At 56.2% G+C, this 118,973-nt stretch overlaps 3 protein-coding genes across 7 annotated transcripts; 2 read left to right on the top strand and 1 right to left on the bottom strand.

The window, feature by feature from the left end:
• Positions 1-11,092: 11,092 nt before the first annotated feature.
• On the top strand, positions 11,093-41,664 carry SLC43A1 (solute carrier family 43 member 1). 3 transcript variants are annotated; one of them, XM_068989228.1, is made up of 15 exons: positions 11,093-11,268; positions 12,524-12,690; positions 24,759-24,936; positions 25,048-25,103; positions 25,235-25,311; positions 28,520-28,612; positions 30,636-30,769; positions 32,558-32,733; positions 34,343-34,489; positions 34,587-34,622; positions 34,826-34,943; positions 35,969-36,110; positions 36,814-36,887; positions 39,410-39,533; positions 41,013-41,664. In XM_068989228.1, exons 2-15 carry the CDS (start codon positions 12,537-12,539, stop codon positions 41,157-41,159), a joined length of 1,656 nt encoding a protein of 551 aa, XP_068845329.1. In that variant the 5' UTR covers positions 11,093-11,268; positions 12,524-12,536; the 3' UTR covers positions 41,160-41,664. The 3 variants fall into 3 exon arrangements, with proteins under 3 accessions (XP_068845329.1, XP_068845330.1, XP_068845331.1); XM_068989229.1 differs by lacking the exon at positions 28,520-28,612; XM_068989230.1 differs by lacking the exon at positions 39,410-39,533 and having other exon boundaries at positions 41,013-41,132.
• A 6,975-nt stretch (positions 41,665-48,639) lies between these two features.
• Positions 48,640-64,069, bottom strand: RTN4RL2 (reticulon 4 receptor like 2). The gene is made up of 3 exons (XM_068989291.1): positions 64,039-64,069; positions 57,166-57,644; positions 48,640-49,389 (listed from the first exon to the last, which is right to left on the bottom strand). The coding sequence occupies exons 1-3, from the start codon at positions 64,067-64,069 to the stop codon at positions 48,640-48,642; spliced, it is 1,260 nt and encodes a 419-aa protein (XP_068845392.1).
• Positions 64,070-90,175: 26,106 nt separating this feature from the next.
• On the top strand, positions 90,176-108,941 carry SLC43A3 (solute carrier family 43 member 3). Of its 3 annotated transcripts, none has more exons than XM_068988385.1 (13): positions 90,176-90,230; positions 91,363-91,739; positions 92,115-92,244; positions 94,711-94,757; positions 97,805-97,881; positions 98,105-98,197; positions 98,861-98,997; positions 100,428-100,525; positions 101,578-101,745; positions 101,969-102,088; positions 106,429-106,615; positions 107,340-107,463; positions 107,967-108,941. In XM_068988385.1, exons 2-13 carry the CDS (start codon positions 91,556-91,558, stop codon positions 108,066-108,068), a joined length of 1,467 nt encoding a protein of 488 aa, XP_068844486.1. In that variant the 5' UTR covers positions 90,176-90,230; positions 91,363-91,555; the 3' UTR covers positions 108,069-108,941. The 3 variants fall into 3 exon arrangements, with proteins under 3 accessions (XP_068844486.1, XP_068844485.1, XP_068844488.1); XM_068988384.1 differs by lacking the exon at positions 90,176-90,230 and adding an exon at positions 90,665-90,724; XM_068988387.1 differs by lacking the exon at positions 90,176-90,230 and adding an exon at positions 90,665-90,724 and having other exon boundaries at positions 107,413-107,463; positions 107,967-108,088.
• Positions 108,942-118,973: the final 10,032 nt, after the last annotated feature.

Genomic DNA, 118,973 nt, shown 5'->3' with positions numbered 1-118,973 from the left:
TGAGTTTGATCCCTGGATTGGGAAGATCCCCTGGAGAAGGACATGGCAACCCACTCCAGTCTTCTTGCCTGGGAAATCCCATGGACAGAGGAGCCTGGTGGGCTGTAGTCCATGGGGTTGCAAAAGAACCAGATGTGATTTAGCAACTAAACAACATAGCTGGTTAACAATATGATAATTTCAGTGAACGGCAAAGGGGCTTAGCCATACACATACACGTACCCATTCTCCCCTAAATACCCCTCCCGTCCAGGCTGCCACATAACACTGGGCGGAGTTCCACTGCTGCACAGTAGGTCCTTATTGCTTATCCGTTTTAAACATAGTGTTCACTCCTCCTGGTAGAGGCTTGCATCTATCGAACAGAACACAGCGAAAGTGATGAAAACTGCTTCCAAGGTCCAGGCACGAAAGATCGTAATGGCCGTCCTTGTAGAGTTCCTCTCGCCCCCCCCCCCCACCCTCCTCTCTGTCCTCCCCTTCTCCTCTTGCTTGCAAACCCTCAGGAGGCGAGCTTCCATGTTGTCAGCTGCCCTAGGAAGAGACTCGCATGGTGGGGACCTCGGGGCAGCCTCCAGCGCACAGTCAGCGCGGGACTGAATCCTGCCAGCACCCGCCTGAGTGAGCTGGGATGCAGATCCTTCCCCAGTCGAGCTGTCGGATGACGGCAGCCCTGGCTGGCACTTTGCAGCCCTGTGAGAGCCCCTGAAGCAGAGGACAGAATGGACCTGCACCCTGACTCCCAGCCTAGAGAAGCTGAGATAATAAAGGCTGCTTTAAGCCATTATTTTCTGGGGCCATTTGTTACACAGCAAGAGTTAACAACCACTAATAGTTCTCACAACCGTTAACGGTTGTCAGAGAATATGCTCGGTCATTCTACACCTACACCTGGAAGGATTGAGGCACCATTCCAGGCATTTGGGGTACACCACGGAACAGGACAGATAAAGATCCTTGCCAACCTGGAGTTTACATTCTAGGGCAATGGTTTTACATAGACGTCATGCTGCCGTCTATGGGGTCACACAGAGTCGGACACGACCGAAGCGACTTAGCAGCAGCAGCATGCTATTTTGAAGGAAAGAAGGGAGAAAGTTCTTAACCTTTCAGCTCTTGGAGCACTCTTAAACTCCCAACAAAAGCCACAGACTGGTTCTTCGGAAAATTGTATGCGCACGTGGAGTTTCGTATGCAATTTCAGGAAGTTTCATAAAAATTCTTGTGGGCTGACCTGAGGGAAATATCGTGACAAGCATCAGTTTGAATGCTGGGGCAAAGAGAAGCAAGACAGAAATTAAAGTATCTGGGGAGAGACAGATATTAAAATCAGCCACTTTAAAAAAGTAATTGAGCTGCACCAGGTCTTAGCTGCAACACGCAGGATCTTTCCCTCACGGTGTGTAGAGTCCTGCTGGCATCCTGTGGGGTCTAGTTCCCTGACCAGGGATTGAACCCTGGGCCCCCTGCGTTGGAAGCGTGGAGTCTTAGCCATTGGACCATCATCAGAGCAGTTCCATAAAATCTGTCCCTCTTATAATTGTGAAGAGTGCTGCGTAAAGGGATGAGTCCCCCACCCCAGGTCCGAGTGCTCAGAGAAGACGGTCACCCTGAAAGCGATACGGGTGAGAGACACCTGAAGGTTGGGTAGGAATTTGCCGGGGGGACGGGGGGTGGGGGAGGGGGTGGCTTCTGTGCTAAGTGGCAGGTTAGTGTTAGTGGTGGGGGCGGTGGGCGCTGGTCCCTGCCCGCCAGCCCACACAGCCCATCAGAGGAGACACACACCGTGATGAGAGGTGTCAAAGGGCGGCTCAGATATCTCATGAGTCATATAGCAGAGGGACTCACTGTTGGAGTCACTTCCTGTAGGAAGTGATGGTCAAGTCAAAGTCTGGAGGATCAGTAGATAGACCAGGACAGAAGGGTGTTCCAGGCCCAGGTGGGAGAACACAGGGTGTTGACGGATGACAGGTCACCCGGGTGCAAACACAGAGAGGGGAGGTGGCAGAGGGGGAAGGGGGCGGCAGGAGGGCCCAGATGGGCCAGGAGGCGCTGCTGGGAGCCTGGACGCTTGCTCAGCAGGCGCGGGAAGCCACCACGGGGAATGGCCTGTAATTCTCCCTGGAGGGCGGGCTTGCGTGTATGAGTGGCAGGAATCCGGAAGGCCAGGGTCCAAAGGCTGCAGGAGTCCAGGTCGCATCTGATGAGACCCAGGCTTGCGGGACAGTAGTCGATGGAGAAGAGATCTCTCTCTCTTTTTTAAAAACCATTTTGGCCATGTCACTCATAACCAGGGAGCGCGCCCACGCCTCTGGAGTGGAAGTGCGGGGTCTTAGCCACTGGACTGCCGGAAGTCAAGCGCCAGAGATGGAACCACAGGCTCACCTGTGGAAGGCAGGGCTGGGAGCAGAGACCAGATAACTCCAGTTTGGGCTTAAACCACTGTGTGCAAGGTGGCGCTTTTACAGACCCAGGCAGCAAGGGAGGAAGAGCGAGGGAGGGGGGAGGAGGGTCACTTTCCGTCGTCACTGAGCACTCATCGTCTGTACAGCTGGCCTGTCTTTACTTTCCAGCTGCACCCTCTCACCACAGCCCACCTCCGTCTGCGCGCGCTTGGTCCGGGCAGCCAGCTCCCGAAGTGGCCCGGGCATCCTCCTTGGCGCTGCGTCCTCCTCTGGCTCTTGTTCAGTCGCTCAGTCGCGTCTGACTCTTCGCGACCCCACGGACTGTAGCCCGCCCCAGGCTCCTCTGTCCTTGGGATTCTCCAGGCAAGCATACTGGAGTGGGTTGCCATTTCCTTCTCCAGGGGAATCCTCCCAACCCGGGGGTCCAGCCCGCGTCTCCTGCACTGGCACGTGGCTTCTTCACCACTGAGCCGCCTGGGAGGCCGGTCCTCCCTTTCGGCGCTGCTAAATCAGACGCGGGAAGTCTGCTGCAGTCCGATCTTGGCGCCGCAGCCGCTTCGGGGACTCCGTGCTGCCCTCTGGTCCGGATCACCGCCCCTCCCGGGTGACTCGCGGCAGCGCAGAGCCTCTGCCCCGCGTGGCGCTTCCTTCAGATGCAATTGCGCTTGCTGTGTGATAATTGGGGGGCTTCCCTGGTGGCTCAGAGGTTAGAGCATCTGCCCGCAATGCGGGAGACCTGAGTTCGACCCCTGGGTCGGGAAGATCCCCTGGAGAAGGAAATGGCAACCCACTCCAGTATGCTTGCCTGGAGAATCCCATGGACAGAGGAGCTTGGTGGGTTACAGTCCACGGGGGCACAAACAAGTCGGACCTGACCGAGAGACGAATCCAACGTGATAATTTGAATCCTCCATGCCTCCCCTCCACGGGACTTCGTGTTCTCTGAAGAGAGACTCTGTGTCTATTCACCCTCCAATTCCCTGGTGCCTGATGCTTGTGAAAGTATTAAAAAACATTATTTTAAACTGAGGCTTAATTCACATGATGAGAAAACCCACTCTTTTGAAGGCTTCAGTTCAGCGAATGCTAGTACATTCACAAAGCTCTACAATCATCACCGCTATTTAATCGCACGTTTTCTTCACCCTCCCCCCATTTCTCCCTCCCCTTGTTACTTTCAGTTGTTGTTGGTTTTTGGCGGCTAACCTTCAGTCTCCATGTATCTGCCCGTTTTCCGCATTTCGGATGTGCGCAGTCCTACAGTACGTGATGTCTTGCATCTGGCTTCTTCCCTTCAGCGTGATGTTTTCAACTATCGTCCATGTTGTAGCATATATCGGGACATTTTTATGACCAGGAATAATACATTGAATATTACTTACGCATTTTTTATTTTAGTTTAGTTTCTGTCACCGTGCAGGGCTTGTGGGATCTTAGTTCCCCAACCAAGGATCAAACCCAGACCCTCAGCAAGGCGTGTGGTAACCACTGAACCCCCAGGGATTCCTGCGACACACATTTTTATTTGTCCATTTATTCCCGGACAACTGAGTACTTTGCATTTCTTGGCTTTTATGGATAACAGGGCTATGAACATTTGTGTGTAAGTTTTTGTGTCCACATAATGTTTTTGGGTTCTAAAATCACTACAGATGGTGATTACAGTCATGAAATTAAAAGACGCTTACTCCTTGGAAGAAAAGCTATGACCAACCTAGACAGCATATTAAAAAGCAGAGACATTACTTTGTCAATAAAGGTCCGTCTAGTCAAAGCTATGGTTTTTCCAGTAGTCACGTATGGATGTGAGAGTTGGACTATAAAGAAAGCTGAGAGCTGAAGAATTGATGTTTTTGAACTATGGTGTTGGAGAAAAGTCTTGAGAGTCTCTTGGACTGCAAAGAGATCCAACCAGTCCATCCTAAAGGAAATCAGTCCTGAGTGTTCACTGGAAGGACTGACGGTGAAGCTGAAACTCCAATACTTTGGCCACCTGATGGGAAGAACTGACTCATTGGAAAAGTCCCTGAGGCTGGGAAAGAGTAAAGGCGGGAGGAGAAGGGGACGACAAAGGATGAGATGGTTGGATGAGATCACCAACTGGATGGACATGAGTTTGAGTAAACTCCAGGAGTTGGTGATAGACAGGGAGGCCTGGTGTGCTGCAGTCCACGGGGTCACAAAGAGTCAGACACGACTGAGCGACTGAACTGAAATGAATGTTCTCAGTTCTCTGCAGTATATACCTAAGAGAAGAAATGCTGGGTTTCAGCGCTGACTCTGGAATTATTTGACGCTCGGCCAAGCCGTTTTTCCGAAGTCGCTGCACCGTTTTATTTACATTCCTCGTGCAAAGGTTGACCGTGACTATTTGTGGGGCTGAATAAATCATCTCTCCGCTGTGAGCTGGAGACTGTTACCTCCTGGAAGAGGGAGGCTCAGCACTGCGTGTGCCTCGGGCAGATTGGCACACATGACCGGCTGCAGGGTGAGAAGGGGAGCCCGGCTGCGACCAGGAATGCAGTCCTGACACCCCAGGGGGAGGCTGGTGGGCCAGCAGCTCACAGGACACGCAAGGCAACAGCCCAGTTGTCCTCCGCTCTGGGACAGAGTCTAGACAGGGGTTACTATGGGGGCGGGTGAACCCTATGACTCTGATACGGGGGTGAGTCTCTGGTCTCTTCTCTGAGACTTTCCAGGGGGTCCCCGTGGTTAAGACTCCAGGTTTCCACTGCAAGGGCCGAGGGTTAATTCCTGGTCTGGGAACTAGGACCCTACCTGCCATTATCGTGTGCCCCTGCTGCTGCTGCTGCTGAGTCGCTTCAGTCGTGTCCAACCCTGTGCGACCCCATGGACTGCAGCCGACCGGGCTCCCCCGTCCCTGGGATTCTCCAGGCAAGAACACTGGAGTGGGTTGCCATTTCCTTCTCCAGTGCATGAAAGTGAAAAGTGAAAGTGAAGCTGCTCAGTCGTGCCGACTCTTAGCGACCCCATGGACTGCGGCCCACCAGGCTCTTCCGTCCATGGGATTCTCCAGGCAACAGTACTGGAGTGGGTGTCGTTGCCTTAAAGTCCCTCTCTTTTCAAACTGTAGTTATTGATTTTTGGCTGCACTGGGTCTCCACTGCTGTGAGTGGGCCTTCTCAGGCTGAGGCGAGCAGCGGCTACTCCCCGGCTGTGTAAGGGCTTCTCATCGCACTGGCTCCTCTTGCCTCAGAGCAGCGGCTCTGGGCATGCGGGCTTCAGCAGCTGTGGCCCAAGGGCCTAGTTCCTCCTTGGCAAGAGGGGTCTTCCCGGACCAGCGATCGGACCTGTGTCTCCCATGTGGACAGGCAGGCTCTTGACCCCTGGACCACCAGAGGAGCCCTATTTTTTAAATTATTATTCTCTGAACCATCACAATGGCTTCTTACCTGCTCTCAAGTCCCTCTTCTTTCCATTCCTTAAACACAGAAACCCGACCGTATCTATCTCCTTCCTTAAAAAACATACAAGCTAAACTAAAAGCAAACAGAATCTGGGCGTTCCCATCACCTAGCTCACAAAGTAAGACTTCCCACAAGAGAAGACTGCACACGGACCTCACCAGATGGGCCACACCGAAATCAGACTGATTATATTTTTTGCAGCCAAAGATAGAGAAGCTCTATACAGGCAGGAAAAACAAGACCGGGAACTGACTGTGCTCAGATCATGAACTCCTTATTACCAAATTCAGACTTAAATTGAAGAAAGTAGGGAAAACCACTAGACCATTCAGGTATGACCTAAATCAAATCCCTTATGATTATACAGTGGAAGTGAGAAATAGATTCAAGGGATTAGATCTGATAGAATGCCTGAAGAACTATGGACAGAGGTTCATGACATTATACAGGAGACAGGGAGCAAGACCATCCCCAAGAAAAAGAAATGCAAAAAGGTGAAATGGTTGTCTGAGGAGGCCTTACAAATAGCTATGAAAAGAACAGATGAGAAAGGCAAAGGAGAAAAGGAAAGATATACCAATTTGAATGCAAAGTTCCAAAGAATAACAAGGAGGGATAAGAAAGCCTTCCTCAGTGATCAGTGCAAAGAAATAGAGGAAAACAATAGAATGGGAAACATCTCTTCAAAAAATTAGAGATACTAAGGGAACATTTCATGCAAAGATGAGCACGAAAAAGGACAGAAATGGTCTGAAGCAGAAGATATTAAGAAGAGATGGCAAGAATGCACGGAAGAACTGTACAAAAAAGATCTTCATGACCCGGATAATCACGATGGTGAGATCACTCACCTAGAGCCAGACATCCTGGAATTCGAAGTCAAGTGGGCCTTAGGAAGCATCACTATGAACAAAGCTAGTGGAAGGGATGGAATTCCAGTTGAGCTATTTCAAATCCTGAAAGGTGATGCTGTGAAAGTGCTGCACTCAATGTGCCAGCAAATTTGGAAAACTCAGCAGTGGCCACAGGACTGGAAAAAGTCAGTTTTCATTCCAATCCCAAAGAAAGGCAATGACAAAGAATGTTCAAACTACCGCACAATTGCACTCATCTCACATGCTAGTAAAGTAATGCTCAAAATTCTCCAAGCCAGGCTTCAAACAGTATGTGAACCATGAACTTCCAGATGTTCAAGCTGGTTTTAGAAAAGGCAGAGGAACCAGAGATCAAATTGCCAACATCCACTGGATCATGGAAAAAGCAAGAGAGTTCCAGAAAAACATCTACTTCTGCTTTATTGACTATGCCAAAGCCTTTGTGTGGATCATAACGAACTGTGGAGAATTTTAAAGAGATGGGAATACCAGACCACCTGACCTGCCTCTTGAGAAATCTGTATGCAGGTCAAGAGGCCACAGTGAGAACTGGACATGGAACAACAGTCCGGTTCCAAATAGGAAAAGGAGTACGTCAAGGCTGTATATTGTCACCCTGCTTATTTAACTTATATGCAGAGTACATCATGAGAAACGCTGGGCTGGAGGAAGCACAAGCTGGAATCAAGATTGCCAGGAGAAATATCAATAACCTCAGATACGCAGATGACACCACCCTTATGACACCCTTATGGTGAAGAAGAACTAAAGAACCTGTTGATGAAAGTGAAAGAGGAGAGTGAAAAAGTTGGCTTAAAGCTCAACATTCAGAAAACGAAGATCATGGCATCCAGTCCCATCACTTCATGGCAAATAGATGGGGAAACAGTGGAAACAGTGGCAGACTTTATTTTGGGGGGCATCAAAATCACTGCAGATGGTGACTGCAGCCATGAAATTAAGACTCTTGCTCCTTGGAAGGAAAGTTATGACCAACCTAGAAAGCATATTAAAAAGCAGAGACGTTACTTCACCAACAAAGGTCCATCTAGTCAAAGCTATGGTTTTTCCAGTAGTCACGTATGGATGTGAGAGTTGGACTATAAAGAAAGCTGGGCACCGAAATATTGGTGCTTTTGAACTGTGATGTTGAAGAAGACTCTTGAGAGTCCCTTGGACTGCAAGGAGATCCAACCAGTCCATCCTAAAGGAAATCAGTCCTGGGTGTTCATTGGAAAGACTGATGCTGAAGCTGAAACTCCAATACTTTGGCCACTTGATTCGAAGAACTGGCTAATTGGAAAAGCCCCTGATGCTGGGAAAGACTGAAGGCAGGAGGAGAAGGGGATGACAGAGGATGAGATGGTTGGATGGCATCACCAACTGGATGGACATGAATCTGAGTGAACTCCGGGAGTTGGTGATGGACAGGGAGGCCTGGCGTGCTGCAGTCCTTGAAGTCGCAAAGAGTCAGACACGACTGAGCGACTGAACTGAACTGAACTGACTGATTTCACAAAGTGGGAAATTCTTGGTCTGGCAGAGGTCCTTCTAAACTGACCCCAGCCATCCTTTCCAGCTCCCTTTCTCACTCTGCTCTTCCCGTTATTGGACAGACATTTACCAGCGGCTGTTATAGGTCAGGTCCTGGGATGGGTTGTAGGCATAATACAAACCAGCCACAACGTGGTTCCCACTGTGCCTGCCCTCCAGGGACTTCTAGCTCCTGGGGAGGGAGCAGGCAAGATACTGCTGATTCTAGATCAGGGTGAGCATTTCATCTCAGGATAGAATAGCATTGAGCAGGCCAGCGGGGGGTGGGGGAGCGCCTCTAACCCAGCCTAGGAGATCAGAGCTTCCAGCCAACAGGGAAAACTGGAGAAGAGTTGCGAAGGAGGACATGAAGGAGGGAATCTGTCTTTCCCACAAGAAGGAATCGCAGGCGCACAGGGAAGGCGATGTGGAAGCAGCAGCTTCACACTCCATTCCACAGGTGCTTCCCGAGTGCTCTTAGATGCCAGGGGTTGTTTCTGGCACTGGAGACACCGCAGCGAACACAGCAGACCAGACCCTCGTCCCCATGCAGCCGACAGGTCTCCACACAGCCGATGGGACCCCACGCAGCCGACGGGTCTCCACACAGCTGACAGGTCCCCGCACAGCCGACAGGTCTCCACACAGCCGACGGGTCCCCACGCAGCTGACAGGTCCCCGCACAGCTGACGGGTCCCCACGCAGCCGACGGGTCTCCACACAGCCGACGGGTCCCCACGCAGCCGACGGGTCCCCACACAGCCGACGGGTCCCCACGCAGCTGACAGGTCCCCGCACAGCTGACGGGTCCCCACGCAGCCGACGGGTCTCCACACAGCCGACGGGTCTCCACACAGCCGACAGGTCTCCACACAGCCGACGGGTCTCCACACAGCCGACGGGTCCCCATGCAGCCGACAGGTCTCCACACAGCCCACGGGTCCCCACGCAGCTGACAGGTCCCCACGCAGCCGACGGGTCCCCACACAGCCGACGGGTCCCCACGCAGCTGACGGGTCCCCAGGTGAAAAGATGCAAACATGGGCTGGAGAGAAAGGCAAGCATCAACAGCCACAGGGGAGCCGTGGACCCCCAGAGTCTGTGGAGCTGGGTCCACAAAACCCCTGGAATTTGGATGTAGATATGTGTGTGTCTGCGTGTTCACACAGGCCTGTTCACGGGGAGTGGTCTCACAACATTTTATTACTTTCTCGAAGCGACCTGTCCAGGACCGCCTTGGGTCACGGGGTCCTTATTCTAGAGCCCCTGGTGCGAAGCTAAGGAGTTTGACCTTGATCTGGAAGTTCTGGGAGCCAGTCGTGCGTTTTGAGAGGCGAAACCCTCAGTGCCTGAGACCCGCTGCACCCCTGCCACAGAGAAGTCCTGGCGCCTCTCCAGCTGCTAAGCTTCTGCTTTCGCTGTTTCCTCCCGACCTGGAGGTATGGGAAAGACCACCCTTCAAAGCCAGCCAGCCCTGACTTTCCATCCCTTTTAGATCTACTGTTTTCCAGCTGCTAGCCCCCAGGCCTGCCCCCCTATGACAAGCTCCGAGGTTTAAATGAGCCTGTGATGTTTTGAGGATTTAATGGTAACTTTTGCTTGGAAAAATATGGGCTTCCCTGGAGGCTCAGACAGTAAAGAGTCTTTCTGCAATGTGGTAGACCCTGGTTTGATCCCTGGGTCAGGAAGACCCCCTGGAGAAGGGAAGAGATACCCACTCCAGTATCCTTGCCTGGAGAATCCCATGGACAGAGGAGCCTGGAGGGCTACAGTCCATGGGGTCGCAAAGAGTTGGACACGACTGAGCAACTGACAAACGCTTTGCCTGGAAAGTGCCCAGCATACGTTAGCCACTCAGCAAATGTGAGTTCCTCTCATGGCGAAGTGGCTCAGCTGTTTAGAGAGTCCCTCTTGTCTGGGGCCTGGAATGTCCTGGGCAGTTGCTCACACGGCCAAAGAGCTTTGCGAACAGCATCAACATCACTCTTCAGACACCGCAATAAACTCACATCTGTACTGATGCGCCCTCGCCCTCATCCTGTGAGTCCACACCACAGTTCACCCTCTGTTTTACAGAGGAGGAAACTGAGGCTCAGGGAGGTCCAGGGACTGTCTGGAGGGCTCCCCTCACCACATCTTCTATAATAATAATGGCAATGGCAGCAGTAACAGCCTCAGTGAAGTCTGATTATGCTTGCTTTGTGCCAAGAGCTGCCGCGAGCATTTTGCCTGCCTCAGAACCCCCAATTCCAGCCCCCAGCTCTCCAGCAGTCCTCCCATAGGTACCACTGTAAGGTAGGTGCTGTTGTTACCACAACTTAGAGAAGCAAAGGGAGGTTCAGAGAGGCCAAGCAACTCGCTCAAGGTACCCCGGGGCAGTGTTCACGTCCACTCTCAGAGTTCAATCTGACTACCTCTGCAAGGAAATCCGTGTCACTCTGCCTCTCTCGGAAAACTCTGCTCCCCAACTGCACAGTTCAAAACCCCACCCGCCCCCGCCCCCGCCCCCGCCCCCGCCCCGGGATCGCGGTCAGCGCGCTCCAGCCGAGTTGTTCTTTGATGTGGCCGAGGATGCAGAGAGGGCTGCCTGGTTCTCCTGGGGGGCCGGGGCAGAGGCTAGGGGCAGGGAGGTGGGTGGACATTTTAGGCGCAGGGCCGTGTGCCGGGGAGGGTGTCTGGGTATTCGGGATCGAGTCACGTGCTCGTGAAACTCGACCTAGGGGCAGGGTTTGGGCAGGGAACCCCCGCCCCCAGCTCGGGGCGCAGCCCCGGACGGGCGTCAATGCAGCTGTTGGCTCGTTCGTCGATTCACCTCGTCCTAGCCTCGCCGCGCGGACTGGGAGCTGCCCGGAGGCGTCGTGTCCCCCGACCTCCTCCAATGGAACAGGGGCGGTGAGAGCCCCAGGCGGAACCTCCGAGGCCGCCAGCGCCGGGACGGTCCCGAGCTGGGCCCGCCGGACGCCGGGCACCGGACACCAGACGCCGACGGGTCCGCGGCCACGCGAGGCGCGTCTTCCCGGGTCAGAGGTGAGCGGCCGGCGGGGCTGGGCTGGGGGGTCCCCGAGAGCCGGGGCTCCCCGGGTGGCTCCTGCCGGTTCTTCCAGGCGCCCCAAGAAACCCTGTCACCTGAGCGCGCGGCTCCCGCCCCTTCGGTCTGGCCCTCTGCGCCCTCTCCGGCGGCCCTCCCTCCGCTCTGAGCCACACTCGCGTCGGAGGCCGTGCGGACCTGCGGGCGCGCCCGAAGGCCCAGGCCCATTTCACAGATGGGAATACTGAGGCTCCCGGGGGCAGGCACTCGCGCCTCCCCACCCGCCCCCCACCCCCCACCGGGCCGGGCTCTGCGGCCCGGCCCGCCCCTCTCCTCTGCGATTTCCTCGGGCGCTCCTTCCCCCAGTCCCGGCCGCTCTCCGCCCCGGCGCCGCCCGCGTGCTGTCCCCTCCCGCGGCGGCGGCCGTGCCCGAGGCTGGGGCGGGGGCAGGGCGGGGGGAGCGCGGGCGGCTTGTCTGCCTCTGGTAAACACGCCCGCCCGCCAGCCCCTCCGCCGCCCAGGCCCTTATTGAGTCAGCGGCCGCCGGACTTCCTGCGGGAACCCGAGCCCCCTCCCCGGACAGGAGAGGACGGGCGGGCGCCTCGGGTGAGCGGGGGGCGCGGGGGGCGCGGAGGGCCCGCCTGGGGCGCCTTCCACGTGGCAGCTGCCGGCCGGGAGCGAGAGCCCGCGGGCACTTGGGTCGTCCGGCGCGGGAAGGGGCAGGGCCCGCGGGAGCCCGGCCCCGGGGGAGAGGAGTGGTCTCCCCGGGGCCACGGGAAGACGGAGGGAGGCAGGGGGGTGTCCCGGGGCTGCCATCGGACTTCCCCTTCCTCATCCTGCTCGCCTCGGGGGTTCCTTCCTGGAGCTGGAGGCTGGCTGGCGGCCGGCGGCGGCTTCAGAGCGCGCCCTGCCCCTGGCTGACCTCTGGGGACTCCGGGAAGCGCGGGTTTGGACGCCCGGAGCCGGGCACCGCGTGCCTGGGCCTCGGTGGAGAAGCCTGGAGGCGCGCCAGGAGTCCTTGGCGCGCAGACAGGACCTTCCGGTCCCTGATAGTGACCCGGGGGGCGGGGGGGACCCCAGCGCCCAGAGCCAGCCCAGCGGGACCCGCTGGGAAGCCCAGGACGCGATGGGGGCCACCGTGAAGGGCGTCCCCTCGTAGCGGGCGGGCTCAAGGGGTATCTCTAGAGCCCCCACGATAAAGAGTGCTTCTCGGGGTCCCCTGGGTGCTTGGCTCAGTCCCCTGTGCCCCGGCAGGCTGGCCACCGGGATGGCCCCCACGCTGGAGCAGGCGTACCGGCGGCGCTGGTGGATGGCGTGCACCGCGGTGCTGGAGAACCTCTTCTTCTCCGCCGTGCTCCTGGGCTGGAGCTCCCTGCTGATCATGCTCAAGAACGAGGGCTTCTACTCGAGCATGTGCTCAGGTACCCCGAGGAGGGACCAGCGGGGCGGCAGACGGGGAGGGGGTGGGAGGGAGCGGGGGGCTCCGTTGGAGGCTGGAGACCGAGCTCCCCCAGGGGCTTGGGCACCCCCACGTCTCCTCCCAACTTTCTCTAGAGAAGAACCCACTAACCGAATTCCGTTTGCACTGAAACCCACGCGTCCTGCCGGCAGCCAGGTTCTGGGTGGGAGCCTTTGGCAATCTCAGGCCTAGGGCAAGAGGCGCTGCAGCTGCTAGCTGAGTGAGGGTTTCCTTGCTGGGGCTGTTGTCAGGCTGAAGGAGGCAAAGGTGGGTCTTCAAGCTGGATTTGATCGTCAAGGTGGTGGGGGGGTTGGTGTGCCTCCTTTTCCAGGCCCTTGGAGGCCTCAAGTCACCTCTAATACAAAGTTAGTAGCTTCATTTCCTCTAGGGCCCCAGCTCATGGGGATCTCTGTTTCCCATTTTGGTCACCTGGGCTTTGTATGAGGGGCCCTGAAGGCTGGAGTGGCAATTCTAGCAATCTTGGGAACCCTGGCTGTCTTCAAGTGCCCAGAGACAAGGAGTTGCCCCACCTGCTGCCTGGGAGTTGAGTTTCTCCTCCCGTCTGACACGGGGATCTTTCTTTTTCGGGAAGGAGGGCGCTGAGCTGACAGGCTCAGCCCAAGGAGCTGGAGGGATGTGGATGGAGTTTGGCCCTGGCCTGCTTATCCTCTTCCTCCAAACGCCTGGCTGAGGAACTGGCTTTGGAAGAGGGCCAGCTTGGGTTAGAATCCCAGGAGCTGGCTGACATTGGCAAGGTCTCTAAAGCGCTGAGCTCTTCCTGGGTGGCACTAGTGGTCAAGAGCCCGCCTGCCAATGCAGGACACATAAGAGGTGAGGGTTTGATACCTGGTTGGGAAGGTCCCCTGGAGGAGGGCATGGCGACCCGCTCCAGTATTCTTGCCTGGAGAATCCCGAGGACAGAGGAGCTTGGCGGGCCACAGTCCCTGGGGTCGCATAGAGTCGGGCATGACTGTAGAGAGCATGAACACAGGCTGAACCATTGAGCTTTAGACGCCTGCTCTGCAAAGTGGAAGAAGGGCAGTGTCTATGCAGTGAGAGGGAACAGTACGTGATCCGTGTGAGTGTCCTTCCTGGCTTCTCGCAGCTCCTGACTCTGGTCCCTGCAGCCTACCTTGGCTGTGAGAGAAAACCGTTGCCTTCGTGGGGGTGGAGCTGGGGCTCCCTTGATTTCTGCACCCTCTCAGCTCCAACCCCCTGCCTGACTAATCCGTAAGCGGCAGGTTGGGTGCAGGATGCGTGGGCATGCACAGCCTGATGGGGGGCCTGAGGAAGTGGGGATTCAAGCTGGCAGCTGGTTAGGAGGGGCAGGCTGGGTCAGGAGGCGCTGGCTTGGGGTGGCGTGCTGGGCATCCTAGGGTGGCTGGGAGAATCAGGCAGAGGGCTGGGGCATCCCTGTGCCAGGGGAGACCAGGAGTCCCCGTCTGTGCTGAGCTGTTTGCCCTGGATACCGGGGAGACCTGCCCTTTGCTGCCTCCGGCCTTAATGCCTGTCTCTGCCTGTCCAGTGGCGTCTTCCAGCCCTCTGCACCTGTTTTTTTTTTTTTAATCAACTTTATTGAAGATTAATTTATATCAAACATTCTGATGAGGTTGGACAAATTTACACACGTTAAGAACCATCACCATATTCAATATTTAGAATATTTCTGTCACCTGCAAAACTCCTTCCCTTTTGCTGCCCATTGTCCAGCAAAAATATGGATAGAGGTTGATTAAGATAGACGTCTCATAGCTTACAATTCACCCAGTGAAAGTACACAAGTTGGGGCTTCCTGGGTGGTCCAGTGGTTAAGAATCCGTCTACCAATGCAGGGGACATAGGTTCCATCCTTGGTCCAGGAAGATCCCGCATACCGTAGGGCAGATGAGCCTGCAGGCTGCAGCTGCTGAAGCCTGCACACTCTAGAGCCTCTGCTCCCCAGAAGAGAAGACACTGCAGAGAGAAGCCTGCATGGCCGCCAGAGCAGCCCCTGTCCACCGCGTCCAGAGTAGCCCCTGTCCACTGCAGCCAGAGGAGGCCCTGTCCACCGCAGCCAGAGGAGGCCCCTGTCCACCGCAGCCAGAGGAGGCCGTGTCCACCGCAGCCAGAGGAGGCCCCTGTCCACCGCAGCCAGAGGAGGCCCCTGTCCACCGCGTCCAGAGCAGCCCCTGTCCACCGCAGCCAGAGCAGGCCCCTGTCCACCGCAGCCAGAGGAGGCCCGTTTGCAGCCGCGAGGACCCAGCGTGGCCAGGAAAGGAAAAGGATACACGTTAATGGTTTCTAATTTATTCAGAGTTGTTCCAGCATCACCACAACCACTTTTAGAACATTTTCTTTGCCCCCTAAAGTCACCCTGGACCCAACAGCAGTGCCCACTCTTCCCTGCCTCTTCTTTCACCCCCAGTACGAGGCACCCCTCATCTCCGTTCTGTTACAGGTTTGCTATGACAGACACAGACTTGCTTATTCTGAACGTTGCGTGTAAATCACATCTTACAACAGGTGATCTTGTGTTAGGGTTCATTTCAGTCCAGTTCAGTCGCTCAGTCGTGTCCGACTCTTTGTGACCCCATGAATGGCAGCACGCCAGGCCTCCCTGTCCATCACCATCTCCCGGAGTTCACTCAGACTCACGTCCATCGAGTCCGTGATGCCATCCAGCCATCTCATCCTCGGTCGTCCCCTTCTCCTCCTGCTCCCAATCCCTCCCAGCATCAGAGTCTTTTCCAGTGAGTCAACTCTTCGCATGAGGTGGCCAAACTACTGGAGCTTCAGCTTTAGCATCATTCCCTCCAAAGAAATCACAGGACTGATCTCCTTCAGAATGGACTGGTTGGATCTCCTTGCAGTCCAAGGGACTCTCAAGAGTCTTCTCCAACACCACACTTCAAAAGCATCAATTCTTCAGCGCCCAGCTTTCTTCACAGTCCAACTCTCACATCCATACATGACTACTGGAAAAACTATAGCCTTGACTAGACGGAGCTTTGTTGACAAGGTAATGTCTCTGCTTTTAAATTTGCTATCTAGGTTGGTCATAACTTTCCTTCCAAGGAGTAAGCGTCTTTTAATTTCATGGCTGCAGTCACCATCTGCAATGATTTTGGAGCCCCCCAAAATAAAGTCTGACTCTGTTTCCACTGTTTCCCCATCCATTTCCCATGAAGTGATGGGACCGGATGCCATGATCTTCGTTTTCTTTCTTTCTTTTTTTTAATTTAAAAATCTTTAATTCTTTTTTTTTTTTTTTTTAATTTAAAAATCTGTAATTCTTGATCTTCGTTTTCTGAATGTTGAGCTTTAGGCCAACTTTTTCACTCTCCTCTTTCACTTTCATCAAGAGGCTCTTTAGTTCCTGTTAGCATGATGTTTTCAAGGTTCTTTCGTGTTGGCAAAGGTATCAAGACGTGGTTCTTTTCCAAGTCCTTTGCCACCACATTTTATTTTTGCCTACCACAGTTGCTAGACATTGGGTTGTTTCCATTTGGGGGCTGTTATGGCGATGCTCCTGTGAACACTCATGCGTAAGTCCTGGGTGGACATGTGCTTTCCTTCCGTGTGGAATTGCTGGGCCATAGGGTAACTCTGACATTTGGGGAACTGCAGGCTGCTTGCCGTTTTCCGTTCCTATTGGCAGTGCACGAGTTCCAGCTGCTCCATATCCCAGACAATGTTTGTTATTTCTCATCTGGTTTATTGTGGACGTTGCTATCTTTCTGTGGTTTTGATGTGCATTTCCCTAGCGGCTACGGAGAAGGCAATGGCACCCCACTCCAGTGCTCTTGCCTGGAAAATTCCAGGGACGGGGGAGCCTGGTGGGCTGCCATCTGTGGGGTCACACAGAGTCGGACTCGACTGAAGCGATTTAGCAGCAGCAGCGGCTGATGACGCTTGAGCATCTTTCTCATGTACTTCTCGGCCACTAATGTATCTTTTCTTGGAGACATCCATTTAGGTCCGCTCCCCATTTTTGAAGTGGGTTATATTTATTCCTGAGTTACAAGAGTTCCTTGTATTCTAGGTACAAGGCCCTTACCAGATATAGGAGCTTCCCTAGGGATGGTGCAGGGCACCGGCTCTGGGGTGTGTGGGCTCCTGGGCTTTGGAGCACGGTCTCCACAGTCACCGCGCACACCGGCCTCGGGCTCCTCGCAGGTGGGATCTTCCACGCCAGGGGATCGAACGCGTGCCTTCTGCGTTGGCAGGCAGATTCTTTACCCCTGACTCACCAGAGAAGCCCTCTTTTCACGTTCTTTATGGTGCTCTTCGGAGCACAGAACTTTTTTTGTCTGACTGAAGTAGAGCTGATTTGCAGTGCTTTGTTCCCTTCCGGTGTACAGCAAAGTGATGCAGTTTTATCTGTTAATAACACACACATATAATTATTTTTCATATTTTTTCCATGATGGCTTAATTACAGGGTATTCAATATATAGTTCCCTGTGCTATACAGTAGGCCCTTGTTGTTTACCTGTTTTCTAGATAACAGTTTGTAGCTGCTAATCCCACACTCCTAATCTCTCCCTCTCCTCGCGCCCCCATTCCCCTTTGGTAACCTGAAGTCTGGTGTATGGTAACCATAAATTTGGTCTGGAGCATGAAAGGTTTTAATACTGGTGAAGTCCAAGCTATCTTTTCTTTTGACATCCGTGCTTTGGTGTCATGTTTAAGAAACCATCGCCTCATCTAAGATCACAAAGATTCCCATCTGTGCTTTCTTCTAGGAGGTTTACAGTTTTAGCTGATGCATTTAGAGTTCTAAGCCAGTTGAACTTACTTTTGTGGGCGGTGTCCGGTCACCATCTGGTGTTCCCGGTTGCCCAGACGTGAGCGTGTGTTGGAGCCTGGTTCCTTGGGGTCACCAGCGGTGGCCAGAGTGAGCCCTGCTTGTTTCAGAACTTTATGAGCACTCTGATAAGCGGGCGCAGCAGGGCTCTCTCTCACTCAGAGGACTTCAGCCTCCAGACATCTGGCTCCTGGGGGCTGCCACACCTGCTGCTCTGCCCAGTGCACCTGCTTTCTGCTTCCTGAAGCTTCCCTCGACAGGGTCCCAAGAACACAGACTCGGGCCGGGACTCTGCGTCCCGACTGTGAGTGGGAGGAGACAGCGTGGCTGCCGTGCTGCTCTGCGCTGCTTGGGTGACTGCAGCCAGTTACTCACCTTTGTTAATGTTGTTGTTGAATCGCTGCGTCACGTCCCCCTCTTTTTTGACCCCATGGACCATAGCCCGCCAGGCTCCTCTGTCCGTGGGATTTCCCAGGGAAGAATCCTGGAGTGGGTTGCCGTTTCCTTCTCCAGGGGATCTTCCCGACCCAGGGATCGAATCCACGTCTCCTGCATTGCAGGCAGATTCTTTACTGCTGAGCCACCCGGGAAGGCCACAAATATCTGCATTACCCTGTGTATAAAGTAGGACCGACAGTCCCTACCTCTCGAGGCTGCTGGGAAAGTGAAATGAGAGCCAGCATACAAATTTCAGACGCCAGGTGTGCTTTCTTATTTTGTTCTGCGCCCAGCTCTCCCAGCATTTTCTGTGTGACCCTAGGCGAGTTCCGTAGCCTCTCTGGATCTCTACGTCTAATTCTGTACAGTGGAGTGGACAACCCTTATCCCTCTTGCTTCAGGGAAATGACGTGAGGACCAGTGATGCCGTTTAACAGATGTTGAGTTCATTTTCAAGGCACTTATTAGCATTGGCTTTGGGGTGCCCTGACCACCCCTTTCTTTCTTCTCAGCTTTGGTGGATGGCTCACCCACCATAGGGGCATCGCAGCTAAAGGGGCCTCTGTTACTCAGAAGGTAGGCAGAGGCGACTCAGTTGACGCCACACAACTGCATATGCCGCATAAATGCCACAATATAAACAGCAGCCAGCGCTCACCAAGCACTGACTGTTTGCTGGTGAGATCTTTAGAGCTCGCACGATGTTGTGAGGCCCTCACGACAGCTCTGCGTTTATAGCAGAGCAAGCTGGAACTTCTCTGGTGGTCCAGCGGCTCAGACACCGTGCTTCCAAAGCAGGGAGTCTGGGTTCAACCCCTGGTGGGGGAACTAGATCTCAAATACTGCAACTAATGCTGCCGCTAAATACCTCTTATGCCACAGCTAAGACCTGGCACAGCCAGATGAAATCGAGCCTGGAGGGCTATATATAGTCCACGGGGTCCCAAAGAGTCGGACATGACTGAGCACACAAGCACAAAATAAATGTTAAAAACAAAGAGGAGCAAGCTGAAGCTCAGAGATGGTAAGTAACTTGCCCCAGGTCACACAGCGAACAAATAAGGAGCAGAGTGAGTGTTCAGCCTCAGCTCGGACCCCAGAACCTTTTCCCGTGGCCTTTAGCCCAAGAGTCCTCCTGTGGGAGTCCTGTTACAGACAAGACAGCCAGCCAGAGCCCAGACCTGTGGGTGTTTGGGACTGTGGCTGTGTCAGCTGCAGGATGGTGAATCTTGGGGCTGGGGGGAGGGGTGACGGTGAGGAAGGGCTCACAGACCCGGGAGACAAAGAGAATGGGATCTTTCTGTGAGTGTTGTGTGTGCACGCAGGAGTTCATACAGCCCTCCTCTCCTACAGCTGCAACCGCTGAACCCATTTCACAGATGGGATAACAGAGCCTCAGGGTTTCAGCCGCACAGCTAGTGAAACCAGAAGCAACCATCCCCTTCCCCAGTGTTTCCCAGACTGCTCATGTGCAGTTCACCGGCCTGATTCTACATTTCTGTGTGCCATAGGTACCATTATTTACTTCCTATTTCCTTTTACATCAGTCCACTTAAAAAGCCTCATGAAAACAAAGAAAAACAAAGTTTTAAAAGCCTCATTTTCTTTTCCTTTGTTAAATTATTTTTTGTTGGAGTATATATAGTTGCTTAACAAGGTTGTGTTAGTTTCCGATGTACAGCGAAGTGAATCAGCTATACATAATACTAAAAGGCCTCATTTTATTCATTTACTTTTGGCCACACTGCATGTGGGATCCTAGTTCCCCAACCAGGTATGGAACCCACACTCCCTGCACTGGAAGAGCAGAGCTGTCACCACTGGACCATCAAGGAAGCCCCCTAAAAAAGCCTCAGTTTAGAGTGTGATGCTCTTGGAACCTTGGGCTTGATGCTGCTCACAGATGCACATCGTACATATGTATCTCTTTGCTGTTGTGCAGTCACCAAGTTGTGTCTGACTCTTTGTGACCTGGTAGACTGCCAAGTCTGTCCTTCGCTGTCTCCTGGAGCTTGCTCAAACTCATGTCCATCGAGTCGGTGATGCCATCCAACCAGCTCATCTCTGTCGCCCCCTTCTTCCGCCCTCAGTCTTTCCCAGCATCAAGGTCTTTTCTGATGAGTCGACTCTTGGCATCAGGTTGCCCGCCTGCCTTGGGTGGCCCTGCATGGCATGGCTCATAGCTGCCCTGAGTTACACAAGCCCCTTTCCCAGGGCGAGGCTGTGACCCATGAAGGGATATGTGTTTACATATGTATACGTATGTACATGTATGTGTTTGATATACTTTCGAATAACTAATAACTATAAAAAAGATACACTTTCAAATAACTAACAACTGTGAATCAGGTACAGTTAACCCTTGAACAGCACAGGTTTGAACCACTCAGGATTGTTTTCAGTAGTAAATCATACGAGGTTGCACACTTCCTGGTGGGTTGAATCTGCAGCTGCAGAAACGCACATACGGAGGGACCCCGAAGGTCGAAGGTCGGGCTGACTCAATTGCAGGCAGGTGTCCTCACAGAGGACGGGTTGAGGCCCCAGCCCCCTGTGGCTCAAGAGCCAGCGGCGCCTGTAAACCCAGCTTGAGTGCACACATGCCGTGCATACCACACTTGGGAAACAGTTTCCTCTGACTTCAGAGCCCGACTCGAGCATTAACTTCCTGCATACGTTTCTTTCACCACACCTCGTGCTTCACTTGTCTATAAAATGGGGGAAATTAGATTTCAGAGACCTCTCCTGTTGTAACCGACACAGACAGAGGTCTAAGAGGTCCTTGCCTCCTGGGCTGGCTCCCCTCTTGGTTCAGAAGTCTGGCTTAATCTAAAACAGTGGTATAAACAAACTCATTTACAAAACAGAAATAGAGTCGTATCTGTAGAAAACAAACTCACCATTACCGGGGTGAAAGGGTTGGCTGGGGGTAAATTGGAGATTGGAATCGATTTATACACAATACTATATATAAAATAGATAACTAACAAGGAGCAGGGAACTCAACTCAGTCCTCTGTAATGACCTATATGGGAAAAGGCTAAAAATAAAGCGTGGATATATGTATATGTATAGCTGATTCACTTTGTTATACAGCAGAAACTAACTCAATTATACTGCCATAAAAAGTACATTATAAAAAGAAAGGTCTGGCTTTATCCATCCAGGAGCTAGCTCCTAAGTCAAACTCACAAGAGGCGGACCGACTGAAACCAGAGAAGTGAATGCATTAATGGACCTTCAGTTATTTGCTCTCCACTGGGCTAGAATTCTCCACCCATTGAAGAACACATGTCCTTGCCAGCACAAGCGTTGGCTTTGGAAACTTACTAAGTTGCTCTGTTCGGGAGAGAGCAGCCCAGTGGAGCAACCAGAAAGTGTTGACTTTGGAGAAGGTCTTGAGCTGGAACTTGGCCTGCCTGTAAGAAGCTGTGTGACTTGCTTTGTTTCTCAGAGCTTCACCATCTATCTGTGAGGGTCACTGCACTCACTTCTTAGGGTTATGAAGATTAAATGATATACTATATGGAAAAGCCTGGCACAACGTTGATTAGCTGAGAGCTAGTGAGAGAAAGCATCATTTGATTGTGAAAGACTTAGGAGGCCTGTGTCTAATTCAGGGGCTGCAGACTCAGAGGCCTGGCAGTTAATAACAATTGGGTGTTAATATCCAGCAGCGGAATACAGCTACTAATAGTACATTAACTTTGTACGGTGGCAGATGGTAACTAGACATTGTCATGATCGTTTTGCCGTATATAGAAATGTCAAATTACTGTGTTGTACACGTGAAACTGATATATTATGCGTCAAGTATACTTCAGTGAAAACCATAATAATAATTGGGCCAATCAGGGCAGCTACAGGATGGTGAATGGTGGAGAGCTAGTTAGAGAGGTGACTTAGAGAGGGCGGGCCCTGACGAGAAGGAGTGGCCGCCACTCACCTCCAGCAGTGGCCAGATCTTCTGACATGATAAAGAAAAGCCAGACTTCGGGATTTTTAGATGATAGCTCCTGATTTTAAACTGGCACCCGGGGACTTCCCTAGTTGTCCAGTGGCTCAGACGCCGCCACACCTCCAATGCTGGGGCGCCAGGTTCAATGACTGGTCAGAGAGCTAGATCCCACACGTCGTCACTAAGACCTGGTTGCAGCTAAAAGTAAATGGCGCCCAATTAAAATTTGCAAGCCAAGCACAATACCTGTAGGGTTCCTTGCTGGTCACCCCTTTGCAGCCTCTGGTCTAAATTATCATTGCACTTCTTGCTGTGTTACCTGCTGTCCGATCATACTGCTGGTAGTGTAGTAGATGTCACTGAGGTGTGTGGAGGCGGAAGGGGCAGGTGCAGAGCAGCCCAGCAGAGGAGACGGTGACAATGACGATCACTAAATTATGGGGCTGGCCCGAACCCAGGGGCTTCCCAGGTGGTGCTAATGGTGAAGAGCTGCCTGCAGATGCAGGAGACGTAGAGAGGCGGGGTCGAGAAGATCCCCGGGGAAGGGAATGGCCACCCGCTCCAGCATGCTTGCCGGGAGAAGCCCATGAACGGAGGAGCCTGGGGGGCTACAGTCTGTGGGGTCATACAGAGTCAGACACGACTGAAGCAACTTAGCAGCAGCAGCACCTGTTGCTCTTTACAGTAACCCCCTACATACCACCGAGTTCTGTTCTGAGAGCATGTTCTAAAGTCTGTTCAGTCTATTAAGTAGGTCTTAAGTCTGTTAAGTAGAGCATGTATTAAGAGAGCATGTTCTTAAGTCTGTTTGTTAGTAGGTCCAAAAACTTAGCCTAGGTACCCAGCCAACACAGTCGGCTATGTAGTACTGTGTGTAATAGGTTTGTAATACTTTTCACACAAATAATACATAAAAAACACACACAAAATAGAAAATATTTTGAATGTTTGCAGTACAGGTGGCACCAGTGGTAAAGAACCTGTCTGCCAGTGCAGCAGGCATGAGAGACGTGGGTTCGATCTCTGGGTCGGGAAGATCCCCTGGAGGAGGGCATGGCAATCCACTCCAGTAGTCTGGCCTGGAAAATCCTGGTGGGCCACAGTCCATAGGGTTGCAAAGAGCTGAACACGGCTGGAAGTGACTTAGCACAGCACAGCGCTTGAAAAGTGCAGTCCTACAGAACAGCTGGCACACAGGCTGGCATCGAGGGAACAGGCAAGAAAAGCTACCGACCGGAGGAGGAAGAAACGGTGGGAGGCGGTGGAGCTGAAGGGTCATCAGCAGTAGGAGACAGAGGGCGAGCTGCAAGGTCATTCGTGCCTGAGATTTGTGGAACGCACGTTTGCAACTTGAGGTTCGTTTGTCGGGGACTTTCTGTATGTCAGCGTCCACTTGATTATTATCTAGTACAGACCCTGTGAGAGCTGAGAGCTGTCTCATTCACTGTGGGGTCTCCAGCACATGGAGGAGAGGCTCCCAGATGGTGGACCACCACTGACCCCTTCATCAGCGGTTCCAGGAGCATCTTCTCGGGGCCAGGCCGTGTACGGAGCTCTTTGCGCCCCTTCTCCAACTGGATCTCCTAAGGAGCCTTGGTTAGCCGTTCTTCACTCCCTGTTTCAGGCAAGGGGCCCGCGCCTCAGAGAGAGGAAGTTAACTTGCCCAAGGTTGCACAGCCAGTGGGGGTTGGGGTGGGAATTCAGACCCTGGTCTGTCTGCCCTCCAGGCGCACCCTGACTTTGCCCTTGGCCACGATGCTTAAGTGAAAATAGGACGGAGGGGAGAGTCCCAGCCTCACGGTTCACTGAGCGTTGAATGAAGTGAAAACCCCTTCTTTCCCTCCCCATCAGCCTTTCTCACTAATCTGTCACAGCTCCCAGGTGGCATCTTACCTGGGGGATGCCACTGTCCTGTAGGGCAGTGCCATGCTCCAAATTCTGTATCTTGGTTTCCTCATCTGGAGAGTGGAGAACTTTCTTAGCTAACTGCTGGGACTGTCATGAGTTAATACAGTGACCGTTGAGAATATGCCTAGAGCATGGTTAAATGCTCACAAATATTAGCTCTTGGAGGACTTTCCCGGAGGTCCAGTGGCTAAGACTCTATGCTCCTACTGCAGGGGGCCCAGGTTCAGTCCCTAGTCAGGGAACTGGAGCCAGCATGCCGCAGCTAAGACCCAGCACAGCCAAGCTAATTAATCTAAAAATGCGGGCTATCATTTTATCAGAATGCACTTATGGGGAAAGGATCCTCTAAGTGTCAAGGGGACTCTTGTGACATCATTCGCATGTCACCCCCTGAAGCTGTCCCAGACTCTTAGGGGCTTCCTGTTGAGGATCTGCCACCCCCCAACCTTGGACACTGAGTGAATATTTCAGTGCAGTAAATACTTTGATGTGTGTTATCCTGCTGGAGCTAGTCGAGGCCTCAGGTTGGATGTATGACCCCCGGGTGATAAACCGCATGCATGCCCACTCAGTTGTGTCTGACTCTTTGTGACTGCGTGGACTGTAGCCCACCAGGCTCCTCTGTCCATGGAATTCTCCAGGCAAGAATATTGGAGCAGGTAGCCTGTCCCTATTCCAGGGGATCTTCCTGACCCAGAGATCAAACCCAAGTCTCCTTCATTGCCAGGCAGATTCTTTACCACTGAGCCACCAGGAAAGCCCAATAGCTGTTGCTGCCATTTATGGAGCCCCTTCCCCATCACAGTAGGTATGATTCCAAAGTCCCCCGGTCAGCAGGCAAGCAGAGGCCCGGGCACTGGAGGGCCGGACCCCTGAGCCCAGCACGCGCTCCTGGGATGGCTCTCGCAGTCACGTGCTGCCTCTCCTCTCCCCTCCTCAGCTGAGAACACCACCAACACCACCCAGGACGAGCCGCACAGGTGGCCCAGCTGCAACCAGCAGGAAGAGATGCTCAACCTGGGCTTCACCATCGGCTCCTTTGTGCTCAGCGCCACCACCCTGCCGCTGGGGGTCCTCATGGACCGCTTCGGCCCCCGGCCCACGCGGCTGATGGGCAGGTGAGGTGGTTGGGCTGTGGGGGAGCTGGAAGGGGCTGCGGGGGGCTGGAGGGTGGGCTGGTGCTGCAGGGGGCGGGAAGCAACCACTCCCCTTTCCCTGCTTCTCCGTAGTGCCTGCTTCGCTGCTTCCTGCTCCCTCATGGCCCTGGCCTCTTGGGACACCAAAGGTGAGACGTCTGGCATCTTGTGCCCCCACAGGAAGAAAATGGGTGGGATGAAGGTGGATGGCGCCCCAGCTCCTGCTTTTAGCCTCCCCCAGCTCCCCAGAGGCCCTCATCCGTCTCTCTCCCCTTCCCAGTTCTGTCTCCGCTGATATTCCTGGCACTGTCCATGAACGGTTTCGGTGGCATCTGCCTAACCTTCTCTTCACTCACAGTGAGTATGACAGGCCTTGACTTTGCAGCAAGGCACCCAGGAGTGGGGTGGGCGGTAGGGGCTAGCAAGGGTGAAGGTGGAGAGGGACGCAGATCAAAGGCACGTACGTGTGTGTGTGTGTGTGTGTGTGTGTGTGTGTGTGTGTATCAGAGAAAGGTAGGTGTGAGGCTGTGTGTGTAGATGAGGCTGTCAGTGTGGATTCTGGGAGTGTGTGTATGTGTGTTTCCCAAGCCCATACATCTGTCGAACTCCATCCTAGGCACTGGGGCCATGGCACAGACAGAATTGATAATTTCCCCTTTCTGGAACTTTATGTTCGGGGGTTGGGGAACAGACAACCCTAAAAACAAGTAAACTGATGCATGCTGTCCTGAATGCTGGAAAGAATAAACCTGGTGATGCAGAAGTGAGAGGGGCCCGCAGCTTGAGACTGAGGGTGTGTGTTTGCCGCGTGGTGTATGTACCGTGCGGTCCGAGGTAGGTTAATGTGTTTGTCGGTGTGTTAGACTGAACCATGCAAAATTGCCGACGCTTGACGGTGCTTGACTTTCAGAGGGCCCTTTTGCCTGGCTCGGCCTCCTACGGGGGTGCTTGGCATACGTCACTCTGAGTGTGTGTGTGTGTGTGTGTGTGTGTGAGCAGAAGGGATGGAGGCTTATGGGTAGCGTCTGTGGTGCTGGGAGGGGCTGCAGACTGGGCTGCCCCGGGCTGTTTGTCTTAGAGGAGAGGGCCTGACTGCCAGACTGGGTGTTCTGGCTGAATTTCACCGCACCCAGCAGCTGCCTTTAATTCCAGCCCAGGACATTTCACAACTCCCTGAGGAAGCGGGTCCCCTCCTCCCCGCCGCGCTCCGCAGCCCCTCTTCCATTCCGTACAGCTTGGCTCGGGGCCCCGAAACCCTCCCCTCCCCTGCCCTTGGGGCCTGACCTCGAACCCTGCCCAGGCCCGGGGACGCCACGCCCCCGGCCCGCCGTTAGTAATCTCCAGCCAATGTTAGGGCCCGACTCTGGCCCCGCCCCACCCCGCCCCGCTGTTAGTAATCCTCCAGCCAATGGTAGGGCCGGATCCGGCCACGCCCCCGCCCCGTCGTTAGTAATCTCCAGCCAATGGCAGGGCCGGGTTCCTACCCGGGTCTCGGAGCTGGCTTTGCCGCTCGGATCCCGGCCTGAATTTCAGTGCAGCGTCGGCTTAGCTAGGCCGGCCCAGGCAGTGCTGGGCGGAGACAGCGCTCGGACTGGCGGGAGGCGGGTGGGAGTGCACGACTGAGGAGCGCCGCGGCCCCGACCACTCGCCCGGCCCTGGCGCTTTCCCTGGCGTCCTTGGCAAGCGTGCCTTGTAGAGCCAGGCTGCCGGGGAAACCCCTGCCCGAGTAGGGTCATCCCGGCCCCGCCTCTGTTTCCCAGCCGCGTGGAGGTCTCTGTGTTTATTCCCCTTCCTCTCCAGAGCTGTTTCAGATCCCTTCTGAGCCTCCGTTTTCCCCTCTGCGGAGAGGGTTTTAGCCCTGTGTGGCATCTAAGACTCTTCCAGCTGGGGGCTCTGTGGACTGGCAGTGAGGAGTAGGGGTCGGGGTGGGGGATATCCGACTGTGCTTTCCCCTCCTTCCAGGGCCTGGCTCAGGCCAGTAAACAGAAGACCAGTCGTTCTCCCTTTTTAAAAAAACTATTTGCATTTATTTTTTGTGGCATTTATTCCCCAGGCCATAAGCTTTTGGCTTTTTTTTTTTTCTTCAGTTTCTCCTGGGATATTTTTTCCTTCTGTGCAGCCTTCTTAGGAACCATCTATTCTTTTTCAGTAAGGATCTTCTCAGTGTGGCAAGGAGAGCTTGTGTATGGGTTGATCCGACCATGAGGTCTGTTAAGTCGTTTGCTACATCCTTGGGGCTTTGTTCACCTGGATGTGCTCAGTGACCAGAAAATCTACACCTAAGCCCTGCAGTTCAGCATTGCTCTCTGCATTTTTGAGCATGTGCAGTACAAATTCAGCACTCTCGTGGGACCACCGACCCTGAGTCCAGCCCCACCGTTTGGCCCATGGACACCTACCAACTCCACCATTGCAATGACAGAATGGCACACGTTGCTTCTTTAAAGTGACATCCTTCAGATACTTGGAGGGTTTTCAGATGTGCATACCCTTAATGGCCTGGGCAGTTTCATGAGTGTTCTTAAAGTGAATTGCAGATCTGAACTTCCTGATTTGCCTGATTTTGTGGGGTTTTCTGGATCAAGAGAATAGTGCCCCATTTTTAGAGGTCACCTCAGGCCGCTTACTGGAAAAAGCACGACCAGTTCTCTACCGGTGGGAATTCTGGGCTTGCTTTGTGTGTCCGAGCTTCCTCTTCTGGACACAGGCCTGGCCCTGGCCCTATCCCCTCCCTTACTCCCATCCTCCACTCCCAAGCCCTCCTGTTACCTGTCCTGGCTCAGCTGAAACCATGGACTGTGGCCTTTGGGGCTACTGAGAAGGTTAAAAGGCACCCTCCTGGTAGTCTCAGCCTTGGGGTCTGGGATAGAGCTCGTATGGCCAGAACTGGGGAGAAAGTCACTAATGAGCTCCGTGAACTTAAGTACATTTCTTTCCCTTTCTGAGTCCCAGTGCTCAGCTATCAAAGGAGTTGCTCTAGACTGGTATTTCTTAAATACCTAACCATGGCTTATTAACAGGCAAGTCATGATTAAGGGACTCCATAAGTACCTAACTTGGGAAACCCTGGGGTTAAACAGAATTTCTCTTTGCAGGCACTTCTGTGTGTGTGTGTGTGTGTGCAGGGTGGCAGGGGAGGGGGCTTCCCAGGTGGCTCAGTGGTAGAGAACCCGCCTGCCAATGCAGGAGACACAGGCCACATGGGTTTGATCCCTGAGTCGGGAAGATTCCCAGGAGGAGGGCATGGTAACTCGCTTCAGTATTCTTGCTTGGAGAGTCCCAAGAAAAGAGGAGCCTGGTGGGCTGCAGTCCATCGGATCGCAAACAGTCGGACACGACTGAGTGACTTAGCACACGTGCTGTGTGTGGGAGGGGGGTTACAGCGGTTTCCCTCATTGATTTTGCCTTAGAACTTTTCTGTTGTGACTCTGGGGCACATGTTCCTGGAGCTCGCTTTGAGGACTGCCGGGATTAGAAGCTTCCAAGCTTTTCCAAGCAGGGCAAGGGGAGCCCTGGGTGGGTGTCAGGGTCTCCCCTGCTCATGGGCACCCATCTCCTCTCTCAGCTGCCCAACATGTTTGGGAACCTGCGTTCCACGTTCATGGCCCTCATGATCGGCTCCTATGCCTCTTCTGCCATCACATACCCAGGAATCAAGGTATGAGGCTGCTCGGGGAGTGGGTGGTGGTCCGTGAGGTTGCTTGGTCTTCTTTCTGCCTTGACACAAGAACTGGGTGCCTGGTGGCTGGTATGTCTGGTGACCCATCTCCTGCCAGGCGGAGGTCAGCTCCCGCCTCCACAGGGACAAGCCCCGGGGCCTTGTAGGAAGAGCCCGGTGCTGCTGCGGACCAGCGGGTCTCTGTTATCCTTTCCTTTCCCGTCGTCTGAGTCTAGGCCTTCATGCTGCCTCCCAGGCCAGTGCTTTCTCAGCCGGTCTCCCTGCCTCCAGTGTTTTCCCTCTCTGGGCAATCATCCACATGATTTCCAGAATGATCTTAGATGGAGAGCTAGCTCACCCACCTGCTCTCTTTCACCTGCGGAATCAAAAACAACCCCTTTACATGCCTTCCAGGCCCTGGGCTCTTGGACGTCACCCCACTTTTCACGCCACATCTCCTTTCCCTGTCCTGGAGAGGCTGGGCGATTTGGGTCCTGAGGTCGCCAAGCTAGTCCAGACGAGGCCATCTGTAAGACAGGTCCACCTAGAGCCAGAAGGCCTGCGTTCTCACTCTGGGCAAACCTGGGGCCTGCTTCCTGCCTCTCATATCAAATCACCTTCTCAGCTGGGTCAAAGCATGCTCTTCAGAGTCTGGTCTGGGCAGTTAATTTATTACAGGAAGTCCCCTGCAAAGGACTGAGTTCCATTCCAAGAGCACGTGTGTAAATCCTATTTGTTTGCAAGGCCAACAAAGTTAGCCTCCATACCCAACTAATACTGGCTGTATGTGAAATAGGATTGATACTATTTGTATAGTAATGTAATAGGTGTGTAATAGGTTTATGGTACTTCTCATACAAATACCACGTTAAAAAACAAGCACACACAAAAAAAGAAAGAAAACCACTTTCAATCTCACAGTGGAGCAGCTAGAAAAGCAGCATAGGACAGGGCAGTAGCTGGCACACCAGGACTGGCATCGCATGAACAGGCAAGATGCCATGGTTGGATGGCATCACCGACTCAGTGGACGTGAGTTTGAGTAAACTCCGGGAGTTGGTGATGAACAGGGAGGTCTGGTGTGCTGCAGTCCACGGGGTCACAAGGAGTCTGACACCACTGAGCACCTTCACTTTCTGCTCAGCATCCGTCCCAGTGGCGGTGCAGTGCGCACTTATGGGGTGGCTGACAGTTGTTCAGGCAGGACCAGGCCTGGAGGTGGGGAGGTCTCCCTTCCCTCCACTAAGGCAGAGAGATCTGAAGAGCCAGACCCTTGGGGTGTGGCCCTTTGAGGCTCTGTCCTGCTCCCTGGGAGAAAAGGGCCCTGAAGCCGGAGCCCAGGAGGAGCGGTTTTCCCGGAGCAGGGGCCTGGGACCAGCACAGACAGTGGTCCTCCCGGGCAGAGGGTGGCAGGCAGGACAGCTCTGCCCTTAGCCGCTGCCTCACCTTCGGGGCTGACCCGTGGGCACAGAATATGTCAGGACAGAGCCTGCTGGCCCTGAGGCTGCACAGCATCCCGCTTCCCTGCCTCCCGGGCTGCCAAACCTGTGAGAGCTGAGCTAAGACTTCTCCGGTGGAGGTTTTGTTTTTCCCCCAGGGAGGGCGGCAGGAAGGGGCAGGACAAACACGGCTGGGAGCTTCCGCCCTCCTCTCTTGTCCATGAAATGAAACGACTTATGTGTGAAAACGAGAACATGTGTGGAGTCAAAGGCAACACTGGTGTATCTTCTTAAGATAAAAATTGAGATTCCAAAGGCATGTTGCGCTTGTGGCCAGCCTCTTCAGCACCTGCTGGGAATCACGTCGCTCTTGGGAGGGGTGGGGATGAAAAGGAGAGGGGCGGTGGGGCTTCTAGGTCTGGTCTTAGCGTCTGGCCTTGGTGTTTTCATCTGCGAATTGGGCACATGGGGTGGGCTCGAAAAGACCTCCCCAGAGGCCTCTAGGGCCCAGGTTGCGGCTCTGGCTGGAGGGGGCGGGCTGGGGCCCGGCAGCTTCCGCCACGGGCCTCCCTGCTCCCCCACAGGTGATCTACAATGCCGGTGTGTCCTTCGTGGTCATTATGTTCGCCTGGTCGGGCCTGGCCTGCCTCATCTTTCTGAACTGCGCCTTCAACTGGCCCAGGGAGGCCTTTCCCTCCCCTGAGGAAGTCAACTACAAGTGAGCAACCGTGGCGGTGGGGGGAGGGGGAGATGGGAGGGGACCCCACCCGCAGACCTGGAAGCCAAGTGTGGTGGCGCGATGCTAGGAGCAGCTCGGAGTCAGGGAAAGCGAGCTCTGCGGACTACCTGAGCTTTCCGAGCTCTGCTTTCTCACCTGGACCTCAGGCCCGATCTGACCCCCTGCAGGTGTTCTGCGTGGCCGGGGCATGACGCTGGCAGCCGGACATGGGGAGTGCTGTCCTTCTGTCCAGGCTGCAGGATGGGGTCAGGGTGGCAGGGACGCACGCCACGGGGACCCAGAAAAGGGGTTCGCAGAGGAGTAATGTCCCAGCCCTTGTGGGGCAACCTGAACGCCGACTTCCACACACACACACCCCGCCCCGTCAGCTCACACACACACACACACACACACACACACACACACACACACCCCGCCCCATCAGTTCACACACACACACGCACACACACACACACCCCGCCCCGTCAGTTCACACACACACACGCACACACACACACACACACACCCCGCCCCGTCAGTTCACACACACACACGCACACACACACACACACACACACCCCGCCCCGTCAGTACACACACACACACACACACACACACACCCCGCCCCGTCAGTTCACACACACACACGCACACACACACACACACCCCGCCCCGTCAGTTCACACACACACACACACACACACCCCGCCCCGTCAGTTCACACACACACACACACACACCCCGCCCCGTCAGTTCACACACACACACGCACACACACACACACACACCCCGCCCCGTCAGTTCACACACACACACGCACACACACACACACACACCCCGCCCCGTCAGTTCACACACACACACACACACACACACACACACACACTGCCCCTGTCAGTTCCCCAGGGCACTGGGGTGATGCTCCGCAACCAAGCACCTCGGGTGCCAGTCAAGTAGCTGATACTGATCGAGCGTCCTCTGTGTGCCAGGCCCTGTGCCCGGTGGTCATTCTCAGACTCAGGACGTGGGTTCTGATATTAACTCCATTCCTAACAGGCGCAGGGGCACGCAGTCACTTTCCCGGAGTCACACCATCGGAGCGGGGCGGGATTGGGGGCCGCACGGTGACTCTAAGGTTGGGATCAGGACTCCAGAACCTGGGATTCCCCTGGACTCCATGCCTTCATTTCCAAGGGCCTGAGTTCAATCCACGGTCCTAGAACCAAGATCCCACAAGCTGCATGGTGTAGCCAAAAGGAAGATAGAACTTCAGAGCCTGAGTTCTTCTGTTTAAAAAATGCGTTTATTGAAGTACAGTTGATTTACAATGTTGTGTTGGTTTCAGGTGTACAGCAGGGTAATTCAGGTATACATGTATTCTTTTTCGATTCTCTTCCCTGCTAGCTTGTTATAAAATATTGGGTACTAGGCAGTGGGTCTCTGCTGGTCCTCTGTTTTATGTTGAGGTAGAGCAGTGTGTGTATGTGAATCTCAGACTCCTAATCCATCCTTCCCTCTGCCCGGTCCCTCGCCAGAATCTGGGTCCTTAGGGCAGCCTCCAAGGCAACAGCCTAAGTGGAAAGCGGCTTCATCCACCCTTCACTTAGCGGGTGCTGAGCCCGGCCCTGGGCTCCCAGCTGCACCAGACACAAGCCCTGCGCTGGGGAGCACGTCAGCGCTGGGTACAGGGGACTTGGCACACCCAGGACAGCACCCCCCAGAGGCAGGCTGCAGAGGTAGGGCTCCGTGGGGCTGCTTCCCACGAGCTGCTTCCCCGGCTCCCGGCAGGGAGAAGACCAAGCTCAGAGAGCTGGCCCTGGACCACAGGGTGACCGGGGACCGCTTCTACTCCTACGTGAGCACGGTGGGCCAGCGGCTGAGCCAGAAGGCCCCCAGCCTGGAGGAGGGGGTCCTCTTTATCTCATCCCAGGACGTGCGTGGCGGCGCAGAGAGCTCTGCTGAGAGTGAGTGTCTGGTCCCGGGACGGCCTCGGTGGGTGGAGAGGCCGGGGCCTCACGGGGAGTGAGCACCCTTGCCTGGGCGCTCATTTTCCCTCCTGAGTTCTCACAACACCCCCCCCCACCCCGCCCCCCTGCCGGACAGGTGGGCCCGCCTCCCGTTTCTAGAACGGGGGCAAAGTCGAAGCTCAGAGAACTCCGGGATGCTCGGGTTCACGGGTCCTCGGCCGGATTCCTGGAATCCGGCGGCCGCTTCCGGAATGGGGCAGGTCCCTTGCAGGCTTGTGGGAGAGAGGTTTTCTTTCCGCGGGGCTGCCTGCAACCTCCAAGCCACTTGCGTCAGACGCCGCCGGAGGAGCCGGCCTCTAGGCTGGGTCCGCGCGACCCGGTTGGTTGGCGCCCCTGCTGGCCGCGTCGGGGAGCTGCGCCTGCCTCCCGCCCGGCCGCTTGGCGGGGCGTCAGCCGCGGGGTGCGGGGAGGACGGATGGGAGTCCCGAGATGGGGGTCTGAGTCCAGCTCCTCGGTTCCAGGCCACGTGACTTGCGTGGGTCGCTTAACCCCACTCTCACCTTCCCCGTCCCTTAAGCTAGCACTAAGAACACCTTGATGCTGGGAATGATTGAAGGCGGGAGAAGGGGACGGCAGAGCATGAGATGGTTGGATGGCATCACTGACTCAATGGACATGAGTTTGAGTAAACTCCGGGAGTTGGTGATGGACAGGGAGGCCTGGCGTGCTGCAGTCCACGGGGTCGCAAAGAGTCTGAGACGACTGAGCGACTGAACTGAGAACAGCCACCTCACAGGGAAGTTAGTTGGGAGGATTGAACGCGGGGAGGGACGTGAGCTCTCTGTAAACTGAGTCATGCTGTGAGGTTCTGAGGTGGTCCCCACTGATGGGTCCCCCAGGCCGAGCTGTTATGGGCTTGGGCTGAGTCCCTCTGACCTGCGGCCCCCAGCCCTGGGACCTTGGGCAGGTCACTGGCTGTGCTGAGCTGCAGTCCCCATCTGTCCATGTGCTGCACAACTGGGCTTGTAGTACAGAAGCTGCCTGCAGCGCGGGAGCCCTGGCTTCAGTCCCTGGGTTGGAAAGATCCCCTGGAGGAGAGCATGGCAACCCACTCCAGTATTCTTGCTTGGAGAATCCCACGGACAGGAGCCTGGTGGGATACAGTCTGTGGGGTTGCAAAGAGTTGGACACAACTGAGCAACCAAGCACAGCACAGTTTCATGACGTGGGATGGCGCGTGTCCGGGGTGCAGCACACGGCGGCTGCCTAGTAAACAGCAGCCAGAGTTACTGCCAGGCTAAGCCTGGGGTACGCACCTGGAGGTCACCTGAGAGTGTTCTGGTGAGGGAATGCCCTGGTGGTCCAGTGCTTAGGTCTTGGGTTCGAACCCTGGTCAGGGAGCTGAGATCCCACAAGCCACGCAGCGTGGCCAGAAAAAAAAAAAGTCTCCTAGTGAGATAGTTACAGAGCTGGGCGCCTCGGAGGCCAGAGAGGCTAAGGCAGCCCCTCTCCGAGGTCACTGCGGCAGTGCCCGCCAGAACGGCACCCCCTGGGACGTGGCACCCTGGAGTCCTGGGGCTCAGGGGCGCCCCCGCTGTCCCCCCAGAGTCTGTGCCCCTGCGTAGGAGCCTCTGCTCGCCCATTTTCCTGTGGAGCCTGCTCACCATGGGCGTGACCCAGCTGCGCGTCATCTTCTACATGGCTGCCATGAACAAGATGCTGGAGTACCTGGTGACGGGCGGCCAGGAGCATGGTGAGGTGCTGCTGAGCCCCGGGGGGCTGGGGGTGTGTGGGGCACGCTGGCCGAGCTCCCCTCACCCTGGCTTCCTCCTCCCACCCCCGCCCAACAGAGACGGAAGACCTAAAGCAGAGGGCCGCAGAGACAGGTAGGGGGACACAAGCTTGGGCCCAGACCCCTGCTCTCCCTATCGACGGGTGACCCATCCCCGGGTCATGCGGCCTGGCTGTGTGGGGGACCTGAGAATCTGGGGGTCAGAGGGGGAGATCTTGGCATCCCTGCTCTGCTGAGGCTGGGCTGCCAGCTCCCCACCTGCCAGCCCCTGACCCCGCTCCCCTCCCGCCCTCCCAGTGGAGTTCTACTCCTCTGTCTTTGGGGCCTTGCAGCTGTTGTGCCTTCTCACCTGCCCTCTCATTGGCTACGTCATGGACTGGCGGATCAAGGACTGCGTGGACGGCCCCACTCCCAGGTGACCTGCCCTGGGGTGGGGACAGCTCTGTGCTTTCACACCCAGTGTCTTATTCCAGTCTCCCGAGGAACCCAGGAGAGGAGGGGCTCGTGCCCATTTTACAGACGAGGAAACTGAGACCAGGAGGGGACGCAGCTGCCTTGATGATGAGCATAGCTGGCAGTAAATGCTGCCTGTGCACCAGGCACCTGCACTGTCCTATTTAATCTTGCGCTGGCTCCCTGAGCTAGGTACACACATTATTATGCTCGCTTCACAGAGGAGCCGAGACGGAGAAAGGTTCAGGAACTGACTCGAGATCACACAGCTTTTAGTAGGAGGTTCCAGAACCTTTGTCATGATGAGCACACTCTGGAGCCTTCTTAAGGTTAGGAAGAAATAGATCTGGTGTATTAGATATCTACTGCTGTGTAACAAATTACTCTCAAACGTTGCATCTTTAAACAATATTTATTATCTCATCGTTTCTGAGAGACAAGAATCTGGGAATGACTTAGCTGGGTGGTTTTGGCTCAGAGTCTTTTTGAGTCTGTTCAGACGGGTGTAACAAAATAGCAGACAGAGTAGCTTGGGGTCGGTGGAAATTTATTTCTTACAGTTCTGGAGGCTGGAAGTCCAAGAGCGGGGTGCCAGCATGGGTGGGTGAGGGCCCTCTTCAAGGTGGCATATTTCTCATTGTCATCCCATCGAACTTGTGGCTCAGACAGTAAAGAGCCCACCTGCAAAGCCAGAGACCTGGGTTTGATCCCTGGTGGGAAAGGTCCCCTGGAGGAGGGCACGGCAACCCACTCCAGTTTTCTTGCCTGGAGAATCCCATGGATAGAGGAGCCTGGCGGGGTACAGTCCAAGGGGTCACAGAGAGTCAGACAGGACTGAGCAGGCACACAGGCATACCAGATGGTGCTGGAGGAGCCATGCTTTGAGAAGCACGTGGCTGGAAGAGAGACTTTCTCCCTCTCCTGGTGCCCTGAAATGGGAGGGCAGCCGCTGAGGAGGTTGGGGCCAGTGACAGCCTGTCCTCACAGGGACGGGGCGGCCACCAAGTCCGTCAGACCACGCTACCGTGAGATCCAGAAGCTCACCAACGCCATCAACGCCTTCACGCTGACCAACCTGCTGCTCGTGGGTTTTGGCATCACCTGCCTCATCAACAACCTACACCTCCAGGTACCAACTTCCACGCGCCCCACGCTCCCTGCCTCACGGTGGTCTCCCCAGCACCAGCCTCCAGCGGCTGCGGCTGGGTCCTCATCCTCTGGGTCTATTTTCCCGGTTCTCCAGGAGGTGTCTCCAGGAGATCGGGTGGGCTCTGTCCCCCTCCCCACCTCTCCGCACGCCCCTCCCGCCTCCACCCCTCCCACCTCCACCCCCCTCCCCTTCGCCCCCTCCCCTCTCCGCACCCCTCGCTCTGCCCCCACGCCTCTCACCTTCGCCCCCTCCCCTCTCCGCACTCCCGCTCCCGCCCCCACGCTCCCTTCACCTTCGCCCCCTCCCCTCTCCGCACCCCTCGCTCTGCCCCCACGCCCCTCACCTCTGCCCCCTCCCCTCTCCGCACCCCTCGCTCTGCCCCCACGCCCCTCACCTCCGCCCCCTCCCCTCTCCCCTTCGCCCCCTCCCCCCTCCCCTTCGCCCCCTCCCCTCTCCGCACCCCTCGCTCTGCCCCCACGCCCCTCATCTCTGCCCCCTCCCCTCTCCGCACTCCCGCTCCCGCCCCCACGCTCCCTTCACCTTCGCCCCCTCCCCTCTCCGCACTCCCGCTCCCGCCCCCACGGTCCCTTCACCTCCACCCCCTCCCCTCTACGCCCCCTACCCCCCTCCCCGCTCCGCCCCCCACGCCCCTCACCTCTGCCCTCTCTCCCTTCCGTTTCAGTTTATGACCTTCGTCCTGCACACCATGGTGCGCGGCTTCTACCACTCGGCCTGCGGAGGCCTCTACGCCGCGGTGTGAGTCAGCCGGGCGGATGGCCTTCCCGAGGGCTCCCCTTGGCGCACCCCTCCGCAGCCTCCCCCCCTGGAACGCTGGCGCCTGTGGCGCTCCGTGGTAAAGACCCTGCCTGCCAGTGCTGGAGATGTCAGAGATGCGGGTTCGATCCCTGGGAGGGGAAGATCCTCCAGAGGCGGGCATGACAACCCCCTCCAGTATTCTTGGGCTTCCCTGGTTTCTCAGTTGGTAAAGAATCCATCTGCAATGCGAGAGACCTGGGTTCGATCCCTGGATGGGGAAGATCCCCTGGAGGAGGACATGGCAACCCCCTCCAGTAGTCGAGCCTGGAGAATCCCAGGGATAGAGGAGCCTGGGGACTCCGGTGGTTCACAGGGTCACACACAGTCGGACACGACTGAGCGACTCAGCAGCAGCTGCAGGGTGGGTGAGGTCCAGCTCACGGCCCTCTCCCAGCTCCCTAGTGACGGGGTGCTCCCTGCCTCAAAGGCAGCCCTCTTGGGACGACTCCGCCGTCAGAGCGTCCTCCCTTAGGGGCAGCTGACGTCCCTGGCTTGGCCCTGCATCTCGGCCCACAGCGCCCACTCGCCTTCTTGGAGAGGCCCCTCTGCCCCTGTCAGCCCTGCTGGACTCTTCTCGCAGTCTCTTTGCCTCATAACGTCCCTGCTTCATGTGGGGCGCCCCCCTCCCCTGGCACCCCATTCCCCTTCCCCCGTGGCTTCTGGTTTCCATGCCGAGTGTCTCTGCTGTACGGGTGATGGCGAAAGAGGGGGGGCAACGCTGTGACGGCTGTGGAGCGCTTACTCCGCAGTGGGTGCAGGGTGAGACGCTGACGCCCTCCCTTGGCCGCCGGGGTCACCCTGGATTCCACATGCTCATTGCTCACAGCCCAGGTCATGCTCCACGCTCCACAGACCCACATGCGGCCCGTCGCAGCATCCCTGGCGATGGCATGCCCATCCTGGATCGTGGCTGCTGCCGCCTCCCAGCGATCGCCTGTCTCCCCCAGTCCGCCCTTGCCGCCCCCGGTATTTCTAATGCAGGAGCTGGAGACACCCTTTGGGACATAGGTCTCTTCCCATCTCTCCACGGCTGCCTCTCTCGTCTCACGTAGAGAAAAAGCCAAAGGCTCTGTTATGGCTCAAAGCGTCCTGCCTGGGCATCCAGTGGTTAAGAATCTGCCTTGCGGTGCAGGGGATATGCGTTCGATCCCAGGGCGGAGAACTAAGGTCCCACAAGCTGTGGAGCAGCTCAGCCCACCTGTCACGACTGGAGGGTCTGTGCGCCACAGTGAAGCACGCAGCCAAGATCCTGCGAACCGAGACGGAGACCTGCTGTAGCCAAATGGAGAAATATATTAGAACAAATAAAGAGGCTCCGCAGGGCCTGGCCCCCCCTCTCCCTTCCCTTCCCCACCATGCTCACCCCCGTCTCCTGCTGCAGAAACCTCCTGCGCTCCTCTCCAGCACCCCTCTTCCTGGCTCGTTCTTCCCCCAGACGTCCACAAGCCAGCTGCCGCGCCTTGTTCGGGGCTTTCCCCCAGGGCCTCCTCTGAGCCTTCCCCACCTCCCTGGAAGCACCCCCTGCTCTGCTTGCCTTCGTTCCTCAGCTCTGTCACCTTCTGACACGCAGCGCTTTCTTGGTGCTTTGCCCCGCCCAGTGGCACGTCCGATCTTAATTCCCTGACCAGGGACTGAACCTGTGTCCCCCTGAAGTGGAAGCTAGGAACCGTAACCGCTGGACCACCAGGGAAGTCCCCACTATGTGTTTACTTCGCTTCTTTTGTGATTACTACCCAGCCACCCAGAATGCCGCCTCCAGCTCTGGTTCTTTGCTCTCTCCACACACCTAGAACAGTGCCTGGCACATGGTAGGAGCTCAATAAGTAATGCGTCAAAAGAATAAAAACAGCCCGGTGAGGTTAGCACTCTCCCTGTTTTTAGGGAAGGAAGTGAAGTTCAGAGAGACTGAGTTACTTGCTGTTACCACACAGCTGCTGGTGGTGGTTTAGTCGCTCAGTCGTGTCCGACTCTTGTGACCACATGGACAGTAGTCCGCCAGGCTCCTCTGTCCATGGGCTTTCCCAGGCAAGAATACTGGAGTGGGTGGCCATTTCCTTCTCCAGGGATCTTCCCAACCCGGGGATCGAACCCTGGTCTCCTGCACCGTAGGCAGAGTCTTTACCAACTGAGCTTCGAGGGAAGCTAGTAGGTATCAAACCGGCTCTGTAGCCTTCAAGTCATAGCATATACCCTCGAGACCAGGGCATACGCAGAGAGCCTGAGGCTTTTTAAATGCGTTTGCCACGCCACTTGGGACGTTAGCTCCCCAGCCAGGGATGGAACCCTCCCCTCCAGCATTGGCAGCGCAGTCTTCAGCACTGGACTGTCAGGCCCGTCCTGAGCCTGAACTTTTAACCTCTGCCTTGCCCGGCGGACAGAGCGTGATGTCCAGGGCTGGAGGGCACAGGCCGGGCTGGAGAGGGGCGCGTGCCCCTCACGCGGGGCCCCCTTCTCTTCGGCAGGTACCCGTCCAAACACTTCGGGACACTGACGGGCCTGCAGTCCCTCCTAAGTGCCGTGTTTGCCCTGCTGCAGCAGCCGCTCTTCATGGCCATGGTGGGGCCCCTGAAAGGAGAGCCCTTCTGGGTGAGCGGCAAGGGGGCATGGGGGCCATGGGACCCCCCTGCCTGGGTGCAGCTGAGGAGCTGGGGGTGGGGGGCTTTCGCAAGTGGCGCAATTTTTCATTCTCATTTCAGCCAGTCTTTCATCTGGGGGTTTCCAACTGGCAGTCGGTCAAACCTCCTTATAGACACCCCAGCCTGGGCCCAGGACGCTGTAATAAGCTCCCAGGTGACCTGGGGATTGGCCCAGTCCTGATCCAAGGCAGGGACCTTCTCTCCTAGAAAGGGGCTCCTCCAAATCTTCTGAGCTCAAACACCCACAGTGCTGGGGTACCAGCCGTTGGTCTTGTTGGAAAGGCTCTTCCTCGAATTGAACTGATCCCACCTCCCTAAAGCTGACATCTGCTCCGGGGGTCCACGCGCTCTCCTCAACCCTCCCGCCAGAGCACAACAGCTACTGTGTCCCAAGTGCTCACCAGGCGCTGATAAGTACATCAGTGCAGTTCAGTTGCTCAGTCCTGTCAGACTCTTTGCGACCCCATGGACCGCAGCACGCCAGGCCTCCCTGTCCATCACCAACTCCTGGAGTTTACCCAAACTCATGTCCATTGAGTTGGTGATGCCATCTAGCCATCTCATCCTCTGTCGTCCCCTTCTCCTCCTGCCCTCAATCTTTCCCAGCATCAGGATCTTTTCCAGCGAGTTGGTTCTTCGCATCAGGTGGCCAGAATACTGGAGCTTCAGCTTCAGCCCCAGTCCTTAGTGTATTTTTATTGAACGTGGCCACCATTGCCCCGAGGAGGGGGGGTGTAGACTCGAGGTGACTGGCCCGTGAGCCACCCCCGCCCCCGCTGCATACGGTGCCCATGCTCGCCTGCCACCACCCTGCCACGGGACCCCACCACCCACATCCTCAGAAGCCCAGGCTCCCAGCCAACACCAGGTCATTTGGGCCCTGGCGTCAGGTGGGGTTCAGACCCGGCTCTGGAGCTCTATGGGCATCCCATGAGACGCGACGCTGGTGGAGAGCAGCTGCCTACAGCGAGGGCTCGCTCTGTGTATCTTCTGGCCCAGAACCAGTCCACCCTAAAGAAGATCAGTCCTGGGTGCTCATTGGAAGGACTGATGCTGAAGCTGAAACTCCAGTACTTTGACCACCTCATGTGAAGAGTTGACTCATTGGAAAAGACTCTGATGCTGGGAGGGATTGGGGGCAGGAGGAGAAGGGGACGACCGAGGATGAGATGGCTGAATGGCATCACTGACTTGATGGACGTGAGTCTAAGTGAACTCTGGGAGTTGGTGATGGACAGGGAGGCCTGGCGTGCTGCGGTTCATGGGGTCGCAGAGTCGGACACGACTGAGCGCCTGAGCGCCTGAACTGCACTGAACAGGACCCGGGGTGCAGATGGCTGCCTTCTCCCTGAGGGAGGCTGAGCGGCCCCCGAGGGTGAGGAGGGTGGACAGCTTGCCTCTTTTTTTTCTCTTTCTCCCTGCCCTGCAGGTGAATCTGGGCCTCCTGCTCTTCTCGCTCCTGGGGTTCCTGTTACCATCTTACCTCTTCTGCTACCGCGCCCGGCTCCAGAGGGCAGATGTCGCCCGCTGGGGGGCCCCCCTGAAGACGCCCGGCGGCCCCAAGGTGGCGGCCTAGGCCCCCCGAGTCCCAGGGCCTGGACCACAGGCGGCCGCGGCCTGCACAGAGGCACTGACTCTCCCTGTGACCTCCGCACAGCACCAGGGACCACGGATTTATAAGTAATGGGAGAAGTTCTATTTCTGTGGGGACATGTGAAAAAGAAAGAAAAAAAGAAATCCCCAAAGCCACGCTCCATTGACCAAAGACGGCCCCCGTGCCGGGATCGAACCTTCTTGAACCTGGGGTTGGAGGGCCCAGGGTGCGGCCCTGCACTTCCTCTGGGCCTCGTCCGAGGGGCCTGCCCGCTGGTGGCTCCTGGGGGCCTGTGGGGTCAGCGAACTGGTGACCCCTCAGCTGTGCAGGGCCCAGGGTATGCGCGATCGCGTGTGGAACTCCCTTCTCCTCCGGGGAAATGGGCCTCGTCCTGAGGCCTCCGCGTGGGAGGGAAGCCCCTCCTGGGGGCTGAAGGGCCGGTTCTCTCCCTGATGCTGCTGCCTGCAAATCTCAGAGGAAATAAAAAGGGAAGTGAGAGACTGGCTGCGGTGTGCCTGCCTGTGTCTGGGTTCGGGGGGGTGTCTTCCCACACCTCCATCCCCCTTTCTCACCCAGGCGCAGCTGGGCATTAACTAGGGCACTTAAGGTGCCAGCCTGTCCACCCTCAGCTGCCTGTCCCAGCTGCCTGTTCTCGGCCGTGCCCTGGAGCGGGTGGAGGCCCTGCACTCATCTCCTCCTCCGCCACTTCTCAGGTTCTGGGGCACATCTGGCAGGGAGGTTGGCCCTTCTTCCTACCTACGATCAAGGCAGGAGGCTTTGGGAACAATGCTAAGGCGCGCCTCTTGAACTTTCTTGTCTGGCGTCTCTGGAGATCTGTTGAAAGTAACATTTTTTTTGGAGGGGGGGTGTCCTGTTTTATCTTAAAACGATGCAAATTTCGAGCTTCACCTTGTGCTATATTAATATTTACTTTCAGGAATAAAGGGAAACTTTAAAAGTTACCTACATCAAGGGAGACACCATCTTTGAGGGCAAGGGGCCGTCCAGGAAGCGACACCTCATTTATTCCGCTCCTGCTTCTTTCTGGCCTGGGACACAACCCTGAAACTCACAGAGGGGAGGGGCCTGTGTGTCCAGGCTCTGGCCTGTTCCAGCTACACAGGCCCCTCACTGCGTCCTCACCGTAGAGGTCGGTGTCTCCGGGTCTGAGCCTTCCTCTCTCTAGAAAACGACCCGGAGACCCAGGGGCACAGAGCTGGCAGGTGGTGGGGCTGGGCGTTGTGGCTGCTGAGTGCCAAGTTCAGGACTGCCGGGGCAATCAGCGTTAGAAAGGAAGCTCTGAGATTGTCAGCCCAGCTCTCTGCTGCCCTCTCAGGGCGGGGAGGAACCACAAAGGCCTTATGTACCACCCTACTCCCCCCAAACCTAGGAGAACCCCGAAATAATGGCCCTGGAGGACAGTAGCACAAAGGAGCCCTCCCTTTGTCTGCACTTCTCTTTAGAAGCTGATTCAGTAGACAGACTCCCCCATTTGACGGATGTCCAGCGGGATCTGGAGACGTGGCTAAGCCACACGGCGCATCCCTGGCTGCTCGCAGCCCAGGCTCCTGGCTTCCCACGGTGTCTTTTTCGCAAAGTAGGAAACCAGATTTGGACCGCATCCGCCAACGGGTTGGACGGGCTCCCAGTGGCCTTGCCCGGGTCTCGCTGCACTCTGCCCGGGGACCTTGACTTTCCGTCCGGTCCGGTGGAAGCGGATCACAAAAGATGAACGGGAGAGGGGCGAGCGGAGGGAGCCCGGCTGTGCGCCCCGGACTCTGCGCTCCGCAGGCGGCGCTGCGTGGCTGCGGCTGGGACGGGGTTGGGGGAGCCACGGGGGACCCCACACCCTCCCTCGACAGTCCCTGCCGGCTCGTCCGCCTCTCCTGGGTCGCATCTCCAGACCCCTCCCCTAAGATAGCCCCGTGCCCCCCTACCACGGAGCCAGCGACCCTCGAGGCTGAAGGAGGGGTCTCGACCGCGCCCCCGCCCATGCCCAGAGGGCTTGGGATCGGGTGGGGGACTCAGGCGGGGATCTCGGCCTCCTTGGGGCGGGGTGTCTTCTCGCCCCGCGTCCCCCGGGCGGGGGCGCTTGGGGAGGGGGCTGGCGGGGGCGGCCGCGAGCTGGAGCCTGTTTGTCGCGGCGCCGCCGAATGGAACAGATGGCTGGGAGGGGGGGAGAGGGTACGTGGCGGGGAGGAGGAGGCTGCGGGGGCCGGGGGCTGAGGAACTCGGGATTTCGACGCCCCAAGTCTCCCGGGAGAAGCGCCCCTCCCCACCTCTTTCCAGAAAGAGGGGGCGGGCAAGTGCCTGCCCTTTCTTCCCCCTGAGCCCCCCCCCCCCGCCGCAAACCCCGCCGTCCCCCCGGGGGCGCGCCCCTCACCCCCGGGACCCCCAGAGCGGGCGGCGTCCAGGCCGCCGGGACGCAAGGGTTAATGGGGGTCCCCACCCCCGCTCCGAGGGGTGAGGGGGCTGCGGGACGCGGGGCGCGACTTCTGGGGAAAAACGTGCTAATTGGAACGTCACGCAGATGAGCTGGGGTGGGGGCTGGGCAGGGCACAGGGCGGGGGTTGGAGGGCGAGGAATCCGAGGCGCCCTCCCGCCAGGGCAGTGATGGGGACCGCCGCGGGGGCCCGCGGGTTTCTGCAGAGGAGGCCGCCCCCCGACCCTGCGCCCCAGAAGAACGCGGCTCTCTCAATCTCCGGTCGGGGTCTCAGATTCCCCGCGAAGGGGGCGGCAGCGTGCGAGTGACTGTCCCCGCCGGCGGCTTACCTCGGGCGCGACCCTCGCCGCGGCCCCGCCCCGCCTGTCTCCTGCATGCTTCTCCGCCCCCCATCTGCGGCATCACCCGGTCCACGCAAGAGTCCTGCCCGTGGCTTCCACCAGGATCTAATTTTTCTCACTTTGCTTTCTCCTGTCTGCCCACCTCGGGACCACCCCACCTCCGGGGAGCTGTTTCTCCGCCTTCAGAGACCTTCCTAACCCACCCCGACGTGCTAAAATGCAGATTCCAGGGCTCAGGGAGAAACTGGTCCAGTGGGTCTGAGGGGCTTGGGAACCTGCGTCTTAGCTGTCTCCCACCCGAATCAGATGGGAAAGACCTTCACTTTCAGAAACACTGGGCAAGGACTGGGAAGCCTGCACAAGCCTTCCTCAACGGCCACTCCCAACTTCTCTCGCAGGGTCTTGCCCTCCCCCCTGCTCGGTGTGGTCTCCTTGGCTTCCAGGGCACAAGAAGGTGCCAGGAAGGACGGAAGGAGGCAGAGAGGGAGGAGGAAGGAGGAAGCAGTGAGTCTTGCCTGCTGCTCCCTCTCTGAGCTGGGCCTTCTTTAGCCTTCCTCAGCCTTCCTCTCTCTGTGCCGGGACCCTCTGCTGCAGCAGGGTGTCGTCCTCAATCAGGCCACCAGCCTTGCCTCACTATCTCCCTCCCCTTCCCCACCTCATCTGAAGTTTCTAGGAAGGCCAAAGGCTCCTGGGATGGGCCCTTTGGGTCTTAGGAGGGAATGGCAGAGCCTGAGTCCCCGCCTCCCCAAGAAAGAGGCAAAAGCACCCCTGGGATTGAAAGAAAAACCGGAGGAGGAGGCGGGCAGGGCTTGGAGAAAGATAACAGCAAACAGATGGGTGACCTTCAAGGGCCTTGCACTTACTCCCCACGACAGCTCCCTTTAGGCAGGCGCTGTCGCCCCCGGGTTGTGAATGCAAAACCATACGAGGGATGCTCAGAGAGGTTAAGTGACTTGCTCAAGGTCACAGCGCAAGTGGGAAAGTAACTCGGTCATTCACACCTCTACGTCTCCCAGAGCCTTTCTCAGGAGGCTGCCGGGAGGTGCCCCAGGCCTGCCCTGCCTGTCCCACCCCCGGGGGCCGTGGGGACAGGAGAGGGGACCGTGCAGAGATGAAAAGGGAACATCTGATAGGTCTGGCTGGAAGCATTAAAAATTCATCTAGAAACCTGACCCCAGCTGGACCTTGGGCCTACCACCTGGACTGTCCCCGGCCTGGCGGCCTCTCAGAGCCTGACGGGCAAATGCCACTTCCACAGGGTTCTGGGAGCCTCCTCCCACCCTCACCCCGCAAGTCTTTGCCTTTCATAGGAGAGGGGTTCTCTCATGGATTTGGGAGCTAACACCGGGAGTCAGCAGCTCAAAAAGCAGGGCTGACAGCCCTCCCCCCACTCTGAGTGTAAGAACCTTAGAGGTTTAAGGGCTTATGGACCTTGTCATCTGGTGTCCTTCTCTGCCTCTCCCCAGGCAGAGAGATGCTCACGCTCAGGTTAGGGTTCCTGCGCCTGACTGTGATACCCACGGTGGCCGGTAAGGGGCAGCCACCTCCTGGGAGCCAGCCCTAACCTGAGCCTCTCCCAGCAGCTTTGAAGGAGAACACAACCCCAGGGCTAAGGTCAGCAAGATGGAGCTTTAGCCTTGGGGAGGGGCTTGGACTCTGTTATCTGAGGCAGGGGGCGAGGGTCCCACGTCTGGGGAAGACTGAGGAACTTTAGGGGAGAGGTGCAAAGTGGATTTGTGGGGTTCACATTCATGGTAATGGAGGGCCCACATGGTGCAATCTTTCCAGCTGGAGTGAAGATGTCGGGGGGGAGGGGGGGGGAGGGCAGGAGAGAAAAAGATAGAAAGTGAGGACCGGACGCTGCAGGGCCTCCAAGGCTTTGCTAAGACGTTTTATCTTTAACTTGCAGCAGAGCAGGGAGCCCGTGGTACGTGCCTGAGTAACAGAATGGCATAATGCATGTTCTGGTCTGATGGATCTGGCCAACATGGGCCAGCAGAGTGGGAGGCAGCGAGAGATCGAATGCAGGAAATCGGGAGAGGAGGTTACTGCTATTTTCTTCCACATTCTAAGCATGAGGTAATGGGGAGATGCATCAGGCAGGGAGCTGGGGTGGGGAGGAATGGGAAGGAAGGGCTGGGTGGGGGCCGCGGGGGGACTGGGTGGGTGAGCTGATGGGAGATTCAAGGAAGAAACGGAGGAGCTCACCGCCACTGGTGTTGGGCAGCCAGAGAACACGGGCTGGGGGGGTGGGGGGGCATCCAGGAGGTTCCTCTCGGGGCCGGGCAATCTTGCACAAACCCCCTCCCCTCTCTGAGTGGGCCTGCACTGCCCCATCGGAGCATCCCTGGGGGGTGGACTGGATGGCCTTGCAAGGCCCTCCGGTCTCAGGGTGTGTGGCTCAGGCTTATCCGTCTGGGTTGTCTGAGGAGGCTGGGGTCTGGGTGTGTGAGATCTCGGGGTGGTCTCTGTGCAGGGACTCATGGGAGTGGCTGTGCACACCCGTTGGTATTTGGGGTGCATCTGCCTGTTTGTGGGGCCCGTGGGTGTTGGCGTGCCTGCATGTGCTCTCTCTTGCTCTCCTTTGGTGCGAGTGTGTGTGAGAGAGCGTGTGAGCGTGGGTGTGCACGTGATGGGCATCCGTGGGTCTGTCTGGGCGGGTGGGGGCAGGGGTGGGGGAAAGTGGCCTTGCTGTCGGCTTCCTCCCGAGGCTCACACCCCCCCCCTCGCTTTCACCGTTCTGAAATAGCATCTGGACCAAAGGCCCATGAATATTTCACGATGATAATTCTGTGACCTGGACAGCCTGCTTCTGATTTACCAGCATCCTCCCCCTCCCCCTTCCTGCCCAGGCCCCAGCGGTCCCTCTTCCTTCAGAGCTCTTGCAGGCTGAACCCCTAAGCCCACTCATCAGCCTCCTCAAAGCCAGTATGACAGGCACCCCTGTGAGACCCCAGACTCAGCACTCTCCATTGCACCCCAATCTCACACCTTTATCCAAAGTCTGCCTGCTTCAGGCCACAGACAGTAACTCTCCCGTTCCATCCTCCACTCTCCACCAGCCTTCTGGGACCCCCTGGCCAGGGCCACAGGCCCTCAGCATCCTTAAGCCCTGGCACCACGGTATCCTCTTTTCATCCCCCAGCTTCCATGTTACACTCTTAACCCTAAACTTAAACCATCCAAGTCTCCCCCAGTTGCTTCTGGCAGACGAGACTCACCCAAGTCCTTCTCAGCCAAGGCTCTCCCCTTTCCATAGCCTCTCCTCCACACACTGGAAAGATGAAGCTTCTCATCATACTGCAAGTGAGCAAGACACCCCCACTTGGGATTCTCATCCCTCTGATCACCAAAATCCCTCGGCTTCTCCACTAACCCACTTGGAGAACTGCTTCTCTGATCAGGTTCCTCCCTGATGTCTTCTGCCTCACAGGAGCCAACGGGAAGGACCCATTGGTCTACAGGGTTGCTGTGTCCAGCTGTGCAAGCTGCACACTGCACAAGGGCCGAGTGTGAGCTGAACTCCAGCCTTTTGCTGTTTGCTAAAGTGTTTGCTGCGGTCTGAAGCTGTGTTGCCCTAAGGAAGGGGTGTCTTTCTCAGGTTTACCCAAAGCCATGTTTGCGCTGGCTGTGACCATCGCTGCCCATGTTATCACTCCTCTTTGCAGGGGAAAGTGAGAGATGCTGCTTTTTCCTTCCTGAAGGAACAGGACCTGGGAGAGAACCATTAGCCAGGCTGGAGGCCTTCCCCAGGCCTGGCTCCTCCGGCACAGACAATTCAGGGTCAGCTGCAGCCGCTCCTCCTGGACAGATGAGGAGGCGAGGTGTGATCAGCACACTCCTGGCTCTCGGATTTCCCTGACCTGCCGGGGACTCCACAGTCACCCGCCTCCTTCCTCCGCCTTCAGTTTCTTCTTGTAGGGGCAATAGCAGGAAGCACTTGGATGCTGTGGAATGGCTCTCGATTGCTGTCTAACTCTCCCGGCCCCTGAAAGCGTGATGGTTCTAAGCCCTTCTACTTTGGAGATCCTGAGCCAATAAACTTTACAGGAGATAAAATAATAGAATTTTTTAATAAACTTTCCCCCCCCAAAACAATGTCTGTTGATCTTCACCACACAGGGGCCATGGTGGAGAGGAACGTTCTCTCCAGGCACCCTCAAAAGTGTCCAGGGTAGACTTAGGAGAAAAGTATTTCTCCAGTGTCAGGAAGTTGAGGCGGGGGGGGGCGAGGATTAAGCAGAGGCCTGGGGCTGGCCTGACGTCCCGCCAAAGGGCTCCGGGGAGTGGCGTCCTTCCCAGAGCTTAGGACGGCTCTGCTGGTGGGTGCTGCTCCGCAGACAAAGCTCCTCTCGAGTCCAGCATAGGCGCTGGGGGCCGGGGTCCGCGGCGGCCCGGGGCGCCCACTCAGCCTCGGGGTGGGCTCGGGTTGACGGCCGGAGATGGGGAGAAAACCCCGGCCATGTCTTCGGGTGGCTGGGCCACCAGATGTGCGCTTCGGGGGCTGCCAACAGCCGGCGGCCCGGGAGGCGGGCAGAGGTGGCCGGATCCCTGGGGATGCGAGGCGCTGGGAGGAGAAGGCAGGCCGCCAGCCCACGGCGGGGACTGGAGACGGAGAGTGAGGGGCGGGGATGGGGGGGCCGGGGAGACGCCGGCCGCTTCAGTCTCAGCACCGCGGTCAGAGGTGGTGGGGCGCCAGGATCACCAGGCAAAGCAGCGGGGCGGCGAGCCCGGGCGCGCGCGCGGGGCCGCGGGAGTCCGGGGGCGCCTGGCAGGCGGCGCCGGGGCACGTCTGCTCGCCCCGCCGGTCCTCGCCGCCGTAGCCGCCCCAGTAGTCGTCCTCGGTGGGCGCGTCGCCACCCGGGCGCCCCCGCGCGTCCTCGGCGGGCAGGTCGCGGTAGAGGGTGGAGGGGTCGGCCGGCGGCGCCCCGACCTCGGCCACCCCGTACAGGTGGTTGGAGGAGCTGTTGGCGCGCGCGCGGCCCCCGGGCCGCGTGGGCGCGGCAGGCGGGCAGGCCTGGAAGTCGGCCTCGCGGAGCGCGCGCAGGTCGCGGCCCCGGCGCTCGGGTGGCGAGGCGCACGTCACGTCGGAGCTGGACACGCGCGCGCGCTGGAACCAGGCCCAGAGCGGCCGCGCGCGGCAGTCGCACGCCCAGGGGTTGGCGTTGAGCCGCAGGAACTCGAGAGCCGGCAGGTCGGCCAGCGCCTCGCCGGGCAGCGAGGCCAGGCTGTTGTTGAACAGGTAGAGGATGGTGAGGCGGCCGAGGCCGCGGAAGGCCGCGCGGTGCACGCCCTGCAGCCGGTTCCCGTGCAGCAGCAGCCGGTCCAGGCTGCCCAGGCCGCGGAACACGTGCTCCGTGAGCAGCCGCAGGCGGTTCCCGTGCAGGAAGAGGTGGCTCAGGTTGGCCAGGTCCGCGAACAGGTCATCCTGGGGCGGGCATGGGGGAGAAGACAGATGAGACAGATGAGACGGCCTCGGAGGGCGTTAGGGAAGGGCGGGGAGCAGCGTGGCAGACCAGGAAGGGGCCCGCCTTCTAGAGTCCTGGGTTCGAATCCTGCCTCCTCTAACCTACTTGTGCGGGGAAAGCAGTGTAGTTCTTAGAACTTTGGGGTGCATCAGAACCCCCTGCTGATCCCGGAGCCCTGCCCCGCCCCCCAGTTTCCGCACGTCTTCACTGAGTTCCCAGGTGACGCAGACGCTGCAGGTGGGAGGGCCACACTTGGAGCCGAGAGCTTACGATTTGGTTGAGCATTTCCCTTGTTTCATTTCATCTGCACATCTTACTGACTTCCTGACTCCAAATCCTGGCCCTACTATTAACTGACCCTTGAGCAAGTCACTTGGTATCCCTGTGACTCAGTGCTTCGTCTGTAAGATGTGGTTAAACGAAACAACAGGTATTAATATATGGGGTGGGCATTGCCTGAGTTAGCCATTATTGTGAACTTGCCCAGCGATCTGTCTCCTCATCCGTAAAATGGGGGTGAGTGTACCTCCTCCTGGGTTTGTTCTGAGCCTTAAAAAAGACAATCCACGTGCGGATGAGATGGGTGAAGTCAGGGTTTAAATGCAGCTTTGCCCTCTTTGCAGCTGCGTTACCTTCCGAAAGTTATTTAGCCTGTTTCCTCAGTGTGTATAACTCAAGAGAACTCTTTTAGCAGACTTGTGGGGGGGTGGGTGGGGGTGGGGGTTACATGAGATCCGGTAACCATGTGGTACCCAGTCGGCACACAGACCACCATCAATAAATGATGGTTATTATGAATGGGGGCTTCCTGTATGGTCAGTAATAAAGAATCCACCTGCCAACTCAGAAGACAAGGGTTCGATCCCTGGGTCAGGAAGATCCCCTGGAGAAGGAAATGGCAGCCCTTCAAGTATTCTTGCCTGGAGAATCCCAGCCTGGTGGGTTACAGTCCATGGGGTCTTGCTGGGTATGACTTTAGCTATTAAATAAGAACAGCATTATGACAGTAGGGTCTTAGTTACAATTAGGTTCCATCCCCTGTCCTTTAACAGAGGACCTTCCTGGAGCCTGGAGGTTCTGCTACTAGGCTGGGACATTAAGGGGACCGTGTCAGCTCCACCCCACAGGGACAGGGGCTGTGCCCCCTGCCCAAGGCTGAGGAGTCTCTGAATCGGATCGTATTAGTGCTGGAAGGGCCCTGAACTGTGGTTCTGGGAGGAGAAGGGTGGGGTGGGGTGGGCTCCTCGGAGGGGAGCCAGCAGGGGCCCGGGCTCTGTATTTTAACCAGTTCACCAAGGTATTGGTGATGGGCAACCTGGTTAGGGAGTGACTGCTTCTGGGTGCACCAGCCCAACCTACCGTTTTTTTTTACAGAGGAGAGCACTGGTACCCAGGCAGATGAAGGGCTCGCCAGAGAGGCGGCCAGAGGCCCAGTCCTGAGGTCCCCCCACCTTGTGGAAGACACCACTGTGGTTCGCAGACACAAGGGATCTGGTTCTGGGGGACAGGAGCATCCTCCACCCTCAAGCCAGCTCCCCCTGGATTCCCGGTTCCTGGCAGTGGCTCTACCACTGAGACGACCCCCCAGCACCCCCAACCCAGGGCGCCCGGTCTCAGGCTCTCGGGCGGGGGGGCGGGTGCTGACTCCCAACACCCACCACTGCCCCCCCCCCCTCCCCCCCGCCTCCACCTTCCTGTGCTCCCGCGTTGTCTCGCCCCCTCCCATCTGGCTTCCGCCCTCTCCGCTACAGGAACCGCGGCTGCCAAGAACCCTCCTCTCGGCCGCACCGAGATCCGCCCCCCTCTACCTTGAGGCTCCCTGCCGCCGCCCCGCCCCCCGCCCCGCTCAGGTCTCCCTCCAGGGGCCTCGAGTCTGGTCCAGCGGGCCCTGGCGTCCTTGTCCTTCTCTTCTCGGCTCCCCCAGGGCGGGGGCTGAATGCCTTCCACTCAAACACCTAATGAGCATTTCTCTTTTTAATGGAGTGGCAGCAAGAGTAAGATGCACCCAGAGATGCCGGGTCCAAGGAATGATATGGGAGGGAGGGGTACAGAGGGCGGAGGTGATGGGCACTTCGGATGCTTCCGGAGGTCCGGAAGGGCGACCCCAGAGAACTCAGGCACCCTTGACCCGCAGCCCCAGTTTTCCGATACAGAATTCCCTGAATCCAGTTTGTCTTTCTCCCCCGAAAGTCCTGCCCCTGCCCTTTCTGAGACCCAGCCTGGGGGGGTGGGTGTCCACCCCCCACCCCTACCCCCACCCCATCCAAGCTGTTGCCAAATCCCACTGCCACTTCTAGGCTGCAGCTCTCAGATACAGCCCTTCCCCTCCCCGCTCTGAAAACGGTTCTCTGTGCATTAATAAGCTCTTGACTTTCACAGCCCTCGCCCTCCCCCACCACCCTCCCTCTGGGCAGAGAGCAGCTGCTAAAGTCATCCTCTTCCACTTCGGAAAAACCACATTTCCCTCACAACATCCCCCTCCCCCCGCGCCGCGCCGCCCCGCCCCGGCCGGTTCACAGCTCTCTGCATCCATTTGGAATCTCAGCGCAGCGTCCCTGCCCCCTTCCCTGGTCAGCATCCTGTTCTTAACCTTGCCTCTCCCCGGTCCAGCCTCCAATCAGCTGCTGGGCCGTGTGACCTTGGGCAACTGCAGGCACCTCTCTGAGCCTCCGTTCTTTTTTTTTTTTTTACCCCCATCGGTGAAACAAGGAACTTGAGGTCATTGATCATTAAGATCCATCCTGATCTGATATTAATGAGCAAGAGAGTGCTGGAATGTACCTCATTCATTCAACAAAGCTGCGCTGAGTGTCTGCTCTGTGCCAGGCACCCCCACGGATGGCTTCACCCATCTACCCCGGGTATCATCATCATTTGCGTCAGTAGCTGAGTAACCGAGCGCTTACCATGTGCCAGGCTCTGTGCTACACAGATCCCATGTAGTAACCGGATCCTCACAGGCCTGTGAGGCAGAAAATATTATCCTCCCCCTTTCAGAGATTAGGGGAGGGAGGCTCGGAGAAAGGCAAGTGACTGGCCTAGGGTGCAATACCCAATAGGAAGTGACGTGCGGACGTGAACTCTGGAGCCAGGCCTCCGAACAGCTGCCCTCTGCCCTGAGACAGACCTGGAGTGATTCTAGGCTGTGCTGCTCATGCGTTCAGTGGCCTTGGACGGGACGCCTTAACTTCTCCGAGCCTCGGTGTCCTTAGCCATTGAATGGGGGGAACGATGCTTATTCTGGATAGGGCTTCCCTGATGGCTCAGCGAGTGAAGAATCCACCTGCAATGCGGGAGACCCCAGTTCGATCCCTGGGTTGGGAAGACCCTCTGGAGAAGGAATAGGCTACCCATTCCAGTATTCTGGCCTGGAGAATTCCACGGACTGTATAGTCCATGGGGTCACAAAGAGTTGGACTGACTGAGTGACTTTCACTTCACTTCAGTGGACTGGGCACGCGGAGCCCTTTTCAAGCAGCATCCTCTTTAATCCTCAGACAGACTCTTGGGGTTTAGGGCATTGTCCCTATTTCACGGATGAGTCCGTTGAGGCTCAGAGCAGTTAAGTAACTTGCCCAAAGCCACAGGGCAAATGAGATCTGCCTGATGGAAACACCGCTCTTTTGTGCCACGCAGGCTGCTCCAAGGATTCAAAACAGGGTCGGTGTGTCTATCACGCAGCTCCTCTCCAGTAGGCATGGTGCTGCAGGAGAGCAGGGACCCTGTCCTTGGTCGCGTCCGACACCCTGGAACCTAGGACGCAGCCTGGCGTGTGCACAGTGAGTTAGCTGTGAGGAAGGTGCTTGCCCCAGGGCGGGGCATCTGGGGGAACCCCCGACCCGTTTCCAGCTCCACCGCCCTCCTCCTCAGCTGCTGGGGTCCTCTTCCCTCCACCAGAGCGCCCCTCCCGGGTGGCCTGGCACCATCGCGGGTCACGCCTGCACCCTGGGGACCTCACCCCCGCGCGTGCACCCCATCTGCCTGTGGCATCTCCCGGGCTAGTCTCTCCCAGCCGCTCACAGGCAGAGGCTGCCTCCTTCCCTTCTGTGAAGAGCCAGGCGTTTCCTTCCCATGACGCCCGTGCCATTCAGGCCAGGGGCGTACAGAACCGGCACGCCCCATTTCAGAAGAGCCCAGCACTCCTCAAGGTGCCCCCTGCCCAGGTCATTCCTGACCCCCAGCCTCGGCTGCCATTTGTGTTGGCGGGTCAGGCCATGATGATAAAACTGATTCAGCACAGGACTTCACAAATATGAGTTCATTGACTCGTTACAGCTGTTGATGGAAGGTATTCTTTTTACTAGTCCCATCTTAAAGTTGGGAAAACTGAGGTTCAGAGTGGGGGGGCACCAACTTGCTGAAATCAAGTCAGAAAATAACAAAGCAAGGATGCGCACTCAGGTCTGCTGACCCTAGATTCCCTAACCTACTGGAGTGCAACTGGATGGCTCTTTTTAATCATTAAAAAGATTTTATCATTCAAAGATTTGATCATTTTAAAAGCCTGCATGGCATAACCGATATATGTTGATAAGGAGGTCAGGGTCTCAGTAATAGTGGTTGTCGCACGTAATAATTAGCAGCAATAAAAATTATAGTGCCTATTTATTGATGTGGCCCTGTGCTAAATTTTATTTTCTCTTATTTGGCTGTACCACGTGGCACACGGGATCTTAGTTCCCTGAGCAAGGATCGAACCTGTGCCCTTTGAAGGGTAGTGTTAAGTGTTAAGCACTGGACTGCCAAGGAATTCCCTACATTTTAATACTTACGAAACTTCTTAGATCAGTATTGATATGATTAAGTACTATCATGATTGCCAGAGAGGAAATGGACGTGGACAAAGGTTGAGTAATTTGTCCAAAGTCACACGTGAGCCAGGATTTGAACTCTGGTCTGGCAGATTCTAAAGCATGCGCTTTCAGAAATAAGCCCACTCTGCTGTTCTTATGAGTGCCACCCCCCCACACCTGGTCAGACCCCCATGGAGAGTTCTGAGTGATGAAAACAGCCTGAAATGTCACCAGATCACAAGGGTTCAAGCGCTGCCGGGTCTTCCTGGTGGTGCAGCCTCAGAAACGTCATTCTGTGCCCCTGCTCCCCGTTTGCTGTGAGGCCTGTGATGCTGAGATCACGCAAGTCCCCAGGCACAGGGACCGTGTTCACAAGACTTTGGGACAAAGTCTTTGGGACCCTCGGTCTCAGCTGCCTTATCTGTAAGGAGGTGTGAACAATCCCCCAACAGGGCTGCAGAAATGAGATGAAGTGACTGCGCACACTTTGGAAACCGTGAGAAGCCAAGTTAGGAAGGGAAAAAAAGGAGTGTTCCGGCACCCACCCCTGGTCTCAGCAGAATCCTTGAAGTTGACCCATATCTTCAGGATAGGGCCCAAGATGAGCCATTTCACCGAGACCAGTATTCAATGAGGCGGGTTTCTCTTTTTAAAATAGTATCTTAACAAGCATTTATAGCATGCTTACCGTATGCCAAGCACTATCTTAAGTGCTTTACAAATTATTCATGCACTTAACGATTCTAAAATCCCTAGGAGATGGATGCTATGACTACTCCAATTTTACAGATGGGAAAACTGAGGCTCAGGGAGGTTATAAATGTCACACACTTGTAAATGACAGGGTTGATACCTGTAAAGTCCTTAGCACAGCACCTGACACTTAGTGTGCCCGCTAATGGCTTGTTGTTTAGTCACTAAGTCCTATCCAACTCTTTGTGACCCCATGGACTGTAGCCCGCCAGGCTCCTCTGTCCACAGGATTTCCCAGGCAAGAATACTGGGGTAGGTTGTCATTTCCTTTTCCAGTGGATCCTCCCGACCCAGGGATCGAACCCACGTCTTCCGCAATGGCAGGTGCTTTCTTTACCACTGAGCCACTAGGCTGAAGGCTAGTGGGCTATTACTATCAGTAATTATGCAATAAATATGCTTGCAGTGCAGGAGACCTGGGTTCAGTCCCTGGGCTGGGAATATTCCCTGGAGGAGGGCATGGCAACCCACTCCAGTATTCTTGCCTGGAGACTGCCACGGACAGAGGAGTCTGGCGGGCTACAGTCCATGAGGTCACAAAGAGTTAGACACGACTAAGCAACTAAGCACAGTACAGGCAGTGAGAACAAAACACAACATATTTTCCAGCGCACTATTTTACTTCCCGTCTCTCCCCACCCCTAGAATGCTCTCCACAAAGGCAGGGGTCTCCTCCGTTTTGTTCGCTGCCCTTTTTTCACCAGCAAGCACTTACTGGGTGCTCAGTAAGTGCTGGATTATTATTGCTATCGTTACTGTCGTTATCAGCATCAAATGCGCACAGTGCTGAGCAGTCAGGCCCCAGCCCGGGCCGTCCAGGTGGGTGTGGGGAGAGGGTCGCAGTTGGAAATGCAGAGGCCTAAAACTGAAAGGGGAGGCTTTTCTCCTTAGATGGTTTGGAGGGTCTGTTATTGCTTCCTGGGGAAACAGTGGGAGGACTTGACTGTCAGACAGCCAGCATAAGAACAACAGGGAACAATATTTAGATCAATAATAATAATAAATAACAATTACTGTTATTCCTTCCTTTTTCTGAGCATCCATTTCCCACCAACTTCACAGCTCATTACCCTTTCTTGTCTCCTCCCACTGCGCTGAGACAGTAGGTTTGGGGGGATGGGATCCAGGACGGGTAGGGTTTCCCCTGGCCTTGGCACCCAGTGAGCGGGAGCCTCCTGTGGCGTGCCAGCTGCAGTGGCGCCGCCCTCCGTGTCCCCCTGCCCTTGGCGTGGGAGGGCGTGTGGGTGGGCGAGAAAAGCCGCCACGATGCCCCTCCAGGCTGCACTGCTCTCGAAAAGGCAGAGTCTCCCGGAGGCAAGGGGGAGAGGAGAGATCACGGGAAGAGACACACACCTCCACCCAGACAGACTTGCGGGGGGTGTGTGTGGAGTGGGCGCGCGAAGGGAGACAGACAGAAGAGGCAGAGGCAGACAGACGGGGGAGGAGAGTCAGTGAGCAAGATGGAGAGGGGCCGCGAGGGAGAGACAGACAGACAGCGAGTCAGACGGGGGAGTAGGGGAGCAGAGAAAGATGGAAGGGACAAAGGAAAGCCCTGGACCAAGGGGAGAAGCAGAAGCCTTCAGAAGGGAGGGAGACGCTGAGAAACGGAGGGAGGGGCGAGACACGGGGGGAGGGGCCAGGACACGGAGGGAGGGGCTTAGACACGGGGGAGGGGCCGAGACACGGAGGGTGGGGCGAGACACGGGGGGAGTGGCCAGGACACGGAGGGAGGGGCTTAGACACGGGGGAGGGGCTTAGACACGGGGGAGGGGCGAGACACGGGGGGAGGGGCCAGGACACGGAGGGAGGGGCTTAGACACGGGGGAGGGGCCGAGACACGGAGGGTGGGGGTGAGACACGGGGGGGAAGGGCCAGGACACAGAGGGAGGGGCCGAGACACGGAGGGAGGGGATGAGACACAGAGGGAGGGGCCGAGACACGGAGGGAGGGGCTTAGACACAGAGGGAGGGGCTTAGACACAGAGGGAGGGGCTTAGACACGGAGGGAGGGGGTGAGACACGGAGGGAAGGGGTGAGAGATGGAGGGTGGGGCCGGGACACAGAGGGAAGGGGTGAGACACGGAGATGCTGAGCAATGGAGGCGCCGGGCGCGAGGTAGGGAGGGTCCCGGGGGGAGAGAGGCGAGCAGGAGGGGACGCCTGTGTTCGTGTCCGCGCGCGCCGGCGCTCACCTGTAGGTGGAGCAGGCTGTTCTCCTGGAGGTAGAGGTACTGCAGGCTGACCAGGCCGCGGAAGATGGTGCCGGGCAGGCTGCTGAGCTGGCAGCGGTAGAGGTGCAGGGACTGCAGCCGCTCCAGGCCCTGGAAGGTGTCAGGCTCCAGGGAGCGCAGGTGCCGGTTGTCGCCCAGGTCCAGCTCCTCGAGCGCCTGCAGGTGGCGGAAGGTGCCCGGGTAGATGGCCGAGAGGTTGTTGGAGAAGAGCCACAGGGTGAGCAGGCTGGGCCCGAAGGAGCCGGGCCGCAGCGCGCTGATGAGGTTGTTCTGCAGGAAGAGGCGCTGCGTGCCGGGCGGCAGGGCCCGCGGCACCGCTGAGAAGTTGTTGGCCTGGCAGCTCACGGTGGGCGGCGCCGGGTAGCAGGTGCAGAGCATGGGGCAGCGCGCGGCGGCGGGGGCCGCGGCCAGAAGCAGCAGCAGGACGCAGGCCGGGGGACCTGCGGGCAGACGGGCGCTGGGGGGGCTGCCGGGGGCTTAGCAGACCCCACCCACCTACCCCGAAGGGGACCTGCGGGCAGACGGGGGGTGCTGGGCAGGCTGCCGTGGGGTGGGGTGGGGTGCGGGGGCAGGGTGTGCCAGCCGCAGGCCCGCCCCACCCCCCCCACCTACCCCTAAGCGCACCTGGGCCAAGAGCCTTGCCTTCCTAGGTTGGGGGAGGCTGGGATTCGGGGTGCAAGAGTTGCAGGAGGCCCTGGCCACTTCCACTTTTGGAGGCTCCTGGTATGTTAAGATCAAAGCCCAGAGGACACTCTGATAGGTTGAAAGTTGTCTGATGAGTGGCGGTCTACTTTCCTTCCCGTTTTCACTGGGATGGGTCTGACGGTGACTCTGGTCTTGGGCCGGTTGTCAAGAACGGCCCAAATGTCAAGTGTTGACCATACTGCTATGTGGTCCGGGGGGTGGGGGGTGGAGGGCAGTTCTATACGACCTTCTATACAGCAGGGGTCCCCACCCAGGACCTAATGCCTGATGTTCTGAGGTGGAGCTGATACAACAATAGCAGAAATTAAGTGCACGACAAACCTAACACGCTTGAATCATCCCCAGACCACCCCCTCTCCTGGTCCGTGTAAGAACCGTCTTCCATGAAACCGTCCCTGGTGCCAAAAAGGCTGGGGACAGCGGCTATATGGGGCTGTAGCAGCACCCCTGTCCTCTCCGCATTAGATGTGTGACACTCCTCTCCTTTACGAGAACCGGAAGGTCTCCAGACATCATTGCCAGTATCACTTGGGAAGAAAAACTGACCCCATTTGGGAACAGGTGGAGCTAAACCGAGACCCTCTGTGAGTCTAACGACCTCTGGCCCCCTGGTGACCGCAGGCCTCCTCCCTCACCTCTCCACCCTGGAAGGGCTCTCAGGGACCAGGGGCAGGGGGTCTCTCCCTGTGGCCAGCAGCAACCTGCAGGAGAGTGGGGATGGGGTGTCCTGGAAGGAAAGCCGCTTCTGGGCCCTGCCTGGGCAGAATCACCGCCCTGAGGGGTACAGCCCAGGAACCTCACTTTACACCCCAGGCTTTTCTCCTTCAAAGTCACTTAAAAAAAATTGTTTTTTTTTTCAAAGTAAGTCTTGAAGCTTGGCTATGATTCAGATGGAGAGGCAGGCCCAGGGGCTTAGGGGCTAAAGAGTCACGTCCAGACCCCCACACCCCCCGAGCGCCAGCAGGGCAGTGGGCCCCTCTCCCTTCCTGACCCTGGCCTTCTGACCCTCACTGCAGCTGAGGAAGTTCTGGGGCCACCTTGACCTCTACTCTTGATCCTGGCTTCCCGACGACTCGGGATTTTCTTCTGGCAGGTTTTGCAGCCCCCAAAGGCCAGGTGCTCATCGTCTGGGCACACAGAGAAAGGGCACCCTCTGCTCCAGGCAGTGTGCTAGGCCTGGGAAGGCCGAAGACCCGCTCCCTTGGACGCAAGGATCTGAGATCCTGGGCCCTGGGGTGCGGGGGAGAGCCTGAGGGGGTCCCTGCCTTCCGGTGACCCCCAGTGTCAGAGGCGTGAATGCATCTGTGAGCCAGGTGCTCTGTACATGTAGCACTCCTGGGTCCGGGGTGGCACATGGCGCCCACATGGAGTGCACAAGGCACACACACAGCGTGGCACACGGCACGCACATGGGGTGGCGCATGGCATGCACATGGGGTGGCACATGGTGCACACACACACGGGGTGGCACACGGTGCACACACGGGGTGGCACACGGCACGCACACACGGGGTGGCACACGGCACACACACACGGCGTGGCACACGGCACACACACGGGGTGGCACACGGCACGCACACGGGGTGGCACACAGCACACACACACACGGCATGGCACACGGCACGCACACGGGGTGGCGCACGGCACGCACACGGGGTGGCGCTCGGCACGCACACGGGGTGGCGCACGGCACGCACACGGGGTGGCGCACGGCACACACACACGGCGTGGCGCACGGCACGCACACGGGCTGGCGCACGGCACGCACACGGGGTGGCGCACGGCACACACACACGGCGTGGCGCACGGCACGCACACGGGCTGGCACACGGCACGCACACGGCATGGCACACGGCACGCACACAGGGTGGCTCACGGCACGCACACGGGGTGGCGCTCGGCACACACACACGGTGTGGCACACGGCACACACACGGCGTGGCACTTGGCACACACACATGGGGTGGCACACACATGGCGTGGCACACGGTGGGCACACATATGGCGTGGCACACGACGTGCACACATGGCATACACGCACACGGAGTGCACACGGTGCACACACACAGGATGGCACATGGCACGCACACACAGCACACACACGGAGCGCACACAGCACACATGGGGACGGCGCACACCCCAAGGCGGCACACAGGCCGTGTGTGTGGAGCGGATGTCAGGAATGCTTGGCGAAGCCTCGTCCCTGGAAGACAGCAAAGGCGCGGTTGTCCCCGGCGCCCGGCCCCCCACGAGCGTGCAGGCGTGTGCCTGCAGCCCCCCGAGTGTGTGAGTGCCGGGCCCCGTGCGTGTGTGGGCCGGGTGTGATGTAATGCTCAGTGACACAGCCGCCGCTGTTCCATTCGTTCACACCGCCTCCGCGCTGCTGGCCCTTCGCACCCCTCCCCCGAGCGGCGTTTCACGATCACTCTCTCCTCCCGGGGTTTCTGGGAGCCACGTGGGCTGCAGGGGCGCGTCTCTCACCCCTCAGCCCCACCAGGCAGGGGTGGGAGCCCGGGGGGTTTCAGGAGGGCTGAGCTTCGGGGCCCAGGACAGCGGCGCTCAGAGCCGGGCAGCCCTCCAGGCTCATCCGGGTTCTGGCTCTGCTGACCTGCCGGCCGGGGATCTGAGAGGCCGAGTGACTCAGCCAGGGTCACACAGCAGGGCGGGGCGAGCACTGGAGTGGAGGGTCCCCGGGGCCCGCCAGGGCCATCCCCTTCCTGGTGGGGTCCCCCTCAGGCTCCCTTCCCCAAGGACTCAACACCAGAGAAAGCCAAATCCCTCTCTGAGCTCTTAATCCTGTGGCTGATCCATCACTTCGCAGCGTGTGTGTTCAGAAAGCCGCCAGCCAGCCACCCCACCCCACCCCCTGTCCCCCCAGGATTATGGAGCTCTTTCCCCAGCCTCCTAGTCAACTGTTCCCCCAGGAGAGGCAGAGGGAACAGGAGAACCCCCAGAGAACAGGGGGACACAGAGAGCAGAGAACCCCCAGGAGAGATGGACCTGGGGTTGGTTCCAGAGTGCTCCAGAGTCAGAGCCAGTCCCCAGGGCACCAGGGTCTCCTCCAGCCTGGGGTGGGGCAGGGCTCAGCAGGGCCCCTATCAGACCCTCTAGCCCCCACTTCCCTGCCCCCCTGCCGGCCCCCGACACCCCCATCATTCAGGCCCACCTCCCCGTGGTCTAGTGGTGCCCCCGCGGCCTCTCTGATGCAGGGCCCTGGGCAGGGGGCCCCTGTGACAGCTGCCGCCTAACAGTGACTCTGTTGCCATTTCTGGCCCTGGCCGCCGCCATGCAAGGCAGCTGAAACCCAAGGAGCCTCATCCATAATTCAGGCTGCGGCTCACACTGGAAGCCAGGCGCAGGGGAGGCTGAGGGGCTCTGGGCTTCTCTGCCCCCGGGGCCTGGTGAGCGGTGCCTTTCTCCCCCTTCTGCTCCTTGCAGCCCCTGCCCGCGGTCTCCGGATCACCACCCCCCTCCCTGCCCCCTGCCTCTCCCCACCAGCACTCCATCCCCCCCCCCAAGCCCCGCCTTCTTCCCCGAGGACCACAGGTCCACTCCAGGCCCCATCTCGTGCATCCCTGGTGAACACAGGGGCGAGAGGCACAGAATCTCAGAGCAGGAATGGCGGACACCTCGTCAGCCATCAGGGGCTGACCCTTATCTCAGTCGCCACGCCATCAGTGAGCGGCCTAGGCCCTCACCCGAATCTCAGTCTGTCTTCAGCCCCTTTCTCCAAGGCTCCATCTGACCCCCCTACCACTATCTGGGCCAAGGAAAGCCCATTCCAACAGCTCCTCCCATCCTCTTTGCTCACGTCATCCCGTCTTTTCTTTTTGCTTTTTCACTGAACTCAGTAGGTAGGTGATGCTCAAGTTGCAGGGGAGTGTGGAGCAGTGATGGGCAGAAACCATCTGTGACTGAACACCTACTGTGTGCCAGCCACCGCATTTGGACACGTCTTTGTGCACAGAATCAACATAGCATCACCCCTGTGAGATCAAGATTCCGGCCCCCCATTTGCAAGTGAGGACAGGGAGGCTCTCAAGTGTGAAATTAGTTGCCTCGGGTCGTGCAGCTGGTACAAGGAGGAACCTGGATGGGACAAGTCCCTGTCTAAAGGGACTCTCTGACCTTCCTCTGGGAGACCCCACGTCAGCCATGGAAGCCACCCTGTGTGTGAGAGTTGCTGGGCTTGGGGGAAAGCGAGGATGGAAACTGAGCCCAGGTGCACAAGGCTGGGCCAGCAGTGATGCCGGTTCTGTTTGCCTGTCCAGGGTTGAGGGGAGGGGGGAACCCGGGCTTTCTGCAACTTTAGCTCCCTGGGCTCCAGGCTCTGGTTGTCCGAGGTGACACCCCATCCAGGAGGCGGGAAGAGAGGTCCTGTGTCCAGAAGATGCGGCCAGAACTGACCCGGGAGGGAACGGAGAGAGATCGGGACGTGGCACCGATCCCGGAAGGCAGAGGGGCCCAGAGCCAGAAATGATCCATTCACCGTGGGCCCATGGTCAAGGACGCTGGGCGATCGCCCTGGGGCCTCAAGGCTCCCAAAGTTCTCAGCCCAGGAGTCACCGTTTGGTCCAGAGATCGCTGCAAGAGAAGCTGGAGGAGGAGGCAGGGAAGAGTGGCCCCAGGGAAAATGCTCCCTGGGGAGGGAGTCCAGGCCTGGGGTTCTGACACCCAAAAAGGCGGGGAAGGGCTGGGGCCTGCGGGCAGATGTTGAGGGGGTAGGGGCAGAGGAGGTGGGGGGCAATGGCGTGACGCAGGGCCCAGGACCCCCTGGCGCGGGTGACGGAGGTTTAGAGCCGCTGCAAACAGCTTCTCACTCTGCCAGAATGTAACACCCCGAAATAAGCAGCCACGGTGGTGGCAGAGACGGCAGGCTCCTCCTCCTCCGACGGCCAGAGGGGCCCAGAGATACAAATGGCAGCGTGCAGTCAGCCAGGGCGCCCACCCCTGGAGGCTGCCACCCCACACCCGTGTCTCCCCCAAATCCCCCTCACAGCTGCCTCCCCCCCAGCCCGCAACGCAGAGCCCGGGGCGGGGGGCTGGCCCGCCGGCCACTCCCTGCGAGGAGTGAGGAGCGGTGTGACGGGCAGGCGCTTTGGAAATGGAGGGCTCCCCACGTGGACGTGCTCACCAGAAGTCTCTTTGTCTCTCTCTCCCCTTCCTCTGCCTCCTTCCTTTCGGCCCTTCCTAGCCCTCGGCCCCGTCTTGATCAACCCCGAACCCCTCTCTCCTCTCTGCCTTCCCAAACCCAAGCCTGGAGCTCACGGTTCCCTGTCCCTGTCCCTGGCTCCGCACCTCCGTCCACCGCCCCGTCCTCCTCCGCTCGCGGGCTGTCTGCTCACTCCCCGCGCCCTCAGCATCCCTAGATCGCAGTCCTCAGCGCCTTCTCGTCCCTCCCACCCCCAGGAGCCGGGCCCGGACCCTAGTGGTCTGCCCCCCTCACCCCTGACCCGGCCTCCCCTCTCCCCGCCCCCACCCCCACCCCCCCCCCCCCGTCCTCACCGGGGTCCCCTTTCCCTCCCAGCTTTCCCGTCTAACCTTTCATCCGCCCCCTCCCTGCCGCCCTCCGCGGACCCCTCTCCATCTCTGGCTGCTGCTTGCCTGACCCTCGCTGCCAGCCCCTTCCCAGCCCAGCCCAGCCCAGCCCCCGGTCCCTGGCCCACACCCTGGTCGGTCGGCCACACCTGTCCGTGGAGAGAGGCCCTTTTATAGCGCCCCCCTCCCCGCGCCGCGCTTTCCTACCGGGGAGGGCCATTGGGGTCTCCCCCGCCCCCCGCCCCTCCCAGACAGCGCCCTGCCCTCACCCCCGTCCCCCTGGCGACGGGAAAGTGCTGAGGCACCGGGAGCCAGAAGTTGCTGAGTCGGCGCTGCCCGGCCGCCTGGAGTGCTCAGCATCGCCCGGAGCAGGTAGGGCCGGGACGGCGGGACTGGAGCGTCCCCCCGCCCCCGGCCCGGGGGCCCCCTCGCTCAGGAGCCTCCCGCCCAGCCCGGCGGGCTCCGGGGGCGGGGCCCGGGGCTGCGTGCTCCCCCCACCCCGCCAGGCCGCCCCCCACCCGCACGGCGGCCCCACCCGCGCGCCCTGGGGGCCGGGGCGCCCGGCTCCCCTCCGCCCGCGTGGGTCCCTACCTGGCAGCAGGCTCCCGAGCCCGGGCAGCATCTTGTCGCGACGCTCGGAGGAGGGGGCGGCGGGGGGAGGGCGCCTCCACGGGCTCCCCGAGCCCGCCGGACGGACGGCGGGGGACCCCGCGGGGCTCTGGGAGGGCCCCGCGCGGCGTGGCTGGGCCGCGGCGCTCTACCCCGCGCCCCCCGGGCTGCGAGCCTCGGGAGCAGCCATCGGCCCCGACGGGGCGCGGCGGGGCGCGGCTGGGCGCGGAGGGCTGGGGCTGGCCGTCGACGCCCGGCGCCCGCGCCCCCAGGAGCGCAGGCTGCGCGCGGGCCCTTCCGTCAGTCCGTCGGTCCGCGCGCCCCGGCCGCTCGCCGAGCGAGAGTGCGGACGGCGAGGCAGCTCTTCCCACCGCCTCCTCCCCGCGCTCACTGGCTCCGCCCTCGCCTCCCGGCTCGCCGGCTTAACCCTTGCCTGCCCGCCAAGAGGCGGAGCGGCTCCCGGCCCCCTCCCTTATCTGGGGGGCCCGGAGGGCTGTGTTCGATCACCCCGCTGGTGGAGGAATCCCCGCCTGAGGGGGTGCGGTCGTGTTCGGGAAACCCGTGAACTCGCCCAGTTCCCGCCCGCACCCCAACTCCCCCGAAGGGCTCCTGGGTCACCTGCCCCCGCCTTGCTCAGCCCGGGGCCCCTAAGCGCAGGCCTCGGGCGCTCCTCCCTCTGGGAGAACTCCGAGATTCCCCTTCGCTTGTGTTCCCAGACCCCGAGCCCTGTGTGTAAGAACAGTGTCAGCAAGAATTTGTGGGTGCAAGCTCCGGGCCACGTGAGCGCGCGCGAGCCAGGATGCTTGTGCAGGTGTGACAGGGCTGGCACGTGACCTTTCTTACGGGCGGGGGTCGGGGGGTGGCCCGGGCACCTGAGTGGGCGAACCGATGAGCCGCCGGGTGTTCCCCCGCTCGCGGGTCCGCGCGAATGGGGAGCCTGGGGCCGGCGAGCTTGCGGCCGGGGTGGCCGGGGTGTGTGTGTCCTGGCGTGTGTACGCCCCTTGATGCCCTCGCAAGCGGGGGCAAGTTCGGGTGCGCGCGGTCTCCTCCACGAGGGCGGTGGAACCCTCGCCCGGACTTCCTTCTCCAGAGGGGTGCATTCCGACCTCTTCTGGACCCCTTCGCGCCCCTCATGGCCTCGTTCGGGGCGATCCCTGCGGGGCCGACACGGAAGCGTTTTCTCATAAAGGCGGCGGTGGGATTCACCCCGGCCTTCACCTGCTCCAGGGAGAAGGGCACCCGGAGCTCGGGAGCGCCCCGGCACGGGACGGGTGGGGGGCCCTCGGGGTCGCCGTTTCGGGGCCGCAGGTCGGGCTGGGGATGTGAGTGCGGCGCGTTCGACGACCGGGGCGGGCGGCGCAGGACTCGCAGGCGTCCCGGATGGCACCGCCCGCGAGCAAAGCGACAGATGCCCTCGGCGCTCCGTCGGGCTCCTCCTCTCCCTCCCGGGCCAGAAGAACAGCTTAGCGCCTGGCATACAGTCGGCGCTCTATAAATGCTGATCTCATCTTTCCATTCACTGTCGGTCCCTCCGTAGTCTCACGCGTCCCTCGTTCGCGTCCGATTCCTCTCCTTTCTCCCCCGACTCTTACTTACATTTCACGGCCCCGGGCTCCGTCCCCTCCCACCCTCCCCGTCTCGTTTCCCTCTAGCTCCCTGTCCGCGTCCGCCTTTCTGTCCGTGTGTCTGTCGCTCGCCTCCGGTCCTCGTGACCCCCTGTCTCTCCATCTCTGGGTCTCGTGTCTCTCAGCTCCCTTTCCACCCGGTTTCAGTCGCGGGCTCCCAGCCCTCTTGCCCCTCGGCGCTCGGGCGCCCCCCAGTCGGCTCCATTGCCTGCCCTTCCCCGGCTGCCAGCATCTAAATGCCCTCTCCCCGCGACTCAGCCTTCGGGTGGGGTGGGAATGCAGAGGGGCGGCCCCGGGGCCCCTGTCCCCCCTCCCCCATCTCTAGAAAGCAGGGTCCCTGCGCTTCCCGGGGCCCACTCCGCGGAGCGCCCGCGCCCGGGAGGGGGGCCCGCAGGGGGCGGCGGGGAGGGAGTGTTGGGGGAAGCAGGGTGGGATTTGGCGGCCTTCCCCGGAATGAGCCGCGGCACAATCTGTCGCTGGGTTTGTTTGCCGGGCTGCCTCCGGAGCGCGGTGGGGCTGGCTCCCGGGAGCGAAATATCACACGAGGCGGAGACAGACGCAGAGGGGCGGGTGGGCGGCGGGCTGACTCAGGTGTGCGCTGTCATCGGTCCCGGGGCTGGCGCTCTTGGAGAGGGGGTGGTTGGGGGGGGGGGCCCGGGACCCCCGACACTGGCAGGTCCCAGAGCTGGGAGGGGAGCTCCCATCCCAGGATGACTTGCAGGAAGGGGGGCGCCCCTGCCAATGATCCCGGCCTGGGAGCCGAAGGAGACACCTCGAACTTGGGTGTGTCCCAGTCGGCGAACATTCCCTGTGCTCACGTGTCCCACTGCCCAGGTATCGGTTGCCTCTAACTATCTGCTGACTCACTCCTTTCCCCTACTAGACCGCCAGCTATTTGAGGGCAGGAAACTCGCCTCATCCATCTCTGCGTCCCCAGCAGGTGCTCAATGAACAGGTCGGGTGGATGAATGGCGCGTGGGTGGGCGATGGGGGTCTCAGTTTACAGGAAATACCATCTTCCCAGGAGAGCTTTCCCACCTCTTGTTCCTCCTCTCCCTTGGGCCGTCCCCCCAACCCCCAGCCTGTCCTACAGACAGGCAGAAAATTGGAAACAGCTCTTCCGGAAGACCAGAGTCCTCTAGGTGACCCAAAGAGAATGCCTTCCTTTTTCTGGGGCCTCAGTTTCCTCGTCTGTACAATGGGATTATACCACTCACAGTTATGCTTCAGCTTACCAGTAAGTCTCCAGCAAGTCAAGGTATGAGAAAGAGCTTAGTGAAACGAGGTTCTGCGGCTGTCGGCGGTGGCAGCTGTTGTCATAACTGTTTGGATGGTGATCCTTAAGTCTTTATCTCAGTAGAATCAGACACCCTGTCGGATGGAACTGAACTTCTGCAGTTAGAGGTTTGGGGATCTAAGGGATGGAAGCTGATGTGGGTACGCTTGCTTAGTTGCTCAGTGCTGTCTACCTCTTTGCGACCTTTTGGATGAGTAGCCCACCAGGATCCTCTGTCCATGGGATTTTTCAGGCAAGAATACTGGAGTGCGTTGCCATTTTCCTCCTCCAGGGGGTCTTCCCCACCCTGGGATGAAACCCGGGTCTCCCGCCTTGCGGGTGGACTCTTTGCTCACTGAGCACTGGGGAAGCCCAGGCTGATGGCCCTCGGGGCAAAGTGAAAGGGCTCATCTAATTCCGGTCTGGACACCTGGCAGGGCTCTCTGCGGGGCGCCGTGTCCCCGGGACTTGACACAGAACTGGCCCGCCCTCTGGTGGCGGTAGGTGGATCTGCAGCCCCAAGGGACACCCAGGAGCTCAAGCAAATTGGCTGATGGATGGATCCCCACCCCTACCGCCCGGCCTCAGAAGGAGGGTTCCCCGGGTGGAGACCTGGGAGGTCACGTGGAAGAAGCGGCAGGACACGGACACAGACTAGATGAGTCCTGACTTCATCAATGAGTGCCCTCCTTTCAACATCACCCCTACTCTCAGTGTGACCCCCAGGGCCCCGTCCTCCTTCTGGGCAACTCCATCTGGTGAGTTCACGGAGCCTTCCTGGTTCTTTTTCTCCACCTATGTGGCAGCAAGGTGGGGTGGCTCAGTGGCCCAGAGCAGAGCTTTGCCGGGTGCTGTCCTGGCTCGGCTGCAGTCACAGATAGATGACCTTGGGTAGCAGTTAACATTTCCCAAGCTTCCGTTTCCTCCTCCGAACAATGGGCGTGGGTGGAGGAGGACAGCAAGCAGTAGTGGTTCCCGGAACTTCCCAGGTGGTCCAGTGGTTCGGAATCTGCCTGCCGATGCCGGGGACACACACAGGTTGAATCTCTGGTCAGGAGAGATGCCACATGCCTTGTGGCAGCTAAGCCTGTGAGCCCGCGCTCTGCACCACGATCAGAAGCCCGCACAGGGCAGCTAGAGGGTAGACTCCCGCTCACTGCGACTGGAGAAAGCTCAGGAGCAACAGCAAATACCCAGCACAGCCAAAAATTTTAAAAAAGAAATTAATAAATTAACGGAATAAAAAATCAGGGAAACTTGGCGTGCTGCGATCCATGGGATCACCAAGAGTCAGACACGACTTAGCACCTGAACAACAACAAGGAAAACAATAGCAGTTCCCAGCTCATCGGGTTGTTTAAGGATTAAATGGGACAAGGCATGAAAGAACCTAACAGAGAGCCTGATCCTATGCTCAGTAAATTCTAATAACATTTGTATTAATTTTCTTGCTTGGCCTAACAGCAACTGGAAGACATAGGGGCTGCATTTTAGGGGCAGACAGTAAAGTTATGACCTGAAATCTCAGAGGTCCCACATGGCAGAGCCGAGTCTGAGAGTCAGTTCTTAGTTCGAACGTCCCACCCCACGTGTCTGACCTCCACCTCTCCACCTGCTCCAGCCACAGACCAGGGCTGTTTGCCCGGTGTGTTGAGGGCAAACCAGACTCGCATTAGAAGTCTTGGGTTCTAGCCCGGACCCTGCCTCTGAATGGCTGTGTAATGTGGGACAGACCGCTATTGTCCCTGGGCTTCCAGCTCCTTCTTTCAAAAGGTGCATCTTGGACTCAGAACTCTTGAGAAGTCTCGCAAAACCATGACTGGGTGACACTCCACCTCTGTGACCCTGAAAATGAAGCCCCTCAGCTAGATTCCGTGCTGCCCCGTCTTTCCCAGCCCTGGGGGTGTGATGGGGGCCCCAGAGGAAGCTTAGCATTTCTAGGGATCCCTCAGACCCCACTCCCGCAGGCACCCCCACTGGCTGCCAGGCCTGTCGGTGACCGGTGGTTGGTGAGCGTGTACTCTGGAGGGAGGGAGAGACCGCTGCCCCTGCCCTTTGCACCCAGAACCCTTGCCAATGAGTCCCGCGTCCTCCTCTGCCTGGCGTGCTGAAACAGGAGACTAGGAGATTGCCCTGGTGGTCCGGAGGTTAAGAATCTGCCTTTCAATGCAGGAGGTGTGGGTTCCATCCCTAGTCCGGGAACCAAGATCCCCCACGTTGATGCGCCTGTGCCCGCTAGAGTCCACACACCGAAACTGGGGAAGCCCTCGCTCTCAGCGGAGACTCCGTGCCACCCGATGCATAAGACAGACAGGGGAGAACGCCTAGACTAGACGTGCCAAAGGGCGAGGGTGTCGGAGCGCCTTCTCGCCTGCTTGGCTTCTAGGTCTCTGCTCATCTACACCATTCACGCGGATAACTGGCCTTTACCAACTACTTGCTTCGTGTCGTGAATTCACGTGCACTGGCTCACGTAAGACTCGGAGCAGGTCAGTGGAACGGGCGTCTGCTGATGCCCGCTTTATACCGATGGAGACACACACTCGGACAGGTGCTGCCACTTTTAGATCTGAGTGAGAGGGGTCTGGCCCTGGGCCTTGTGCATTAGAGGGCTTTGCTGTGGTCCTTCTCCAGCCAGCGTCCTTCCATGGGGGAAAAAGGCCCAGAAACGAAGCGGCTGTGTCCTCAGAGAGTCTGGGTTCCCCTTTTACTTGTTATTAGTTTGTTTAGCTGTGCCGTGTGACTTACGGGATCTGAGTTCACTGACCAGGGGTTGAACCCAGGCCATCGCAGTGAAAGCCTGCAATCCTGTCTGCGGAGCCACAAGAGAACTCCCTGCATTCCCCTTTGAGACCATGCTTTGGGTATCCAGAGCCCTGGGATCTCCTGATCAAATGACCCGAGCCTCCTTCCAGGACCTGTGTGGGCAGCTTCTCCCACCTACCTTTGCGCCCCGTGTGTATCCCTGGACTGGCTAGGAGGCAGCTGTTTGGAGGGGCTGTGGGTGGAGTTGGGACATGGAAGAGGAATATTCCGATACATCTGTGTGAGACCCCTGGCTTGGGATGGAGCTGTGTTTGGGAAGAAGAGGAGCTGGCTGTATTTCTGTAGAGAACTCCGAGAAGTCAGTCATCCTAAACTTGAACTTAGCCGTCCAATGCCAGGTTCTTTTGAAGAACACGACAGAGTGATACTGGTGTGGTAGAAAGTCATGTGGCTTCATCAGAGGTGTCATGACAAAGAAGCCTGGAGCCAGGCTCTGAATCCAGGTCTGTGTGAGTCTTTCTTTCCTTCATGACGCTGCATGCCAGTCCCGAGCAACAGTCAGGGTGTTGGCTCCCTGGGGTTCTCTCGGTTAGAAAGCTGAGTCCCGGGCGTCCCTGCTGGCTCAGTGGTAAAGAATCTGCCTGCCAAGGCAGAAGACACGGGTTTGATCCCCGGTATGGGAAGATCGCACGGGCCTCAGAGCAGCTAAGCCCGTGAACTACAGCCACTGAGCCTGTGTTCCAGAGTGCGGCAGCTGTTAACTACTGAGCCCACGCGCAGAAGCTACTGGAGCCCACGCACCCTAAAGCCCGTTCTCCACAACAAGAGAAGCCGCCACAGTGAGATGCCCCTGCCCACCGCAACGAGAGGAGCAAGAGCGCAGCCCAGCACGGCCAAAAATAAGCAAAATTATTTAAAGAAGAAGCAGGCTGTCCCATTGTGTCTGCCGGGGTGCCCTTCCCGGTGAAGAGCACCTCCCTTTCTCGCGAGACTGTGAGCTGCGTGTCATCTCTGACTTTGTCTGTTCCATGCACCTGGCCAGCTTGGCCTGGAGGAGGCCCTTGCCAGATGTGGCTGACCTGCTGGACTAATGAGGATCGACTAATGAGGAGGATGCTAGTAAGCCCTCGTGGTGCATGGTGCTGCTGGGCTGGTAGTGAGCACTCGGGGTTGGAGGGTGGCTGTGGGGAAGGACTAGGAAGCCTTGCCTGGGGCGTGGCTATGGCCGAGCTGCCTCAGACTCCATCAGCCTGGGCGCCACGCTGTAGACAGAAGAATCCCCTGACTCCGTTTACCCGTTGCCCTAATTCTCCAACTGCTCCCCTGCCCCCGCCTTGGAGACCCTCACCGTGTGTTCCCCCGCGGACCACACACTTCACTTACCTGCACAGCAAAAACAGTCCCTTTCCCCGGCAGTTCTGTGGGCCGAAGCCACTGAGTTTACAAGGAAGCATGAAGGGCATCGTGGGGGACGATGCAGGGAACCACGAGCTCCAGGACGGGGCACACAGACCCTCATGCTGTTCCCAGCCCCGCGGTGGCGTTCAGGCCCCTACTCTGGGATCAAGCCCCGGCAGCCCACCTGTGGACAGCTTTCTCGGTCTCCCAGCACACTTTCCTCGACTCATCTCAGAATGAATCTTCCCAAGGTGTTGTGTGATCACACACCCCCCCTGCTCAGAAGGCTCCAGTAGCTAAGTCTGGCTGGCAAATGATTACATTTATCGACTCTGAAATGCTCATTCAAATGGATAAGAAAAGCCTCCAACAGATAAGCAGGTGAAGGATGTGGACCAGTACTGCACCCAAGAGGATAAGCAGAGAGTAAACAAGCACTTGGAAAATAGTTCAGCTGGTTAGTGATCAAAGAGATGCAGATGAGAACAGTGTGGAGATCGCATTTCATACGCATTAAATTAGCAGAGTCTACAGCCCCATTCCCCGGTGCTGCCAGAGTTGGATGAAGTCTGTCTCCATCTCTGGAAGCAGTGTGCAAAACTCTGGCACACCATCTAGTACAATGCAACGAGAGCCTTGGAAACATGATTACCTTTTGACCCATTAAGCTCACCCCTGGGAATTGATTGTAAGAGCGCAATTCAACAGAAGAAAAAAGCTCCAGGCATGCCATAGGCATTATTCTGTATTTCTCCAGGCAGTGAGATGGTTAAGAAAACCATGCCTAACGTAGTCAGTGCAACATTATGCTGCCTCAAAAATGATAATTATAAAGAATATGCCGAAGCATGGAAACCGTTCATAACATCATGTTTGCTGAGAAAAAGCGGGATACACAATTTGCATGAACACTGTGATTGCAACCACGAATAGTAAGTATTCATGTCGAGAAGTCTGGAGGAGAATATGCAAAAGGTTGGGGAAATGATGAGTGGTTTTCCTTTTTGTTTAAGAATCATTCTTTGTTAATGTTGTTGAAATGTTTTCACAACAGAATGAACACTATAAAAACAAAACCGTTTTTATTGCTTATAGAATAAAGCCAGAACTCTTTAGCCTTCACTCACTATAATGATTGCTTAAATATTAATAATGGATGTAAAAATGTTAATTAATAATGAAATAATTTTAAAAATAGTGATCACATTTGTTAGTTGTCTACTACTTTCCAGGCAGTGAAGTGAGTCATCCGTTGGTTTTGCTGGAGCTTCATGACAACCCTGTGAACAGAAGCTGGTATTCTTGTTTACAGACTAGGGGCCTGAGATCCTGGGCCGTAGGTCACTGCTTCGCTCCACGGCCAGGGCTGTGCGAGTCCCCAGCTTGTGCTCAACCCCATTGACTGGCTTTGCAAGTTGCATCCTGAGGCATTTCAATCACTAGTGTTTCACCATCATGATCTGGGAATAACTGCGGCTCATACAGGCTTCCCAGGTGCCACTAGCGGTAAAGAACTGTCCTGCTTAACAGCAGGTTCGATCCCTGGGTCGGGAAGATCCCCTGGAGGAGGGCATGGCAACCCACTCCAGTATTCTTGGCTGGAGAATCCCATGGACAGAGGAGCCTGGTGGGCTACAGCCCATGGGGTCACACAAAGTCAGACACGAATGGATTGACTCAGCACACACACACACACACACACACACACACACACGTGGCTCCTGCGTCATGTGCTGTGATGTACTTAGTTTTAAGATTCAGGGGACTTTCCTGGCGGTCCAGCGGTTAAGACGCCATGTTCCCAGTGCAGGAGGGTGCTGGTTCAATCCCTGGCTGAGGAGTGAGGATCCCACATGCCCTGCTGAGTGGCCAAAAAACTAAAATGTAGACCAACTCAATTTGTAAACATTTGAATGCCTACTCTGCTATTCTCCTAAACAAGAATCCCTTGGAATCGTCTGTTAAATGTATTGGTTGTATTTTCCAATGTGCAATAATACAAAAAAGTGTTAATAACATTAAAAAAAAAATCTCCTGAGATAATCTTGTAAACCTCTCTTGGGAGTAGCGTGAGCTGCCTGCTGCCACAGTTGGCCCCCATCTCCCGGTCCAGGCTCACTTCCCCAGCAGCTCCCGAAGTTTCTGCTTGGCCATTCAGGAGGACATGGCAGCCCGCTCCAGGACTCTGGTCTGGGGAATCCCTTGGGCAGAGGAGCCTGGCGGGCTACAGTCCATGGGGTTGCAAAGAGTCGGACGCGACTGAGCGACTAACACTTTATTAAACTCCCAGGCATTATACTAGAAACTGTATACACATGGTCTAATCGGCTCTCTTCTTCTTTATTTTCTTCCCTTTTCTGGGTCAGAGTTCTTTTTATTGTGTTGTGACTCCAGTACTCTTGCCTGGAAAATCCAATGGACGGAGGAGCCTGGTAGGATGCCGTCCATGGGGTCACTAAGAGTCAATACTACTGAGCGAATTCACTTTCACTTTTCACTTTCATGCATTGGAGAAGGAAATGGCAACCCACTCCAGTGTTCTTGCCTGGAGAATCCCAGGGACGGGGGAGCCTGGTGGGCTGCCGTCTATGGGGTCACACAGAGTCAGACATGACTGAAGCGACTTAGCAGATAGCAGATTAAATGCAAAATGCTCATGGACTCCAAAATTCATTCAGTTCAGGCTTAGGAAATCATCCTGCAGTTATTCGTGAAATGGACATGGAGATATCTGTAGCTTAATAGTCAAAGTAGCATTGTGTGTGGCAGCGTGTGATGTAGGAAACACAGCCTAAGTATCATCAATAGGGAACTGTTCACATAAATTTCAGTGCATCCGTCAAAAAGAATGAACAAAGTCTGCAAGTTCTTAGGGGCTTTCCTGGTGGCTCAGTGGCTCTATGGGGAAGAATCTCCCGGCCAAGGCAGGGGACGAGGATTTGATTCTTGCATTCGGAAGAGTTCCCTAGAGAAGTTCTTGGATTCTCGCCTGGGAAATCCCATGGGCAGGGGAGTCTGGCAGGCTACAGTCCGTGGGGTTGCAAAAGAGTCAGGTGCTACTCAGCACAAGACGTGGCAACTAACAACAACAACAAACATGTTCTGGGACTTCCCTGGGGGTCCAGAGGTTAAGAATCTGCCTGTCAGTGCAGAGGACTTGGGTTCGATTCCTGGTCCTGGACGATCCCACTTGTCTCGGGGCAGCTCAGCCTCTGCAGCACCACTACTGAGCCGGCAGGCAGCAATAAAGACCCAGCACAGCAAAAAAAAAAAAAAAAATATATATATATATATGTATATGTATATGTATATGCACACACACCCATATGTTCTTATATGGAACAATATCAAAGATACCAGCAAAGCAAAGTGCAGAACAGTATAATAGTATGTTACCATTTGTATCAAACCCCTGTGAGATGAAATATATAGAGAGAGTTATACACACATAAACTGATACACACACAGACTCCCTCCGGAAGAACGGAAGTAAAACAGGTAGGGGTGGCTGCCCAGAATTGGGAATTGGAAGGACTCTGGTTGAGCGGGAGTGAAGGGTCTGGCTGCAGGGTTTGTCTGGCCTGCAAACTGTGTGGAGTCTCAGGGTAATTTGAGGGGCTTGTGGATTAGAGTTCTAGAGATGGCCCCACCTCAGCTACCTCTCAGCCCTGCCCCGGATCCCCGGAGACTTAGGTGATGCCATGTAACCTTTTGTGCTGCCTGTGTTTTAAAGCCCTGTGGATGTATTACCTGTTTAATAATTTAAAATTTATAATTAAAAAAAGAAGAATGTCCTGCCTGAGGCAAGGCCCGCCTAAGCGATGGTGGCTCTCCAGGCTGCAGGGCGTCACTCTCACGGCACAGGCAGGACCCAGGCACCCTGTCTCTGTTATTTTTCCGGTTGACAGCCTTCGCCTGTCCCTTCTTTGGCCAGCAGCTGGGAGGCTTCAGAGGTGGATTTTTGGCCAAGACACAGTTCAGTGGCTTCTCTAAGTCTAAGGGCTTTTTTCTAAGGTGGGGATCATGGATTCTTCACCGGATGGTTTGAGGGGACGGCAGCTGGTCCTGCGTGGTACCTGTCCTGGTCCAGGCATGACTTGGAAAAGGATTTCCAGACATGAGACAGAATGAGAGGGAAGTAAAGTTTATTAGAGTGGGAGACGCTGCTAGAACAGCAGCCCAGCTCAAAGGAGAACTGACATTGAACAGGGGTCCTTAATCCACTTTTATGCCCAGGGTCTTGTGGGCGTTTGTTGATTGGATGAGACATGTGTGCTGGGCGGGCGGAAAGTCAGGCAAATGCCTTCTCCCTACAGAGTAGGAGGGGAGACAGGTTATACTGCTCAGGAGGGCCTGATATCCACAGATAGTCACAACACGGGGAGGGAAGGACCGTAAGGGCCTGGTTTTCCTTTCCTGCCTGCCAGGACCCTCCTTGGTTTCATCTGCTCTTTCTCCTCGGTTTACCACGGTACCCAGAGAGGGGACAGGCCAGTGGGGAGACCGCTTTATGTACAACCTTGGGGAACTGTTTATGTTGAGTTGTGAGAGGGTCAAACCGGAACACAGTGCGAACGGGAAGGATGCCCCTCACCCGACAGAGTACTTTACAGAAAATCCAACCCGAACTGCCTTAACCGGGCCTCCTAGTCCTTTGGGAGGAGAAAGCAGGCTGTACCCCGCCACAGGACAAATGCCTTTCCCTTTTCTCTGGGATATTTTGGGTCAAAACCCCCTGGAGACAGCTGTCACCTGAAAGGTATTATACACTGATTGACTTGGGTTGGGGTTCCTGAATCAGTCCCTGGCAGGAGGCTGATATCACTGTGGTTATCCTGGACGCGTCAGGACGAACTTGCGGGTGGGATGAAACCCAGAGCAGCATCATTGCTGGACAACGCGCTGTACTCTTTTCTTTTCTGCCATCAATTCCAACACGTTACATAAATTTATTTACTCGTTATTGTTCATTGTCTGTCTCTTCCTGAAAGGTGAAAGTGTTAGTCGCTCAGTCGTGTCTGACTCTTGGCGACCACACGGACCATAGCCGCCAGGCTTCTCCCCTCCCTGGGACTCTCCAGGCAAGAATACTGGAGTGGGTTGCCACGCCCTCCTCCAGGTAGCAGATGAAAGTGGCGGGGTTCCCTGGCTGGCTGATCATCTCGTGGTAGGGAGAAATGGCACAGATGCCGGCTCTTCCGGAAGCCTTGGGCTTCCGATTGCAAAATGCAGGCTGGGTATTGCCACTCGACCCCTGCCTCGCTCATCTTCCTCAGGCAGGGGCTGGGGTCTGAGCCTAAACTTAATTTGTCAGTGGCACCTCTTGGTGTCACTTCTGCTGAGCCCAGATAGCCATTAGGTGAGGGCTGATGAGCAGCAGATAACATCTCTGTGTTATCTCTGGGAGGTAGCTGGTTCTCACTGGGGACTCTGAGGCCAAGGACTGTGTGGACGGTGTCAGTCTCTCAGTCGTGTCCGACTCTTTGCGACCCCACAGACTGTAGCACCCCCGGCTTCTCTGTGCACGGGATTCTCCAGGGAAGAGTACTGGAGTGGGGTGCGTGCCCTTCTCCAGGGGGTCTTCCCGACCCAGGGATCGAACCCTGGTCTCCTATATCGCAGGCAGATTCTTTACCGTTTGAGCTTCAGGGAAGTCTAAACGCGTCCGCAAACACTCTGCTGCGTCTCTTCTCGCTGGTTGGGCAGGTGCTTGGGAGGGGGGCTGGTGGGGGGGCCTCTGATGAATTGTGCGGCACTGTGCAAATCCGAGTGACCGTTCTGTCTCTTCCCTTTCCGCCGGCGGAAAGTTCTGAAGAATGGGAACTCAGGCTCGGGGAGGGGTACAGAGAGGACTGGACAGGGACTATCTGGAGCGTTGGAGCATCTCCTCCACAGGAGGAGGCTCTAAATGACGGGAAGAAGGGCTGTGTTCACTTTTGAATTTTACTGTATTATTTATTATTACTTGGCCATGCCATACAGCATGCGGGATCTTAGTTCCACAGTCGGGGATCGAACCCTAGCCCCCTTCCCTTCAAGTGGAAGTGCCGAGTCTTAACCACTGGACCGCCAGGAAGTCCCAGATGATGCTCGTTTTGAACTGTGTGGATGCCTTCAGGACTGAGGGTTTTCTAGAGCTTTCCCCAGGGAGGATGTCCCTCCCCTCAGGGAGTGAGACCTCTGGTTCCTGAAGCATGCAGCTCCTAGAGACAAAGGCAGCCATCCTGGGTCTGTTCACCCCGGGAGAGGGCGGCTGAGTTTGGGACGTGGGCAAGTGTAATAAACACAGAGAGGCTCCGGTTCCCAGCAGTTCCCAAAGGAACGGTGTCTGAAAGTGGGGAACTATTAAGCTTCTTGGCATCTTAAAACCAAGAGCAGTTCAACTTCAGAGATTGTTCACACGCCTTCTGAGGCCGTTACCAGGAAGCTTTGTCTGCTTAAGTCCCACTCTCGGGGTGTTTTTTTGAACAGAAATTTGCTTTTTTTCAAATCCCAGAGATGTAGGATTAAAAATGGATATTCTCTCTCTTTGAAGAAGTTGGGTTTAGGATGAATTCAAGGATGACTGACTCTACAGAAAGGGGAGCAGATTCAAGAAGAAATGAGGTACAGGGCAGAGATGTCCCCAGGGTGGTTGTTAAACTGCATCAGGAATCTGTGGGGAGGGGGGAGGGGCAGGAGTCTGCATTTCGTTTTAAATGACAGTTTATCCTGAATAGGATAAAGAGCACAAACCTAAGTGTATAGCCCAGAAGCATTTTACTTGTGAACAGAGCTCTGTGACACCTCTCAGATCCAGGCGCGGAGCCCTCAGGCACCTCAAGGTGCTCCCTCACGGCTGCAAGCACTGAGCCCGCCTTCCGCTGCGGCCGAACCAACCTCCACTCTGACCTTTCTCACCAGGAGTTCATTCTGACTGTTCTTGAATGTCACACAAATAGGCTTATACATCATAAGCTCTTTTTTTAAGCTTTTTTTTTAATGTATAGCATTTTAAAAACCTTTATTGAAATCATACTTTGCCAACAAAGGTCCGTCTAGTCAAAGCCATGGTTTTTCCAGTGGTCATGTATGGATGTGAGAGTTGGACTATAAAGAAAGCTGAGTGCTGAAGAACTGATGCTTTTGAACTGTGGTGTTGGAGAAGACTCTAGAGAGTCCGTTGGACTGCAAGGAGATCCAACCAGTCCATTCTGAAGGAGATCAGCCCTGGGATTTCTTTGGAGGGAATGATACTGAAGCTGAAACTCCAGTACTTTGGCCACCTGATGTGAAGAACTGACTCACGTGAAAAGACCTTGTTGCTGGGAAAGATTGAAGGCAGGAGGAGAAGGGGACAACAGAGGATCCGATGGTTGGATGGCATCACCGACTCAATGGACATGGGTTTGGGTGAACGCTGGGAGTTGGTGATGGACAGGGAGGCCTGGCGTGCTACAGTCCTTGGGGTCACAAAGAGTCGGACACGACTGAGTGACTGAACTGAACTGAGCAGCCTTGCTTCTGTTTTATCTTTTGACTTTGGGGCCTTGAGGCTTGTGGGATCTTAGCTGCTCCCCACCCAGGGATCAAGTCCACCCCCTGCATTGGCAGGTGAAGTCTTAGCCACTGGGCGGCCAGGGAGCCCCCATCATGCACCCTTTTGGGTCTGGTTTCTCTGCTCACGCCGTGTCTGTGAAGTTAATCTGTGTCCTGTGCGCCCACGCTTTGCTCTCTGTATTGAAAAGCAGTGCTCCACTGAATGACTATTCATCTTCTTCCCAGTGGGCACTCGAGCTGTTTCCAGGCTATTTTGAAGAAGACTCCTAGAAGCACTCCTGTGCGTGCCTTTCGTGAACATATGCGCTGGCTGAATGACATCACCAACTCGATGGACATGAGTTTGAGTAAGCACCTGGAATTGGTGATGGACAGGGAGGCCTGGCGTGCTGCAGTCCATGGGGTTGCAAAGAGTCAGACACAACTGAGTGACTGAACTGAACTGAGCTGCGCTCATTTCTGTTGGGCAGATATCTAGGGATAGACGTGATGATTTTGTGACGTGAGGGCTTGGGTGAAGGTTGCCTCCAGTGGGGAAGGATGTTGGCTCCTGCAAAATGCCCTCAGCATCAGGGACAGAGGCAGCAAAAACAGACACGAGTCTCAGGGACTCGGGCTGTCCTTCTGTGATTCTCTCATGAGCTCCAGCCTGCTTTTGTGATAATTTCATTTCTCTGTTTGGCTGTGCTGGGTCTTTCGTTGCTATGAGAGCTTTTCTCTAGCTGATGTGGTCAGAGGCTACTCTAGTTGCTGTGCATGGGTTTCTCACTGAAGCGGCCTGCCTTGTTGCAGAGCAGTCTCCAGAGCAACAGGGCTCAGAAGTTGCGGCTCCCAGGCCCCAGAGCCCAAGCTCAGTGGCTGTGGCACGCGAGCTTCATTGTCCTGCCGCATGCAAGACTTTCCTGGACCAGGGATTGAACCCTTATCTCCTGCATTGGTAGGTGGATTCCTTACCTCTGAGTCACCAGTGAAGCCCCAGGTCCAGCCTGTTTTTGATCTTCACCACTTTATATCCACCTCCTGTACCCAACTTTCTTACCTATGGAATTCAACCTCCTATGTGAGATGTGAAAACTACAGTCTTGCAAAACTGCTTAACCAGCTGCCACACTGGGTAAGTCGAAATCCCCAGGACAAATCCATAGACACAGGACGCCTGCTTCCCTGATTAAACCTGGCTGACAGTGTGGGTGTGTGTTTGTCTCGATTAGAAACTGCCAGACAGTTTTCAGTGTGGCCCTGCCTATTTCCACTTGTGCAGCAGCCTCATCCTTCAGTCATCTTTTCACCCTTTCAAACTTCCCCCACCCTGGTAGGTGGGTATCTGCATTTTTAAAACAGGCCTTCCTTGGGATTCTCATGAAGGATCAAGGATAAGAAACTGGTTTGGGGAAAGACTTTGGCAGCTGAAGGAAGCCAGTTAGATCTGGAATTCGGTCTTCACCACTTACTGACTGTATGATACTGGTTGACTTTTTATCTCTCTGGGCTTCAGTGTTTTCATCTATTGGATTAATTATTAATCATTGCTAACAAGTATTGAGTGCTTACCAGATGCCAGACACTGTTCGAAGCACTGGATGTGTATTAACTCATTCAACTCCCTCAACAAATGATGAGGAGGGTGTTATTATTATTTCCAACCTAGAGACGGGGAAGCCGACACCAGGATCCACCCAGGTAGCCTGGCTCCGTGTTTTGTCCCTCCACCGCAAGGCCACGTGGAGACGAGATGACAACAGGGAAGTGAAGGCTCTGCCGAGGACGACGCTGCCGGCACATATCGACGATTCTTCAGCGGGTCTCAACGGGAGACTGCTGAGCAGTTCTATCAAATATGCAGAATTTAATACAAGCGAACAAAAAAGCCAGCCACGATCCTGATACATAAAGCAGCCGTACAGGTAGGATTTTCGCAGAAGCCAGAAAAATCCAGCACTGTCCAGAGAAGAGGACACCCCTGTGGCCCCCTGCCTTGGATATTCTCGTCCCTTGGCAGGTAGGAGGCTCTAGAGGAGTGCGTCAGCCTTCTCCTAAGTGTCAACCCATCAGTTCCCTTCACTCTGACTTTGGATTGAACGAAGTATTGATTTCCTTTCCCAAAAGTCTGTCCTTCCTGAAGAGATTGTGCTGACCAGCCAACCTCAGGATTCTCATCTCCTAGACGGTTTCATTTCTCAGTGTGAATTAATAGATTGCATTTCAGGTTTAACAGTCAGCCTCTTGTGAGTTGGTTTAGTTTAGGTCATTCCCCGCTCCTTTCCCCCCGACCCCCACCCCAGCCCCATGACAACAATTAAGTTCCCGGGGAGAGGCTGGAGGGGAGACATCAACAGGGTAGTATAAGAAAGGTGTCCAAAGAATGGCATGAGTATGTGCCCTTTGAAAGTGTAGAGGACAGAGAGGGGCTTCTGGGGGCGGGGAGGAAGGAGCTTCAAGGAAGACTTCCTGAAGGAGGAGGACATTGCCATAGGAAGAGGGATCATGCTTAGAGGCTGAAACACAGGCTCTGGAGTCTGCTTGTACTGGCTGCCCGTACTGGCTGCGTGACTCGGTATCTAGGCCTCAGGTCCTTCACCTTTAAAGTGGGCATAACAATAGTAGCCACATTATGGGGTAGCTGTAAGGATAAAATGATTATGCATCACACGTGAGTAGCTCTTAGCGCAGTGCTGGGCCCACAGGCGGCACTCAGAATGGCTGTCAAGGGTGTTCCTTTGTTAACTTCCAAACTGATGCTTTCATTGAGGAGAATTCTACGAGAAGAAGGTGAGCTGAGTTGAGTCTGTGTTTCCTTTAAGACCCGCAGGGCAGAAGGCTCTCCAGTACGCAGCTCCTTCCGGGAGCGTGGGCACAGCCTGTCCTGCGGTTTCACAGAGCTGTCTGTGTGATCTGCAAGAACCCAGTGGCCTTGAGAACTTCCGTGGTTTCTGAGTCACTGTCAGGCCGTTTCAACTTCCAAGCAGAAAGCCCCAGGGCGACTCACCACTGAGGCCCTGTCTGGCCTCCAGCATGGGGGTGAGGGGTGCTTCCTGCTGCCCCCCAACAGATCCCCGAGCCCGTTCAGCCTCTGCACAGAATCCCAGCATCACCGGGGGTGGGGCTGAGCCAGGTTCAGCACAGGCCCCTAGGAGAAGATGCTCCCGATGAGCCAGCTTGGTTCCCAGGGCCGGGCCCGGCCCCCAGGCCTCCTGCTTCTCTGTCTCGTGTTCTGTCTGCAGATCCTGGGGGGCCTTCCCTGATCTCCCCACAAGCGTGATTCTGGTGGGGCCCGGAGGAGAGGCAGAGGAGAACAGGTTGGGGGGCGCCAGGGTTTCCTCGTGCTTCCCTGGGCAGCGGACACCACCCCCTCCCAGGTACTTCCTCACCCCCACCCCTCAAGCACCATGGAAACTGGCCCGCTTCCGAGAGCTGACAGAGAGCCATGTCCGAGTCGCGATCTCCGAAGAAGGGGACTTAACTTCGTGACCAGGGACCAGGCTGGACCACTCAAGAGCTTTGGTGTAGCAGAGTTTTATCAAAGTGAACAGGGGACAGAGAGAGCTCCTGGCACAGACATCAGAAGGGGAAGGAGACTGCCCCCCTCGCTAGTCCAAGCAAGGCCTTCTCTATTTTTACCAGAGCCTCTCCCCCAAAGTACAGCTCAAATTAACAAGATTAGAATCTACAATAGAGAGGTCTTACAGTAGACAAGTGTTAAGAGCTCCGGATTAGTCAGAAGGTTCCTGTTAAGGAGAAACATGTCCTCGAGCAAGAGACATCGTTAGACACACTGATAAAGACAAATTGACTAAATTAAAGATACACTGACTAAGACAAAGCAATGTGGAAGAAAGCGATTGTCCCTTTCTGCTTCTTGAGAACCCCAGACCCCTACCTCCTTGGGGAGACTCCTCCCAGACGTCTCACTAACCTACCTAAGAACTGACTCTGTGTCTACTTCCCACTTCCCATTGCCTTTCCACAAAACAAAAGTGTTTTCATCGGCCCCAGCTCTTCCCTGTTCTTTTTCTCCTGGTGGAGCTGGGCATCTGAAAAATCCTGCTGTTTTTGTCTGGGAATCCCGTCTCTCCCCCTGGGTTCGTCTCCTCTTTTCAGCAGAGTCCACGGTGGTGGGTGCGGGCTGCCAGGTGGGTGAGGCTGGCAGACGCAGATCTGTGGGTGAATGGAGAGGCAGCACTCTGCCCTCCTTTTAATCAAGGCTGCCTTCCGAAGCGGGCACCCACTCCCACCCCTGCTACCAACAACTGCTACCCACCCACCTCATCCCAGCGCATGCTGTGTCCCGCCCCTGTGGGAGCTCCGGCAGAGGGGAGGGTGGGGTGCAGGATGAGAACGCCTGTCGCGGCTGGAGCGGCAGGGTGGACGGTCCAGTCCTGCCACGTACTGCGGGGTGATCCCGGGGGACTTGCTTGGCCCCTGTGGGCCTCAGCTGGCCCAGATAATGGATGCTAAGAACACCACCGATCCCCACAGGATTGTCGTGAGGTTCAGAGAGAACAAGCTCAGAGCAGATACAAGAATCCCCTACAGACGGTCAGCGCTCAGTGAAGAAGCCTCCTGACGCTTGTCATTCTTTCTCTCAGGGGCGGGGAGGCCTTGGTGTCGACAGCATCTCCCAGCCTGGTCCTTAGCTCTGGAGACTCAGGAGTCAACAGGGCAAACCAGGGCCCTCTGTTCCAGCAGAGTCTGTGCAGGAGATCGAGTTACCAACAACCGGTGGCTTGATGAGCATCAGATGAGAGCTGAGTGGAGGGGGGTGGGGGGAGGTGGGGGTCTCCGGAGGCTGAGTGTGGTGGGGCCGTGACTCCCTTCTCTATCGCTGGCACCAGCTGAGCTGGTTTTAACATCTGTGGACTCCAGCCTCCACGCCTCTTTGGGGGAGGGGTCCTTAAACATTCACTCTAGGATAAAGAGAAAGGTCTTCCCAGTGGGGCAGGGGGCCTCACCTTCACGGAGGGTTCTGGGGTGCCTGCCCACCGCCCTCAGACCGCTTTGAACACACCAGGGGACCTGCTCAAGGATCCAGCGGTGAGACTCGGCCCCTCCCCATCCTTTCAACAGACTTCCTTCTGCAGCTCAGAGTTCAGTCCACCCGGTCCCTGCTTTGGACCAGTCCAGTCGGTGCTGTGAACGGGCCAGCCTGGGTCACAGGGCTGTACAGCTGGGAGCAGCTAGAGCTCAGATCTCGGGGGCGGAGTTTCTGGAACAGAGCTCAGCCTTTAGACTGTTAGGAGCACTTTGCCACCCTTCTCAAATATGACTGTGATTTCCTCCCCGTTTTTTGGTAACTAAGTAAGTTTTCTTAACAACAACAGCTGCTGTTTATTAATTAGCTAGTGTACTAATTGGACAATTTCCTTACATCTTTAATCTATATAGCAACCTGATTCCAACTTTATAGAAAAGGACACTGAAACCCAGAGGGGTCAGCAAGAGCAGTAATTGGCCCAAAAACAGTGTCTTTTTTTTTTTCATCGCCTCGAGATGATTAGTATTTTTCTCCCCGATTGAGATGAAACAGGAAATGTGTGCGTTTACATTTTGCCTTCTGAAGGAGGGCCTCCAAACCTCATTCACAGCCATAGCCAGGGGAATCAGTTTGGTTTGCAGCAAGCCCAGATTACAAACAGACCAAAAGCTTCTGTTTTGTTCTGCTTGTGTTCAGCATGTCAGAAATCAGAGCCCTTTATAGAAATGGTTCACGCTTTATCCACACAAAAATATTTGGAGATTGTCTTTTCAAAAAACTTTTTGGCTGCACCCACAGTGTGTGGACCTTAGTTCTCTGACCAGGGACTGAACCTGCGCCCCCTGCACGGGGAAGGTGGAGTCTCAACCACTGGACCCCACGGGAAGTCCCCACACATACATATCTGGAAGGGAGGGAGGGGCAGGAGAGAGCATGTGGACGCTTTCCCAAGGCGGGGGTGGGGGTCGGTCCTGGCCGAGTACTCTCGGGGGAGGAGAGAGGTCGGCTGCACTGGGAGCTGACGCTGCTGAGGGCCAGTCACAGCTCGTGCCGGGGAATGACTGGGTGCAACTCACCCCTATCGCCTTGTTTGGCAAACCGTTCTTCCTTGACCTAAATAAACGTACTCGCCTCCCCACCCCTTCGTCATGACATCCATCCGGGTGGAGCCTGCGTATCCAGACACGCTCATAATGGGAAGGAAACCTGCCCCCCAGCACCAGTACTTGGGAAGCAAGAGGCCCAGTGCTTCTCCTCTGGGAAGGGCATGAACAGGTAAAGTGAAGTCGCTCAGTCGTGTCCGACTCTTTGCGACCCCACGGACTGTAGCCCACTAGGCTCCTCCGTCCATGGGATTTTCCAGGCAAGAGTACTGGAGTGGGGTGCCATTTCCGTTTCCAGGGCTTCTTCCCGACCCAGGGATTGAATCCGGCTCTCCTGCGTTGCAGGCAGACGCTGTACTGGCTGAGCCACCAGGGAAGGCCTTGAACAGGTAAGCAGAGTCATCAAATGGGAACCATGACCGTAACTCTTACAGCAGAAGGGCGACGGTTTGGAAACAGGAAAAGTCCAGATGAGAGACGATGAGTGTCTGAAGGGGACAGTGGCCGAGGATGCAGAGGAGAGATATTAAGGGGCACAATCGATAGGACCTGATTGATTGATGCGGGCTGACATCCAAAGGCCGCACTTAGGCAGCCACTCCAGCCTCAAGCGTGCCGCCGCCTTGCTCTAGCCGGTTCCTGAGCACTCTCGTTCTGCCCAGGCTCCATGCCGGCCTCGGCCTGCAAGACCGTCTGGGGGCCCCTCTGTCTGGCTCCCCAGCTAGAGCGTGAGCTCCTGGAGGGAAGGTGGTGAGTCTCTTGTCTCTGAATCCCAGAACCAGGCACAAAGCCTAGAGTGCCCCACAGATGTTTGTGGAGCGAATCGATCCATCAAAAAAAGAGGCAGAGTGAAGGGGAAGGAAGTGAAGAGGGAAGGAAGATCTCCGGGCGCACCGTCGGATCTTACTGTAAGCATCCCGCTCTCTGATGGCACGGGCTGATCCTCATCGGAGTCAGGCTCGAGAGTCATCTCAGTAGCATCCGCCTCCCCTGGCTTCTGGAACTCAAACCACGTAAAACGGGAATGGGTCAAAGAGTATCCTATTATCGCATCCCAACGGGGTCAGCAAGAGGGACACGTGACCAGAAGGATGCCTTTTGCAGACAGAGCTGGGGGGTGGGGGTGGGGGGAGGGCCACTGAGAGCAGAGAGAGCACCCGGCAAGTGGACAGAGCCTCGACAGCCTGTCCGGTCCCAGCTCCGGGCCTGGATTTACATTCGAGAATCTCTCCTCCTCTCTGCTTTGACTGTGTTCCCTCCCTTGCTGCTTCCACACTTGCTGATCCCTCAGGGCCCCCAGAGACCAACATGTAAGCCAGAGCAGGCAAAAGGGCTTGAATTAATTTCAGTGTCTTTGTATCTTGCCATCAAACGGAAACTCTTGCGTCTTAGGTCCTGGTTATCCTGAGCTGCTATATTTTCTTTCTTTGTTTTCTTCCCATCGATCAATTTTTTTTTTTTTTTTTTAGAAAAGACTTGTTTTCTTCCATGTCCCCGTCCCCCACTGTTTCCAGGGGTTTGCTCGAACTCCTGTCCGCCGAGTCAGTGAGGCAAGTGACTGACGTCCCATGTGCCAGTGTGAAGCCTGGGAGTGTTAAGAGTGACAAGTCGAGGCAAGTTCCTCTGAAGTCCCCTCCCGAGGCTGCTTCTGCGGGCTCTGGAAACCCCAGTACTACGGTGGACAGTCCGGCTACCGGCTGGCGGTACGCCTTCATCAGCCCGTCTCCTGTTTCTTTCGTGACATGGTTAGAACCTTAATTTAAGGCGCTACAGGCTTCATCTCACAGTTGGGGCCTCCAAAGGGCTGGCTTGCAGGTGTGCTAAGCTGCTTCTGTCGTGTCCGACTCCTTGTGACCCCACGGGCTGTAGCCCGCCAGGCTCCTCTGTCCACGGGATTCTGCAGGCAAGGATGCTGGAGTGGGGTGCCCTGCCCTGCTCCAGGAGGTCTTCCTGACATAAGGACAGAGCCAGCGTCGCCTGTGTCTCCTGCATCAACAGGCAGGTTCCTATCAGCAGTGCCGCCTGCCGGGGGGCTGGCTCGGCTCCGTAATTCATGTGGCCCGAGTGCCTGGGTTTAGGGTCAGAGCTACCTCTGCCCTCTGCTTGGCTGGCCACACTTTCTCCTTTCTGTTTTGGCAGCGACCTGAAAATATTCCCTGGTTCTGACTTTCCACTGTCCTCCTAATCTTTTAAAAGGAAGGGTGGGCTTGGAATAGCTTGAGTCCCTGAGCCCCAGGAGGAGCCCAGGAGGCTGGGTGTGGGGGTTTGTAGAGTGCCTTGAATATGCAAGAAGCTCTCTCCCCCAATTCAGCTTTCTCCACGGGAAACAGGAAACGGTCCCTGCGGAAGCCAGCGGCTGCCTTGCTCTGGGCAGGAACGGGAGCAGGGCAGCTGGGTTGCCCGGCTCTCTCCTGCTGATCACAAGCTCTGGCGGGCAATTATATACGTCTTTGATTAATAAAAAATGGAGCAGTGAATGAATACTTAATCAGCGAGGTCTGGAGGGTTGACTCTTTCAGAACCTGGGCTGGGGGTGTGGCGGGAAGTAATCAAAGGGGTCCTGGGCAGTGAAAACGAAGCGCACCACTCCGGGTGGGGGTCTCTGAAAAGGTGCTGTCCACTGAAAAGAAAAAAACAAACAAACAAAAACACAACAAACACCAAAAGTGGCGAGTTATGTTTCATCCAGGGACCTTTCTGAGCCGACAGCCTGGGACACAGCCTCTCACATAGCTCCGAGGAACTGCTCCAAAGAGCGAAGGGAAGAGCCAAGATAGCTAGGGGCTTTTACTGGAGAAAGACAACACACACACACACACACACACACACACACACCCCCGACCCCCACCACCCAAAAAAAAAAAAGAAAACCCACTCCATACTGTCATACAGGAAAAGAGAACTGCCGATCACAAAGGCAGACAAGTAGGGGATCAGGCAAGAATCTCCACTTCTTGAAGTTATTCCTAGATAAGATGCTAACTATCCAGGGCCAGCATCCTGTTTTCCTGCATTCTTAATCCCCTCTGAGAGCACTGTCTGCTTGCCTGCAGGTGCTGCAAGGAAATGACAACCCACTCCAGCATTCTTGCCTGGAGAATCTACAGTCCAATAGACCGGGAAGGGGAAAAGGGTGCCTAGTGGGCTACAGTCCATAGGGTGGAAAAGAGTCGGACATGACTGAGCACATTAGACAGCATATTAAAAAGCATACAAAAACTATCTGTCATTAACAAATTCAATAAAAAGTAAATATATGGAAAAAAAAAAAGCAGAGACATTACTTTCGGAACAAAGGTCTGTCTAGTCGGTCAGTTCAGTCACTCAGTCGTGTCCGACTCTTTGTGACCCCATGGACCGCAGCACGCCAGGCCTCCCTGTCCATAACCAACTCCCAGAGTTTACTCAAACTCATGTCCATTGAGTTGGTGATGCCATCCAACCATCTCATCTTCTGTCGTCCCCTTCTCCTCCAGCCTTCAATCTTTCCCAGCATCAGGATCTTTTCCAGTGAGTCAGTTCTTTGCATCAGGAGGTCAAAGTGTTAAAGTTTCAGCTTCAGCATCAGTCTTTCCAGTGAATGTTTAGGACTGACCTCCTTCAGAATGGACTGGTTGGATCTCCTTGCAGTTCAAGGGACTCTCAAGAGTCTTCTCCAACACCACAGTTCAAAAGCATCAATTCTTCAGCACTCAGCTTTCTTTATAGTCCAACTCTCACATCCATACAAGACTACTGGAAAAACCATAGCCTTAACTAGATAGAGCTTTGTTGGTAAAGTAATGTCTCTGTTTTTTAATATGGTGTCTAGGTTGGTCATAACTTTTCTTCCAAGGGGCAAGCATCTTTTAATTTCATGGCTGCAATCACCATCTGCAATGATTTTGGAGCCCCCCAAAATAAAGTCAGCCACTGTTTCCCCCTCTATTTGCCATGAAGTGATGGGACCAGATGCCATGATCTTCGTTTCCTGAATGTTGAGTCTTTTTCACTCTCTTCTGTCACTTTCATCAAGAGGCTTTTTAGTTCCTCTTCACTTTCTGCCATAAGGGTGGTGTCATCTGCATATCTAAGGTTATTGATATTTCTCCCAGCAATCTTGATTCCAGCTTGTGCTCATCCAGGCCAGCGTTTCTCATGATGTACTCTGCATAGAAGTTAAATAAGCAGGGTGACAATATACAGCCTTGACGTACTCCTTTCCCAATTTGGAACCAGTCTGTCATTTCATGTCCAGTTCTAACTGTTGCTTACTGACCCGCATACAGATTTCTCAAGAGGCAGTTCAGGTGGTCTGGTATTCCCATCTTTTTAAGAATTTTCCACAGTTTATTGTGATCCACACAGTTAAAGGCTTTGGCGTAGTCGATAAAGCAGAAGTAGATGTTTTTCCAGAACGCTCTTGGATTTTTGATGACTATTGGATGGATTTGATAAATATTCGATGAATAGTGAATGTTGGCCATTTGATCTCTGGTTCCTCTGCCTTTTCTAAATCCAGCTTGAACATCTGGAAGTTCCCAGTTCATGTACTGTTGAAGCCTGGCTTGGAGAATTTTGAGAATTACTTTACTAGCATGTGAGATGAGTGCAATTGTGCGGTAGTTTGAGCATTCTTTGGCATTGCCTTTCTTTGGGATTGGAATGAAAACGGACCTTTTCCAGTCCTGTGGCCATTGCTGAGTTTTCCAAGTTTGCTGGCATATTGTGTGCAGCACTTTCACAGCATCATCTTTTAGGATTCGAAAACGCTCAACTGGAATTCCATCACCTCCACTAGCTTTGTTCATAGTGATGCTTCCTAAGGCCCACTTGAGTTCGAATCCCAGGATGTCTGGCTCTAGGTGAGTGATCAGAGCATCGTGATTACCTGGGTCATGAAGATCTTTTTTGCCCAGTTCTTCTGTGTCTTCTTGCCACCTCTTCTTAATATCTTCTGCTTCTGCTACTTTTCTGTCTAGCCAAGGCTATGGTTTTTTCAGTAGTCATGTATGGATGTGAGAGTTGGACTATAAAGAAAGCTGAGCACCGAAGAATTATGCTAAGGGAAATCAGTCCTGAATATTCATTGGAAGGACTGATGCTGAAGCTGTAATACTTTGGCCACCTGATGCAAAGAACTGACTCCTTGGAAAAGGCCCTGATGCTGGGAAGGATTGAAGGCAGGAGAAGGGGACGACAGAGGATGAGATGGTTGGATGGCATCATCGAATGGATGGACATGAGTTTGAGCAAGCTCCGGGAGTTGGTTATGGACAGGGAGGCCTGGTGTGCTGCAGTCCACCGGGTCACAAAGAGTCAGAACTGAGCGACTGAACTGGGCACGCAGGCACGGACTGCAATGGGAGGCAACAGTTCCTGAAATAACTGACATACCGGGCACTTTTTTTTTTTTTCTCTAGTTGTTTTCGGTTCTCTCACTCCGCTGGGATTTGACTCCGCTGGGATTTGCTGGCGGCGCGAGGAGCATAAACTCAGGAGAAAGGATCGAGTCGGTGGGTGAATGGGAAGAAATGTACCGTGTGCCCCCCCACGTGGTCCAGGTGGAGCCCAAGAAAGCGGGTGTGTGTGTGTGTGTGTGTGTGTGTGTGTCCGTCCGTCTGTCTGCGGGTAAGCCCTCTGTGTGCTGTGAGTTTATGATCTTTTTCCGTGGGGCGGGGCGGGGGTTGCTGACCGTGTGCGCAACAGCATTAAAACTATGTCCGTCACGGCAGCTGGGAGGGGGAAAGAGGATCAGAAAGGAAAACGGACGCCGCCGGGGTCAGAAGAGGCCAGGGAGCGAAGGCCCCCGGGCGTGGTCAAAGAGGCCGCGAGATCGCAAGGGCCGGGCCAGAAGGAAGTGAGGGAGAGCGCGGGGCCCGCGGCATCTCCGCCCACCGCCCCGCCCCGGGCTTCCGGAGGCGCGCGCAGGGCGGGGAGGGCCGGCGCGATGCAAACCTGGGCGGGCGCGCGGCGGCACGCCAGGGCACCGCGGCGAGCGGGCCAGCGGGTAGGGCGCGGGGCCGGGGGCGCGGGGCCGGGGGCGCAGCCGGGGGCGGGGCCGGAGCCGGGGGGCGGGGCCGGTGGGGACGCGCGCTCCGGGGCTGCGCAAACCACTGGGCACCCCTGTCCCAAGGGCGGCTGAGCACGTGCTGGGGGCCGCGGGCCGCGGGCAGCGAGGTGGGGGTGGGGAGCGGCTCCCGGGTGCTTTCCCGGCCGATGGTGATGGGAAGAGGGGCGTGGGGCGTGGGGGTGGAGGTTTCGGGGGTCCCAGACTTGGATCGCGGGGGATCTTGGAGCGGGGCGAGGGTGCTTGGGGGGATGTTTTTGCTATTAGCCCTGCCGGCTGCGTGACTCATCAGCCCACGTGACCTAGGGAAGCTGACAAAATTCTCGGAGCTTTTGTCAGTGAACTGAAGATAGGAAAACACCCGCTTTACCAAGTTACTGGCAGGCTCAGGGAGGACTCGTGCGGGGTCCCCCAGCCTCTGTGCCTGGCCCAGAGCTGCTTCTGTTCCTTAGCGGCTGGGGCTCAGCTCCAGCCTCCCCAGCTGTTGCCAGCTGTGGGATGGAGAAGGTTTGTAACTGTGTCTAACAGTTGGCCTCCGTCCCACAAAGAACCCCTGGTCCGCCCTATCCTGCCCACAGCACCCTGTGGAACGAGCAGCCTCCGCCTGACTTCACAGGATCCAGAGAAGCCGGGTGGATGACTTGCACAAGCCTGAAACAGCCAGAAACCAGAGGACCACCCAGACCCTAGGAATTTTCCAAGGGCTCGGACGCCAGGCCAGGTTAGCCTGGAGGCCGCCAGTGGGATCGCGGCATTGCCTCCCCTGGCGCCATGCAGGGCCGCGGCCTACCCTTCCGTGTGGCCACGCTGCTGACAGGGCTCCTGGAGTGCCTCGGCTTCGCGGGCGTCCTCTTTGGCTGGACGTCTCTGGTGTTTGTCTTCAAAAAGCAGCATTACTTCGAGGAGCTTTGCGAACCGGATGCCGGGTCACTGGGCAACGCCACTGGGCTGGATGGTAAGGGAGCAGGACCTTCTCTTGAGTCTGGATCCCAGGTGGTGGGAAGAAGGGCTAGACAGGACTCCGGGCCCCCCCACCCCCACCCAGGCCAGGCTTTCTATGGTGAGAAAAAGGGGGTGTCAGCCTCCCCCATCCTCAACCTGGACCTAAGAGGCGCCTGGGGAGGGAGGTGCCCGCTCCCAAGGGCCGATTAGCGACCGTCATGGCTTAGCTGTGAAAGGGGTAACATTCCCCCCCGGCAGGCTGTCCGAGATGGAAGAGGTTGCCCTGGACAGGTAACAGGCTGGGTGCCTGCCTGCCAGGAAGGCTGGGACGGGTGGGGGGGTTGGCCCGTCTGCCTGGACTCCTGAGATGGGCCCGCCTCTCCTCCAGATTGCAGGGCCCAGGACGAGCAGTTCTCACTCATCTTCACCCTGGCCTCCTTCATGAACAACTTCATGACCTTCCCCACGGGTTACATCTTCGACCGTTTCAAGACCACCGTGGCCCGCCTCATCGCCATGTAGGTCCCAGGGGCACCGGGCCAGGGCTGGGCAAGAGGACTTTGGGCAGAGGCATTGTTTGCAGGGAGCCCTAGGCCAGGCAGCTAGGCCCCTTTGCTCCAGCAGCGCTGCCAGGAACATGCCTGGGTGTGGACACCCTGTCTCGACCTTGCCTGTTCCCATAGCCCCTGCTTCCCTTTTTCCCTCCTTCCTCTGTGGCATGTGAAACTGGGCCGTCGGTTGCGCTGAACCGGGCAGAAGGTCAGGCCTGCTTCCCATGGGGGGTGCTGGCCTGGGGCAGGGCTTGTGAAATCAGCAAAGCCTAGAGTTGCCACTGACACCCGTGAGACTGGAGCTGCCACTGCAGGGGCGCAGGTTCAACACCTGGGCAGGGAGCTGAGATCCCGAGCGGTGTGGCCACAGAGAAAAACGGAACTGTCTCTGCCTTGGTGCAGGGGACCCCGCGTCTTCATCACACCCAAGTGGCTCCTTGCCACCCTCCTCCTGGCCCTCCCCCTACCCTGTCACTTCCCAGAAGTTAGGCAGGACGGCGCCCTGGGGTGTCTTCGGCGGCGGGGACTTCAGGTTCCCTCCCGCAGGGGTGCCCAGGCCGAGTAGCCAAGGAGAAGGAGGGCCACGCTGGCTCACAGGGGTGCCGCTGAGCTGGCCAGCTTCTGTGATAAGCGGCGGCCTGAAGGGTGTGATTAGGACCCAGCGCGGGCGTCTCCCTGGAGGTCCGGGGCATTCAGCTGTTGGAGGGACTGGAGGGCGGCCGCGCCAGGCTGTGGCGGGATGGCGCAGCAGGTCCTTGGCTCTCTGAGCCCTTGGGTGACCGTCTCTGTCGTCCTCGGACTCCAGTCTCCTTCCTCCTCCTCTCTCCTGCCCTGCCTTTGCCCTTTTCCTCTTCTCCGGCCTTGAATGTGTGAAGCAGAACTTCGTCTTCCCACCTGTGTTTGCTCCTCCACTTTTACACAGAACATGTCGCTTCTGAGACACTTCTGGTCTGCAGATGTGTCAGAAGGAAAGTGGCAGGCCGTCCTCTGGCATCAGCTGGGCGTCTTAGGTGTGTGCCAACTGCTCAGTCGTGTCTGACTCTCTGCGACCCCATGGACTGGAGCCCAGGCTCCTCCATCCACAGGACTTCCCAGACAAGGGTACTGGAGCGGTTGCCATGCCCTCCTCCAGGGAATCCTCCCGAGCCGGGGATCGAACCCATGTCTCCTCTGTTCCCTGCATTGCAGGAGGGTTCTTTATCCACTGAGCCATCAGGGAAGCCCTTGGGGGTCTTATAATTCAACTCAGTCCTGACACTCTCTGGAGGCCCTGCAGCAGACCCCACAGGTCAAGGGCTGGGTCCCACCAGACCGCCCCTGCCCCACTAAGATGCCAGTTGCAGTGGCAGGCCCCAGGTTCCCCACAACATCTGAGTCAGCTACAACTCTTGAGATGCCCCTGACCTCCTCCTTGGATTCAGTGCTTTGCAAAAGGGCTTGCTGAATGCGGGGAGACGCATTGACCAGTTCCTGAAAGGGCATGATAAAGGATACAGATAAACAGCCACGTGAAGAGACACAGGGCCAGGTGGGCAGTGGTTCCGAGCCCAAGAACTCTTGCGTCCATGTGGGCTTGGGGTGCAGCATCCTCCTGGTCCATGGAGGTGTTTGCCAACCTGGGAGCTCTCCAGACTCCACACTTAGGGGATTTTATGGAGGCTTCCTCACATAGACACGATCCATTATTAAGTCCACTTCCAGCCCTCTCCCCTCCCTGTAGAGAAGTGGGTGCAGGGGTGGAAATTCCAGGCATCTCGTTGCGGCTTTTCCACCTCTCCACAGTTATCTCATCGGAACGGTAGAACAAAAGACGCTCAGAGTGTCTTCTCTGCAGGAACTTATAAAATTATTAGAACCCCTGTATCAAGGCCTGGGGACAAGGACCAAATGTGTAGTTCTTGTCATAAATCAGAATATCACACATAAGCCCTGTTTTTATTACCCTCTGCCTTACAGGATGCCCAAACTTCTAAGAGATCCCAGTAACCTTGGGATCTTGGTCGTGAAATCATAGCATCCTAGAACTTTAAGCTCGGGGTCTGGATCAGTCCAGTCAATTCCTTTATAGAAAGAAGCTTCTAAGAGAGTGTAGTACCTTGCCCAAGGTCGCACAACAAGAGCCGTTTGAACTCAAGGTTTTGTAGACCAGGCACAAACATCTTTCTTTAAGGGCTTGGCTAGTTGGGACTTCTAGGTTGGAGGACCTTGGCTCCATACATCCTTGCCCCTCCACACGTCTCTCCTTTTTAAAGAAATGTTTGTTCGGATGTGTTGGGCCTTAGTTGCAGTGCGTGGGGTCTAGTTCCCTGACCAGGAGTTGAACCTGGGCCCCCGCGTTGGGAGCTCTTGAGTCCTAGTCACTGGGTCACAAAGGGAGTCCCCCAGGTCTCTCTCTCCGTGACGACATTCTCCGTCTCCCCTTCTTTGTTCCAGATTTCTCTACACCAGCGCCACGCTTACCATAGCCTTCACCTCTACAGGTGAGCGCCGTCGGGAGGGATGTGACCTCGGGCACCTGGTGGACGGGGCAGGGGCAGAAGGGTCATGGGGGGGAACCTGGCCCCACAACTACTCAGATCCACAGACTCCGAGCTTGGGAAGGGCCCTTGAGGGCATTATTGCTGGTCTCTAAAAACAGCTTAGTGAGAAATGTGAGTAATAAGGACAGGGGAGAAATTGCTTCAGAGTGGAAGAATTGATTCAAGAGACTGCATCCTTCTGTTATGTCTTAAAATGTCCTCTCTTTTTGAAAAATGAACTAGTAGGGAATCGCTCGGCAGCCCTGTGTGCACTTCTGCTCGTGTTTGTGACCCTTGGTCGGAGGACTAAGGTTTCACAAGCTGTGCAGCACGGCCAAAGAAAGACGAAAGAAAAGAAACCACAATATAAATGGTAATTGTTGAGAATATCCTGACTGAGCAGGGTGCAGACCAACAACTCTATGGTAGTCAAAAAATCTTCCTCCTCAAATCTTACTGGTCTGCATGTGTGATGTGTTTAGGCGCTCAGTCGAGTCCAAATCTCTGTGACCCTGTGGACTGTAACCCACCAGGCTCCTCTGTCCATGGGATTCTCCAGGCAAGAACACTGGAGTGGGTAGCCTTTCCCTTCCTCCAGGGGATCTCCCCAACACAGGGATCGAACCCGGGTCTTTCGCTTTGCAGGCAGATTCTTTACCATCTGAGCCACGATTCAATGCCCAGTCTGGTTTATTCCCCACTTTCTTCATGGGGAATAAAGTGGGGAATGCGTAGAGGAGAAAACTGAGGTCAGAGACCCCCTTGCAAAGACTTAGAAAAGGCCCCGGAGCAAGTTAGTGGGGGGTGGGGCTGGGACCCTGGCTGTGCTCTTTGCTAGCAGCATCTCATTACAGAGGCCAACAGATGCCTTTCGGTGTTCTCCCCGGAGTCAGGTTGTGGGGCTCAGTTTTGGGCTTAGGAGGTGAGAGCACCTCGCTCTGCTGTGAGTGGTGCTTGCCCGACGCTGGCGGTCTGCACTGGTGTTCAGTGAACACGGGCCGACTGAGGTTTCTCTCTGGACAGACCTCGGGAGGTAGCCTGGCACCTCAAGCCAGTTATTTAAAACCCACTCTGCTCATCAGCACGGCTTCGTCCCTAAAAGCCTGAACATGACTTTCAAGTGGCTGAGTGTGGAGGTAATGGCTGGCTACGTTTTGACTCCCATCTGTGAATCACTGGAGCCGCCATTTGCCCTTCCCCCAGAAAATGGAGCTTTTTGATTTTGGAAAAAGTGTTGAGACCACAGTGATGCTATTTTTGAAAGGAACCTTAGCCAGCCTTCAGGGCATTTGGGGAGGCACCTTTTCCAGAGACAGAAATTGAATGGTAAGGAGTGTGAATGCTCGAAAATGAGCAAGTTTACAGTGTGTCTCCAGGCAGGGAATAGTTACTAGAATGATACTTTGGAGAATATTGTTAGGACGCACACATATGCTATGTTAAGGTTGAATCACAGTGGTGGAAATGTTAACTCTGTTTTTATTTCTCATTCAGGCCTCTGATTTCACTCAGGAAATCACATAGGGTTGGGGTAATTTTAACACTGGCAAGAGCAGAAATCAGGCTTTGAACATTCTAAGTGCAACTGCGTTCAGTTACAATTTATTAACACTGTTTTCATTGTACTTATTTTTATAGTTAGGGCTTCCCTAGTAGCTCAGACTGTAAAGCATCTGCCTGCAATGCAGGAGACCTGGGTTCGATCCCTGGGTTGGGAAGATCCCCTGGAGAAGGAAATGGCAACCCACTCCAGTATTCTTGCCTGGAGAATTCCATGGACAGAAGAGCCTGGCGGGCTACGGTCCATGGGGTTGCAAAGAGTCGGACACGACTGAGTGAGTAACACATGGCATTCACAACAAGCAACACCAGTTTCATTTCACTGACACTCGTAATATAAAGTTTCCCTTTTTTCAGCTCCCTTGCTATTTCACTGTGGGATCTCAGTCCCCTAACCAGGGATTGAACCCTGGCCATGGCAGTGAAAGTTGGCATCCTAACCACAAGGCCACCAGGCAACTCCAAGCATAAAGTTTCCTTCAAAAATAATAGATTCCTTTTGGATAGTGAGTCACATTAAAAAAATTTTTTTTTTTTAGCAAAAAAGACAGGCACAGCCTGTGGCCCAGATCGTGAAGGTGGACAGAAAGAAGGCAGTGACCCGAAAGGGCGCTGGCAGTGCAGGAGACGTGGGTTCGATCCCTGGGTCGGGAAGATGCCCTGGAGGAGGAAGGGGCAACCCACTGCAGTGTTCTTGCCTGGGAAAGCCCACGGGCAGAGGAGCCTGGTGGGGTGCAGTCCATGGGGCTGCACAGTGTCGGGCGCGACTGAGCGGCTGGCACCAGCTCCAGCCCTTGTTTCTCAGTCCTGCTCTTCTCGCCCACCAGCTGCCAGAGCTATTGGAATGATTTTTTTTTTTTCGCATGTCGGTCTTTTCAAGGGAAAGAAATTCTTTTTATTCATCTCACATTTCTAACGCCAGGCAAACAAAGGAAATGCTCGAAGTCTAATGAACAGAGGAAACGCAGTTCACAGGCATTTTCTGACTCAGATCTCACAGTGCCTTAGGAAGGCAGATGAGCAGGGACTGTTGTTCCCATTTATCAGATGAGATGACTGAGTCGCAGATTCAGAATCCAGCTCAGTGCAGTGAGTTAGAGGCTGGGTGTGTGGGCTCAGTCCAGGCGCCTCTCCCCTGCAGTGTCAAGATGAAAAGGATTGCGTGTGATTTAGTGAAGGAAGCGGGCAGCGGGTCGAGTCCTGCCTCTCTCTAGACATCCAGCCTGCCGTCGACCAAGGGTCATCTTTGATGGGGAGGAGGTCCCTTTGCAGGAGCACGTGAGGCAGCCTTGACGGTCCCCTGAGACCCTTGGAGGGTGCTGGAAGGGCTGCCCAGAATCGGGGCCCTGAGCGCAGGCTTGTAGGGAGCAGGGGGGAGCCCCAGAGTGCGGGGCTCCGTGTTTGGGTTGCCAGGTGGCGTCACCCCGCCTCTGTTCGGATCCTTGCAGACACAGCTGTGATGCTCTTCCTGGCCATGCCCATGCTCGCCGTGGGGGGCATCCTGTTCCTGATCACCAACCTGCAGGTGCGAGCCCGCCCTGGCTGAGGGCGCCTGGCAGGACCTTGGGGTGGGTGGGGGAGGCGCAAGCCCCCGCTGCTTTGGTGGCCTCTGATGGGGTGGGCCCCAGCCGGAGTGGCAGCTCCTGGTGTGGAGGGGGTTCCGCATACGAGGGCCTGACGCTTGCGGGGCGCACAGGAAGTGTTTCCACGGGCGAGTAAGTGACTTGGGCTGGTCCTGTGTTCTCCAGATCGGGAACCTGTTTGGCAAACACCGCTCGACCATCATCACCATGTACAACGGAGCGTTTGACTCCTCCTCGGCGGTCTTCCTCATCATCAAGGTAGAGGGTGGCGATCGCCCGTGTCCCCTGCCGCTGGTTGGGCCTTGGGGTGGGCCCCAGGCATCCATAATCAGCTTCTGGCGTAGAAGGCAAGAGCCTGGACCGAGACTCGTTCTTAGAAATAAGCTTTGGCCCCGGATTCTTACCTGGACTCTTGGTATGGTACAGTGCACAGTTGATGGCGACATAAACCTTGGCACCTGCACCCTGTTTAACGCACAGCTCAGCAGCCCTGGGCGCATTCGTGTTGTACGACCATCACCAGCACTCTTCTCAACCCTGTGAAGCTGAAACTGTCCAGCAAGCAGCAACTCCCCACCCCCGACCCGCCTCCCGCTAGACCCTGACAGCCACCGTTACAACTTCTACTTCTGTGATTTGGCTACCGCAGGTGCCTCTGAAGCAGAACCACATGCTATCTTTTTTCTTTCTGTGACCGTATTATTTCATTTAGCATTTAGCGTCATATCCTCAAAGTGCAAAGTTTGTTTTAGCAGGTGTCAGAGTTTCCTTCCTTTCAAGACTGACTGCTATTGTGCGTGCCACGGCTGTGTATCCATTCGTCCATGAAGGGGCGTCGGTTTGCGTCCACCTTTCGGACGTCGTGAGTAGGGCTGGTGTGAGCGTGACTGTTACACTGGCCTTCCCCTCTTGTTTCTGCAGCTCCTTTATGACAGGGCGTCAATCAAGGCTTCCTTCATCTTCATCTCTGTCTGCAGTGTCTGGCACGTCGGGCGCACTCTCTTGCTGATGCCCCGGGGGCACATCCCCTACCCGCTGCCTGCTGACTACCGCTATGGGTAAGGACTGTGAGCTGGGGACGGTGTGGCCAGAGCCCCTCCTCTGACCTGGAATGGGAAGAGGGTGTGGGGCGGACATGGTTACAGTAGAGCAGAGGAAACCTGTCTCTGGAGAAGAGGACTAGATCAAGGGTGTATCGGTTAGCTATTGCTGCGTAACGAACGATCCCAAAACTTAAGGGCTTAAAACCTTAGGAGTTTATTATCTTCCCAAGTCTAGGGGTAGCTGGCTAGTTCTACTGATCAGGGAGCTACTTAGATGCTCTTGACAGGACTTCTCATGCCTGCGATTGTCTGGAGGGCTAGCCGGGGGCCGGCGGGCCTGATGGCCTTACTCACAGGGGATGTATCTGCTTGTCTGGGGTGGTGAGGATATCTGGGTCAGGTGGCTCGCATCCTCCAGCAGGCTGGCTGGCGCGTGGTTGCAGGGTTCCAAGAGCGCGCAGCAGCACACAAGCTTTCTTCAGGTTTAAGGCTGGGTTGGCGCACCGCTCACTTACTCACTTTTAGTAAGCTTATGTGCTATTGTTAGTTTCTGGCCGCACTGGCTCTCCGTTGCTGCATGGCTCTTCTCCGGTCGCGGAGAGCGGGCTTCTCGCTGCCGTGGCTTTCGTTGTTGCGGAGCATAGAGTCTTGGGCGCACAGGCTTCAGTAACCGCCGCCCGAGGGCCCAGAGCTGTGGCTCCCAGGCTCCACAGTCGTGGCGCACAGGCTTAGTTGCTCTGCGGCACATGGGATCTTCCCGGATCAGGGGTTGAACCCGTGGCTCCTGCATCGGCGGGCAGATTGACCACTGCTGAGTCCCCAGGGAGGCCCGGTGCATCACTTTTGATGGGTCGTCTTGGTTGAAGCTGCTCACGAGGCCAGCCCAGATTCAGGGGTTGGGGAAACAGAGCCGCCAATTTCCTTTGCAAAGGGTAGAGAAGAGAGCAGGTGAAGAAGCGGGACCATCTCTGCGTCTGCTCAGTACGAGCAGTGGCGTCGGGGACGTTTGTTGGCGGCTCGCTTACTCTCTGGTTTCATTTCACGGTAGTCCTCGGATGCGTATCCATGTCTCCATCTCCAGATCAGAACAGTGAGGCTCAGAAGACTTAGGTCTGAGCCGCGTTGCTGCAGCCAGGAAGAGGCGGGACTGGGATTTGAACCGACGCCTGTTCTATGCTTCCCACCCTTCTGTCGCTCTGTATGTGGGTGCAGATTAGAATTGTTGGGATTAATTGGAGATGTTTCTAAAAAAGATAACGGGAGCCTGCCTTCCACGCCCAGACCTTCTGACTCAGCTGGTCTGGGCCTGGACGCGGGCGCTGGGGCTGCGGAAAGGTGATTCCAGTGTGCAGTGAGAGGGACCATTTCCCTTCCCCGCATCCCATGGCGTGTCACGCTCAGCGCCCAGTCCTCGGCTTGGGCTGATAGAGCTTCTGTTTCCACAGTCTCTGCTCCGGGGACAGCCCCCAAGAGGAAGACAAGAAGGCAGTTGGGTCCAAAAAGCTGGAGCTGCAGTCAGAGGAGTTCCTTTCCCCCAAGAAAGGTGAACCCTGCTGGCTAACCCATTTCTCCTCCCCAGAACCTGGCCTTCCCCTGCGGCCAGCATGGTTCGTCACCTCCAGAGCTTTGCCAGGGACTTGGGGCCAGAGAAGGTCAGGTGGCGAAGAGACCTGTAGGACCTTCCCAACCCCCTCAGCCTACAGGGGATGCAGAGAGGGGCAACCAGTTTCATGTCATCTCTCCTCTCTGTCCCCGGCTCCTTTCCTAACGCACCGTAGCCCTGCTCCCCAGAGCTCAGTCTTCCACCCTTCACCTTCCCTTGCCCGCCCACTCCTAAGTGTGCCTTGTCTATCCAGTATCTGCAGGTCCTGTGGGTCAGCCCTCTCTCCCTGCCCCGTCTCCATCTTGCCTCGCCTTTCTCTCCTCTGTTTTGGGTCCTGGGTTACAAACGTCACAGAGCACTGCCGGCTGAGGTAGAAACAAGATTAAGACCCTGGGAAGTTCACTGGATGAAGGAAGGAGTGAGCTTGCCAGGCCGCATCCAGGAGGAGCCGAAGCAGGATACCCCTGGGGACCCCGGGGTCAAATCCTCGCCACTCCGCCCCTCAAGGAGAATGGTCCCATTGGGTGGCCTGGTGTGAGGCGCAGGGCGCTTAGTCCATGGGCTCACCCGGACCGTGAAGAACAGGGTGGGGAAGGTTTCTGTGGGAGACTCGGATGCTGGTGCTGAAAGAGGAGGGGGTGCGGAGCCGCTGAAATCCTCGCTGTCCCTGCCATCCCACGCTTCGCCTCTGACTTTCTCCTCTCCATGCCTGTCTTTTCCTCATCCTGCCTGAGAACGATCGGGAAGGTTGGTAGTGCGAGAAGCATCCCAGTGTGAAGGGTCAGATAGTGGACAGCAGAGCATGGGAGAGCCGTTCCCCCACGGCGGTGGGGCTGGGATGTTGCGTGGAGGTGGGGGTATTGCCCTTGGGGAGTCTGGGGAGGCAAGAGCTGGTGAGCTCAGAGCTCGGGTTCCCCGGTAAGACCTGTGCACCCAGTTCCCCCCCCAATTTAATAGAAACTCTTGCCCGAATCTCCTTCCCCTCTCATCAGAGACCCCAGGACAGCAGCAGGCACCCAGCTCCTTCTGGAGCCACGCCTTCTCTCAGCGCTTTGCCTGGCATGTGGTTTGGCTGTCCGTGATACAGCTGTGGCATTACCTCTTCATCGGCACCCTCAACTCCCTGCTGAACAACTTGGCCAGCAAGGACAGCGCGCTAGGTAGGTGGGGGCGCCGGGAGGCAGCCCCTCTGCGCATCTCCTCTGGGGCCTTGGCACCTTGCGTGGTGGGGCGCTGAGCTCAGCAGGGCTCTGTGCTCTGAGGGAGATCTGAGCCTGGGGTGCGGGCTGAAGGGTCAGGCAGGGGCAGGGGCGGCTGGGTGGCCTCCTCTGGAAGGCAGTCCTGAAGAGCTCTCGCTGCCCAACCCCTCTCTGCCCTCTGCAGTCAGCACCTACACAAACGCCTTTGCCGTGACTCAGTTCTTCGGAGTGCTCTGTGCGCCCTGGAACGGCCTGCTCATGGACCGGCTCAAACACAAGTACCAGGAGGAAGCGAAAAAGACAGGTGAGCCCTGCCCTCCAGAGGGTCAGGGAGCCAGCGTGCAGGAGGTTTTCGTTTACCTCCACGCCCGTTGTCTTTTTCCTTAAATCCTTTTCTACCTGCATCTGTCCATTCATCCTTCCATACATCACCCGTCATCTGTCACCCATCCACCCATCACCCATCCACCCTTCCGTCATTCACTCATGATCAGTCATCTGTCCCTTTATCCACTTATCACTCATCCAGCCGTCACCCATCGCTCCTTCCATCATCCACCCGTCACTCGTCCATACGCCCATCCATCATCTGTCCTTTGATCCACTTATCGCTCATCCATCCATCAGCCATCACCCGTCCATCCATCATCCATCCTTCCTCACTCATCCATCCTTCCATGCATCATCTGTCCTTTTATCCATCCATCGCCCATCCATCCATCTACCATCCATCCATCATCCATCTATCCATCCACCCACTAGTCGCTGAGTGCCAATTATGTGCCAACCATAGTTCCAGATTCGGTAACAGGCCTACAGTTAAACGTCCTTGTTCTCAGGCTGTTCTAGTCTAGAGAGAAAGGCAAGTAATCGAGCTTTGCAGTCCCTGAAATAAACCTGCAGGGAGCTGTGGCAGCATGAAGCAGGGCACCTGTGCTGTGTGTCCCCGGAGGAAGCAGCTTCTGAGCTCCTGAAGGGAGAGTAAGAAGTGGCAAGATGAAGGCGAGGGCCTGGGGGAGTGGCCCAGGGGCGCAGCAGGGTCATTGTTCATGGTGGTGAGAGAGAATGGAACCTTGAGGAAGCTGAGGAGCCCCAGCAGGTGGTTCAGGCACAGGGCGGGGCGGGGGCGGGGGGTGGTGGGGAGAAGGGGCAGCCGGCGTCCTGCCGCGGAGCTGGGGCCTGATCCTGGGACGAGAATGGACGGACAGGGCGACCTGTTCGTTTTGTTGTTTGGGCCTCAAGCCGCACAGCCTGTGGGGTCTAGGTTCCCCAACCAGGGGAGCAGTGAGCACGCCGAGTTCTAACTGCTGGACCCTAGGGACTGCTGGTACCCCTAGAGTTTCATCTCCCCCCGCCCCGCTTCTCCGAGCCACTTCTAAAGCAAACCTCAGACATCAGATCGTTTTGTTTGTAAACACTTCAGTTTGTAGTGCCAACAAATAAGGCCTCTTTTGTTGAAGTGAAGCATCACTGGGAGGAATACCCTTATGACGCCTGAGACAGCGTCCGATAATTTCTCGGTGTAATCTGTTCACTCGTGTAGTCCAGTTTGAATTTCGCTCACAGCCTCATCTGTGTCTTTTTGTCACCGGTTGGTTCAAATTCGGACCCATACAGGGGCCACAGTGCAGTCAGCCTCCTCACCCCCCGGCTGCCTTTTTCCGCTTTGTTCACTTACCGATGGGACTGGCTTGCTTGTCCGGTCAGGTTTCCCACGTTCTGCATTTGGCATCCTTTTCATGTCATTTTAAAACGTCCTTTTGATTGGGCTCTGTCTGTAAACCGGCAGATCGGAGAATCAGTTTAGTATCTTTTGGCAAGAATAGCTTGAGAGGTGGAGCCATGGGCTTCCTCCGAGGTCTCGTCTGCAGACCCTGGGTACCCGTTGCCTTGTTCTTACGATGTGAGGATTGATCCGTGCACTCAGACACTGTCATTCTGATCCAGCCATTGTAAAAGTTTCTCATCGGCTTGCAGGCCTTACGGCTGCTGATGCTTGATGCCTAGACCCATTATTTTATTAGGGTCTATTGCTATCTTTTCTTTCTGCTTTTCATAGCTAAAATTTTCTCTAGAAGGACAAGCTTTATTAACTATTTTGTTCACCCTGAAATAAATGTGTATTTTTTCCTCTGTGTGAGCCTCTCTGGTGGCTCAAATGGTGAAGAATCTACCTGCAATGTTGGAGACCCAGGTTCGATCCCTGGGTCAGGAAGATACCCTGGAGAAAGGGCATGGCGACCCACTCCAGCATTCTTGCCTGGAGGATCTCATGGACAGAGGAGCCTGGCGGGCTGCATCCATGGGTTGCAAAACGGTCAGGCGTGAATGTGCAGTGGACACTTTTTCCTCTTCTTTACTAGTTTCAGAAAAGTGAGTTGGTATCTAAGCAACTTCCCGGGGTAACATTCATGGTTTCTCTTTTGAAATCTTATTTTAAGTATATCTGACTGTTTCAGTCCATCTCTGTGACGATCCTTCTTGGGGTTCAGACTCCCTCATCCTTGACCCCTGGGAGTGTGACTGGTCCAGCATCTGTGTCCTTTACAGAGAGTGAGTTAGAGAGTGCTCGGGTCCCTTTCACTGGGTGTGTTTCCTGGTGCAGACCTGAAGTCCTAGGTCCCTTTGAATGAGAATCGGTGTTTAACGACGGCAGTCTAGATGCTGGGGTTTCTAATTCTCCTGGGCACTCGTGGCTTTTAGTCCTCAGAGGTGAGATACACATAATTTTTTGGATGAAAAGAAAATAAATCACGAATGCCTAATGCTGATAATTTTAGTTCAAATTTTACTTGACTTTTGCATTTGTATCTCTTTTCTTCTGAAAATCATGGCTCTTAAAATACTATACATGTATACTGTATGTACATATACTGTGTACTATATATGTACTGCTGCTGCTGCTAAGTCGCTCCAGTCGTGTCCAACTCTGTGCGACGTCATAGACAGCAGCCCACCAGGCTCCCCCGTCCCTGGGATTCTCCAGGCAAGAACACTGGAGTGGGTTGCCATTTCCTTCTCCAGTGCATGAAAGTGAAAAGTCAAAGTGAAGTCGCTCAGTTGTGTCTGACTCTTAGCGACTCCATGGACTGCAGCCCACCATGGCTCCTCCGTCCATGGGATTTTCCAGGCAAGAGTACTGGAGTGGGGTGCCATTGCATATATGTACACACACACACATATATATTCTATATATAGGTTTTTTAAAACATATTTTAGGCATAATTACTGGTTTAGCAAGATCAGTACTGTAATAATAACAGTGCCAGTGCTGGACGTCGGTGCGCCTTCCCTTTCCCCGTTCTCATTCTGAAGATTCGACCCCTAGGAGCTGTCAGGCAAAATTACGGTATTTTAAGAGTCAGCAACTTGATACAAAAAGTTGTGTTCATTGGTTCCATCTCTTTGGATTTTTTTCTTTTTGAGGGGGGAATGGCTTTGCTTGTTTTCTTCCTATTACTCTGATTTAGTTTTTAAGTACATTTTTGTATCAAACGTTGACGTTATTCCGAAGCCACAGCTAGGAAGCGGGAACCAGCCCAGCGGGTTTGTTTCCTCCTCCGTCCCCTGGCCTCCCTTCCTGCCCTCATTTGGTAATTGCTTTGATTTTTTTTTCCCCCTTAAAGAATAGACTCTGCTAAACAGTTCCTCTTTCTTAGGTAAAGGCAGCACCCTGCAGGCTGCTTCCGGCAGTCTGGTTCCTGTGGCTCTCTGTCCTGGGACCGCCCCACGGTGGGCTCCATCCTTCCACCTCTGTTTAGTCGCTCAGTCGTGTCTGATTCTTTGTGACCCCGTGGACTGCAGCCCGCCAGGCTCCTCTGTCTGTGGGGTTTCCCAGGCAAGAGCTCTGGAGTGGGTTGCCATTTCCTTCTCCGGGGGATCTTCCCGACTCAGGGATCGAACCTGCGTTTCTTGCGTTGGCAGCAGCTTCTTTACCCCTGCGCCCCAGGCAAGCCCGCTGCCTGTCTGCCGCCTCGTTCTGCTACATTCTGCCAGTCACTCCCCTCCTGCTGCCGGCTTGGACACCTCCGGTCTCGCGCTGGAGCCCGTGGTCCTGCCCGGAGTATCTGGCTGTGGGTTGTGATCATCTGTGAGTGGCTGACGCTGGCCTGTGGTTAGGATGAGTCGCTGGGGATGGGTGCATGGGTACGTGTTTGAATGACGTTTTGGTTCAGTTCAGTTCAGTCGCTCAGTCATGTCGGACTCTTTGCGACCCCATGAACCGCAGCACGCCAGGCCTCCCTGTCTATCACCAACTCCTGGAGCTCACCCAAACTCGTCCTCTGAGTCACTGACGCCATCCAACCATCTCATCCTCTGTCGTCCCCTTCTCCTGCCTTCAGTCTTTCCCAGCGTCAGGGTCTTTTCCAGTGAGTCAGCTCTTCGCATCAGGTGCCCAAAGTATTGGACTTGCAGCTTCAGCATCAGTCCTTCCAGTGAATATTCAGGACTGATTTCCTTTAGGATGGACTGGTTGGAGCTCTGCGCAGTTTGAGGGATTCTAAAGAGTCTTCTCCGAATGTTTAGGAAGTGAGCTCTCCATGTGCACTGATGGATTGGAGATGGGGTGTATGGAGAGAAGGGCTCAGCGTGGCCCCGGCCCCGTGGGCGTCCCGTCAGCTTCCTGTCTCCCTCTCGGTACAGGGGCCCCGGCCGAGGCCGCTGCCCTGCGCTCGGCGGTGCCTTCGCTGGCCCTGACGTCCCTGCTGTGCCTGGGCTTTGCCGTCTGCGCCTCTGTTCCGGTGCTGCCCCTGCAGTACGCCACCTTCATCCTGCAAGTGGTCAGCCGCTCCTTCCTGTACGGCTGCAACGCGGCCTTCCTCACGCTCGCGTAAGTGGGCTTGATGTGCGCTCCTGGTGACAGAGGGAGGTGTGCTGGGGGCGGAGGAGTCGGGGAGGGGACCCAGATGTGGTCGGGGAGGCGCACCGGGGGCCGTGGGAGGGGCAGAGCCTCCACTTGCATGGACGCCCTTCATGTCTGCTCCCCTCTGCCTCTGTGATCTGCCTGGCGAACTCCTGTTCCCCCCCCCAAAGCCCTCTTCTGTTGTAGCTCTTCCAGGGAAGAGCAGAAAGAAAGCTTTTTCTTTCCTTCTGGCACTCTTCTTCTTCCTTTTTTTTGGATATTTTCTTGGCCCTGCCGCACTGCTTGTGAGATCTTAGTTCCCTGACCAGGGATCGAGCCCACACCCCTTATTCGGGAAGTGCAGCGTCTTAACCCACTAGACCACCAGGGAAGTCATTATTCTTGCTGCTTCGGCTGGTGCAGGCATCATTTAGCATACGGTGGATGTATCTGTGTCTTTTTCCTGAGTCCTCCCGGGGCCCAGCCTGTGTCTGGGGCTCTGCTGTTTTCCCCCGGTGGAGCGCGGGGCCGTCTCTGTGCTCCGTGGCTTGAAAGCCTGAGCAGAGGTGAAGGGGGGCCCCTGTGGGTGTGGGTAAGTGCTGGCTGGCTTAGACTAGGGGAATGGGAGCAGGGGGCTGACCAAGACCCACCAGAGCCAAGCCCCTCCGTGAGCCCGAGCCCGCGGGAACCCCCTCTGCCCGCCCCCGCGCAGGTTCCCCTCGGAGCACTTCGGGAAGCTGTTTGGACTCGTGATGGCCCTGTCAGCCGTTGTGTCTCTGCTGCAGTTTCCCCTCTTCACCCTCATCAAGGGCCCCCTCCAGGACGACCCCCTATACGTGAGTACTGCAGGCGAGGACCCTGGCCTTAGACTCAGATCGCGGTGCCTTTGTCAGGCTCCATCGGGGTTGCCCCTGGCCTGGCCGGGGTGGCCTGGGTGTGGTTCCCGCGGGAACGTTTCTGCACATGGCTGCGTCCTGGGTCTTGCTTTTCCAACGGGAGTCTGTGGGAGAACCCTGTTGTGTGCCGGGGATCCCCGAAGCCACAGGGTTAACGTGGATGGCCTCCCAGGTCGTTGGGGACTCTGCAGGCCTCAGTTTCTCCACCTGTGAAATGGTCACAGCGTTCCTTCTTGCCCTGCTCTAGGCAGGTGGAACGAAAAGTCACCCAGCGTCCATCCCATAGGGCACTGTCAGGTCTGAGTGGAACGCAGAGGAGAAACCCGGTGGGATTCTGGGCCCTTCCTGGCGGTGGACTTGGCCTCACTGCCCCTCACCCTCCAGGCGGAATTCTGGTCCCTGCATGGGGGGGGACTTGGCCTCACTGTCCCCTCACCCTCCAGGTGAACTTGATGTTGGTGCTGCTGACTCTCCTGACGTTCATCCACCCCTTCCTGGTGGACCGGGAGTGCCAGCGGAAGGAAAGCCCTGGTGAGGTCACCTAGATCAGAAGCCCCGCCTTTGCTGCCCCGAGGATGCGTCATCTTCCCCCTCGGAGGACCCCACATCCAGGAAGACTTGGCCCACCCAGGCTGCTTGTATTAAGTAGCCGTTATTCCTTCCATAAGACAAAAAGCCATACTCACCTCCCTGCCAAGACTGCTTATCCGCAAGACAGGAGCAAAAGCACAGAAAGGCTTTCAGTATCAGAGGCAGGAACAGCTGGCCCTGGCGGACACTTGGGCTGAGGCGGGTGATGGGATGGTGAGCTGTGTCTCCTGCCTCTCCAGGTCTCTCTGTCCCTGAAGCCCGAGCCTGCCAGGACCCTGTGCACCGGATATGCTTCCCGGTGAGGGCTGAGGCTGTCCCGCTACTCAGCGTTCAGCAGTGGCACTCAGCTTGCCCGCAGTGGCCCAGAGGATGAGCCCAGGGGGAAAGAGAGGCAGGTGGGTTGGGGTGGGGGTCCCAGGTCTGCTGCTGATGCCGAGTGGCCTTGAGCAGACCCTTCTCCCCTCAGAGCGCTGGTTTCCCATCTGTGAAAGGAGAGGGGGTTTGGAGTCGGCCTTCCCTCCAGCATTCGTGTTCCACTGGAAAAATTCAAAAGTTCATTTGAGTTTTTTGTAAGATGGTACGGGGGGGCGGAGGTAACCCGAACAAACTTTTGGGCTAGTAGAAGGTTTCCAGAACAGTGTCAGCCCGGCCACCCTCAGAGCCGTGAGAACCACCTGGCCTGCTGGACCCAAGGGTCTCGGACGAAGCCTTTCGGGGAGGTTTTCTTCAAGAAGGGAGATGATTATTTACTTTGGGTAGAATATAAAAACGTCCTCTGGGGAATGGTTTTTATAACACTGAGTTATGTCCTAAATCATTTCGTTAGAAATAAAGCCTTTCTGTCTAAAACAACTGCTGCTCCCAGGCTTTGGGGCTGTGGTGGTGTGTGCGTGCCTGTGTGTCCCAGCCCAGACCTGGCCTGGGGGCGTGGACGCGGGCGGTGTGGAGGCGGCTGGCCGCAGCCCCAGGCGTGGCAGCTGGACCCAGGGTCGGGCAGGTGCCTCAGACTGGGGTCCAGCCACCTGGTCCCGAGGCCTGGGCTGGGGGTCCCCAGGAGCCCCCTGCCTCGCCTCCTCTTGCTCTCCACCCTGCCCCCACCCCTGCTGCAACACGTGCCCGCCCCCACCCCCCCAGCTGGACTCGGAAGGTCTGACCCAAGTGTCAGTCCCCCCCGCAGCAGCTGGGTAGGCCCCCGAGGTCCTTACTGCTGGCTGCGGCGAGTCCTTTCCACCCTGGAGGGCAACTGTGAGAACTGAAGGTGGTCTCCACTGCCTGGCATGTGCTGGGCACCCTGGAGCGTTCGCTTTACTCAGACTGGAGAGGAGGTGGGTCTTTAAGGGAGAGAGGGTGAGGGGCGACCTGGGCGAGATGAGAGAAAGTCTGGAACATGCCCGGGGCTTGACTCCTCATCCCGGAGAGCACTGAGGACTGACTCCTGCCTTCGGTCAGTCCCTAATTCCTGAGCTGCTGCGGGGTCTGTTCTAGGCACTGGGGCATCGAGGGAGGTGCCCGAGGGTCTGAAGCCAGCTCTTCTCTGAGCTGCCGAGGGCTAATTTTCTGGGGTCGGGCCTGGGTGTGCAGATGACATGATTGCTGATAGATGCTTTCATCTGGTTGTCTTGCTCAAAAGCTTGGCTCCCTGTGGCCCATGGGGTGGGGCCTAGATTCCAGTGTGGCAGTGTAGATGGTCGGTCAGCAACTTGATTCCAGCTCCCCGCTCCACCCCTCACCTCCTGGGCCCAGCTCAGGTGTGCGCTCTAGCATCTGTGAGCCTACCCGTTCCTCCCGCCCAGCCCGTCTCTGCCAGGGAACTCTGCTGGGTCCAGTGGGGTCCGGCTTGAAACGCCATCTCCTCTGAAAGCCTTTCTGCAGCTTTCAGCAGCCCTGAGTTCCTGGCCTTGGTCATACCCTTCTTGGAGACTGGCCCCCGCCTCCTCTCGTGGCCCCTTTTCCCATTTGGACAGAAAGGCCCGGGAGGCAGCCTCTGGGTCTCGCTCCTGGCTCAGGGAGTAGCGCCTGCTTGCCAGGTACGCGGTGCCAGTTACTGCCTGTTGGAAGACTGGGGGGGAGGTGAGGAGGGATGGGGGGTTGGGGGGGGGTGGGGGGTTGTTCGCTAGGGTTGGTTCCGCTCAGCAGCAGGCGGGCAGTGTCACCCTGCTCTCTGCTGCCAGCCTCAGCGGACAGGGAGCGCTGCAGGCGGTGCCAGGCGGGGTCCTCTCTGGGGCAGGGAGGGAGAGGAGGGCGCCTGCTGCGCCCAGGACAGGGACAGTGAGTCAGCGGCTGTGTGTGACCGTCTGCTCTCACCACCAACTTGCGGCTGAGGACGGCGAGGCTGTGATGGCAAGCTTCGCCAGGACCATCCAGCCAGTGCCTCGTGGAGCTGCCGCTTTCGCCCACGCCCGGGCTCCCTGGGTGCTCCAGTGGCAGACTCTGCTGCCAGTGCAGGGGGCTGGGGTTCAACCCCTGACCAGGGAGCAGGGGCCCTACATGCTGCGACGAAGACCCTGCATGCTGCCACTGAGACCTGGTGTGGCCAAGTAAATAAAACAGATGAAAAACCCCACGTCTGTCTGATTCCTAAGGTCACATTCCTCTAAGGTGTGACCTTTTATTTACGTCGTAAGTTTATTTACAAACCTATCTAGGATGAGTTTGATCCTTCTTTCCTTAGAGGTCCGAGTCATATCTGTCTCATGGATTATTCGTTAAGCAGTTGGTGTCTTACTATCAAGAAAGAGGCTGCGCGTCCACACCCACAGAACGCAGTCATCACAGCTAGTCACCTCCCCTTGCTTCCCACTGAACGTGGTGTATTCTTCCCCAGACTCTCCTCGCGGTGGCTCCTGTGGACCGCACAGGTTGAGAACCTCCGGCTGCCCTGTGCCCACCCAGCGCTGTCGGAAGCTCTGCGAAATATTCACAGACCAAAGGCGGAGGGCAAGGTGGCTCATGCTACTCACGCCTTGGCCTTTCCTCTACACTCTTGGCGTTCGTTCTTATGTCAGAAAGAAACGGCTGTTGTAAAGCAGGTCAGAGAATAGAGCCGCGTGATAAAGGGTTATCACCGTTCATTTCAGCACCCAGAAATGCCCTCGGTTAGCACGGGGGCCTGTGTGCCCCACGAGGTGCAACTCTGTGTGTAATGATGGAAGCCATCTCCCAAGCCCTTCTTCACAGCCTCACGCCGCTGTCACAGTCGTGACTTTAAATGGCCACTTATGCCCGTGTCTGATGGCCGTGGCACAGTGACCGCCCCGCCCCGTGTCTTGGACGACGTGCCTCTGTCTCTCCTGTCCCCCCAGGGCTGCCTGGGCGGGGGTGCCAGATGGCAGAGACTCGGGAGAGGGGTGGAGGGCGGCAGGTCGGGGCTGTGAACAGTAACAGCCGGAGGAGCCCCTTGGGAGTTTCTGGGGGAACCCCATCACGGTGCTTAATCCTCTTCCCTTGGGTTTCCCTGGGGGCTCAGCTGGTCAAGAATCCGCCTGCAATACGGGAGACCTGGGTTCAATCCCTGGGTTGGGAAGATCCCCTGGAGAAGGGAAAAGCTCCCCATTGCAGTATCCTGGCCCGGAGAATCCCATGGACTTAGAGTCCATGGGTCGCAAAGAGTCGGACACGACGGAACGCCTTTCACTGGCCTAGGGCTGACTGTTCTCCAGTCTGAAGGCGCTGGCTGCCTGCTTCACAGGGCGGTTGGTCCTCTGCTAATTTGAAGCCCGGGGTCCCCGCAGGGATGGCCTGGAGCTCCTTTCCCTGCCGGTCCCTCAGGGCCTGGATGATCCCCGAATGCATCGAGTGTGCCTCGGGCACAGCCCCAAGTCCCTCCTTGAATGTTCTGCGGGAAGAACGCTTGCTGTCCAGCACCAAGTCCACAGGCTCCTGTCCAGACTGCGGCCCTCTGCTGGTGATGAGGAGTCCCAGATGGGCCACGTCTGACCACTCCTGGCCCATTGCTGCCCACCGCGGGGCCGACTCACTGGGACTGTGCTCAGGGCCCTCTGCCTTCCCTTTCCTGAGCCCAGGCTCACCTCCCAAGCCTGAAGGTGGACTCAAGCTGTAGGTGCGGGGGAAAGGCTCTTGGTGTCCCAGACACGGACCAGCTGTGTGACCTCCAGGCACCCCCTCATCCCTGGAGCCTCAGTTTCCTCACCTGCGATGGAGACAATAAACAGCACAGGCTGGTGGGAAAGACGAGAGAGGACTCGGGGAATAAAATGCGGAGGCAGCTGGAGCCTCCACGACCAGCTTCTGGCTCTCCCTCCAGAGCTCGGGGCTTGGTTCAGGGAGCCTCTGCTTCTTCATCAGCACACTGAGAATATCAGTGGAGTTGGATCTGGGGTTGGGAGGATGAAGGACGTGATGACTTCAGAGCACTTGGAACATGACGTAAACTGCCTTGCTTCTGGCAGGCAAGCACCCGCATGTTATTGGCAGCATCTGTGACTCCCTGGGGGGCAGACAGAGCGGGAACTCCAGGCCTGGGGGAGGCTGGAACGTCACTGTGTTGGTTCAGGGCGGAAACCAGCCTGCAAGCATTTGCCGGAACTCTTTTCTGTCTGACAAAGCAGGGCAGATCCTCTTGAGCTGTGTACAATGGGAAAGCTTCAAGGCAAAAAAAAAAATAAGACTTTCTAATTATCCCAGATCTTAGGCCAGTGAAAAATGTCAGCCTTCATATTCATTTCTAGCCCTACTCTTTGCTTCTGCAGTAGTCAGCACAGGAAATCTGTGTGCACAGAGGGATTGGGTTGTGGATTCCTTCCGGGGCCAGGGGTCAGGAATGGCTGGGGTCCAGGTAGGAGTGCAGACAGCCAGCCCTGCGCCGTGCTGTCATGTCCTCAGGCTGTGTGCTCTTGAATGGGTCACAGCCTCTCCCTGCTGCTGAGGATAAAGAGGCTCCACGTGAGAAGTACTTGGCCCTGGCTCATAGCAGGTCCTGGAGTAATTTTTATTGTTAATATATGCACAATATCACCTTAAAGGTCAAGTGCACACTTTTGTTTTTTTCTCTTAATATATATATTTTATTGAAGTATAGTTGACTTACAATGTTTCAGATGCATAGCAAGGTGATTCAGTGATACTTACACACATATATTATTTTTGAAATTATTTTCCATTAATGTGGATGCTTTAGAAGTGAAACGATTTTATTCTTCTTGCTTGGAACGCATCACACCAAACCCATGTTCAACTCCTGCAGTTCCTCCAGCTTTCAGCTCCTACCTGCCTTCTTTCCTTTCCAGCCTGTTACCCTGTACGGATTTTCATTGCACCAGGCACTTGTCTACACAGAGCTTGTTACAGTTGCAGTTTAATGTACAGATTAAAAAATAATAATAATGCAAGACTTCTATTAGTCTGGGAACTCCAAGTAGGCAGTAATTGTGTCTTTTTTTTCCCCTAATGATAAAGTTATTTTTTTAAAGTAATTTTTAAGGAATGTATTTGTTTTTGGCTGTGCTGGGTCCTCCTTACTGTGCCCCAGTAGCTGAGGTGCGTGGGCTCCGTGGTTGCAGCTTGTAGGCTCTAGAGCTCAGGCTCGGGAGTGATGACCCTTGGGCTTGCTCGCTCTGTACCTTGTGGGTCTTCCTGGACCGGGATCACAGCCGTGTCCCCAGCATCGGCAGGCAGATGGTTAACCGCCGAGCCACCAGGGAGGCCCAATGACCGTGTCTTTTATTACCCCTTGTATCCTCAGGACTTTGCCCCCTCCCTACCTGGCACAGAGGACTTCCCTTCTGGTTCATCTGGTAAAGAATCTGCCTGCAATGCGGGAGGCCTGAGTTTGATCCCTGGGTTGGGAAGATCCCCTGGAGAAGGGAAAGGCTGCCCACTCCAGTATTCTGGCCTGGAGAATCCCATGGACTGTACAGTCCATGGTGTTGCAAAGAGTCGGATACGACTGAGTGAATTTCACTACCTGGCGCAGAGTTGCTGTCGTTCAATCATTCAGTCGTGTCTGACTCTTTGCAACCCCATGGACTGCAGCATGCCAGGCTTCCCTGTCCTTCACCATCTCCCGGAGCTAGCTCAGACTCATGTCCATCGAGTCGGTGATGCCATCCAGCCAGCTCATCCTCTGTTGTCCCCTACTCCTCCAGCTCTCAATCTTTCCCAGCATCAGGGTCTTTTCAAACGAGTTGGCACTTTGTATCAGATGGTCTAAGTTTGGAACTTCAGCATCAGTCCTTCCAATGAATGTTCAGGGCTGATTTCCTCTAGGATGGACTGGTTGGATCTCCTTGCAGTCCAGGGGATTCTCAAGAGTCTTCTCCAGAACCACAGTTTGAAGGCATCAGTTCTTCTGCGCTCAGCCTTCTTTATGGTCCAACTCTCACATCCATACATGACCACTGGAAAAACATAGATTTGACTGGATGGACCTTTGTTGGCAAAGTGATATCTCTGCTTTTGAATATGCTGTCTAGGTTTGTTGTAGCTTTTCTTCCCTGGAGAAGGAAATGGCAACCCACTCCAGTACTGTTGCCTGGAGAATCCCATGGACGGAGGAGCTTGATGGGCTACAGTCCACGGGTCACAAAGAGTAGGACACGACTAAGCGACTTCGCTTTCACTTTCACCTTTCTTCCAAGGAGGTACACCATAGAGGTTCAAGAAATACTGGATGTAAGAGACACAGGAAGAGAGAGAGACAGAGAGATGGAAGGAAGGGAGGGAGGGAGGGAGGGGAAGGAAAGAGTCAGGGAAGGAATGAATGACTGTCTGAAGGCAGGGGGCACCTCTTTCACCTCCAGCACCCTGAGATCTCCGTTCGCCATTGGCAGGGACTTGCTTGAGGAAACTGCAGGATGGCTTGTACTGGGAGGCTTTGGAGAAGGTTGAGGGTGTCACGTCGGGGAAATGGATGAAATCATTGTATATTTTATGACAAGACAAGAAAGACTGATGAGTAAAAAACAGAAGAATCTTCTCCTTGCGCTTGGCCTCCCCCCTCTGCTAGTGAAGATGTGTGTTGTGTGTAGGCATTAATCAGACTGCCTGAGGAGACAACATTCCTTCTTAATCTCACAAAGAGTCACAGCTCCTTAGGCGATAGCCTTCCTTCTTAAACTTGGAAGAGGTTCCAGGGACCTCTATACACGTAGATATGCTCACTATGTGTGTAGATCTGGATTGGGCAAGCTGTCACTGAAAGTGAAAGTGCTCATCTCCCAGTCGTGTCTGACTCTCTGTGACACCATGGACTGTGGGCCGCCAGGCTCCTCTGTCCGTGGGATTCTCCAGGCAAGAATACTGGAGTGGGTTGCCATTCCCTTCTCCAGGGGATCTTCTGAACCCAGGAAAATCCCCACATGTTGTGCTAATTTCTGCTGTACAGCAAAATGCATCAAGGAAAGGGCACTCTAGACAGACGAAATGGTGTCTGAGAGCTCATGGTATATTTGGGAAATAGCAGGGTGCTCAATATGATGGGAGCAGTGTGTGTGTGTGTTTGGGGAGATGAGGTTGTAGGGCAGTGACTCAACTAGCAGGTGGTTCTGCCCCCCAGGGGGGCATTTGGTAATATTTGGAGACATTTTTGATTGTTCCAGCTTGGGGGGAAAGTACGACTGGCATCTAGAGGGTGAGGGCATTGCTGCTAAACCCCAACCCGGCACAGGATAACGCCTCACAACAAAGGAGAATCCGGTCCCCAGCGTCAAAAATGCTCAGGTTGAGGTCAGGAGGGGGCAGATCAGAGAGACAGTATTTGTCAGAAGTACTTGACAAGTGTTTGTGTGATGAGCTCCAGGTTTTAGGAGCTCATTTTAGCAGCATCCAAACAACGTATCAGAGATGGGGGTAGCTTATAGGAAGAGGAGGAGAGAAAGTGATTTGAGAGCCATTGAAGTGGTCCAGGGGACAGATGGCCAGCGGATGGCTGGAAGATGAGATGGGGGGTGGTCCAGGTGACAGATGGCCAGCGGTTGGCTGGAAGATGAGATGGGGGGGTGGTCCAGGTGACAGATTTCCAGTGGTTGGTTGGAAGATGAGATGGGGGTGTGGTCCAGGTGACAGATGGCCAGTGGTTGGTTGGAAGATGAAATGGAGGGGGGTGGTCCAGGTGACAGATGGCCAGCGGATGGCTGGAAGATGAGATGGGGGGGTGGTCCAGGTGACAGATGGCCAGTGGTTGGTTGGAAGATGAGATGGGGGGTGGTCCAGGTGACAGATGGCCAGTGGTTGGTTGGGAGCTGAGATGAGGGGATGGTCCAGGTGACAGATGGCCAGTGGTTGGTTGGAAGATGAAATGGGGGGGGTGGTCCAGGTGACAGATGGCCAGCGGATGGCTGGAAGATGAGATGGGGTGTGGTCCAGGTGACAGATGGCCAGCGGATGGCTGGAAGATGAGATGGGGGTGTGGTCCAGGTGACAGATTTCCAGTGGTTGGTTGGAAGATGAGATGGGGGGGTGGTCCAGGCGACAGATGGCCAGCAGATGGCTAGAAGATGAAATGGGGAGGTGGTCCAAGTGAAAGGTGGCCAGCGGTTCATTAGAAGAGGGGCGGAGGAGGTGGGACTGTGTGGGGAGACAAGATGGTTAAGGTGCTGAGACTGTGGATGTGTGGGTGATGGAGAGGGTGAGTGGAGGGCGGCCCCGGGGTCTTGGCTTGGGGGTGTGAATGCAAGGTGATGGCTTCTCCAGAGGAAGGGACCACACGAGGAGGAACGGGTTTGTGTAGGGGTGTGTGTGTACGTGTGTGAGATGAGTTAATTGGATGTGTGTTGAATTCATAACACACGTGGGACACCCAAGTTGGAAAGCTTATTGGGTGACCAGATATATGAGTCCGTAGTTGTGGACTAGACCTGGTGAGTGGCAGGTCCTGGGCTGGAGATGAAGATTTGGGAGTGATGAGAGTATATGCGTTGCTGCCTGAGTCACGGGGGTGGAGGGGCTAACCCACAGAGTAGGTATGGAGTTAAGAATGAAGGGCACCAAGAAGCCAGTGGATAGCCAATATTTAACTTTCTGGAAGAGGAGGAGGAGCCCCTCAGCAGAAGCTGGGAAGGAGTGGCTAGGAAGGTTGCTGAGAAAAGATGCTGTTTTTAAGAAGGAGGAAGTGAAGAGATATCAGGCGCCACAGAGGTCAGGTAGAACAAGAACTGAAGGGCGTCTGTTGGGTTTGGCAATTAGGCAGCTAGTGGGGACCTTGGCAAGAGCAGTTTCTGTGGAGCATTGCAGGGTGGGCAGAAGCCAGAGTAGTCTGGTAATATAGTGTAAGGAATCGGGGGGTGGGGCGGGTGAGTTGCTGGCCAGTGAAGTCTACACTATGGCCTTCCCTGATAGCTCAGTTGGTAAAGAACCCGCCTGCAATGCAGGCGACCCCGGTTCTATCCCTGGGTCAGGAAGATCCGCTGGAGAAGGGATAGGCGACCCACTCCTGTGTTCTTGGGCTTCCCTTGTGGCTCAGCTGGCAGAGAATCCACCTGCAATGCAAGAGACCTGGGTTTAATCCCTGGGTTGAGAAGATCCCCTGGAGAAGGGAAAGGCTACCCAGTGCTCTGGCCTGGAGAACTCCAGGGAGAGCCGGACGCGGCTAAGACTTGCACTAAGTCTACACTGCTCATTGGAGGAGCTCGGTTTCGGTGCAAAGAGAATTCACATCATTCTTTGACTGAACCTCCAGGAAACACCAAATCACCCACATGCTGGCTCAGATTCCAGCCGTGCTGTGGCTTGTTTCCTAGAAGTGCGTCTCCTCTTCTGCCTCTCCTATCCGGCCTGTCCATCTTCCAGAGCCTAGTCCAAGGAACACCTTTTCAAAGAAGCCCTCTCTGCCTGCCCTTGCCCTCAGTGCAACTCTGGCAACATTGCTGAAAGCGGGCTCTGGCTGCTTCCCGCTCAAACACCAATAAACAGGCCAGGTTGGTGGGAAGGAAAGCTTGCTTTATTTCAGATGCCGGCAACTAGAGGCATAAGACAGACATCAGTCCAGAGGCTGACACCTCTGCCCCTCAACAGTCCGGGGGGCAAGAGCTTTTATAGACACAGGGAGGGGGCTACCTGCAGAAGCAGCGCAGCCAGCCCTGACGGTCGCCTTGAAATTGGTCCTCGGTGGTCGGACCAGCATCATCTGGGGTGTTTCGGGTACAGTTAGCCTTCAGATCCAGGGTCAGCTCGTTTCCATTCTGAGGTCAGTTCTCAGAACTGCGGCAGAGTTTTCACGGCTGTAGGCCAGTCATCATGTCTTACCTTCTCCACCTTGGGGAGGGGACTGTCTCAGTCTCTACAAGCCAGCTCCCAGGATATGGCTCAGAATGTTATCCACAGCCCCTCAGAAGGAGCTAAAGGTCCTTGACGATGCTTCATGAGTGCGGTATTATTCTTTAATTCCTTTGTTTCTGCCCACTTCTCTCACTAAACTTACTCTGTGGCTCAAGATTTTTTCCAGAGACAAAAGGCAGGCTGAGGACATGGGGACAGGGAACCCAGGGCCCTGGTCTGTTTCAGTAACACAGAAAATCGGTGTCTTCCAGCATGTGCAAGCTTTATCCTTGTGTGTCGGCTCAGTGCAGGGCCTTGCTTTGCTAAGAGATTCGTTTTGTTTGTCTTGCTTTATCGGCTACATTAGGCCTCCCTGAGATTAGAGACTCAGAATATTTATTGCATGTATGAATGTATGATTCAGTGCTCAGAACCTGGCCTACAGTAGCGTTCATGGCAATTGTGGCTCAGAAGGACACCTGTGGAATTCAAATTAATGGACATATACTCTGATCTTAACTCAGCAGGACCTTCTCCAGGAAGTAACTTTCAAGATGGTAAATCAACTAATTGAAAAACTCCTTCCACGACCTGGGTAGAGTTCTAGGCAGTGAGTAAGAAAGATAAGGTCCCTGTTCTCTTGGAAC

The sequence above is a fragment of the Capricornis sumatraensis genome, chromosome 16 (genome assembly GCF_032405125.1).
Source record: "Capricornis sumatraensis isolate serow.1 chromosome 16, serow.2, whole genome shotgun sequence".
Taxonomy (NCBI): Eukaryota; Metazoa; Chordata; class Mammalia; order Artiodactyla; family Bovidae; genus Capricornis; species Capricornis sumatraensis.
Note: the sequence above shows the minus strand (reverse complement) of the source record. Positions and strands in the feature narration are given on the sequence as shown.

Bases quoted from the DNA above. Each gene is read 5' to 3' on its own strand.
- SLC43A1 (XM_068989228.1), top strand. From the start codon at position 12,537: ATGGCCCCCACGCTGGAGCAGGCGTACCGGCGGCGCTGGTGGATGGCG. The intron at 12,691-24,758 runs GTACCCCGAGGA...TCCCCTCCTCAG, and splicing joins CTACTCGAGCATGTGCTCAG to CTGAGAACACCACCAACACC. The intron at 36,888-39,409 runs GTGAGTCAGCCG...TCTCTTCGGCAG, and splicing joins GGAGGCCTCTACGCCGCGGT to GTACCCGTCCAAACACTTCG.
- RTN4RL2 (XM_068989291.1), bottom strand. From the start codon at position 64,069: ATGCTGCCCGGGCTCGGGAGCCTGCTGCCAG. The intron at 57,645-64,038 runs GTAGGGACCCAC...GTCTGCCCGCAG, and splicing joins GCTCGGGAGCCTGCTGCCAG to GTCCCCCGGCCTGCGTCCTG. The intron at 49,390-57,165 runs GTGAGCGCCGGC...TGCCCGCCCCAG, and splicing joins ACAGCCTGCTCCACCTACAG to GATGACCTGTTCGCGGACCT.
- SLC43A3 (XM_068988385.1), top strand. From the start codon at position 91,556: ATGCAGGGCCGCGGCCTACCCTTCCGTGTGGCCACGCTGCTGACAGGG. The intron at 91,740-92,114 runs GTAAGGGAGCAG...CCTCTCCTCCAG, and splicing joins CAACGCCACTGGGCTGGATG to ATTGCAGGGCCCAGGACGAG. The intron at 98,998-100,427 runs GTAAGGACTGTG...CTGTTTCCACAG, and splicing joins CCTGCTGACTACCGCTATGG to TCTCTGCTCCGGGGACAGCC.